The 144,179-nt window shown below is 43.7% G+C and overlaps 3 protein-coding genes across 3 annotated transcripts; 2 read left to right on the top strand and 1 right to left on the bottom strand.

Moving 5' to 3' along the window:
• Positions 1-2,134: 2,134 nt before the first annotated feature.
• Positions 2,135-52,034, top strand: LOC108939410 (E3 ubiquitin-protein ligase PDZRN3-B-like). Its single transcript, XM_029249699.1, has 10 exons — positions 2,135-3,007; positions 7,338-7,424; positions 7,961-8,068; positions 44,705-44,964; positions 46,249-46,336; positions 47,199-47,297; positions 48,465-48,527; positions 48,611-48,712; positions 49,922-50,038; positions 50,326-52,034. Exons 1-10 carry the CDS (start codon positions 2,312-2,314, stop codon positions 51,721-51,723), a joined length of 3,018 nt encoding a protein of 1,005 aa, XP_029105532.1. The 5' UTR covers positions 2,135-2,311; the 3' UTR covers positions 51,724-52,034.
• Positions 52,035-58,158: 6,124 nt separating this feature from the next.
• On the bottom strand, positions 58,159-67,795 carry ppp4r2a (protein phosphatase 4, regulatory subunit 2a). Its single transcript, XM_018759547.2, has 9 exons — positions 67,682-67,795; positions 66,960-67,041; positions 61,925-62,095; positions 61,299-61,392; positions 61,055-61,092; positions 60,495-60,569; positions 60,232-60,369; positions 59,671-59,978; positions 58,159-59,535 (listed from the first exon to the last, which is right to left on the bottom strand). The coding sequence occupies exons 1-9, from the start codon at positions 67,713-67,715 to the stop codon at positions 59,180-59,182; spliced, it is 1,296 nt and encodes a 431-aa protein (XP_018615063.1). The 5' UTR covers positions 67,716-67,795; the 3' UTR covers positions 58,159-59,179.
• A 47,886-nt stretch (positions 67,796-115,681) lies between these two features.
• On the top strand, positions 115,682-130,865 carry LOC108939484 (RING1 and YY1-binding protein B-like). The gene is made up of 5 exons (XM_018760868.2): positions 115,682-115,813; positions 116,387-116,512; positions 129,404-129,730; positions 129,853-129,945; positions 130,243-130,865. Exons 1-5 carry the CDS (start codon positions 115,785-115,787, stop codon positions 130,469-130,471), a joined length of 804 nt encoding a protein of 267 aa, XP_018616384.1. The 5' UTR covers positions 115,682-115,784; the 3' UTR covers positions 130,472-130,865.
• Positions 130,866-144,179: the final 13,314 nt, after the last annotated feature.

Raw genomic sequence — 144,179 nt, forward strand, 5'->3', positions numbered from 1 at the left:
CAGATAAAGAAACTAAGAAGACAGTTGACTACTGACTACCATAATATAATCCTTTAATAGAGCTATAAGTATGCCTACTGGCCAAAGAGGAAAGGAACATAAATTCCTGAGAAAAAACCTCTGGGGGTCCAAGGGCCAGTGGTTGCCCACCCTTCCTGAGCATTCTAGATTAAGTAACAATTCTAAGCCAGTTTACAAGTAATAATGATATTGTTGCTATATGGTAGCTTGAATCCCCAGCTCAGCATGGTACGCCTCGTCTATCATGGCAGTTGGTTATCATCTTCAGTGAGCATAGGTTTCGTCTGTGAACACCGGCCGGCCTCCTCAAGTTTTATGCAGGGAGACAATGCTCAACAAGAAGAAATAGTAATCTGTAACTTAAACAAGCCAATTTAATATGTATTGGTAAAAAGGTGGTAAAAAAAACACAGGCAAGTGGAATTACATTTCAAGGTGGAATGCCTGAGTAAATATGTAAGTCTCTAGAAGACAGAGATAGATGGGGCATTTCTGACATTAACTGGTAGACTATTCCATAGTTTAGGTGCTCTATAACTAAAGGTGAGACCTCTTACTGAGGTCTTACTGATCACAGGTACTTTAAGGTAACCTGCATCCAATGAACGAAGATATTGTCCAGGGATATAAAAATCAATAATCTCACAAAGGTATGGTGGAGCAATGCCATGTACTGCCTTAGAGGTCAAAAGCAGGATTTTATAATCAACTCTAAATGTGACCGGAAGCCAATGTAATGATTTAAGTACCGGTGTTATATTGTCATACTTCCTAGCTCTAGTGACAATTCTTGCAGCAGCATTTTGTACCAGCTGTAGCCTGAATACAGTCTGGTATGGACAACCCGATAATAAAGCATTACAATAGTCCAGCCTGCTTGAAACAAACACGTTAACCAATTTCTCAGCATCCTGTCTCCATAGGAATCGCTGTAATTTAGCTATATTTCTTAACTGAAGGAAGCACGACTTAGTCAAAGCATTTACTTGAGATACAAATCATAACTATATCATTATATATAATAACTAAATAGATAAATAATCACATACAGTACATTATGCTGCTAAAACACTGCCTACACATAATTATCCTCACTGAAAAGATTTAACAGTGGAAAAATCATGGATGAAAGCCAACCAGAAACTTTTGCATAGATACTGAATAATTGTAGTTTACCAGCGGTCCAGTTTCTACACTCATTCAGAACTAAATTTAAATACTATTACTGAGGAAGATGTGCATTTCCTCTTGCCTGCTCTTTCAGAATAGGCTCTGGACTACCACTGTCCTGCATTAGAACAAGCAGTTGTTGGGAATGAATGGATGAGTTCATGAATGGATGAACAAATAATGTCGGGGTTGTATAATGAATAACGGTAGAAGTAAAAGTAAAACTGATCTTAATGTCAGCAATGTTCAAAATTCTCTATTGGAAACTTAGAAGTATAAGACTGGTTGTGCATGAGAGCAGATGCTTTTGTACTTTCCATTGGGGCTTTAACTCTGCTGGGGGTCTCACTGCTGGCATCAGGCAAGGTGGTTGAACCCCCTGCTTGGGATCCATTGTACAAAAAGACAGACTGAGGAGGGAAGGTGGTGGGTTTGCAGAAAACACTCCATAGGGTTTGGTGTAACACTTTGGTCTAACCAAAATTTATTTTGTTTTAACAAACTCCGATATAAACTGTCATTGTTAACTTACTCAGCATGTTTCCTTAACTTTTTCTCCTTCTGCTGTGGAACACATGAAGCTCTGCTATAACTTTGCACCATACATGGGTAGATTTAAAAAGGTTTTGTGATAGCAATATGTTGCCCTTTAATTTCTGTCCGGGTGAAATGGTATTTTGTAAATCCATTAGAGTACATGAAGGTAACACATGTTGACTTCTTAAGGTAAGCGATTCACTGGTATGCCACATTTCCCAGTATATACGTTCCCCATCCCCTTTCTCAGTCTCTATGATGATTTTCAGCATTAAAGAGAAACTACAAAGAAGTGGAAGTAAGGTGTTCTACGTGTAAAATTAACTTTTATCTGCGGCATAAGCTGCAGAGGACAGATGTCATCCGTTGCTTGACAGATATGCTGCGATACTGAGTGAAACTAGTCATCCTAGTGGTGTGCGTCATGCTCTGCTTTTACCGTTATTACGGTAAGGGCTTAAACTCCAGCTGTTGCTGGAGGTCTCGCACCCGTCATGTAGTGTGAGAGGAGCGTGTAGACGACTAGTTCCAATGGTGACGGGAGGTGCGTGGTCCAGCTGACCGGAGGGACCCCCTAACAGAGATGGGTTTCGAGCTGGACCGCTTCAACGGGCACGTGGACCCGGACTTTAAATGCAACTTGTGCAACAAAGTTTTGGAGGAGCCGCTGACTACCCCTTGCGGGCACGTCTTCTGCTCGCGCTGCGTGCTGCCCTGGGTGGTGCAGCGGAGCGCGTGCCCCGTCCGGTGCCGGAGGATGTCTGCCAAGGAGCTGAACCACGTCCTCCCGCTGAAGAACCTCATCCTCAAGCTGGACATAAAGTGCGACAATCACGCCAGGGGCTGCGGGAAAGTCGTGCAGCTGCAGCATCTGGCGGAGCACGCGGGAGTGTGCGAGTACGCGCCGGCCAGGTGTGCGAACGAGGGCTGCGGAGAGGTGGTAAATCTGAAGGACGTGGACGCTCACATGCGCGAAACATGCGATTACAGACCGGTCGGAGTCTGTGAGGAGGGATGCGGGCTCGCGCTGGCGCACCGGGAGCGCGCGCTGAACAGCCACAGCTGTGTGGAGGCTCTGAAGGCGCGCAACGGCGCGCTGCGCGCCACCGTCGTCCGCTTGGAGAGGGAGCTGAAGAGACGCTCCGCCACATGGGGCCGCAGAGAGAAGTCGCTGGTCGCGCGTCTCTGCGCGGCGCACGACGAGCTGCGCGTGGCAGCGCTGAGTTACCAGGCGCGGGACGGCGAGCGCGGCGCGAGGAGCCGCGCGCCACAGTGTCAGGTACCTCAGAGCCGCCGCCTCAGGAGAAGTTGTACCTGTTTTCAGTCCGAGCAGAGAGTCTCTCCACGAGCTGTGTTTAAACTCTCTCCGCTTTTTTTTTAGTGTTTCCTACTCCTTCTTTTTTTTTTTTTTTTTTTTTTTTTCCCTTTTCGGTTACTTTTCTCGGGGGGGAAACCTTCCTGCAGGACAGCTACAAGAATTGCTGAGCTGGAGAAGCAAGACAAACTACTTCTGTGTTAGTGTAAACAAACAATAAAGTGTTATCTTATCTTACAAAAAAAAAAAAATCCTAGTTATTTATTACCACTTTTGTTTTGAGCGCCCGTCTCAGTTCAGCGAGACTTGAAATGTCAGATAATCAACTTCTTGTCAGTTATTTGCACATAAAGCCTGGCAATTTTTACAGGAGCAATAAGGGTAAGTACCTGGAATCAAGGGTATTACAGTATGTCACTATGTGGGATTCAGTCCTGACTCCCTTAGAGTACAGGGCTACAGGCCTAACAGTAACACATCTGTCCACAAAATGGACAAGGCCTGATTTTCTGCAGTCACCACTGACCTCTCCAAGAAAACTGGGGGCATTCACGTTTTTACTTATTTAATTAACATGCAAGTTTTCACGACTAATTTCTAAAATTCTAGAATCATATCATCTGCTGTTTAAGTTGGGATTGGGTTTGAGATTTAAACATTGTTCTGATCGGTTAAGGGGATAATGTGAGGAGGATGAATGATAAGGGGTCTTTTTCTTTTGAGAATCTTCCTAGAGGTGTGTGTGTGTGTGTGTGTACTGGTTTTCCTTAATGAACCTGTTTTAAAATATTAAATATTATATTATTCTCTGTCCAGTTGCAGCATTATAATAAACAAACCTTTACCCTGTCAAATCCCTGCTTTTACACTTGTTTTGAAAAGGGTCCAACGGACAGTCTTGTCATGTGAGTGTTTCACAGCTGTAGAACTCACTGTCAGAGCCTGGGCACTTTTTTTCTTGAGTTTCGTGTTTCACCTGAACAATCACAGGCAAACGTTTTTAAAATCTCTGTTGTCTACTGTGTATATAGTGTGTGTGTGCGCACAAATGCATATGAGCTTTTAAGATTGAATACTGAAGTCACTGTACCCAAAGCTCTTAAACTGTGTGTGTTTGATCAGTGATTTTCTATGCTGTATACATTTTGCTCTGGTCCCAAGTTCTAAATCACACTAGTTGTGTGTTTTGGCTTAGCATTTCTCCTTCCATGGCTGTGCTTTTACAGGGTTTAACTCTCTCTGTTGGTCTTAAAGGCAGTCAACTCAGCCTGCCTCGCGGGTTGGCTTGTTACACAGGCCAGACATGTACAGTGCTGTGTATAAATGCACCTCGACCGCAGTGGTCATGCTGCTTGGAAGAGGAACTGGAGGATTCTTGTTTGATGATGTACCTCCTGCCTGGATTTAACCCCTCATAATTACTCCTTTAAAGTATTTCTTCTGGCTGAGATCGAACTGTGTAGATGACAAAACTTCTTTGCTTTGGATTTTTTTTTTTTTTCTTTTGGATGCAGCAATCCCCTCTTTTAGGAAATTAGACACAGTGTGAGGAATGCTCTATGGATTCTGGCAGTGTTTATGTATCCTTTTTGTGCCACCTGAAAGATAAAGGTTTTAGGTGGGCTTTTTGGAGGGCAGAGACTCAACAAAAGAATTGACTTGAGGGTATATTACACCTGGCCAAAAAGGACACTGTTTACATGGACAGCTAAAAGAGTTATTGCCCAAAATCTGAAAATCCCCCTACTTCTTTCTATCTTTATCAGAAAAATATGGCAATTGTAAAACCTACTGTATGGCTGCACAGTGCTGGTACCTCACAACAAATAAGCTGGGTTCATCTCAGTTTCCTCAAAAGAAGTGTGTTTTTCATATGAATTGGCGACTCTGGATTGGCTTGTGTGTGTCAGTGAATGTGTATGTGTATGTGGGTGTCCCTGCAATGGACTGATGTATGTGCATCAAACACTATGATTCTGGGGTAGGCTTCTGACAGCTATGACCATGCCCTGTAAAAGCAGTTGATCACAATGGAAAATAAGGGAATATTCTCAAGCCGCCATCTTACAACAAGTGACCTAAAACTAACTGTAGTCTGTGAGTTAACAAGTGTGTTTGATTGCCCTGCAAAGGACTGATGTTCCATCCACTGTGTATTTCCATGATATGCAACCCTGCATTGGACAAGTTGTGAATATTGATGGAAGAAGCCAATAAATAAGTAAACAATATCACTGTTTTGAAAACGGTATCAGTTCCTCCTCTGTCGTGTTCTGATGTTGTGAGCAGTATTTTGGCAAAGAAGAAAAAAACCTATAGACTGTGCTTGCCACAGGAGCTGTTAAGACAACAATTTAACTTACCCAGGTACGTGTGGCATTGCTTGTGGGAGGTTTTCAGCGACGTCAGGTCATGTTTTTTGGCTGGATTTACACAGTTTTGTTTTCAAGTTCTTCTCCCAAAATATGCAGAGAAGAAAAACATAGTTTTAACTTATATTTTCTTTGTATTTCTGCCAAACAGCACAGGTTTAAGTTTCTAAGACGATGCTCTTTTATAAAACTGTAATATTCTGCACTACTTCAAATGTCTATTTAGTGCAGGAAGGGTATAGTAGTTCTTTAGAGAAATTTTTTCAAAATATTTTTCTATCCATCAGGAGAGCTTATGAAAAGGGATAAAAAGTTTTGCAGAATATACAGTCATTTTCAAGGAGATTTCACTTTATGTTCAGCCAACCAGTAATAATTGGGTTAGTAAGTAAATATGAAGCAGAAACAGACCTCAAACTGCAAGTGGACCAAACTCTATTTGACTGTGTGTGTGGGCTATCAAGTCTCTGCTGGCCGGTCGTGCTCGCGCTTGCATTTTCTGAGTCACACGTGCACACTACTGCAGCTTGTAAAAATTATCCAGGGCTGCATGACAACTGCCTTTGTCTTGTCTTCATTAAGATGGATCTTATTGCAGTTCCTTAACAATGGATGAATCCTCTTCATTGACACAGTGCCTGCAGCATGAGCGATAATGCCACTTAGTCCTTTCTGACCCAGTACCAAGGTTCATGATATTCACAGAATCTTACCCCATCTGTGTATTTGGAATATGTCACCAGTAGGTTACTAACGCAACAATCATTGCAGGTCTTTGATTTTTTTTTTTTTTTTTTTTTTTTCCTCCCCTCCCCCTGCTCAGTGGTTATTGATGTAAAAAATGCCCTTACGTTGCATGGGTGAGTTTCTTAATGTGGTAATCTTGTGTACTACTCAATAATTACTGTAGCTGCACATGTGAAGTGAGAGTGCCTTGTTAGGCATTCTCACATCTTCCTTATCAAAACTCCCAAATCTTTATGTATTTCTAAAGCGGAATTGTGTGACTGAATATAAATTTGACTGAATTTAAATCTGTCTTTAATTATGCACGTTTTTTAAGTAGTATTAGAGGAATGATCTGTCCATTGGCCTGAGTATTAGTAACACAATCAACAATGTCCAGCTCAAACACCAGACATGTTTTCAGCAGTCTGCGTGAAGAAAACAAATGAGTCTCTGTCCACACCCTATATGTATGTGCCTTTGAACTTCTGTTTTTCCACTGTTCAAAATAAATGAAGGGTTTGATTTATAAACCATCATAAATGTAGTATTTATTAGCATGAGTGTTCCTTGGTGTTCTGTAAGATACTTCTACTATAAGTTCAGGCAAACAAGTAAATGTTAATGTTTGATCCACTGAAAAGCAGGTATTCCTGAACTTGTGACATCTGTGTGCGAATTTGCTCATCAAACCATATGATATACAAATTTCAAATGTCATGAACTTTATATTTTGTTCTCTTCTGTCTTACTCTCCGACATGTTCACAGACAGACACATGTATCTAAAAATTATTCTTGTAAGGTTTGTGTCTGGGAAATATGTCTTGGACTCTCATAGTGGTAGTCACAGGAAAAAAAAGGTGCTCCTGCTACAGGAAGTTACACAGGGATCTGTCCAGTGAGGAAAGCCAGAGCTGTAGTCCAGTTGTTGTGGATGATTACCCATGGTTTCACAGTGTCCCTCAGGCTCCTTACACTGCAACGTAGATCATCAAGGGATAATGTTGATTTTAAAAAAAAAAAAAAAAAAAAACACAAAAAAACAAGAGCAGTGGCCTGACCTGGCTCATCTGTTGGGTTCAAAGTTTCCAGTTTTTGGTTTTCCATAGCTGAGCCATACTTCTGGTCCAGTAACAATGAAGGAAAACCTTTCATAATACTGAGGTTCTTGCCTTTGCTTTCTTCTCTCTGCAGGACGGCGAAACACAAACCTTCGAAGTTATTCTGTACCGGAAATCAGGGTCCCTGGGATTTAATATCATTGGTGGCAGGCCTTGCGAGGTAGGTTAATATATCCTCGGGTTTTCAACCCTGAAAAAACATAATAAATTCTAAAAACTTGTGTATATTTTAAAAGGTACTCCCATTTGACAGATTTTTTTTCATCATACAATACACAAAAAGCTACCTTATGCCAGAAACTGATTTAAGTTTGTCAGCTCTCCACAGGGATTTACATTCATTCAGTAATGTGTTATATTAATAATACGTTTTATATTGTCCAGGGATTTTGTACTCTAGCTTGTTTTTTGTTGATATCCCTTATTTTCTTTGAGCTCTAGAGTTTGTTTTTCATGGATTTCTTTCCGATTACCCATGATTCCACAGTATCCTTCAGATACCATAGGCAATGTTGTACAGCAGTTTAACAAGAGCAATAACACAGGCCACTACTTCAGACCTTCTCTAACGTAAACTGAACATGCATATATATTTGACTTTATGCATAAGTGATTTATCCTCAAAGTTTTTATTTGTGTTTGCAGTCTTGATTTATCTTGCTAATATACTGTTTTTATATTGCTTCTTTTTTCAAGAGCCATGGGGACGGATCTTCACATGAGGGGATTTTTGTATCCAAAGTAATGGAAAATGGACCTGCAGACAAGGAGGGAGGTCTACAGATTCATGATAAAATTCTGGAGGTATGCAACAGAAAGTGGGGCTGCTTGTCAACAACCTCTCCACAGTAACATGGCAAAATAATTAATGTAAGCAAAACAAAATTCTAAAAATAGTTTTTATTGTGATGCTGGTTTTGGAATTCTCAGTTTGAGCCTGTACCTTTCTGACTTACATTTTTTCATTTCGAGTCTCTGTGAGCCGTTTGTGATGCATAGGGCTCCTGAATAGTCATTTTTTGAGAGATGTAAATTTGCATTGCTGGAGTTCTTCCCCAGTCTGTCACTCTGCTCCTCAATGGACTGCACACACAGGACATTTCTCAAGGCTGCACCAGGGAACCTACATTTCTCTTGTTGTCTGATATGCCTGGGTGCTGTGGGATACTGGGAATGGTTCTTTTCAGCTCATGTGACCTGGGAGATGCTGATGAAATGTGTTGGAGATTACCCAAGCCACGTGGGCTTCACGGGGTTAAGAGTTTGGGGTGGGGAGATCACAGAGGGAGAGCATTCAAGGCACTAAGGACAATGGCCACCTTCGTAATTCGAGAAATATCGCTTATTCACGCTGTGCTGATTTGTACCCAGCAGCCATTATGTTATCGCTTTCAACTATGAAAGAACGTGATGTTGGCTGCACCTCATCACAGCTTTATTCTTCTACTAGGATAAATTACATCCTCAGAATAGATTAGAAAGGGAACAATGTATGTTGAAACATGAAGCTGAAGAGGGGGCCAGACATGGTTAACGAATGACTGGCTCTTAAGACGACAGCAAGAAACACAGCATCAAGTGAAGCGACAAGATGGAGGTCAATTGTCCTTGTGAGATGGAAGGTGATATGGGCTCTGTTTGTTACTGGGGTTTTCACATGGTTGGCTGTGAATGACTTGGGTTGTGTAGAATTCACCTCAAGAGAATGAAAGGTGCCACCTTTGATTTAGTACACACTGCCTTTTATTCCCCTGTGAAAGAGTAATTATCACTTTGCCCATGGCTGCTCACACCCAAAATAATTGTTTATTAAAGAAGGTATTGCTTGGATTGGATTCAGAACCTTTACACCTTGGGTGGCTCCATTATGGTTTCTTATTACCATGCTCATAGAATCACATTCATAAAACATGGACAAAATTCTTTAGTTGGAGATCATAGTGGGTCCTCAGGCCAGCTTTGTAGTACTATTGCTATGAACTTTGATCCCTCTGCATCCCAAAAACTTTTGGGACAATGTACTCCAGAAATATTATTCTTAATGGTTTTGCCATGTTGGTTTTTCAGACAGCAATGGCTAAATGAATCACAAGTAAAGTGTTGGGATCGGTGTGAATCTGTCTGCTCCAACGGTTACACTGTGCTTTTGCACCTCACGTTCTCAGAGGGATTCTCTTTGGAGATGCCAAACTAAAGAAGCTTTGATTTGAGGTGATGGCAGATGTCACCAGGTGTACCTGTCCATTTACATTTATTCATTTAGCAGACACTTTGCTCAAAAGTGACGGACATCTCATGTACCTGCAATTATTTGAAGTACATCTCATGTACCTTCACTTTATCACTATGTACCTTCATTTGCCTTCACCTGTGTAATGAACAGTTATTGTACTTGGTACAAGTTTGCTCAGAAACTACTTTATTTGACATGCAGTTTGTCATCGGTGTGCCTTGTGTCATTGTTCTGTGTAACCTCTGTTAATGACTATAACAACCTCCCCTGAGCATTACTATTTTGGGCAATAGTTTTTGTTTCCAGGTAAATTCCTGCAGCTGCAAACTTAGGTGGAAAAACTTCTCATGTATTCTTCAGAAAGTCATGTACCCTTGAGGCATAAAACTTTTGAGGAAGTATAAATTAAAAGCTCTATACACAGACTGATTTACCACAGACTTGATGCAAAATTTGGATTCTAATACTTGCCTCAGTGTTTTGTAGGCACTATTCATTGAGATGTTTACATGTCACATGCAGAGGTGCTTCCAAAAGTTTTGTAATTGTAGTTCTACATTTTTGTCTCTTAGCCATCTTAATCATATTTTCCTATTGGTATAGGCTCTCTTTGGAGAGAGTGACATTGCGATGTGTGAACATCTTTTCATTTCTCTGACCACCTCTATTAGCTGAAAAAGCTAACAGGCTAGGCAGTGTTCCACTGCAGATTCATTTGCATGGTGGTGAATTGGAATATCAAAATTACTGAGCGTGTTTCTTGTATTGAGTCGGGGGTGGGTGAAACTGTGTGACACTCACAAATCTACCTTAGTGGGCCGTGCCTCTATTAGAGAGAAGGAAGAAGATTGGTGGATTTAGAGGATTAGTTTGATTCTGAGGTGCATGTGGGGCTAAGCGTTCAGTTTGCAGACACTTCAGGATCAGTATAGAAACACATACGCTCACTGGCCACTTTATTAGGTACACCTTGCTAGTACCAGGTTGGACCCCCTTTTGCCTTCATAACTGCCTTAATTCTTCATAGCATAGATTTAACAAGGTGCTGGAAACATTCCTCAGAGATTTTGGTACATATTGACATGATAGCATCATGCAGTTGCTGCAGATTTGTCGGCTGCACATCCATGATGTGAATCTCCCGTTCCACCACATCCCAAAGGTACTCTATTGGATTGAGATGTGGTGACTGTGGAGGCCATTTGAGTATAGTGAACTCATTCTCATGTTCAAGAAACCAGTTTCAGATGATTTGAGCTTTGTGACATGGTGCGTTATCCTGCTTGAAGTAGTCATCAGAAGAAGGGTACACTGTGGTCATAAAGGGATGTACATAGTCAGCAACAATACTCGGGTAGGCTGTGGCGTTTAAACGATGCTCAGTTGGTACTAAGGGGCCCAAAGTGTGCCAACAAAATATCCCCCACAACATTACACCACCAGCCTGAACCGTTGATACAAGGCAGGATGGATCCATGCTTTCATGTTGTTTATGCCAAATTCTGACCCTGCCATCTGAATGTCGCAGCAGAAATCAAGACTCATCAGACCAGGCAACGTTTTTCTAATCTTCTGTTGTCCAATTTTGGTGAGCCCATGCGAATTGTAGCCTCAGTTTCCTTTTCTTAGCTGATAGGAGTGGCACCTGGTGTGGTCTTCTGCTGCTGTAGCCCATCTGATTCAAGGTTCGATGTGTTGTGCGTTCAGAGATGCTCTTCTGCATACCTCGGTTGTAACGAGTGGTTATTTGAGTTACTGTTGCCTTTCTATCAGCTTGAACCAGTCTGGCCATTCTCCTCTGACCTCTGGCATCAACAAGGCATTTTCGCCCACAGAACTGCCACTCACTGGATATTTTCTCTTTTTCTGACTATTCTCTGTAAACCCTAGAGATGGTTGTGCGTGAAAATCCCAATAGATCAGCAGTTTCTGAAATACTCAGACCAGCCCGTCTGGCACCAACAGCCATGCCACATTCAAAGCCACTTAAATCACCTTTCTTCCCCATTCTGATGCTCAGTTTGAACTTCAGCAGATCGTCTTGACCATGTCTGCATGGCTAAATGCATTGAGATGCTGCCATAGGATTGGCTGGTTAGATATTTGCTGTAACGTGCAGTTGAACAGGTGTACCTAATAAAGTGGCTGGTGAGTGTACACACATATACAGATATACTCACTCACACATTTTTGTTAACTTCTTGTCCTTGTCAGGATTGTGGCAGTCCGGAGCGTATCCCAGATGCACTTGGCACTAGGCCGGAAAGGATACACCTTGAATGGAAAAATCCATATTTCATATCCCATGTTCAGATTTAATCTGAAATCCAAAGTCATTGAGTTTTTGGAAGGAATAAGACTCTGAAAGCAGATGTACAGTAATTTACACTCAAAGCAAATGTTCTGTTTCTGAAGCACAAAGACACTTCTTTTAATGAAAACAGCAGGGTGATTTCCAGGTGTGCGGCGTGAGATGGGGCATCCCCAAAGGCCCCAGGCTTTACCAAGACCATGATCTTTCTCTTTTTCCACTGGTGGAAAAATATTTGCCTTGCCTTGTTTATCCATTAAATGTCAGCTTTCCTCTGCACAGAAGTTTGCTAAACCCACAGATTTTTTTTCTTTTTTTTTGCAACACTTTGAAGTTTCTGAAATGCTGTACAATAATTTTTGCTATAATGCAATAGATGAGTTCCTGTAAAACCAGTACAGAAAATCACAGAACAAAAACAACAGTTCTCATGAGAAAGATAGGGTTTGGGCAGACCACAAAACTGTAAACAAATTTGTAACTAAAGCATTACAAAGAACCCTAATAAAAATGTTAGTACAGTGTAAAACCAGGTTAAATTCATCATACATATAGAATTTCACCTTGAAAACTGCATATAGCTTATATATAATGCTGCCTTTTTTATGTCAGTTGCTCAAATTATATTGTATGTTCTTTCATTTAGTTAAGACACTTTATTACTTCAAGCTTTTTTCAGATGTTAAGGCTCTTCTTTTATGCTAACTGAGGATGATTTAACCGGTCAGTTGAGGCCGACTTTCGATGACTTTATGGATCATCATTCTCCATGCTTGACTGAAGACGTTTGGTTGTGATCCATAAAGTATTTTGGCAAAGATAATGGAGTAGTTTGCCGTTGCTTTCTCCACCCCTTCCCATTTATCTGGGCTTGGGACCAGCGTGTCGCTGTTGCCAACTACCCGGCTGGGTTATTATGCTAACTACCTTAAACTTTATCACCTGCACACTTAGGCACATTCTTGTCACCTTGCTTACTAGCTTTTTGCTCACTCACTTTGAGAACCTTGCATTACATTTATATTATAGTCAGCACTGTTGAAACAAAGCATGTAGGAGTTCAAGTTCAGGACTCTGGTTATAGCCTACAAGACCATCAACAGATCTGGCCCTCAATTTCTACAAGACCTGATTGCTCACTGCATTGCCACTGGACTGCTGTGCTCCTCTACCTCTGCCTGCTTGTTGGTCCCAAGCATGAGAGGTCCAAACGAAACATACAAAGGTTTTTTTTGGTTCTGGCTCCAGTGTGTTGGAATGATCTCCCTCTGTCACTCAGAACTGCCGAATTTCTCTCAAAATTCAAAAGGGGTATCATTTCAAAGGGTTAGCATTTTTCTTAGTCACTTCTCCGCTTATCTCCTATGTGCGCAATAGACTTATATGGAATAATGCACTTTTGTATTGTTCTCTAAGATTTGCATCACTTTGGGTAAAAGCATCTGCTGTATGAATAAATGTGAATGTCATATATATTCCTCAGCTGTGTTAGCCCACATTCAGCTGATTTATTCAGTGACACAAAATGTAAACACATTAGGGATGAAACTGAATTGTAATGTATTGTTATTGTAATGGGGGGACACGGTGGCGCAGTGGGGTTGGCCAGGTCCTGCTCTCTGGTGGGTCTGGGGTTCAAGTCCTACTTAGGGTGCCCTGTGATGGACTGGCATCCTCTCCTGTGTGTGTGTGTGTGTGTGTGTGTGTGTGTGTGTGTGTGTGTGTGTGTGTCGCCCCGTGATGCTGGGCTAGGCCCCGGCTTGCCGCAACCCCGCTCGGGACAAGTGGCTTCAGCCTGTGTGTGTGTGTGTGTGTGTGTGTGTGTGTGTGTGTGTGTGTGTGTGTGTGTTGTTGTAATTGTAAGCCAACGCAAGTTTTACGTTATACTGATATTGTTCCTGTGTTTACCAGTCGTCTGTGAGCTAATTTGTGTTATGAAAACTCGCATAGCAGCAGAAATTTACTTTGAAAATTTACTGACTGAGGATATGGCAGTGATCAATTCAATCAGTGTGTTAATATTACATGACATAAATTGCTTTAAGGCTAATTATATTGTAACTATTTCAAAAATCATAACGGTGAGATTTGTAAATTTATCCATAATTCTCTTTTGTCCTGTTTATTTATTAATTACAAGAAAATGTAGCTGACTTCATTTTATGAGTGACCCATTGTAAGTAGTGTATCTAGCAGTTCAAGTCACCTTGGTGAATAAGGTGTGTGGGCTAGTAACACTACATAGTATCCACCGTAAGTTGCTTTGGAGAAAAGTGCTAAGTGAATAAATGTAAATATAAATTTTTGACAATTGACTGCCTGGATTACAGGCAGACTTGTTTGAAAGGATTGAAAATCAACACCGGCAAACCCATCACAATGCAGTTGGGCAAAGTGGAGCTGATCAATGTTGAGTAACTTAATGTGTTTATCCCCCATGCCCTTCTCCTTTCCTGAGGAGATGTTTCAGAGCTTTCCTGGCCTCATTTGAACAATGAGTGTTTTTCTGAGGTATCATTAAGAAAAAGCAACCGGCAGGCTGCTGGGTTTAAGTCTCCCTACCCCGGGGGAAAGAGGCAGACCACTGCATCCCACAAAAGCCAGGTCCCGGCAGCACACAGCTGATGTGTGCTTCAGCTGTCAGTGTTCCCGCCTCAAACGGCTAAGGCTGGCAGGGCCCTCGGGTAACATTTGGATGAGAATTCAGTGAGACCGTGCTGCACGTGCTCAGAGTTTTCATGTGTAGCTTTTCAGTGTGCTCTCCACTCCTGTGGAATATCTTAATAAATCCATAGTTCCACACACTGTTGTACACACTATTGAAGTAAGTGTCTCTGTCTGTGCTTGATAGCTGTAGTAACTCATCAGTTAAGGATATCTGTGTGTGTTTAGATTAATTAGTTAATTGCAGGCAATCTTTTTTAAACAAGATAGTATCACAGACCTTGAAAACAACTTGCCAAATTTTCAATTTCTCCCAGCTGGATACTGACTGAAGAGCATCAGAGCAGGTTCAGTAATTTGTTCAAGGTTACAGTAGCAGGTCCTTTGCCAATATGACACCTGCTGCTCTTTTGTGAAAGTTATTTCAGTTTCATAGCTCCAGCAGAATGGCACAGCCATTCTAGAAGTCCAGGTTGCATCAAGTTGAATGTGTTTTGGATCAAGAATTCAGAGATGAAGTTTAACCATTAGCTCACTCCATACAGCTGATGGTTAAGACCCAACTGCTGGACTGGTTGCTTTGATGTTTGCTTTCAGCTGCATATGGCAGTTGCATTTGTGTTTGTAGTGGAGAGATACTGTGTTCTGGGAAAACACCACATTGTCAAGTGTGTGTGTGTGTGTGTGTGTGTGCATAACTTGACTGCCAGACTATGTGTGACTGTATATTCATTGTGTGCGTTTTGTTTTTTAGAAGCACCTACTTGATTAGTGGCCTCCTTGACTGTATATTCAACTCCAATTTCTCTTAGATATGCAGAAGCTTACAGCTCCTCATCATCTCTTTCCAAGTCAAATAAAATATAGCCTGAAACAAGTGCTTAACCTGGAAATGCATTAGCAGTGTGACACTGGAGTCTATTCCACCCACATCTCTCTGCTGTTGGCCCCCAAAGGAAGGTCTGTAGGAGGGTATCACTTTGATATTAGCTGATTATAAAGTCTTATTGTTGATTTAATTACCATAACTCAAGAGGCTTTTCGTTGAGTTATATTATTTAAAAAGTGACACTTCTCTGGTCCTGCGTAATCAGAAAATAGTTACTTCATAGAAGTGGGTGCCATTTAGTTTTCTCATCAGGTGACTGACTTTTGCTGTGCTTTTTTTTTTTTTTTTCCCCTCCCTTCTCACAATGGACAGCTTTGATCCATGTGATTCTGTTTGTTTGAAGCATTTAGCTTCTTCATTCTAAGCTTCTAATGCTGTTCTTCTTCTTCTCCATTTCTGCTTTCCCACCTGTGAATTTTTGTCCATTTTTTAGTTTCTTACCATTTATAACATAAAATAAACATTCACAGAGAACTCTGGATAAAAGAAGTGAAAAAGAACAACAGGAAAGGGCGAGGATTTCAGAAAGATTTGGTTTGAAAGGGAGGGATGCTGATAACTAAGTTCTCAGGGGTGAAGGAGGGCTTCAGTGGGGTCTGGGGAGGGGGTGGTCTTCATGGAGATGTGAGAGCTGCGTGTTTGGGTTAGGGCCTGTCCATCTGGATTCTTACTATTAACAGAAACACTGCACCCTGAGATGAAATGAGGCAGGTCAGTCCAACAACATGCGTTTCAGACAGATAACCCTGAGGAATTAAGCATAGTATACCTAGAATTTTACGTCACCTTCGACAAAGGTTTCACCTAAACACAAGTTAATAGTACTAATAATGTTAAATATACCTTGTGGGTGAAGGAAATTAGTGTTGAAGAGAGCAGGACTGGTTCAGAGAAATGAGAGATGAGCACTATAAGGAAAGGACTGAGACACCTAATATTGTTTTTCCAGCAGAACTCATTTCAGTGGGATGTGCATGTGAATCCACTTAGGGTGATGTAATCTCTTCATGGCCCAGTTACACTTAATCTAAACCAGGAGTTTTTCCCTGAGTTCAGGTTGAAAAGTGGTCTGAGTCAGGCATTTTCACGTGTTGCCTGTCATTTTGTGTCTCCCCTCGGGTAGGGTAGCAGCACGTCCTGATTGTGGTGCATGATAAGCAAAAACCCTAGTAGGAGTCCACCACACATTCAGGGCAATCGCCATGACCTTGGAGACCTATAAAGTCATTCAAAAGAGAGGAAAAACAGCCAGATGAAAAGGAACTTCAAACAGAACCATCAGAGAGACAGTGACTTTTTCTGAATGTTTATTCCCCTTTGTGCATTTATTACCAAGATGTGGGTAGAAGATGTAAGGGACGTATATAGAGCCTGCAAAATCCTCTCTCCCTCCTGTCATGTAGACCATTTCAAGCTCAGGAGAGCAATGTAACTGCTATGGACTCTGCAGCAAATCTGTGCCTCACTTCCACATGGACACAACCTTATAGTTGACCTTTTTTTTTTTTTTTTTTTTTTTTTTTTTTTAAACTATGTCTTCAGGCCTTTCTCACAACTGCTGGCATTTATTTTTTTAAATTTAATGAGAAAAACATTTTTTTGTGAACTGTAAGGGTTTATCTTGACAGTCTTAAAAAGCACAAGAACGAATACATTGTTTGGCAGCACCATCTGCTCAGGAAAATCTCAGTGTGATGTTAGATGGAATGGGGTCGATGAAAGTCTCAGGTCCCACCAATACAACAGGTTTTGGGGATTATGCTATTTGTATTTCAAATTATTTGACATTAAAGGCCAGGAAAAGAAAAAGTTAACTCCTCACCTCAAACCCTGTGCAGCTGGGTTTGGGAATCCAGATTTTTGGTTGCCTGTTCTTTTATCTTCTGCAGAAAGCCTCAGTGCTCTTTGCCTTTGGAATGTGTGGACATATTCCAGGGAGAACTGATACAGTGACTTGGACATTCAACATAAACTTGTAAGTTTGCCCACGCCTTTAACTCGCCTTATATTTTCAAAACACAACCACAACCACAGAAAAGAATCTCAGCCTTTGATTCTTCCTTTAGTCCAGTTCTAATGTTAGTCTTATCATTAATTTAAATCATCACTTTCAAGTGCACATCATTTGGGGGGGGGGAAAATGAAGGAGAAAATATTTCCTTCTGGTTATTTGTTTTTCTAGCATTTAAAACATTTTGTATCGGAAGCATCTGAGCTGTTCTGTTTTTCTTAATCTCCTCCTCCTTTTCCCCAGGCACTAACCAACAGATGTGCTCTTAGCAACAGCAAACCCCCCCACTCCTCCAAAACACACACACATGCACACACCTATTAATAATGCAAGAGCCACACTGATAACACTGTATTCATTTCTGTATGGAAAGTTTTTTTAACTTACTTCTCTAGGCTTTAAAACAAAGATGATATGATAACTTTTCAGTTAGATCACAATCCCAGTTCTGTTGTTCAGCCTTTCACCTGGTTGACTGGGTCATCTAATAACGGCATTAACTTTGCCTGTCTTAAGGAGTGTTTGAGTGCACAGGGCTCTGAAAGCTGCTCACTTGTAATGATTTTTAGTCTGTGCCACTTCAGGGGCTACGCCTGCTCTTGTGTTTGTTTACACAAAATGCTGTGCCAGTGGGATCTCCCTTTCGCTCTCAGACCAAATACAGTCACTTTTCCAGCCTTTGTTCTCACATATATACTATATTTGCCATTCTGGATTTTTGAATTCTGATTATTGAAGAGAGATTACAATGTAAGATATGTAAGATCAACTTTTCCTCTTTTATCATTGTTATCTTTTTGTTACTGTGCACTTTTCAAAGCCCTAGAACAAATATATTTAAATCTAAATATCCTCTGGAAACACTTTTTGCTGTGTTTTTCCTCCTTGAAACAAGGAGATAAAATACTGCTTTCATCAAATATGTCTTCCAGATGTAACCTCACTCTAAGCTTGCTTACTGGAAATCAGAAATGGAGAAATGTAGACTCTGGTTGAAAAGTATCCAATGTCCCCAAGAACACACCCTACACTTCTGTTTGTTTTGGTGTTTATAACATTTTTAACTGCAGGGTTCACAGTCTCCTACATAAGTGACCAGAGTGTCTAAAGAAGTGAGGATACTTTGATTTAGGTCTCTTTTTGCTCTCTGGAACACAGCCACAGTCAGTTTCACTCTGTTCCAAGATGCAGAAGGCATATTTCTATGTAAAAAGTAGCTAATCTGGAAGACAGAACTTTTCTTGAATAATTCCTCCTCTTCAGACATATACTGAGGAGGATTACTTCTAATTGTGTTATAAACCCCAGTCTTGAACAACAGACAGCTAAATTACTCCAGCAAAGCAAGTGGAGGAGTAGGCAAAGTCTTTAACCTTGTAGATTTCCTGCTGAGTGTGGAGAGGTACAAACATTGTGAGAAGTTTACCACTCCACCAGACTGGAGGCTTCAGGAGTTTTGGCATATGCTTACTCTGTCACCGCAAGGCTCTGAACATGTCATTGAGGTTGTCGTTGTTGCTGTCAAGACATAGAGTAGTTACCATCATGGCCTTTTCTGTGTAATAAATTAAGGTACATAAGAAATGTGTGTTCCACCATAGCTTTTAAATTGAATTTATTTTCAGATTTCTACTGAAGCAATTTTTTTAGTCTCCTGTCACAAACTTTACATCTTTTTTGAACACATGACTGGAAAACAAACAGGATGAATGAAACTGAAAACATGACCTGTTGCAGAAGCTTGACAGACAGGATCCTTCTTTTAATTCATCTTATGGTGAATTTATCAACTCAGACTTTTGTTTTTCATAGGAATCTGGGATTCGCTTCAAGTTATTTTAGATATAATGTAAATATTTGGCAATGACTTTTCAAGCAGTACCAAGAAAAGTCAGTGAAAGCGATCCAAGTTCATAAAAGCCACAGCACCATAACATTTTGTCATTTTATCTGGAGAAAGTGAAAAGTTTAGAAACTGATAGACTGCACAGTGAGGGGGAATTATGGTAGACTGAACAGGGCAAAAATACATTTTTGGTGTCTGAGAAGACAGGAATGAAAGTTTCTTTGAGCCACTGTTGAATCTGGCCAGGTTGAGGTCTCTGTGGAAAAGCACAGGGTTTCTGGCTCTTTTGAAGGATGCAGGTATGTTCATATTTACACCTATGTTTCTTTACATGCTTATGCTGAACATCTGAACAGAAAAAGTCAGCACCAGTGATTACAGTAGTTATCTGACTTGAATATGAGGAGCTCTTCATCAAAAAATACTTTTCCATTCTCTTTACTATATTATTTTTAAAGGATTCTATTCACTTTGCTTTCTCAGTCTGTTTCATGCTTTGTTCAGTCACTGATTAAAAGAACATTGTAGCTCATCTTGTGATGCTTACCTTTACACCATGTTTTCCTGTTTTGTTGACATGTTTGCATTGAGAATTATGTGATTAAAATTCAACTCTGAAACATGGAGTTGGACACTGTGAAGTTTCCTCTCAGCTGGCAGCTATTATAGATGATTTTGCTTTCTGTTTTAGGGACTGAAAGTTTGTCATCAGACAAAAATGTGGGTATGGTACTGCATCTGCAATATTTTTTTTTTTTTTTTTTTTTTTCTTTCCCCCCCTCTTAACCAGAGCAACCTCGTTATAAAATAAATCATAGAAACCCCAGTGATAAGTTCTGGCTGACTCTAGGGTAAAGCTAATTACAATATTTCAGTAATTTTTTAGAAAAGTATTAGAAAGTGTAATACTTAAAGTTGATGGAATTTAATGGAAAATGAACACAGAAACATACACTAGGTTTCTCATTTGTTGATCAGCCCTATCCACTCCACTCATTTCCTTACTAATTGTAGAATGACAACTTCGGTTTGCAGATTTTACAAGTCCTGGGGTTTATTTTTTTAAATGTGTTACTCTCTCCAAAGTCTCTTTCCACAATGAATAGGTCCTCAGCAATGTGGAGAAACAGCCTTAAGAGGTACATTCATAGCCCTCTCACTGCCTTCTCAACATCTCAACAATTCCTACAGTCCCATGTACACCTGGATCTCACAGACCATCGTCACAGAACAGACTGCTCTCATGACCTCTGTGTTCACACCTACCAGTCCATGACATGTGCTTTATGATCATCAATGGCATAATGGTAGCAAATGGTGGAAGGCTGGGAAGAAGGCGGTCATGCCTTTAACCCACAGCCCCTGCAGGACAGGAGACATTCATCTTTGTGGCAAGGTTCTGCTCTGTTCACTTTGCCTTATTGACCTGTTTAGTCAGTGCGTGTTTCTGACCAATTTTATGTGGTGTTTAGCCCAAGCATCCTGGGGGTGTTTGTGGGGGGTAGGGGAAGAAGGGGGGTGTTAATCTGGTTAGGCTGTGCGCACAACCCTTTAAATGTCTGCATTGAGGAGAGTGGTGGGGCAGAACTGTGGTCTCCTTAAGCTGTCTCCTTTCTTTCCTCATTCAGCTCACTACATGGAGCTGCAACAGAGGCTCCCTTGTGCTGCTGGAGTTTAACAGCATCAACTCCCCAGGGAGAAAAATGTGTGAAATGCCTTTGATGAGTCAGTCAGCACACTTCTCTTAGAGGACGCTGTTTAGAGAAGGCCCAGACTCCCCTCGTAAGAAATTCATCTGGAAGGAGTTTAACTGTCTCTTGATTTGGTGGGATAGACATGAGCTGTTTCTTAGTCAAATGCATTAATCTTTCATCTTCCTGGACCAGATCTTCTTTTTTGACCTTCAGCTGGAGTTTAAGCATTTTGTCTTCTGTAGTTTGGGGTGAGGATCTTCTTGTTGGGCTGAATGGTGATAATGGCTACACAGTACCATTGAATTGCAAGGCTTTTTTGATTGTTTAATGATTTTGCTCTTGTCTTCTGGTTGTCATATTAAGTGTGTCTGAAAATAGCTAGAATGTAGTGCACTGGTTCGGGGGTGTTTATAATCTTAAGATTTAAAACCTACTCCTGCAATAGTGCTTTTGACTGGTGTACTTACTCTGAACTGATCCAGTAAGAATACTCTGCTGTATAAATGGATAAGTCATTGCAATATGGCTGGTCTGTTAGTCACCTTAGGCATGTTAAACATGGTAGTTAAGTAAAGGTTAAAAAGTAATTCATGTCTTTTAGGTTGTGAATAAAGTGCTATTAGAGACACAACACTGTTAAAATTTAATTTGTAATTAAAATTAGGTTATAGCAGACACTGTAAGAGATTGTCATGAATTGATGGCAGTATTTCAACACAAGTGTGGTACACTCCATGCCCTCTCAGCTCTGTGTGCATGAGTATTGCCTCAGGGTTGACATACAGAACTGCACACTTTTTCAGTGCTCGTAGTACACTTTAAATCCATGTTTTCAAAGAGCTCCAGGGACCATGCTCTGAGTTGTCGTACTTATTTCAGATGGCTGGTATTGCAGAGCGTCAGGGTACATCTGACAGCAGTAGTGCTGGGTTAGGGAGCTAGCCTTTAATGGGCAAGAAAGATTGTTTGTCTGAGTGGTGCTGGCTCATTGCTTGGTCCGAGATATTATACAGTGCTCCCCAATGACCAGGACCTGCCAAGTAAAGTTTGCAGAACTGTAGTTGTGTGACTGTACTGCCCCCACCCCTCCCACCCTTTCTCAAAGCACACACGCTTCCCAGAGGGTTCACATTTCCTACCACACGTCCATGTCTAAGTCAGTCGCCAGTGTTGCTTTGGCCTTGTTGTTGTTGGCATGGGGCAGACAGAGCTCTGGCCAGGACATTCCTTACGGCCTGTCTGTTTTTCCATGCTTGCTTGTCATGCCACACAGGGTGCCTGTCTTGTCTTGCGCAGGTAGATCATGACGTTTGGAACAGCAGCATGCTCTACACCTGTCTCTAACAGGCACAGTGCAACTTATACACAATATAGGTACAGAGGTCTCTAAGTACGTTTTGTTGGTTTTAGAAAAGAGCTCGAAATAGAGTACTCCAGCTGTGTTCTGGAATCAGTTTCAAATGTGCTAGTTTATTCAGTATGTTAAGATATTTTGATCTTTATAAGATATTTTCAGAAAACATAGCTGATTTGAGGTTGTTTGTTCCATTCTTTTCATCCCCAGATGTGTTGATAAAGTGTTCAAGTTACAGCATGACTGTTAAACCAGTGTATAGGCTTACATTTGTTTGAAATGTTTTTTCATAAATCTAGTCAGTTCTTCATTTGGTCTCATTTGAGTTTTATATAAAATGTAGGGAACACTATATTTTATACTAATTTTTCCAATATACAGTAAGTAAACCTACCATGATTCCTCATTCTTTTGCCAGTGCACATCAAACCCTACGTGATCTTTGCTTTCTCTGTATTTACGGGTATTTCTGAAAAAGGGTGAGCTCATCTTGAGTTCAACATTATGACTTAAACATCATGTGTTAAGCAGTCCCACATTTCAGATAAAATGAACCAGTGTGCAGTTGCTCAGCATATTTTCCTTTTATGTTAGGATATTGATGTAATGGCACTTCAAAACCTGCACTTCCCCCTCAAAAGTAGAAAGGAACTAAGGGATCCAAGTAGTAATTTTCTGATTTGTTATCTGAAGGTTTGTGCTCTAAATTACTCCCCCTTCCCTCCTCTTACCTACAGCACTGCTCTAAAGAGACCCACATGATTACCAACTTTCAGCCTAAATAAATTGAAAAATGATTGTGCAGCCATGCAACATTTTCCACTGTTTTTAAGTCTGTGGTTTAGATCAGAACAGAAGGATTGTTAAGGTCCTGGAGAGGTCCGACCAACCTGTGGCTGAGTCATCCCTTATGAGTTGTGTTTATAAATAGACAGGCCCAGCAAAATCCACACCAGAACCAGGGGGCAGCAGTGTCCCTCAGACTATGACTATAACATGAACTCGCTGCCTGTAATTTTCATCTCAAAGTATTGGAGCAGCAGTCATGGAAACCTACTTTGTACTGACTGTTTAATCTTGGCAAAAAGAACCTTTCAGTATGTTTGTGCAATTACTGTAGGAGCACTATGGATGGAGGGGCATCCTTGTGGGAATTTCTAGTGTGCCTTGAGCTGAAGGCTTTGTGGGGAGCGCCATTCCTCAGGACACACCACTAGAATGAAGCAATAGATCAGGAAGCAGGTGTTTTGGGGTAGCGCAAACTGAAACCATTAACAGAAAAATGTTCACAGGGTTTGGCTATAAGGCTGAGTGCTCAACAAAGGTATATATTCCACCCAAAACCTACAAAAAAAAAAAAAAAAAAATCTGAAAATTTACAGTGATTATTGGATGCTAAATAAATGGAGACGAGATTGCGCTGTTTTTTTAAAAGTGGACTTCAGTAGCCATTGAGAGGCCATTGAGTCCCCAGCATTAGGCCGAAGGACTGGAACAGACTTTACTCCAAATAATTAGAATGATACTGCTAGAGACAGAGCATCTGTGCTTTCAAGAACCGTGCTTCATACAAGAAATCCCAAGTCTGGGAAAGTCAAAGTAGAATGTGTCATTTCTACTCTCTGCTTGAGGAGGATTTATGGTGTGATTCCAGATTTACTGCCTTTTGCATGGTTTCAGCGTGCAATCGCAGTTCCTACTAAAGGGCTGCACACACAAATGTGCTTATTTCATCACTAAATGCCTCACCCTATGTAGAAGCAGTACAGCAGAATTGGATATTTTACATTTATTCACTTAGCAGATGCTTTTGTCCATAGCGACTTAGAACAGATAACTATGTAGTGTTACTAGCACACACACCTTATTCACCAAGGCGACTACAGTGCTAGATTACCCTACTTACAAGGGGTTACTCATCCGTGCATCAGTGAAACACATTCACTCCGTGACACTCACACGCTATGGGGGAACCTGAACAGCATGTCTTTGGACTGTGGGAGGAAACCGGAGCACCTGGAGGAAACCCACGCAAACACGGGGAGAACATGCAAACTCCATACAGACTGAGTGGAGATCGAATCCACGTTCTCTCCTACTACCCAGGCGCTGTGAGAGAGCAGCGTTACTCGCTGTGCCACCGTGACTGTAAAAAAATTTATATTCAGAATGAAAATCCTAAAAAGATTAAATTAATGCATTTACAAGCTGGTAGTTGGTAGTAAATCACTGAACAGAAATGAGTTCATATCGTCCAGCTTGGAAAACACAATAAAAATCCTCCCACTTCCATTAAACATGTCTCTAATGAAGTAGTATGCTACATATGAATGATCTACTCTTCCACTCAATTTTATGTGTTCTAGAGACAAATACAACCACATACTGGCTTAGGCAGCAGACTGCTAGATTGGGTTAACCTACTGAGAAGTGTCCCACAAAAAGAACATGCACCAAATAGAGACACAACCTGCCATGTTGTATGGTATTAGTACCTTTTTTAAATATAAAACTGAAAAACAACACTAATTCACAGAGATGTGACATGAGTAACACCAGATACTGTACATCTTAACTCTACCACCAACTGTGAAAATAATTACTATCCTGTCGCAGAAGTGAGCCGAGTGGTACCTCCCTGGAGTGCCTTTAATGCCAGTAGATGTCTGTAAAATTAAGTCCAAGTCTGACTTGCCAACACTGGCAGGAATCCTATCTGGAATCTTTGAAGAGTACGTTACTGCAGCCGATGGAAACTACAGGAATCTTAGGTGCATCTGGAACGCTTGGAATGCACCAAAAACCTAAAAGAGTAACTTGAACAAGTTTAAGCCTTTGTTCCTTTTCAAGGAGACATGTGGCTGCAGGAAGTGGAGGATCTGTGGATTGCATGGGAAATACAGTAACAGCTCTAACAAATATAGCAGAAGACAACCTAAGGCAGTCAAACCAAGGATTCCTTGTGACTGAGTGTCACAAAGTGCAGCGTTTACTACAGCAACTTTTACTACCAACTACTACCAACAACAACAACTACTAACTTTTACTCCCAAAGCTTCTGGCCCAGACTGACTTCACCGTTTTTGGCTTGTTCTTCTTTGACAGATCTGCTCAGCACAACTTCATAAAGACCCTCACTCCACTTCAGGTTAAAAATGCATCTTTTGACCTTTGTTTCAAAGGCATTTTCACCATTTTATGCTGGTGAGCAGTGGGGTCATATGGTATGGGGACTGTGCGTCATGGGCTTCATATGGAAAGCGCTGGCAGTCAAGCCTCATATAGAGGTAGAGAGAAGAGGAGCTCTTTGTGATATTATTGCCTTGTGTTAAGTGAGAATTCCCTGCCCACCTACAGTATGTCCTGGACTTCATGAGGAGAGCATGTTGGTGTCCTTTTCCTGTCCACCTGGTACCAGGCCTGGGAGGAAGAGAAAGGAGGCCTCCAGCAGGAGCTGAACGAGGGCATCAGCTGGCTCACATGAGGCAGAATCTGTAGCTGTACCCATTTCTGTCATCACATTGTTGATATCTGTATTCAGATCACCTCTCATCCAACCGGATGAGAAGCGGCAGAGAAACTGTTTGCTCACTGAAGTTCAGTTTGGACATTATTATTAACTTCTAGTTGACACCTTTGTCCAATTATACTTACAGTGTTGGATAATCAGTTTTACAGTGATTTCTCCTATTTATACAGAAGGGTATTCTTGCTGTATGAATTGAGGGTAATTACCGTGAACAAGGAAACTTCAGCTGGCAAGGCAACGGCTCTGCTCACCATGGTATCCGCTGCTTTCTAAACATTAAGCTTAGAAAACCCTTTGTTACATGTAGGAAATTTTCACTGAAGGTGTTCATCATTGTAACTATTTTAATTTGATAAGAAAAACTGAAAGCTTCATTTAACCAGTGAAAAGAAAATTCTGAGTTTTTGGATCGTTTCCTGTAACACAGTGAGCCATGCAGATGAATTCTGACCTGATGCACCAGCAGATCTGCTGAAGGGTGGAAGGACTCATCAAGCTGTGGAATGCTTTTAAATAACCACCAGCGGTGCGACTCACATCCCTGCAGCCCGTAATAAGAACCTTCTCCATATAAGTTGTTTTGTCTAGGCCACATTCACTGTTCACATGCCTGCAGTTCTGAAGGAGTGCCTGGAGTGAGCAGGCCACAGCTGATGGCCCACTTTAACTTAACACCCACCCAACCCCCCCCCCCAAACCACACAAAACTGTCCCCATGAAAGTGGCCAGCCTCTGGCTGTCACATTTGTACTAAAATAACCCAATGCATATTTCACAGGTGGACAACTCTATGGTGAGAGAAAACACACAGGAAGAGAACACCCTGTATGGGAAACACAGCTGAGAATCATTTATTTATTGAACAGAGATAAAGTTGACAAAAGTCCATTTTTTACACGTTTTCTGAGCAGCAAGTGTGTAGCATAACATGAAAGAGGAATTCTTTGCGAATAAATGTTTTCCCAGCACCTCTTATAACCAGTTGTACATATTTAACACATGTAAGTATGGTGCCAGCTGAAAATCAGGCTTGCATTTTTCTTTTTTTTTTTCCACATGTTTAAATATGTTGGCTCTAAATGCAGTATTGACTACGTTTATTGACATGAACTGGCTTGTTAGCTGCATGTCTAACCAGATAGTGCTGAAAACATTATTGAATTGCAGTGTAGCTGCTGATATGTTTTTCTGAAATTCAGTTTGTGGGAAAAGAATGAAACAAGGATCAGGTTACCAGGCTGATACAGCATATCCTGTATTAAAAACCGCGTAGAAGGACACTTGAAAGGGCTGGATGCCGTAGTTGGGTTACTGTGTCCAGAGCATTTATGATATGTGACAAGGCCTGCTTGCCGACCGGGTCATGCAGGGGACAAACGCAGTGGACTTCAGAAGTGAAGGAATGTTGTGTGGTCTGATAAGTCTTTCACTGTTTTCTCCATACATGGGCATGTCCGTATATGAAGATGGATGAGAAGGCTCAGCAAAAATTTCCGATAAGTCCGTAATGCTATCAAGCACATTTTTGATAAGTCAGATCAATAACTTATATCAAAATGACAATACAGCATAATGTTACTTTCTAGATGAGTCAGTGCCTTGCAGTTGAATACCCACTTCTGCTGTGGTACCCTTGAGCAAAGTACTTACCTTAGAGTGATACAATAAAGTATTCTGCTGTATAAATAGGTAAATCAGTATTAATATCTCGCTGTACAAATCTCACAATGTAAGTTTCTTCAGAGAAAAGCTCCAACCGCACGAATACGTACAGAGCAGTGTTTTTCTTTGCCTTTTCCCTTTTTTTTTTTATTCCTCAACAATAAAATTGTAATCCGTCACATTTCAAAGTTGAACAATGACTCTGAGACTATTGCACGGGAAATTTTTACATGAAATAAGTGAATGAATGAAGAGTGTGGAAAATGCCCCAAGGCCAGAAGGCCAAGAAGAAGGTCTGGTTTTGTTCTTCACTCTTTCTCTGCAAAGATCCTGAGGCCAGGTGCTTCCTGTCTTTGGAACAACGAAGCCTTAGTCGACCTGCAAGCTGAGCTGAGAGACCAGGGCAAGCGGTGACCCCCTGAGAGGCAGCTGCTATGGGCACTCGGCATTTACTCACCTTCACCTTCTTGGCACCGGATTCTCAACTTGCTGCCGTGTTTTTCCAGGTGTTCTGCTTCTTCCCTCATTTCCAAAACATCCAACTCCCGCAGACAGGAGGTCTTCCCTTGCCCTTGTTAGCCTGTACGTTTTTGTGTTTTTCTGTGCATGTTTTTGCATGTACCCGGTATTGCGTGTGTATGTTAGTATGTGTATGTGTGTACCTTTATGCTGCAGTACTCGTGTGTGCGTTTGTATTTGCATATGTACATGACGGTGTAAGTCAAACGTGTCCTAGCTGTTCCTGCTGAATGCGGTCGGTGTTTCCTGATCTCGTCTCACCTCGTAGCTCTGCACAGGACTGTGTGATTCTGTAGAGATTACATATAAGGCGCAGTAGGTATAAAAACGCCAGTCAAAAGCGCAAGTCTTGAATATCTCTGCGTGCGTTCTTGGGGACAATAGTTGATTCAGCAGTTGTGTGGACCCCTGTGATTAATGCATCGCGCAGCATACGACCTGCCGTACTGGAACTCCTCTAATAAATAAACCTGTCAGAAGCGGTGGGGATTTCCCTTGTACAATAAGCCTTTATGTGTAACACATGCCTGAAAGAATAAAATGGACTGAGGTTCTATTAATGGTATTTCATTTCACACACAGCCCTTTCCTAGGTTCCTGGAGTCACACTAATGGGAAAGTGACATGCAATGTGCTATTTCACCTCACAAGCAACTGTGCTCTGAGCGATTGTCCCCCTAGCCTTAAATATGTCAGGAGCTAAGTACGGAAATACTTGTAAATAATATGGATTACACCCATGGGATGCACCTGGTCCCACGATCGTGTCCTATTTGCACTCGCTGCCTTTGTGTGTTGGAGTGTGTATGTGTACTGGTAGCCCTTGGAGAGACCCCTGATGTGCGAGGTAACAGAAGGTGCAGAGTGCCTCCTAGTGTCCATGCTTGTCCTACTTTTTTACTATGTGCCTGCAGTGGTTTCAGCATTATTATTATTATGATTATTCCTATTATTACTGCTGTTGTTGTTCTGGCTGTTGTTGTTTTTCTTGTTCTTCTTGTGTTTGTAAACTTATTTAATCCACAATACCTTTATATTTCTAACTAAAATGGATATGGATGATGTGGAGACTTTTGCACAGGATATGATAATACTTTTCGAAATGAAAAACACTTGCAGGACTTCCATTCTCTCTGTGAGCAAGAACATCATCAACTCCCTACCAAAACCTCTTGTAAGACAGAGCGAGAGTCTCCAAGTACTGAGTTACACAGAACACTGTTAGTAAGTCCTGTTGTCTCTGGTCAGGGCATCAGGTAAATAATATAATGACAATAAAAAGATGTGAGGATGAGGCTTTTTCCTGCTAATAAATGTGCGTGGTAGTTTTTGCATACAAATTGCTAAATGAGCAGCTGAGAACACATGGTCTGCGGAGGCTTAGAGGGTTGGCCACACTGCAGCAGGCCATCCCACAGAGATGCAATCTCCTTCCTGCACGTACACCACGTTCGACACCCCATCATGCTGGAAATGCGCTCAGTCCAGCCATGCTACATAAGTTAGAGATGCATAAATCCCAAAAGCTCCGCGGTCGTGCCGTCCGGCCTCGGAAAGTCCTTGCATGACCACCGCTCTTCAAAGTTGTCAAGTTCAAAACGTCGAGGAGTAAAGAGCCGTCCCCGCTCACAGTTGCGTTATTATAATTGTGGCATTGAGCAGGGGAATTGTTCAGGGATTTCTCTGTCCTCAGAGGCACCGACATGCTCTGAATGAGTCAGCTGGCTGGAGCCAGAGTCCTCGGTGCACCGTGCTCATCCAGCTGTTCTGTCCAGCTGAGCATGTAGAAAGAAGCAGTTACACTGAGATGAAGGCGAAGGGTAAGGTGAGGGTGACAGAGGGGTGGGGGATAAGAATGGAAAGCAAGCACTTCTAAACCACGTTTTGTTCCTAAGAGTTGTAATTACACATAAAATAGTGAGCAGCTTTCGAATGGATGCACACAAATAAGTGGTCTCAGAAATCACAAGTTTGACTTTTCCGTGTGTGTGCGCCTGTGTGTGTTTCTCTCTGTGTTTGTGTGTGGGTTAAGAGGAAATAAAAAAAAATGATGCATTAGCTATTACATGTTTCATAATGAAAGTAAAGAGTAGATTTGTTTACAAAGCTGACATTGTAAATCCACTAAATAATGGTTGAGTGACTAATCAATGTTGCAGGGGCAGCAGGTGGTGTAATGGTTATCTTCAACTGTGTAATCTGAAGAGCCAATTATTCTAATTGCCCTCCTGCTGTACTATCCACAAGCAAGGTATTTAGCCTTACCGGATATAGTGAAAAAAGAAAATGACAGTAAATACTGTAATTAATGCTAGAATCTTAGTTTTTAAACCTAGCACTGAAAGACAAAGTAGACAGAGGCATCAGCTAAATAAATAATGAGTATTTGTATGACGTAATGATCTTTATATTTTTCAGACTCCTATGTACAAGTTTTATGGTATTGATTGCCTGCAGTTCTGTAAACTTTTGCGTGCATATTTCATTTTCATAAAGTTTTTTGACATGCCGATGTCACCGAAGTACCCTCTGCTTAAATGATGAGATTCACCAGTAGGTGGAAGTAAACACCTTAAAATCTCCCTATTAATGCTGATAAGGACAGTTGGTGGATCCAGCTGCAGTTGTTTGTCATGATGAAGTAAGTGAAACATATATGGTGAACTTCCTAAGACTGTCAGCCAAACTTAAAGAGCAACATGGACAGTGCAAAGGACTTGAGTTATTTCACCAGGGCGCAAGTGCAGGACTCAGCAATGACTGGTCATGGGAGTTGTGCCTTTGTAACAGAGGCTGAGCGTGAATCCTGAAGAAGTGTGTCATTAGCATCCCCTGAGATTTGAGCCCCCCCCCCATAGGGGCAAGATGAAAGTGGCATCCTAGGACTGACATGGTCACACTTCATAGTCTGATCTCAGTTTCTGCTTTACACCGCACAGATTTCCTGTAAAGATCTATTTTTTTCAGATTAAAGATGTGCACAGTTTTATACGCTGTATTTTGCAAGCCCTGTTCACCGCAAGCAGCAAACCCAGCCGGAGGTGAGGTCACACAAGGGTCCTCTCCTGAGCGGGACGTGATCCCTCTGTCACTGAGCTACTCCAGTCCCTTTCTGCTGCTCTTAGTGTGCGTGTGTGTGTGTGTGTGTGTGTGTGTGTGCGTGTGCGTGATGGAATTACAGTGCCCTGGTCGATGGGTGAGCGGCCTCCTTTTTATCACTTATTGAACCTTCTCCAATCTGCAAGTAGACAGATGGAGGGGTGACCGCTGGCTCAAGAACGTTTGATATATTATCACAGAGCATAAAGTGGATTGTCTGCTTAGTAGTCATGACATGTGTCTCCCTGTGGAACAGATTAGAGCTGACAATTTTCTGGCACACCTGGTGGCATTTGGACTGGATGATTTTGAGGGACTGTGTGCGTATGTAACTCTGTGACAGCTTCTGGTAAGCTGTTGTGTCCGTCCTGTCCTAAATATACCACAGAGCCCTAAATTAAATAATTTTGAGTACTGTATTTAAGGTAACAGATGAACATAGGAATTTTCACATCATCCTAATATTTGATCTTTTTGTATGAAATTAAGTCTTAATTAATCGCTGTGTCAGTATGTGAACGCTTGGATGCGTTTTATTTGGGGACATATTTTGCACAAAACTAATCAGTGCACTGGTGTGTAATCATACAGAACTGACCACTGAAAAATGACCACAGGATTATTATCATAACACAATACAGTCTACTTTAACACTCTTAATACTGTAATCCCTAAATGTAATGAAATGGTCATTGATTTAATATCAGGCACATTATTTCTACATTCTGGGGTGCTTTTAATGAAAAAAATCAAATACATTACCATAAAACCAAACCTTAATCCTGACAGCATAATAACCCTTGCTTAAATCAGAGGAATAACCTCTGTCGTTTAGTTTAAGAAAATCCTGTCACTGACTGTTAACTGCATGTTGAAGTCATTTTGAACTCCAGAAATGTCAGGCAATTCACTGAACTAACAGTAATGTTTTTTTTCTTCAGCTAGATATGCATATTTTAAGAGTATTTGCATACGTGGCCCTTTTTCTGTTTTGCTGAATTACTGAAAAATACAGCATTGCCAGTTACAAAAAATCTGATCCCAGGACAAAGATCAAGATTAAACATTCATGGAGCATTGCTGAGTCTTCAAATGAGAGGATTCAGTGTAGGGTGCTGGATATGAAATATAAGCCCATCCATCCACCCATCTATCCATCCATCAATCCATCAGTCCTTTCATTGTCATTAAGTGCATGCCCAATGCAGGGTCACAGTGGTTTGGAGCCTATTCAAGATGCCCAGGGCATAAGAGAGAATCTGTCCTGGACATGACTCCATTCAATTATAAGGCTATATGCAAAACAGCTTTTTAAAAAATCTCCTTCCTTTCAATTAATGTACTGTTTTACTTCGTATCAATAGGGGGAGATGTGCTGTTAGCACGCTGTCTCTACCCCTCCCTCTTAATGTTAGACGCTACTATACAGTCCCGGTCAAAAATTTGAGTCTGCTTGCTGGAAAATGGTGCTTTTCAGAAGGTATTTGGTGAAAAAACTAAATGAGGAAGTGAGCTGCCATGTCTTCTGAGCTCTTCTACAGCAGTTCCCAGAGATGCGGAACCCTTGTAGGGTACTTTTACTTTGGTTTCACTCTTCTGTGCCGTTCAATTCATGCACATATTGCCCAGGTTGCCCAGATGTACTCACACTTTTCACTGGAACTGTAAGCTTTCGAATTTTTTTCCTTCTCACCTCAGTGCTGCATCTCCCAGTCTCCTGATTTTCAGGGAGACGTTGTGATTCATCTCCCCCCTCCCCCAAATTCAGAGGGATTGCACTTAATAATGGCTATATTCTTCCAGTGTAAATGGAGTTTGCATTGAAATAAGGCTTCGGGTCATAGTGTGTCTTTTTAAAGCAGACTTTCATGCCGTCTGTGAATCTGGAGAAATATAAAAAGACTGCTCAATTCACTGGGCTTATTATATTCAAATGAATTTGAGTTAGAAGTACTGGAAATAACACTCAAAGCATTACTCTTTGGCTAATAATAGACCAAACAGTGCTGCTTGCTTTTAGAAATGTTAATGAAATGCCTGCTTTATCTTCCCTTTAGTTAAACACTACCGTGTTTTTTTTTTTTTTTTTTTTTTTTTACATTGAAAACTACCTGTCTGTTTGTTGATGTACTCCGTTACACTTCAGTAGAAATTGATTGTGTTAACTGTAAGAAGGTCACATTGTTCTGAATAGCTTTAGAAACACTGAGTAAAGCCATCAGGAAAAATTTCCTTGACAAAAAAAATATAAATAAATGTGAAACGTGTTGCAAACACATGCAGTGAGAGAAGTGCAATGAGAGAAGGATAGTCAGTAGCCAGTGCAAAGTAAAGTATTTGATGTGCACAAGGTTATATCATTGCTTGGTTGTCCCACGCATGAAAGGTAAAGCGCGGAGGTTGTGGTGGAATGACTTCCCTCGCTCACTCAGAACTGCTGAAACTCTGTCTACATTCAAGAAGGGTCTGAAAATTTTACTTTTTCAGACTCACTTCACCCATGATCTCTGAAGCTCATGTATGGTGTAAATGTTCATCCACCATAACTTTATGATCATGGCCAGATAAGCCTTTACACAGTCGCTGCTCTTGTATTGTATGTAAATGTTTGTGTACCTTTTTAAAAAAAACTGTAGGAAGATGATCAGGATTCATCTTTCCTGAGTTTTATGCACCTACTCATGCGATGAACATTGGTGCATAAAGTGGAAAGAAGCAAACTAGGTTTCCTTAAGAATCATGTCTGCAACTATGTCTCCCTTTTTCCGAATGTAATGCACAAATTGTATTTTCTCTGAGATGTATGTCACTTTCGAGAAAAGTATCTGCTAAATGAATAAATGTAAATGTAAATCACTGGCTGATCACTGATATGACACACTGAACTATGTTCATGATCAGTGCTTCTTAGAAAGGTGGAGGTGGTTGGCTACAGCAACATGGCAAGTAATCATAAGTATTTGTTTCTCAGTTTACATTCTTCATTGTCACAGGTGATCTTCGAGAGAACACAGTTGCACTAGTGCCCTTTGAGTAGATACAGTCACCATCGGTATCCTGTAGCCAGCACGTTTTGTTGACAGGCACTTAAGATGAGGTTATAAAAATTAGCACTTAAACCCAGAAGGGTGTTGCTATGACTCGGGTGGTAGCAGTGCTGTCTTGTGTAATCAACTCCTATCAGAGTTCCCAATCACTGCAGAATTCAGTTACACTTGGTTAATTTTGTGAGACTGACTTGGAACGCTGTGTCATGTCTATGCAGGTATCTACAGGATCAATTTGGAGAGTGTACCATCCCCTGTCTGCCTGAATCCCACCTCCTGTTCAATAACACAAGACAGCATTATAGCCACAGGGGCTCAACAGGCAACCATCAGCATGACAGAGTTGGATGGGTACATGGCTTGTGTCAAAACCCCTTAAGTCCAACCAGTGAGACCCTCCAACCTACCAGCTGCCCAAAGGCAGTGCATTCTGTGTAACAGGGCAGGTGACATCAGCACCGTGCCTCTGCTTGCTTTGCTACAGGAGTGTAGTCACTACTAATTGATGGCTCCAGGTGCCTGATGGGGCTCTGTGTGCTATTTACATTTACGTTTATTCATTCAGCTGACACTTTTCTTCAAAGCGGCTTACAATGTTAAGGTTACAGTTATCACAAGCTTACAATTATTCACCCATTTATACAGCTGGGTAATTTAACTGGAGCAATTTAGGATAAGTACTTTGCTCAAGAGTAATACAGATGGAGGTGGGAATCAGACCTGCAACTTTTACATCCAAAGGCAGCAGCTCTAACCAGTACACTACCAGCTGTCCCCTTGAATGTGTATGTGGTATGTGTGTAACAGACAAAATGTAAACAAGCTTATCAATTATTGAGTGCATACTCACTAACCGTAAACTACTGCTAATGGTCCTGAACCAACAGCACTGCAGCGGTCATTTCTACACAGTTACAATTAATTTAGATGAGTGTCATATTTGTGTGCCAGATGTGTGTGTCCTGTTATTGTCCTCGTTGCTGTTTATGAAGAAAGAAGGATGGGTTTTCTTTACATCTCTTTCTGTTTTATGTTTTTTTTTTTTTTTTTTTTTTAATATCCCGTTATGTGTTTAACTACACTGCAGTTCTGCAGCCGGGTTGTCAGAAATGAGCAATAGCAGCGGATCCCGTGTGTTTGCGGATGAAGTCACCGAGATACGTGTGACTGAAGTTGGCTCTCCCTGATGCACTCGGGTCGTGTGACAGCTGGCCATTCAGCCATCCCAGCCTGATGTCACGTAGTGTGTTTTGTGAAAGAGAAGAAGTTAGTGTGAGTCCAAGCATCAAGCTTCAGTGGAATTGAATCAAAGGAAAATCCACTTACTAAAGAAACTGTGAAGTGTCTCCTTGATGAAAACTACAATTTTATAACGTGGCTTTTTTCATAATGATAATCACTTAATAAGGATTACAAGTTACTACTTGCTATGCGTGTGATATATGAATGTGCAATGAAATATATTACTTATTAATTATTTTTGCACAAATATGTATTTTCCAATCAGTTTTCTGAGAAAAGAGAGCACTGTCGGTTTCAAGCATTCGAGAGCACATTAATCTCATTTGTGATGAAAAAGATTTTTAAAATACAGCAAATTAAAACAGAAGATGCATGAGTGAGGAGCATTGCATTGGTATCAATAGTGTATAATGTTTGGCTCACATTCATTAAACTTGTGAGTGTGTGGCACTGTTTGCTAAAATGCTGCTCTTCTTTTTTATAGAGTATAATATAACCTCTAGCAACATTGGAAGTAGACTTTATGGTATATGTCATTGTATTTAGTGAAATAATTCTCTTTACAGTTGTGGGTTATATAAAATAAAAATGTCTGCAAGCGCTCTGGATGATAAATATGTTTTCACAGGTTGCTGCCAGGAATAGAGTAGAACTGAATTCTTGTTGTTTATTTTTTCTGTATATATTTTGCATGTCGCATACATGAAGGATGAAAGCAATGCTGCACTAAATTCATCAACCATACTGAGTGTCTTGCGCTCTATTTTTTTCCGCGCTTAACAAGCCTGTTCGTAAAAAGCTCTTATTTTGATTAAATGTGCTACGTTACGTGGAAATGGCCAAACAAAATGTTCAAAATGTGCCATTTAGCCATTTATTTTTAGATTTCAACTTTATTTACTTTGTAGTCGGGGGGGGGGGAATGTGGCTAATATATATTTCTCAGCAGAAATATATATATATTTCTCAGTCTTGCAAGTATAAAGTGTAGAAAATTTAAGTCGAAAATTTAAGTCTAAAAATATATATTTATAGACACAGTATGCTGCCCCAGAGAGAGCCTTTTTAATTCCTCCTCTCAGCAGTAGCCTCCAATTTCATCCCCCTTCCCCCCCGTTAGGGAGCCCTTCAGAAATATTCACTGGGATGGTGGCTAATGTGCATAAATAACTGTGCATAAATGTGTGTGTATGTAAGAGTCTGTGTGTGTCACTACTGAAGAGAATGGAACCAGTGAGAGAGGCAGAAGTAGTGCAAGCACGCACACACACACACACACACACACACACACACACACACACACACAGAAGCTCACTGAGCCAGTAGCTTGTGTGGGAATCGCTCAGATGAGCTCACCTCTGTACGCTGAGGGGGCTGCACGTGCTGTCGCCGTATTCATGTCCACCAGGTACCAGGTGGCACCGCTTCGCCATGGGATGTCGCCTCTGCATCGCGCAGAGCCAAGAGGAGGCGTGCCAGGTGCTGTACCAGGTCTGCCAGGTGAGATGATGTGCCCCGCCTCCCCCCCACTTCTCCATGGGGGTGCTCATCGGGGATATCTGCGTCTTTGGACAAGCTGTCGGGAGAGTTTGTATCAGTAGATGCTGCTGTCCGACAAGGGGATTTCTTCTGTCAACTTGTGGGACGCTGTCTCCGTTTCATGCTGTTCTGAGCGGGTAGCGCGTTGGTTTCAACCCACCGAGATGATGCCACACTGTGAAGCAAACGTTGACGAGGGTGAATCGCTCCAGGGGCTGAGTGCTTACTTTAGATTTTAACCGCAAGCCTGACTGCTTATTTTGAACTCATTTAACTGCTTAGCTGATTTTTATGAGCACAGTTGTAATGAATTAGAAGAGTTCCACCCATATTGCGCCCTCTATGTTGTTGAGCGGACCTTGAAGTTGCTGCCTGTTAAAGCAAGTGATGCTGCATTCATGTCGGAGAGACGAACTGGGTTACATGTGAGGCTATTTGTATAATGTTATCAAGTTTTACTAGAGACCCTAGGTCTCACCTGGCAAAAATGAATTTGGTCTAGAAGCAGTTCAAGACATGGCAGCGAATATTCAAGTCTTAAAAACAAAGTTTGCTGGAAGACGTGGGAAGAAGAGAAGGGTATGAACATAGCGTAACTTTGCTCTATTTTAGAAATGGCTCCTAGTACTCTTCAGTACTCACTGAACAGTACCAAGAGTACCAAAACAGAACTAGATGTTCCAACGATGACACCACGGGCCGTCATGTCGCGATGATTAATCCAGGCATGTTTTGCTGCTGCAGACTTCAGTGAACTTTTGAAAATTAAAGGTGACACCTCTGGAAGGTGTTTTTTTAAGGATCAGCTGTAATTTCCAGCGGAGCACAACAGTTTAATTCACATAAATCTTAAGATGTGCATCTAAGCTGGTAAGGCAGTATATGTTAGGGATGTAGTGGTTAGAGTTATTGCCTTGTGCTCTGAAACTTCCTGGTTGACGCCCCACTCCTGCTGTAGTGCCTGTGATCAAGATACCTATGTTACTTTGCTCCAGGAAATGTGCCTAGCTGTATGCATGGATAAATCATTGTAAGTTGCAGGGTATACAAATATAGAGCTGGTAGTGTAGTGTTTAGAGCTGCTGCCTTTGGCGCCAGAGGTCACAGGTTTGAACTTCTCCTCCATCTGTCGTACTCTTAAAGCAAGGTACTTACCCTAAATTGCTCCAGTAGGAATTCCTCAGCTTTATAAACAAGTAAATAATCGCAAGTAGCTTAACATTGTAAGTTGCTTTGGAGAAAAGTGTCAGCTAAATGAATAAATGCAAATATACCACTGTGAGTTGCACTGGAGGAAGGTGTAAGACGAGTACTGTACGTGGAACTTTACAAGTGAACAAATATCTCTGCAATTAGAGCATTAAATAGCATTAATGGCAGTGTAGCGTGTGCCATTGTTTTGGGAAGTGTGACTGCAACAGCGGTAGCTGCTTGGGTGAAGGTGCACCGGAGAGGGTGTGCGGTACGGCCGTGCACATATGGGCACTGCAGATCAGTGCGAGAAGACGAGCGGCTGACTCCAGTGGCAGTCCGAAGTCTGTCTGAAAGAGACGAGTCCTAGCGGCGCTCTGCTGCCGCAGCTCTGCCTCGTCTATTTCTAAATGCTACAGATGTATTTCCGTCAGACGTCTGGCGCAATGTGCGCTCACCGCCTCCTTCGGCGTCTTCCTCTCCGCCTCTTGCGCAGTTAGACATCTTTAATGGAGCAACAATAGGGGGCAGTCGGCTGAGCGCTTCCTTTTTTGTTCCGCTCCAGTCGCCGTTATCCTGCACTAATCCACTTTTTCCCGGCTGTGTGCTCTGGTGAAGTGTATTTCACATGCATACAGATGAGTCTCTTCTGCAAGGCAGATTTTGTTTTGTCACATTAAAATTCACCTATGCAGAGTTTTGTGGCACACGCTGCTTTAACAAGGAATATCGGCATATGGTTCTCCGTTTCCTCGCCTGGAAAATGAATCTTTTTCGACTTTTCTACGCGAACAGAAGCTGTTTTACGCTATAATCAAGATCTCCTATCTTGAGGTGGCAAGATGCTACAGAATGGGATCTGTGTGCTCCAACAGAAGCATTGAGGCCTCTTTGAAGTATTATTATCCTTATTATTTATCAGTTAAGCTGAAGCTGTCCTCCGGAGACACTTGCAATGTTGGGTTTGTACATTAAGCTACTTAAAACGATTTACCGTTTTATACAGCTGGGTCTTTTTTCCACTGAAGCAGTTCAAACTCAACTCTTGAGTAGAAGACAATCATTCTAACCATTGTGCCATCTGCTGGGCCTTAAGTATCAGTGCTCTTGATTGGAGGACTGCTGGCCTACATTACTGACATACCGCTGGTTTTGGATTCTCGCAGTAACCCCACTGACTGCCGTTCACTTGTTTTCCTTCATTGTTCTCCCGTGCCAAAGCAGTATTCCTGTTGCTCATTGTTACTGCATTTGCAGAAGCAACACCCAAAAAAAAAAACACCTGTGTGTAATTTTGTAAGTTTATAGCGATTACGTCATACTTTGCTTAAGCCTCATTTAGGGGTTTTATTAACCACACAATTCTGTGTCAAACAATAATTGGTGTCATTAAACAAGGCTCTGTGTTTTCCATAATCTCATTGTTGACGACTTGGCTTCGCCGGAATGTGAATTCATATCTGGAACCTGCGAATTCTTAAAGTTATTTCCCTTCTTCTCTGAAAATCAACCAAAAATTATACCAAAGCTAAGTCCGTGCCTATTGCAGCAACTCGGGTTTTCCAAGCGGAAAAGGGAATCCTGACATAAATGGATAGAAAAAGATGGAGAGGACATTGCTTCATGTGCTTTGGTCTCCACATTGAATTTCTAACATGATGACAGCCTGAACCCCTTACGAGTGACTAAAAGGATTAAATGTAGCCGAGGATGATGCACAGAGGAAAGGTACACGACTCCGAGAGACTGGTGTCAGTGTCAGACAGGACTGCTTTAACACTGCTGCGTCACAGTAAAGAACACATCACAAGAGCTCGCTCGAAGGATTTAATCAAAGGAAACGAAGCGGACGTAAAGAGCATGTCTTTCCGTCTCTCCTTTCCCCCAGACGTGGTAGTGAGGAGCATTAAAAGGTTCCTGAGAGATTTTAAGTTATTGTTAGTGGTCATCTTATCATCCTCCACAGACTCACCCCTCTGTCCAAAGCAGCTTACAGTGTTAAGTTAACCAAACTTACAGTGATTTACCCATTTATACGACACAGCGTTGTTAGCGTATCATTTCAAGGTAAGGACCTTTCTCGAGGGTACTGCAGGATGAGGTGAGATTAGAGCCAGAATCTTTGAGTCCAAGGCAACAAGCTGTACACCACCCACAGCCTGCTTTGAAACTGTCTGCCTTCATCTCATCTGAAGCAGTATATGCATTGAGAATAACACTCTCTGTATTCTTATTAACAAGCCAGTGCTTTAGTTAACTGTGGAAATGTTTGTAGGGTGCTGTTGGGCTACCGCAGGTAAAGTCTGCTGAGGTCAGCAAGTCTTTTTACTCCTAAGTTACCGAGGCTCGCTTGCCTTCGGCACAGCTGGAGTTGTTTATGCGTACATTACGTAAACGTGGAGAGACGCGGCCTAGGGACTTTCTCCTGCTCCTTTGCACTAATCCAATGTATAGTTAAAGCCACATTCTTTGGAGTGGGCGAAATAATAAAAAGCACATCCTTAATGAACACCTCAGGGATTTTTTTAAAATTAAACAGTAGAAAATAAACAAGGAACAAGGGGTTGGAGGGAGTTTCATGTGTTCGGATTTGATTTTCTAAGGAAACTAAAAATGTACTTGGCTGAAACAGGATTAAGAGAGAGTAAACAACTTTTTTTGCAGCCTGCTCTGCTTGTTAACTGTTTTGAGGCTCGCGGTGTATGTCGAAGAGCAATTACTCTGACGGGAGCAACAAATGAACAAGAGCGCAGCTGGTCTGTCAAAACATCTACAGAAGGCATCAGAGAAGGAGCAGGTGAGGGTCCACAACGGGCAGGAGAATTTGCGGTGTCTGTGTGTACAACGGCCTTCCCATGATCCTAAAAACCGAAACTGTGAGGAGCTCGTCCGGCTGAGCCTGATAGCCGAGACTGGAGGAGAGAGTCCCGGTCAAGAAGGACTTTTGGAACATCCAGTGGATGTCCTTGCGCTCGCCGGCGCCCCCTTCAGAGCTGGTGTTTCACATTTCGCTGTCAATCAATATAAGTAAACACTTATCTTAGAACGGGGTCACAGTGATCTGGAGCCTATCCCGGAGGCCAAGTTGGGTATATGCTGGATGAGACACTACGCCATCGCAGGGCAAACATACTTTCACACAGTCATTCAGATCTTATGAGCAGTTTTGAGCCGTCAGTTACCCTAAAGCTCACGTGTTTGGACCAGGGAGAAAACTAACTCAAACATGCAAACTTGGCATAGACTGAGTGGGATCACACCTACACCCAATCGCACAGCCCCGGCACTATGAGGTACCTCTGCTTCCTGCTGCACCTATACAGTATATTAACTCCTTAATGACCTGCTTAAACCTAGGTGCATTTTTGTGAGTGCCTTACCTACCTGATTTGCTGGTGTCCCTAAGGAGCAGAAGGAATGGCATTACAGTCTGCTTTTTATCAAGCTCTTTCTTTGCTTTAGGGTATTGAGTCAGGTTCCGAAGCAGAGACACATACATTTTGAGAGAGTGCGGCTGTGCTCAACCACCCTTGCGTTATTCCTCTTCCTTTCCAGAGGAGAGCTGATCAAATGGGCCGGCAGCAGGCCAGATAAGTGCCACAGTGCTGTAGCTGTCCTTTCTGTCCGGGAGCTGCAGAAACACCGACACTTCCAACCCAACCAAGGAAACGGATGAACAATGGTAGAGAGCTATCAGCTGCTCCGGTTGGTCCCCAAGAATCCACAGAGACAAGGGGAGAAGTGAGTGACAGGGGGGAAGGATGTGGGTCACACCTCCTAATTGTAGAGCTTGAGCTCTGGGGTTCTCTGGGAGTTCTCGTGCCTTTTGCATATTATGCTGAGCTGCACACAGCTGCAAAACAATGAGCACGCCATGCTTTTTTTATGACGGTACATTTTTAATTAGGGAATAAATAATGCGCCTCGAGATGATGCCGTGCTCATGATTTCCCGATGAGAAAAATGAGAGGATATGTTATAGAACAGAGGATTTCTTTTTTCACCCAAACATTGATGTTTTAGGAAGTAACAGTTGAACCCATTTTAGATGATCCAATTAGCCCATGGGCCAGGATTAGCTTTAATCTCTTGTGGTTATTAGCAAACGCATAACCCCGCATTCCAAGTGCACAGTTTCTGTTTATCTGCATGGACCCACACTTCTGTTTACGTCGATATCAGCAGAGGATATAATTTCTGTGGTAAAAGAAACCCCTTGCATTTGCATTGTAATCGGCGGAGCTGTTTATATGTGTCTGAGCTTATGAATATAAATTACAGTAAACATCCGAAGTCCAGAGTTCTTCGGCGGTCTTGACGCTTGTAAACACGGACATGATTGACAGCACTGTAATTCCTGGTGGATAACCAAATACTGCATCTTCGATAAGCACGCTACAGACATTAGACTGAGGAAGTGGCAGCCAGGAGCAGTACTGTGGGAGCAGCGCCCTTGTGGGACTCCTTGAATGCAGCTCTTATGTACGCGAGCGGCGGCGTGTGTTTCTCCAAGTGGTCGGCCGTCCGCTGCTGTCCTTTCGGTTAGAGGCTTTGCGCAGCAAGCCTCTCACGCGGAACGAAAACGTCACGTTCCGCATCATCTTGGTTTCCTGTGAACGAAGACCTGCGGCTGAACCTTTGCTGACACAGGTAGCTAGTTGGGGCAGTTGGTAGCAGAGTGGTTAGAGCTGCTGCCTTTGTATCTAACAGTTGTAGGTTTAATCCCCACCTCTGGCTGTAGTACCCTTGAGCAAGGTACTTACCTTAACATTGCCCTAGTACAATTACCCAAATGGGTAAATAATTGTTACCTTGGCAATGTAAGTCACTTTGGAGAGAAGCATCCGCTAAATGAATAAATGCAATGTGTTTGGTCATATGACAGGAGAACACATTTACATTTATTCATTTAGCAGACGCTTTTGTCCAAAGTGGCATACTACTCAGTAAAAGTACAACTTATGCATTACATTAAGAGAAAGAGACATAGCTGCAGACATTAAAGTCTCAAGTAAACCTAGTTTGTTGCCTACCGCTTGCTGCACCGAGGTTCATCGTTCAAGTAGGTGCATAAAATACAGGATAGACAAATCCTGATACCTTCCTACCAATTTTTTTTTTTAACATAAGATACACAAACAAGCAAATACAATGCCAGAGTAGTGGCTGAATAGAGGCTATATCTGGGGATGCTCATGAAGTTACGGTGCATGAACATTTACACCGTACATGAGCTGGAGAGATCTCGGGCGAAATGGATCCGGAAAAGGTGAGTTTTCAGACCCTTCTTGAATGTAGACAGAGTTTCCGCAGTTCTGAGTGAGAGGGGAAGGTCGTTCCATCACAACGGATCCAGAACCGAGAACCTCCGTGCTTTACCTTTCAAACACATTTTGGTTCTTGAGAAAAGATTGCAGTGGGCTTCTTCCATCTCGATATGTTCTTTGACAAGCCACAGATGCAGACCTTAACTGTTTTCGCTGATAAATGCTACATGTTTGTTGCAGTCATGGAAGAGTTGAGAAGATGAAAAAGCATATTGCCATCATTAACCAGCACTCAGCACAAGCATGAAACGGACGAGGTATCATATGACCAGTTCACACGCTGATTCCGAACACGGGGTTACGACAGCCATTTGAAGCATCGCGCTTGTTGTTTATTTAGCTCACATCTGTATCCTGTGCAGCTTAAGTAGGTAGCAATAACAGGGGCATATTATTCTTAGCTCATTTAGCTGGGGCTTTTCTCCAACCAACTTAGAATGTCTGTACACTAAGCAACTTACAATTTTTACCTATTTAGAAGCTTTTTTTGGAGCAATTCAGGGCGAGTACCTTCCTAAAGGGTACTACAGTGGGAGCAGGGTTTCAGCCTCTAATGACTACACCACCTAGTCCCCAAGTTAATTACAAAAACTGAATATTTTCAAGGGGATGAAAATATCTACTCAGTAACTGAAAGCCCCATGTAGCACTTGTGGCTGGTGGGCAAAAGAAAAGGAACAAGGGAGCAGCTGTAAGGAATTACAAAAAAAAAAAAAAAATGCTGGCAAGAAAGTCAAAGACGAAAAATGTGGGTCAGAGAAGTGATTATACATAAGGGATTGTTTTGAATTCATGGCCACAGGGTATTAAGCAGTGTAATCTGTAGTGTCGGCAGACCCAACCAGGCAGAAAGCCGATCGGTATTTACCTGGTGCTGCGCTCAGCGCAGCCCTGCTAGTGTTGCCAGCCACAGCGGGGATTTGTTGGCGCCTGTCTACTGACATATTATTGCTGTGTTCTGTAGCACATGCTGTAAATCTAAAGCAGCTTACAATTTCACGGTTATTTATTGAGCTCGATGTTTTTTGGTTTTACGGATGTTGCGGCAGCGCACCTTTGAGAATTGAACCGTTAACCTTCACTTTTAAAGTTCTCGAGCTTTTTGCTACCGTTCTGCGTGTACGTGCGTCCGGTGAGCTTCCGGTGTTAATGTGGGGCAGGAGGGGTGGCACAGCAGGGGTTGGGGGGGGCCTCTCTGGGCAGCTGGGGCAGTTTTGCCAGCCTGCTTCAGTGGATAACAGGAGGCGCTAAGGGACTTGCAACTGTGCTCACTGTCTGCGCAGGTCAATGGGAGGGACATCTCCAAGACCAGCCACGAGCAGGCTGTGGAGGCCTTCCGGACAGCCAAGGAGCCAATAGTGGTGCAGGTGCTGCGACGAGCCCCCCACCCCAAAGCACCCGAAGGCCCCTCGCCCGAGACCCAGGGGGTGGATGCCAGCACGCAGACTGACATGACATCAGAGCACTTTGCAGCCCTCTCCAAGCTGTCAGGTCCTGCCAACACTATGACAGTAAAGGCTTTGGACCTTCTTCTTTCTGAGGAGTGAGTGTCATTTGAGCTCGGCTCAGTTCACCCACGCTGATGGAGGTGCGTGATCTGCACCTTAGCCTCCCTGTCTTTTTTCCACAGCAAGTACTCGTCATTTTCTAGACTTTGGGTTCAGATGTGGGTTTGAATCTGGCTCTGTCTGTATGCGGTGTGCATACTGCACCAGGGGTCCCCTGGGTGCTCTGCTTTCCTCCCACAGTCCAGAGACACGTGTTTCAGGTGAATTCATGACTCTGAAATGCCCTTAGTGTGTATATGCGTGAGTGAATCTGTGTGTGTGGGGTAGCCTTGTGATGGACTAGCATCCAATCCAAGATGCACCCTTGATCACAGTCTGTGCTTCCAGAATAGAGTCCTAACCATTGTGACCCCGCATTGGCGAAGCAGTTGAAAATGGAAGAGGAGGTGGTGTTCTTGAGGACGGACACACACACACACACACACACACACACACACACACACACACACATTGTCTGAACCGCTTGTCTCATACGGGGTCACAGGGAGCCGGAGCCCAACCCGGCAACGCAGGGCGTAAGGCTGGAGGGGGAGAGGACACACGCAGGACTCAAACCCCAGACCCACCGGAGAGCAGGACCCAGTCCAACCCACCGCACCACCGCGCTCCCCTCTTCTTGAGGAGTCAGAGAATAATTTTCAGCTTTCATGACACTAGCAAGGCTGGATTTATTGTTTTTCTTGTTTTTTTCCTTTTTAATCTTCCTATACTGCCTTTCGTGACAACTTGTTTGTAAACATGCAGCATAATAAATAGACCCTGGCAGATGTGTCCTTCAGACAGGTGGCAGGACCTGAGGCGGGAGGCACACTGAGGTTACCGCTCACGCGGTTTTCCTCATGCCTGAGCGCCGCTCGCCGCAGTTGGCAGAAGGCTGTGTGCTGCAGGCCAGAGACAAACGGCTGATCAAGTTTCCTTCTGACAGCCGAGAGCTGTAATTATCCCCATTACTGGACTCACATAATTGGAATGAGATAGATAATAGAGAAACAATGAGCAAAGAACACAAATTAATGCAACCATCCATTTTCTCCTCCACTTACACAGTCGATGGCCTGTCATAAATACAAATGAAAGTCTCCCTTAATTTAATTACAGAGCGAGGGAGGGAATTTTCCGCATGATTTAGCATGCGTATGACTGGACGGAGAACATGTCAAAGAACACGCCAATGAGTCTTACGTTTTTACCGTCACCGAGCAAGGCTTTTCATCATGCGGTTTCCTGGATGTCCTTTGTAACGTTGTCTTCCCCCACAGACAATCACCTGCTCATCCATATTTTGACCCCGGTGATTTCCTGGGGGGCATGCAGCCAGACCTTGAGCGGGAGGAGCTGGAGTATGAGGTACAAGAGAGCCGTTGCCTTGGACGGGAGTTCACCGAACCGTCCCACCGCTACATCAGCCCGCTGCCTCTGTGACGGAATCGGTTTGTCGGTCGCCGCGCCGTGGATCGCGGCACATCTCTGGGCTTGTCTCTCTTAGTCAGGATGGACCGAGATCTTTGTGGAAGTCAGATAAGGACCTTGCCGCAGATGATGAATACGATGCCTCTCATTATATGAGGCTCCCTGCGGGGGCTTGTCAAGCAGGTCACCGGATGAACAGATACGTGGGAGAGTAATGGGTGTGTAATGCACTTTGATAAAACAGCTGGTTGCTTAATGAATATAAATCTGCAGAAGAGTCACGAGGAGTCGGAGGACGCTGAGACAAAGAGCAGGACGCCCCCTGTCGAGGAGCGCAGCCTTGTTATTTGTGATTTTACTCGGCTGTTTTTGGTAACCCAATCTGTTCTGCGGCAGATTTCCTTCACTAATTTAATCCTTGCGATTCTCTAATTCAGCTTTATATCAGATTATTCTTTTATACCTAATAAGAGGAGCTGCTGGAGTCCTTTTAAGGCCGGGATTTGAACTGATTATGTTAATAATGTTACGCTCCCCGCTGAGGTCGAGTTCTTCGCTACTACGCTTAATCATTCGGTTCACTCTGATCCAAAGGGGCTGAAAGTAAAAACTGATAGAATAGATGCAAATGCAACAGTAAAGCAAATAACAAAGGAAGAGGAGAGTATCACAGCATTATGCACTTGTCTGTCAGTAGAAAGGGCAAATCCAGTAAAGTGAATTACTATCGAATACAAAGTCTGTCTGAATTTACATTCATTGTTCAGGTTTCCGCTATGTCACCTTTTTCCTCTTTCAGGAGGTGGATCTCTACAAATTAAGTAGCCAGGACAAGTTGGGTCTGACCTTGTGTTACAGGACCGATGATGAAGATGAGACTGGAATCTATGTTAGCGAGGTGAGTTACTGGGAGACCGTTACAGGTATTTTAAATAAAAAAATAAAAAAAAAAAAAAAAAAAAACCAAAGTGCTTCAAAGAAGCTGAACTTCACAGAACCTGTCCATTTAAAGGAGTTTGTAAAATGATGGAAATTCTGTGCAGCAATTCTAGCTGAACATTGCCACCTACAAAATAGGCGAGCTTGTTTAAACCGACAAATCATTCATTCTATATAAATGTTATTACAATGGCAGTAGATGTGAATAGTCTCTGTTGAGGCAATGTAATAAATTAATGTTGTTTTTGTAGTGCCTTTGAAAGCACTTTATTTGGTGGGATTAGGCAACTTTGCCAGGACCTACGGGCCTTGGTTAACCATCTTCAGCCATCACAGGCTCTGGAGTAAAAAACCTCACACATCTGGCTTAGAGGGCTGCCAACACCAGTGGTAAATTACATGCTAAAAATTAGCTGAACCATAACACCTTTGGTTTGCTTTAGGACCGAGACTGAGAACTGGAAAAGTGAGAAATATGTGTGTTTTTGCCCACAGTGGTCTGTGGACGAGACGTACACTTAAAATTTTTTATTTATTTTTTTTGCATATTCTTGTTTTCTCTTTGATGTGCAAATTTTTCTGTGGCTGTCAGCATGTGTAATGTACTGTGACGTTTGGAGTTAAGAAACATGATTGGAATTTTATAGCTGGCGAAGTGTACTGTTAGTGCATGTTAACTATAGACAGGTTTGAAAGAGAGGAGCCAAAAATCTCCATCACCGGTGCCAGTGGTCTGATGTGTTGCTCCTGGAGGAAGAAAACAAAAGAAATATACAACAAACAGCACAAGACCCAGCAGAACAGAATTAAATAAAAACAACCTAATTTGCTGTCCAAAAAAAAGAGTTTTTAGTCTTTAAAAGTACTTGCTAATAATCATAGCAGCGGTAGTAGAATTAGTAACTGTAGTACTAGTGATGCCATTAATGATAGATGTAATAATACAATTGATAGAAAAGATTAACAAAATATAAATTGCTGAGACTCATCGGTCAGTGAATCCAAATGCAAACATGATCACACCATTAATCACACACATCATCTGTTTTTATGCTTAAGAATTACAGAGCTCAAAGGAGCCCAAAGTTGTAGAAGTATTATGTGATAACTGCTCGTGTTTATTCAGGTTGATCCGAACAGCATTGCTGCCAAAGATGGTCGAATCCAAGAGGGGGACAGAATCCTACAGGTACGTAACAGTCCTCAAATTCTACCGTAGTGCTCCTGTTTCCGTTCTCTGGGGTTGATCCTTGTCTCATTTCCAAATGACAGATCAACGGCATTGAAATTCAAAACCACAGTGAGGCTGTGGATCTGCTAACCAGCAAGGAGAACACGAACGTGTGCCTGCTCGTGGCTCGACCCGAGATCCCCGTAAGCCAGCCTTGCCCAGTAGAGCGGCGCATTCACACGCAACTGTGGCCGGAAGGATGGCGGCTCCGGAGCTTCTCGGCCCCCGTAGCAAGTAGTAAGGCGTCAGCTGACGGTCACTGACTTCGGAAGTAGTTCGCACAGGAATATTGTAAGTGCGCTAAAGTGGGCTGATTAATGATTCATCGTATCCTGCGTATGTCACATCAGTCACAGGAGGGTTCATAAGGAAGGGGTGGTGGCACTTTTCCCCCGCAATGGCCGAGCCCACTTTGTCTCCCCCGGTGTTTGTGTGTCAGTGGCGAAAGAAATACCGGTTACATGGGAGTAAGTGAAAAGGAATCCGCAATATTAAAAGTAAGTCTTGTTTGCAAGCGGTAACCCATGTATCTTTCATCTTTGCAAACCCCTTCAGAAACTGCTTCTCAAGGCACTAAATAAAATGATTACTACCCCACCTCACAAAAACCGTTTTTCTAATGTAATTACCGTAATCCCTCATAACGTTCATAACCCCTTTGCTCAGCTATTTGTTAATTATCATTTTCATTAAATCAGTCGTAAATTAAATCGCACATATATCACACGTACGAAATCTTTTGTAACGATCCTGACTTTTATTAGATATCTGTGCGTTTTGTTACTTTCAGTTTTCAAAGACAAGGCTTTCCTTCGCTGTTTTGCCTCTTTGACTTCTTTGAGCGCTTTCTGTAAAACTTTCTTTCGCTTTAGGCCTCATTATTATGATAGATGATGGTTTTACACGATGATAAGGTAGTCAGATGACGCGTGAGAGATACATGCAAACAGGCAGACGGCTATAAGACAAGTGAAATGTGTGGGAGGAGCCGCCACGCATGGGGGGGTGGCGCTCGCATTGATCTTGTTTGGAGCTTGAATTTGGATATTTCTGCTCTGTTTCTTGTAAGTGTGAACTCACAGCTCCTTATGCAAATATTAGGGTACAAATTACATGTTGTTGTAAATGAGAGTAACGTGAGCGTTCGCTGTGTAGACAAAGGTGTGCGTACCGCAATGGACATGTACGCGTATCTTAGGTATCTCGACATGGACCGGCGAACCTCCTATCGCTGCTTTCTAACAAAGGATGATGCGAGTCCGCCTATGACCGACCGGGGGACGCCGCTGACCTCGAAACACAGCCGAAAGGCAGCGGCGCTAACCGACTTCTTGCCTGTCGTTGTCCTCCAGCTGGATGCCGCGTGGATGGAGAGTGACAGGAACGATTTCTTGGACGACCTGCACATGGACATGCTGGAGCAGCAGCATCACCAGGCCGTGCAGTTTACCGCCACCACGCTTCAGCAGGTGGGCTAATCCATAGGTGCGAAACAGTTGTGATGCATGGCAGGTTCGCGGGCCTTTATCACATCATACTCACGGTACCCTAGAGATGACTTAGCATCGGACTGATCTGTCAGAGAGGAAGGCAGGGACTTGTTTGTGCCCGGCTGAAAATGTAATATAAAGACGCAGACCAGCATGGCTAAGTACAGAAGAAGACATAATGATAACTGTAGATTAAATTACGATGAATGGGCGGTTACTAGTTAGTAACCGGCTAATCTTTTGGTCATCCGTCGCTTTTATTTCAGAGGAAGCATGAAGAAGATGGTGGGACCACTGATACGGCGACCATCTTGTCCATGCAGCACGAGAAGGACAGCGGAGTGGGACGCACGGACGAGAGCACGCGCAACGACGAGAGCTCGGAGCAGGAGAACGTCGGGGAAGACCAAGTCACGCCATCCAACACGCTGGGAAGCAGCAAGAAGCTGGACTACAGCCGTGACACTTTGGGTAGCGCCGATACACCGTTCAGCGGGGAATCGTTCGCCTCGGCCGACTGCGCCGACGGAGATTTCCTGGGTATTCCCGCAGATGAGTGCGAACGCTTCCGGGAGCTGCTCGAGCTCAAGTGCGGTATGAGGAGCCCTGCTGCAGGGCAGGCAGCCCGTGAGCTGGAGCTGCTTAGCAGGAAGCTGGGTTGTTTGGGCGTGGAGGAGGCTCCGCAGCCACGACCGCTCCTCGGACCCTGGGACCCACTCGCCGCGAACTTCCGTGCTTCCGGCAACGGCCCCCAGCTCCCTGACATCACGGAGCTCCCCGAGAGGCTGGACAAGGACAGCTCTAGTGCCTACAACACAGGAGAAAGCTGCCACAGCGCTGCGTTTACGCCGGAGCTCAGCCCCGACCGCTCTGCGAGTCAGGAGGCTGGAGCTCAGGGCCCGGCGGTGTCCAGAAGCCACGTGGTCTCTAAACAAGCGCTGTCGCCTTTCCACAAGCCCACTTCCGCTCAGAGCACTGTGGTCTCCAAGGAGACGAGCGCTTCCCTTAATCCGGGGGAGAAGGAGTCGGGTTCTCCGGCCGCCCAGCGACGCTCCCTGTACAAACACGCCCACATCCCGAACCATGCGGCGCACTACCAGAGCTACATGCAGCTCATCCAGCAGAAGTCAGCTGTGGAGTTCGGGCAGAGCCAGGCAAGCCTCCTGAGCGCGTGTCACCAGCCGCCGGGGGCCCGGGGCCAGCCCGAGCCAAGGAGCGAGTGGAAGGTGAAGGTGCGCAGCGACGGTACGCGCTACGTGACCCGCCGGCCCATCCGAGACCGACTGCTGAGGGAGCGGGCGCTGCGGATCAGCGAGGAGCGCACCGGCGTCACCACGGACGACGACGCCGCCAGCGAGCTCAAGATGGGCCGCTACTGGAGCAAGGAAGAGCGCCGGCAGCAGGCGGCCCGTGCCAGGGAGCAGAAACAGCGGCGGGAGATCATGAGGCAGAGCCGCCGGGAGTGCCTGGAGGAGCAGGGTGCAGGCAATGAGGACCAGGGGGAGCTCAGCATCATCCAGCTCGGTCACAAAAAGATGATGAAAAAGAGGAACAAGAGGATCCTCGATAACTGGATGACCATCCAGGAGCTGCTGACGCACGGCACGAAGCTGCCGGATGGAACACGAGTGTACAATTCCCTCCTGTCGGTGACAACGGTGTAGGGGCTCCGCTTGACCGTGCGTTTTTAATGAGACACCTTCGCCGATGTAGGAGCTCCTGCCATGTCCGCTGCAGAGGACGTCAAAACATTGTCAAGTTTTATAGTGTTATAATGACTTTTACTGCTTTTACTTAAAGCATGTGTTCAAAAATCCCCAAATTCTGAATGTCCAAGCATAACCTGTACATTTATGCTGAAAGTTAACCCTGAAGAAGGGTACAGTTGACACATTTCTGAGTCTGGCTTTTTTTCCCTGAACATTATTACAATCACGTATGTATGTATGTTTGGAATTTATGCCAGTTTTCTTTTCCGCTGTTCTATTTCTGCTTACATTTTGAATATTAAAACTATGTGAATAAATAAAAATTTGCAAATATTCAGTAACACTTTAAAGCACTTTCTTCTGTACTGTGCTGACATTTGTACTGAATTGCATTATTTTACATGGACCTTCTTCAGCTTTTACGCTTTAATAAAATAATACCAAGTTACAGTTTAAAGTAACGTGGAGCGGCACAGTGGCGCGGCAAATAGCGCTGCTGTCTCACAGCCCCCGAGTGGTGCGATCTGGCAGTTGTACCAGGATCCCCTCTTACTCTGTGTAGAGTTTGCACGTTATCCTGTGTCCGTGTGGGTTTCCTCTCGCCGTCCAAAGATATGATGTTCCGGTAGACTGGTAACTCCGTCACCCATAGTGTGTGAGTGACAGAGAGAGTGTGTGTGTGTGTTCTACTGATGTATGGATGAGTGACCCAGTGTAAGCAGTGTATCTAGCAGTGTAAGTCACCTTAGTGAATAAGGTGTGCAGGCCCATAACTCTACATAGAGTTCATTGGAAGTTGCTTTGGAGAAAAGCGTCTGCTAAGTGAAGTAACGTAAGATACAGCGGCTGTCCAAAGTTCGGAGACACAGAAATCTAAAATGAGATTGTCAGTCCACAAGCTAAACGTTTTTCAACAAAACCCATAGTGCGACCCGCTATTCCGTTTCCAGTCTCCTATGTAGCCTCTTGGTGACTACATGAATCCTCTTGTTTTGACCAATAAGAACTTGCAAAAGCGGCTCATCTCCTGCTCTTCGGCTCTTTGCCGCTGAGCATCCGGGCAGGAGCGGAAGAGAGCAGAAGTCCACCAGCTCGGCTTGCAGCAGCCGTCTTGAGAGAAAGCAGAGCAATAAAAGCACGAATTCTGAAGCTTCTGGTCCAAGTAACTTCAGCAAAAAGCAGGATTTGACATGAGCGGAGCCTGCCGATCACGCAGCACCGGGTTCGCGCTCCGCTTTGCAGGAGACGGAGGCGGCAAAGCTACAAACGTGCGCGTTTGCCTGCGTTTGCACATCCGGCCAAACGACTCTTACTCTGACACGAGTGGGTTCGCGCTGCTTCCGAACGGAAAGGATATTTCGTCCAGCGGTCAGGTTACACTTGAGCACAAGCTTCCTACACGTGTGTACGCCGTCTTTACTGTCAACTGCCGTTCCTGCACTTTTGGAGACTATCTGTACTGCAGGCCATCATCAGCAATCTGTCTTCCCCAAGTTCAGCAATTTTGCGCGAAACGAAAATTGTCAGGATCGAAACTTCAGGATTATCAGCGTTAAAAAAAAACCGAAGTGACAAGCAAACACGCATTTCGAAAAATCATCTCGCAGTGCAGACCCTGAAGTCTTACAGTGGGTAAGATAAATAATTCATTGTTTCATAGAAGTAAGCAATTTATTCATTAACTTTGTGGTTTGATTCTTATATAAAATTCATGGTCATACTGCAAGGAGACATAATTCAAAGGAGAATGGTTGAAATGAGCCAGTAGAGCTCTTGCAAAAAAAAGTACTGCAACGCGTTTTAATATGTTCTGTATGTAATAGAGTTTTTTTGTAAAGATGTGTAGCTTTCATGTGCCGTAAAGGAAGGGATGAATATTCAGATGCAGGAGACTGTATCGGTGCGTTCTGCGTTCTCATCGTGAGCCAAACACGTATCCCCAGGTATCAGCGAGTCTCCTTCGGCACATCCACTCTGTACAGCCATATACTGGAGTGGCAGCACATCTGGCACTTTGACACGTCCACCCGAAGGAGTGTCCGCGTGGCTCCGTCATTCCCTCCCAAGGGACTGCTGAGAAGAGCCGCCGCGCTATAGTTTCCAAGGACACCGAAAGTTCAAGTGCGTTTCACGTGAAGCCACATCAACACTGAAAGGAGCGCCAGCTGTCCAGCAGATCAGTCACATTAATGTCTTTTAAAAAAAAATCACAGCAGTTCCACAGCAGCCAACACCAAAGTGGAGTCTGATCAGGCTGCACGCACAAGTTGTAACCCGTGAAGAGATGGAACTGCAGCAAGAACTTTGCAGGAAGAAACGGTCGGGGCAACAGGTAGCAAAGCAGATATTCGCCCGTTTAAACCGTGCGGTCACAGTGAGCGTGGCCTCACTGACCAAGAGAGAGAACAATCAGAGTCTCTCCTTCTTGTTTGTTAATGTTTTCCGCCGTTTTCCCGGACCACCCTGCGCTCTCACAAATAAACTCCGCACTTGGGTACGAGTCCAACGATGGTCCCGGAAGAGGAACTCTCACAGATGCTCTGCATGAAGGTCAACTAAACAAAACATCTATAAAACTTTGTTCAATTTACATTCCTTGATATAACACTTCTTATGAAGGATTTAGCATGAAACAAAGCACTTTCTGGTGTGTTGCGCTGACAGTTGTACTGAACTCCCATTATTTCTACAGTTCTTTAATAAAACAGTACCAGGTTATAGCTGGACGGTGTCACCGTTCTTGGAGCCAGAGCTTCCACAAGTCTTTGCTGGCACCACCTTGTCCCTCTTGTCCCTATTCCCTCAAGGTGCTCTGTTGTTTTATGACTTTATGAAGGTCGACCGATGGGCTTGCCTTGCGTTTTCCTTCGCACCATGTCAAAAGGCACTGTTGAGGGAGCCACGGTTGGGCGGGGGAAGAGGAGTCAACGGCTTCCCAGGGTTCCCCTCCCCCACGGGCCGATGGGGCACACACTGTGATTTTGCGTGCAAAGATGACGAGGTCTGCGCTCACTAAGCGGATACCCCAATGAGGCCAGGACAGCGACGAAGCCTGCAGTCCACTGCGGAGACGTTTCTTTCCCAAGTCAAGCGAGGGACTTGATCACTCATTCATCATCCTAGCCTTTTTTCAGTTCCACTTAATGAAACTCAACCTACACCAGACTCCTGTTGATTTAACTGTTATCAGGGACAGCTGGTAGTCTAGTGGTTACAGCTGCTCAACGCTGCAGGTTCGAATTCCACTTCCTGCTGTAGTAGCCTTGGTCGAGGTACTTACCCAGAACTTCTCCAGCAGAATTAAAAGGAGTAAATTACTGTAGTAGCTTTGGAGAATAGTTTCAGCTAAACAAACATGGTCCTCAATGTTGTGGGATTTCTGTAGGTTACTGAACTGTTACATCTCACTGGTGATCTCATGTTCTCTCCATGTTCCTCTGTAAATACTCTCCCAAAAATATTATAGTGCAACAGCCAGAACAACAAAAAAAAAGCCTTTTTTTGAGAAATGGACAAAATTTTAGTGTTACTGGTGCTGTCAGTGCAGCCTGTGATGTAACAGAAATAGAAGACAGCAGGTGGCACAGTGGTTAGAGCTGTTGAGTTACAATCACTGGACTTGGGTTCAAACTTACCCTGAGCTGAGCCATTCTAAATTACCCAGCTTTATCAATGGGTAAATCATTGGAAGTACTGCAGTACACAACCCCAACATTCCAAGCTGCTTTTGGAGAAATGTGTCAGCTCAGTAAGTACAGTAATGCGGACCTAAATGTTGTGAGTTTGGTTGCATGGGGGGTTTCTCTATGCTAATTGAGCTGATCAAATCACGTCTCACTGCTGAGCTCTTGCATTTTCAGCAGTTTCCTTGTGGCCTCAAAACATAATTTCATGTGTGAAGAATATGATCTAGAATATAGGTTGCATATTTTAAGATGTGTCAGAAATGAGGACCCTTATATTTAGGACTGAGTTTGAAGAAGTGTGAAATATTCGCAAGTCTCATGATGCAGATTTAAATTCACACATCGGTGTTTTGGTTTGATACCCACAAGGTGAGAGAAACGAGTTTATTCACCAAATAAAGCACCGAATTAGTGAAGTAGCCTATGAAACCCAATTAGCTGGGTCTGTTGAGTATCAAACCTTTCAAGTCTCCTGACACTGTGCACCAGCTAATACACAAGGTCATGCTAAACACTTGTCTTGGCTTTTCTACAGTTAACTTGCCTAAATCCTAAAAAATAACAGCCTCAGAAGGAAGGAATGAGATTAGAATAGGACGGAATTTCCATTATAGGAACATATGAATTTTAAGAAGTGGGATCTGAACCCGCAACCTTCGGATCCCACACTGGCAGCTCTAACCACCACGTTAGCGACTACGCTAGGAACAAATACAGAGAGTTTAAAAGTCAGTGTGTGAACACAACATGGAACAGAGACAATGAGGGACAAGGATTGTTCTTGACAGCCAAGGTGTTTTGACACCATCAGACCAAGAACTGGGTCATGGTTGCGACACCCACACTCGCTACATCTCTCGCGGGATAACTCCATCCTCCGAGATGGAAATCCGGCTCACAGAGCTTCTCAAACCACAAAGTAAAGAGGCTGCTGCGTTTCAGAAGAGGTGTGCCAGCTGTCTGATTTACACTGGACACACACACACACACACACACACACACGCACGCACTTTGGTCCACATTACAGCAGAGAAAGAGCAGCTTGCAGCACTACATTTTCCTTGTATGGTTACATTCACATTAGTTTCTTTTAGCTCATACTTCCCCCTAAAGTGACTTACAATTATTTACCCATTTATACAGCTGAGTCATTTTATAGGCACAATTTAAGGTAAGTATCTTTCTCAAGGGTACTATAGCTGGAGGTAGGGTTTGAACCCGCAACCTTAGAATCCAAAGGCAGCAGCTCTAACCACTGCTAACCAGCTCGGGAAAAGGGTTTATGAGACATCACTGTATCCAGTCAGAACTGGACAAACAAACTGTTACTAGAAAATGCAGGGGGGGGGGGGGTGCAATGTTTCCTGATGCGAGACGACTTTCAGCTCTCGGAAATAAAGTGGATGTGAACTATTTGTGTGCCCGTACGGTATGTAATAGCACCCTCAACTGGATGTCAGATACAGCAGTGCTACAAGGAGCCTTTGCTTAGCAGCAGGAAGCCCAGTAGCTCCATGAAGGATCTGCTGTGCAAAGTTGAAGGCTGAAAATTGAGCAAAGGCTTTGGCTCCACATTTAAATATTTTTAGAGGTTTTTTCTTTGGCCTGGACTGTATAGCACCCAAAATGAGCAGTATTCATCATATTTAACACTGTGTAAACAATGTGATTTACAACCATCACTTGCAGTGTGAAAAAAAATTCTAAGTATCTGTTCTATGGTTATCAGTCTAGAAAGAAGATCAATACTGTTAAATTGAAGAGCTCTGCAATGGCAAAGAAAGCAATTGTTTTACAGCTGCTTTGGTTGTTTTTTATTACCCAGAAAAACGGACTGTTCTTGGCAAAACAGAAATAATACGCAAAGTACAGTCATTCAGCACACATCAATGATGATTCATATCCAAGTGTCGCTGGAGGTACAGAACACCCCCAGATGCTCTTCAAGGTAGTACACAAAGATGAATGTACAGTGATTCAGCTCAAAGCGGGGGTTGAGTCTGACACAGAAACACCCCTTTCCCGATCCTGCCCCCATTTTCCAGTGTAGCAAGGAGGCAGCAAGGTAACCAGACCAAATTCAGTGTTTCACCACAATTGCAATACCCGCACTGGAGTAAAGTGTTGCAATTTACCTGTTACACACCTACACTAACAGCATGCAAACAGCTGATGTAGGCTGCAATTAAAAATAAAAAAGAAAAAAAGAAAAATAGGAACAACCGAGCAGACAAATGACAATGTGTGGACCTACTATAAAAGACTCTTGAGATGTATGAACAGAAAGTGTCCTCTAACAAACAATATTTAGCACTTCTGCAGACAAAACTGTGGCCCTATTAAAAAGCATTTTATCGCTGCCAAAACATTCAAGCGACAGCTCTGCTATGAACAAATAAACTCACACTTAAAACATGAACATTTATTGCTTTCTATGAATACCGTATTGAAAGCCCAAGCATTCAGTTTACAGAGAAATTATATACTGTTTCACAAAGGCAGTGAGCACTTATTACAATCTACAAAATCTACTTTACAGAAATTCAAAAATTCTAAATATCAAAAGTACAGTTGCAGAAAGGGGTCGGTTTGGCAGCCAGTAATTGTTCTAGGTGTTTATGAGAAACTGAGGAAATTATTTGAACTGTCTTTAAAGGAAAAAACCCTAACCCTAAAGGCAGAGGAGGGGGAATTTAAAAAAATAAAAAAAATAAAAAAAAAAAACAAACAAGGTTGCCAGCTGGTTTCAGACACTTATACTGGCTGCCAAAGTAAGTTTAAAAAAAATAGGTTATTCAGTTCAAAAGTTTTATATAAATTACTGTGGTTTAATGAGTTCTGAAATTAAAGACTGCGCATGTGACTTTACGAGCTAACGGTACTACACCAAGTTCAATGCAGTCGACCGCATACGTGAGCAGTATGACTGGAAAGGAGGAGGGGTTAGGACAACGCAAGACAACATGAAGAGAAGCTCTCACACACCCGTCCAGCTGGGGAACAACGATCCTCTGAGCACCAGGGGCATCTGCTACACAGCGCGCCCAACGCACAGCTCAGCCGGCCATCGGGCTTCAAACGCTTCAGGCTGCACGTGCATCCGGAGTCTGGGAGAGCGCGGGTCCCGGGCCGCAGGTCTGTCTGCTGTCCTGGAATGTGTGCGAGTGCTGGGCCGTAGGCGGTGGGGAAGGGCCCGGGGGGCTCCACGCTCCGCTGGGACCGATCGGGAACCCACAGGTCTGGGGGTTCTGCGCTACAGTGGCACCATCTTGCTAAACTGAGATAAAAATAACAGGGCAACTTGATGGGAACAGAGAAGCTCTGCAGGATTTACAAGTGGACACGAGCCAAATCGATCCCTTGGTAAAGGACGCAAGATGGGACGTTCTGAAGTACTGGCCCTTAAAAAGGCCTGAACAGGGGAGGGGGAATAGCTTTGAGTAAAGAAACGTCGACAGCTTCCAAAAAAGCCAAAATGGTAACCTTCCAGTTTAAAAACTTTTAATTCCAAATAAAAACCTGTACACAAAGTGATGCGTGGCTGTGGGGAGGCGGATCATACAAGGCGGAAGGGGCCCCGAGGATCTCTCTTCGGGGGCCCCGATATAGGGCCGTCCTCTCCAGGGAAACGAAAGGTCTACTGACTACCAGATCTTATTGTTGTTGTATGATACAGTGTAAAAATCAGAAGCGCGTAGCTCTCAGGAGAGAGACGCCGGTGTGGGCTAGTCCTGCTCCATGGGTTCATCAACAGTTTCTGAGGTCTTTGGTCGCCAAGGCTCACTCGTCTCCACAGTGCCCTCTGCTGTGCTGCTGGGAGAGGCGGAAAGGGACTCCTCACTGGCCTCTCCTTCCTCACTGCTGCTGCTGCTGCTACTGCTGCTGCTGCTGCTGACCAGGTCACTGTTCTGTCCATCGTCCCGGACATCTGCTTCCGTAACATCTGTGGGTCGACTGGGCTGTTCTGATTGGTCCATTTCGCTTCCATCCTCAGAGGTGGGAGTGGAGCCTGGCAACGCCTCCCTGTCAGCCTTCTCCATGCTCTCATCTGAAAGGGGCTCCGACTGTGTGCTGGATGGCTCTGTAAAGACACAAGGCACAACCTGAATAAAAATCCTCTGAAGCACAACAAAGCCTTCACACAATTTTGTCTCAGCTTCACCTTATAGACGTGACAAGTTCCTCCCCTAAAAATCCTCACACTGAGGAATCTTACCCTGATCCTCAGACACCAGGATGTCTGCAGCTTTGCTGTTCGCTTCCTCAGTAAGGAGGTCGGAAGATGATTCCGGTCGGTCACAAGAGCTCTCTGCTGGCACAGGGCTTCGAGACCCTTTGGCCGCTGCCTCCTCGTTCTCCTCGCCTTCATTCTCCTCCTCCTCCTCCTCTTCCTCGTCTTCATCTTTATCAAACTTCAGCCTCTTTGCCTCGTGCTGTTCGGCCTCCATAGCATCTTCACCCTCTGGGTGCTTGTTCTTCACAGTACTTCCCAGAGCACCATCTGCTTCTGATATCGAGGAATCACTGCAAAACACAGAAATTATCCATTTCATTCATTATCTTCCCAGCTCAAGAAAAAAGTAGGAACACACTCATCCAGTGAGAACCAGCAGGAAGTCAAGAGTGTTCATCTGTCTGGTTCTCACTTCCACTAATAATTACAGGAGTAAATGTATACAGCAACAAGCTTTTGTACAAATGTATACAGCAACAGCATCTTCCCTTTGGTAATGGGGACTGATTAAGGGTACTGACTTCACAGCCTGAGCCTCTGTACCTCATGGGCTTCTCCCCCTGCTCCGTGGGCATCTCCTTGTTCTCTGTGCTGTCAGGAAGGCCATTGGTGGCCAGGGAACTGGCGAGCGACAGCTTGGGCCGAGTCAACGGCCGGGGTGTGCCGGGCCCATTCACATTTCTTTCAGAAATGAGGACAGAAGGGGAGATTTCTCAGTGCGCTGGAAGCGCCACAGCTGTCAGGAGAAGCCTTAGTGTCGGCTCTGTGCTGAACGAGTAACAGAGAGGACAGTACTTGCCCCTCACCTGTCTGTGTACGTGGACGAATTCCCAGGAAACATGACCCCATTCATTCTGCTCACATTACTGGACCCATTTTTTCTTTTAAAAAAAATAAATAAATAAAAAAAAAACACAAAAGAAAGAAAAAAAAAATTATTGCTGCATGGCTGTTCATTCTGGTTAAACCATTATAAAGCAATTGTACTGGTTGAAATAGCCGGTCTCTTTGCTCGAAAAATCAATTCAGGTGCCACATGCAAAGATAATGCAGAATTCTAACTATTTCCTTAACTAAAATGTTTAAAAAAAAAAAAAAGAGCACATGTTCTCATTTAATATAATGAATTAAATAAGCCTTTCAGGTTTAAAAAATAATAAAAAAAAATTTACAATAAATTGCTATGAAATTAGCCAAACATCGTGTCAGCTGAGACTAATTTTTAATAAATTTAGTTTTAAGTCATACTGTCACCATCAATAGCTTTCTTGGAAAAACTGTGCATTATTTTAAACATGACATACAGAACAGAAGTGGCCCGCTATACTGACTTTGTATAGAAAACACACATTAGGGTTGCACTTACTCAGAAGAAGGGTAGACACAGCTGACCACCATTACATTCTGCAAAATCAAATAGTTATATTATCACAAACACATGGAAATGCTCATGATTTGCTGAAATTACAGAAGAGGCTACAGTTCTGCAAAGCAATTTACAATTCTCCTGTATTCATAAACAATCTGCCAAGAAGCTGTTCTTGTTTGAAAAGCACACAGTATTTACACTGTCACAAGTATACCGCTAAGAGACCAGTGCGAACGCTGACCTTCTCAACCCCTCGGAGGAATTTGTCTGTTCCTGTGTAGTTCCGCTTGGGCTCAGTGAGAAGTTCACACAAACGCTGGATAGTGAAGGGGATTCTGGAACAAACAAGACATAACCAATATATCCCCTTGTTTGACAGCACTCAATCTAATATGTTTACAGTTAATGTACAAAATGTTGAAATATTACTTAAATCTCTTTTGCCATTAAGCTTCTGTGGTTTTGTATTTCTACTCCTAATAAGCACCTTACTTAGCGTAACTGCATCCGTTAACATATTTCTGGCAATAAAGTGTGTGGGGGGTGGGGGAATGTAGAAACACTAAACTTTTTTTTTTTTTTTTTAAATAGAAAAGCTAAATCTTGTTCCAACAGATGGCACTGCTGTACCAGGCAACAAATACGAGCACTGAAGAGCCTTAGTCAGCAATCAAGGTGTCACACCAAGTGTTGTTTTGACTCAGGTCTTCCTCTTATGCTTTTGTCTTCAAATAACACATTGCTTATGATGTAAATGTTGAAGAAGTCCAACCACCTCAGCTTTTCCATTTACATAGAAAAGGAAAACTGCACAGCTTCATTCCACAGTGGAACCCTGGAAAACACACAATATAGTGCGTCACTCACCCATTGTAACCATCTACAATCTTAAGTATCCTCTCCTTCATCTCTTCGAAGGGAATGTACTCCACATTCGGATTCGCTGGCCCACGCTGTTCTGGGGTGGATGCTCGGAAGTCATCCATAACCTTCTCCAGTTTAAAGAGGAAGTAGCTTTTAAACTGTGACCACTGAATCCTGGTGGAGGAAGAGGAAGTAATTTTAAACTGTCAATGTTGAATTCTGATGGAGGAAGTAGCACAATTCAGAAACTGGGACTGTTATACAAACCACAACTCCCACTGAACTCAAAACATTAGGAAAATTTACGTGATCATAGATAATGCATAGAAAACATATGCATAAACACTGCATAGAAAAAGCTGTGCATTACAAAGGTGAAGATAACTTTGAATTTATTATGCCGGTGCTCTTTCCAATAGTATCTTGCTCTCTATCATTAATTCTTACTGGCACTGCAGATGAGGAAAAAGTCATTCTTGGTTTTACACTGCTTAAGTTTGTGTGTGTGTGTGCTGCAGGTGGCTACAATTCAAAACTCAAATTACCAAGTTCTGAGAGCTGGCCACTTTTTCCAAATGAGACATGAATACCTCAACTATATTTAAGTGTACCTGAATTATTAATACAACTTAATTTAAAGGAAACTATAGTACATAAACAGTCCCCAAGTCACAATGGTCAACTTACAATTTTTCCACTTTGTGAGGGTGTGATAGTGATATGCATTCAGTAGAAACCATACATCCACTTTTAAATTTTTTTCCCGGGCAAGCGATATGCGGTACGATACTCTCTCGTGATGAAGGGCAGCTCTCACAGCAAACAGAGGATGCGGGGGAGGCTGGACCCAAGTGCAGGATCATTTATTTAAAACCAAGGGATCAGACGAGCCCTCCTTGTCGGGGACTGGCAAAGAGTCGGTTGATCGGCGGTGAGGGTGAGAGCAAAGATCCACAGTCGAAGTCAGGAGGCGAGGCGAATGGTCAGGAGCGAGGGAACGAAGGACAGGATACGAGCACGAAGGGGAACAGGACATGGAATGAAGCGAGTATCGGTGCACAGGGGACAGTTGTCTCAATGAGACTCCACAACTGAGAAGAGGCTGAGGCATTTTTGTAGCAGAGTGTTCTGATTAATGGCAGACGCATAATCGGAGCCAGGTGCTGCTTGTTGGGGTGTGGACGTGACCACAGAGGCAGCGATCCGCATCTCCCAACGTGCCAAGCGGTCGCTAGTGTATACAACCGATACTCTACAGTTTGTGTTGCCAGCGTTTTTTTTTTTTTGGATACCCCCACCGTATCTACGTTGTGTTTTGTGCATCCATCATGTCTACGAAACGTCCATCTGTGTCTCCTGCTACTGGTGAGAAGAGGAAGAAAGCAATTACTCTTGAGGAGAAAGTCAAGAGAATTGCCCAGCAGGAAGGCATCAAGCCCGTAATTACCATCGTACATAAACTTTGACTTTTGCAATCGACGATCTCAACCATCTTAAAGGATAAGAAGCGATGAGATTCGGTAGGTCAGGTGTATTGAATGCATTTTCGACTTACGATATTTGACCTACGAGGGGTTTAATCAGAATGTAACCCCATCGTAAGTCAGGGACAATACTGCAACAATAACACACGAACCCTTGCCCTGAATGACAAAGAATTTTCTTTTATAAATGAACTGTAACACTGGTTTACTGTATACCCACAAGAAACACTACACCATTTCATAACAAGAACAAATACACAAAGAGTGCAAACAATATTTGAGCCACTACACGTGCTTGTTTCTTGTTATCGCAGGTAAAGCAGGAGAGAAATCTTGTATTCATTGAATTTTTAATCTAATACTAAACAGGATCCGATATGTATGGTTTTCATTACTTGTCATAGATTTTGCCTTCCCACAAATCATCTGTAGCACATCTGAGCATCAACAAGGGGGACAGACACACAACACCGACAAGACATAATGAGTAGCTATTAGAAAATCAATTTGATTAAAATCAATAAAACTACCTATCAGTGACGACAGCAAAGGGACCAGGCAAATCTCAGAACAAGCCAGGACAGCTGATAAGCTTACCCAAAAATGATCATGTATTTTCAATTTTTCCCCCTTTATTATATTCAGGACTAAACGTTTCATGTTTCTTTTCATTTTGAACGTTATTTTTGTGTGTTACAAATCTTCCTCAGGGATTTCCTGTCTCTAAGATAATAAAAGCACTGTTTCCATGTAACCATGAAAGCTATGTCCAGTATCCCTCCGCACACCCCACAATCACTCAGGCTGATACACCACACTAAGGGGAAAATACTAAACAGAGGGAGGACATAAGACTGACTGGTAACTTTTTCGAGATCGAGTCACATTAGCATAAAAATATGGAAAAGTTCAGAAAATTGCACAGAATTACTAGTCTCAGGACAAGTTTACAATACTTCCACACAGAGAAAGACATAATAAAATTAGACAGAATATTTGAACACCTTTAAAACAAGAAAGGTTTTCCTTAAAGTCATGTTTACCATAATTGCATGAAAACATAATCAAACTTGATGCTGAAATCAAGTTTACCTACCAGAAAAATAAAACACACATTTCTTAGCTTTGTTGCCACAGTAAACTGACATTACAGTCTCATCACTTGAAAAACTCAATTTTCAATAAAAATTACAAAATTTTTATTAAAATTTGCTTCCTTTTGACTTCAAGAACATTTTTAATCCAGCATATTTGTTGCTCACACTTCTGGTTTCAGTACTGCCAAAAAGGAACATTCTTTCCAAGAAAATAAAGTGCTCAAAAAAAAAAAAAAAAAAGTGTTACCCCTCAGTGAAGAAATGCCCATTTAATCACGAGCAATCACTCTAAAACATCTGCAATACACCATTTACATAATTCAGTTTGTTAAAGATGCCAAAAAAAAGTAATTTGTGCAAGGTATTACAATTGTGACAAATTATTTTTACCCCCATAAAACCATTCCGAACTTTAAAAATTGCTTCATTTCCAAGGACAACATTCTGGAAAAGGAAAAAAATTTTTTTCAAACTCAACTACACTTTTGATAAAAGCAAGAAGAGAGAGACTCCATATTCTCATATGGAAGTCCCTGACAGCAAATACTACAGCTAATTTACATACAGAGTCAACTTTAGTTACGTTCACAGAGGGAAAATGTGTCTTTAGACAATGTCTCAAATAGTAATAAGCACATTCTACAGCCAAGGGACTCTTTACACTGTTGAATGAAACATACACATATTGACAACTACAAGCTCAAAGCGAACGTACACAACACATGGAGCACATATTAGAATGCAACAAAATGACACAAGGTACAAAAGCAACAAACAACCCGGTAAAAAATTTCTTCGTGCACTTGAACTCATGACCCCCCGACTCAATGACTGTTCACCGGATACAAAAGATACACTGACTAAAATCACACAATTTGCAGAGTATATCATGTTATCACATACTCATGTATTTTTTTTTTCTATACACAACAGCATTAAAATGAAACATACTAAAATTAAGGATCAATTTTTTTAGCTACAGAAAAAAAACATTACCTTTACTGATTTAGCTTGACACCTAACACCAGGGGCATTCATTCTTTAGGGACAATTTCATAAAATTAATGTTCTTTCCCATCTCAGCTCCTCCAGGCAAATGCCTCAAACTGTCTCTAACATTCACTTGCCACAGTAAAGGAATCTAATTACCACAGATGAGATTCCAAAACTTGTTGAGGATGACTTGGATGTAAAATGACACATCCATGTCTCTGCTACATACATTTATTCATTTAGCTGACACTTTTCTGAAAAGCACCTTACAATGCTAAACTATTTACAATTTAATCTACCCATTAATACAGCTGGCCATTTTATTGGAGCAATTTCAGGTAAGTACCTTTCTCAAGGGTACAACAGCCAGAAGTGGGATTTGAACCTACAACCTTTGAGTCTGAAGGCAGCAGCTCAAACCACTATGCTACCAGCTACCAACAAGCCTTCTTTAATCACCTTTTATGCATCACAGACTCATGGCAAAAGTACAGATCCTCCTGTACCCCTTTCCAGGAATCATCTGATCACTACGCATTGAAAGTGGACAGGAATTTACATATAAAGATTAAACAAAGAAAAACTGTGGAGAAACTCCTGCTATTCAAGCCTCCATAATTCATCTTTATCTGACACCTTCGTCCAAGGCATATTAAAGTGTTAAATGAAAAACTTTACAATGATTTACTCTTTTACACAGCAGTGTATTCTTACTGTACCAATTCAGGGTAACTATGTTAATCATAGATACTACAGCAAGAGTGGCATTCAAATGCGAGAAACCCGGTTTACAATGAGATCTCCCTAACCAAGGCACTGCTGTTCCAAGTGATCCTTCTGAAATATAGTTATCGCAAACTGAAACTTCTCATGCCATTAGATACTAGCCACAGGTGTTCTTTTCTGCAATGTGGAGATTCTTGGTGAAGTGTGCAAAACTGCATGCTTCATCATGTACTCTTCCTGTGAAATAAGGTTATGTAGCCAATAATTAGTACTGTTTCAAAGTATGCGAACCCTATAGGGACGGTCACTCCTCTATAAAATAAACGTAGAAAATGAATAACTGATGATTTACACAGCTGATTCTACTTACCTACTTGCTTTAATCTAATGCAACTTGTGGTTTGCATATCTTTGCATCTGCACACTTTCTGTTTTAGACTTCTTCTTTATGCAACATGTGGAACTGGTCATTACACACCTATTATGTCACATGAGAAAGGTTGATTCTCATTAAATACAAATTTCGTAGAAAAAGATTAACAAACACAAGGGTTTCCTTCTTCCTTTCCAGCAGCCCTGTATAACGCAAGGACAGAAAGTAGCTGCAGTTCCCCGCTGCGCCGCTAGGGGGACAGACCGGCGCTCTCAGGCTGTGGCTATAGCCATGTAGCTAGCAATGAGGCTAACAGTGTAGCCAACAGGCCTAGGCGGCACTCTTCGCAAATACTGTGTACTTACACTGTCTCTCCGGTCTTGGCGACATGACACAGAAACTGGTCCAGCACGGGACACACATCCTTCTTCCCTTTCTTCTCAAAATCTGAGGCAAGAAATTAGCATGAGTGAAAACAAACGAAGAGACGCTGTAGTTTCTCACGCTGGCTGGACGCCTGCCTGGATATGGGCTACAACAAAAGTTCTCTACACATAACACCCACAAGACGACGCAGACTACTACTCGTCAAGGCCGCATCTATATTTAACTACTACGGCAGCCATATAATAAAGTTCCGTCACCAGAAGCAGGCAAACGAAAAGCGCCGCGGTCTGAGGTGCGAGCGAGCGCGCTGTAGCTGCGCAGCTAGTACTGGAGCGCAGTGCTAGCAGCGCGGTGCTACGCTGTGCTGCCGCGGATCCAGGCAGCAGGCAAGGCGTACGGTACCGGCTTCGGCACAAACTACACACTGTCATACACCTGCACTGCCGAGGAACCCAGGAGACGACACCTTGCCGCTTTACGCATGACGTTTCAAAACTTTTAACATTATAAAGAATGTTGTCTCTTTTAAATCAATGTATCCGACAAAAAACAGTAACAGTTAACATTAGCTTGGCTCGCTTCCTAGCTAGCTGCTAGCTAGCAAGCAAGCTAGCCTGCTTAGTGTTAAATTGAGGCATTCTCTAAACTCTAACTTTCACTGTCCTTCACACTTAACAGGTAATTGAGTAATTCAAACAACCTTTGAAAGCTTCCAGAAGTGTGTCGATTTCCATAATTGCTGAATCTTCTGTCACCTCCTGAATCCAACAGGAAACGGAAAGCTGGCGCCGCGAGCGAAACAAAAAATCAGCAGCCGCACTTCAATATGGCGTCGGTGACGCGCGGACAGATTGCACATGCGTGGTAGACGGCATATCGGCGAAAGGGGAACGGCGCAGCGACAGAAGGAGCCGGTTGAGCGGGTCGTCAGCGTATGTGATGATTGCTGGTGTTTTGCTTTGTTTCCGAAAAGGCTCGTATCGTCGTTTAATATATTGTACAAATATTGTAACGACCCGCGTTACTGTGAGTTTGGGCGGGAAAACGTGTCTCTTGTATAGTTGAATTATGGGAAAAATCTAAGTGTACAACCATTGGGACTTACGGGGAAATGGGGTGACTTTGCAGAAACTAAGCATCGGGGTTGCAGAACAGGCTGGCTTGAGGTGTAGGTTACTGAGGAAAAAGAGGTCGTCAGACCACGAATATTACTTCCTATCTGCTGCTGTTCCGAAACGTTTGTCATGAACTTTCCCTGTGCTTGATCCCCGAGTGTAGCACAGCACAAAATATTTTGTCTTACCCTAAATACTCTATGAAAGGAATCTTTATGACTTCTAGTAAGTATTAATTTTTGTAAAATAAAATACAGTAACGACCTGCATTACCTTGAGTCTGAGTGGGGAAAATATAAATTTGTCTTCAGCTAATGGGGGGACATTGTCTGGCAGTGAGAAGGGACAGAAAAGCTGGGTAGGGGGGTGCTAAGCAGGCTTGAGGAGCAGGTCCTTGAGGAAAAGGGGTCTTCAGACGGAGAGCATTATTTCTCTGTGTGTTGGTGTTCCAATAAATGTTCGTTATAGATGCTGCCTGTGCGTCCTTCTTCGCCCAATCCGAACCCAGATCGCTGCATGCCACATTGGTGGTAGAGTGGGATGGGGCTGGATGATGAGAAGCTGCATTTAGGAGCTGTAGAACACTGAAGATGAAGAAAGGGAAATCGACCCGAAGAAAGAAGCCGGTGGGATGAAGAGATGGCGACCAGCAAAAGAAGAGCCTCTGACGGCAGTGGTCAAGGTGGAACAGTTGTTGGAGAGCATGGGTGTCCAGGGGGACCCAGGGAAGCGCACGCTGGTGAAGATGACGGAGAAGAGCCGCAAGGTACTGCTGAAGAGGGGTGAGCAGGTCAAGTGGGGTCTACCTGCGCCAAGGGTAAAAGCGGCACAGAACAGCGCATCCCGACGATGGGCAGGCAGGGCTTCGTAACAGAGGTGAGCGAACCCTCAAATGCAAATTCGCTCACGTTTGAAGCTATCGCCCCTTCCGTGAAGAAATAATGGAGTGACTGTGTTTGGCGGTCTAAGAGAGAATGCCTGGGGGGTGCTAAGCAGGCTGGGAAGGTAGGCTTGAGGCGCAGCTCTTTGAGAGAAAGGGATCCTCGGACTGAGAGCATTATTTTCCTGTCTGCCGGTGTTCCATTTAACATTTGTCACAAATACTCTTTGTGCTTTCTTCTTCAGCCCATTGAAACCCAAAATGCAGTGTGCCTTAATACATATTAGGCCTATAGCCCAAAATGTAAATAGAATCAGGAGTACATTGCATTTGTAATAGTTTGCAAAGTGTGATGAACGACACCTCTGTATAAAATATAATGTGGCATTGACAGCAATGTTCTTCAGATGTCTCAGAAACACTTAATGCTTATGACATTATTTGTATTTTCTGTAATCTCACAAGGCCATCACCTGTAAAGTCAGTCCCATTCATTTTATCTGCATTATGAACCCTACAGATCAGCTGTTAAGGGTTTACAATGATTTCCACTATGGAGCCAGCTCATGTAATCTTAATCCTGCTTGTGGTCACAGCTGCTTCCAGGGCAATCTTCATAGACAAAGAACTTTGTAAAAAAAAAAAAAAAAAAAAAAAAATATATATATATATATATATATATATATAAGGTGGGAAATGTAGTCTTTGCTGTTTCTTGTAAGTTTGTCTTAATTCATAAGGCTCATGAGGGACTTCCAGTGTCTGGAGCATTGGGTGGTCATTATGCTGATTGCTGCAAATCAGCAACCTAATGTGATTTATTTCAGCCTGCAGCAGCTCTCTTGTGCATTTTTAATTCTAGAAGCTTATTTAATTTTTACTTTTTTTTTAAATTGTTTAATAGTATTCAGAATTAACAAGCTGCCTCAACTTGACATGAGAATGAATAGCAAGTAACATCTGTCAAAACGAAACCACTTATACAGGTGGGAGTTGGGAGGGCAGCATAGGAAAAATATGTGGTTAAACCTTCCCAAGGAAGTTTTATGCCTAGGTTGTGGTGGATGTTGAAAATGTTCTAAACTCCCCAGGGATGTGTGTGTTTCATATTTCTGACAGAATTGGGGGGCGGAGGGAGACATCCTTTCAGATTAGACCGCAATACCACCTTAGAACACCCCTGACAACTTCATATTGCTTAGAATACATGCCACAACCGACAGTCCTTACTGGGAAAACCATCTTTACAATCCCCAAATACAGTAACTGCCTTTCCATAGATTTACTATAGAATCTGGTGCTAATGACAGGCCATTCAAAGCATCTCAACTATTTCCACTTTGTTTTGGGTAGGTAATTGTAATATTTTTTAAATGTAAGAATTTAGTGAGATTTTGTTTCTATTCCTCGTGAATAAAAGCTGCTTTTCAGTGCCCACATCTGTTCATCTATGAGAATTGCCTTACTGCTTATATCCTGAGAAACAATCCTGTCAAGTGCCTCAGGTGTCCGTCAGGAATGGTGATCACAAGACGCATGGCTCATTGCACTGTTGCCAACAAGATGGGATCAAAGCTGCGTGACCTTTTGGCTGTGAGAGGCAGCCCTGCTCACGTGTTTCACCCAGGTGACCGAGCACATTCACTCGTCTGTCGGCTGAGCTACCCCATTTAACATGGCGCCACGGCCAATTAACTGGCATGTGCTTCTTATTAGCAAGCCTGACCATCATCTTGCTGGGGTTACCAGGAGGTTTGTAGTAAAAAAAAAAAAAAAAGAAAAAAAAGACTATTTTGTTCATAGGTTCTCAGACACATGCATAGATAAATTAGCTACTGACATATTCTCAGGGAAACTGCATTACGGTAGATCATAGTGTCAGGACAGGTAGCAATAAGGATATACATAAATGATGTAACCTTATACTATACTTCAGTTATAGCATCTTAACAGCACAGTGTCTAGATCTTGGCTTTAGTGTTTTAAAAAACAATTTAAGTTTTTATACAGCAATCAGAACTGTTCCATTGTTTAGGTTAGGGTCTCTGGAAGGAGGAACAGGTAAAATATTTAAATACACAAATCATTCACACATTGAGTAATTATCCATAACCACTTTGTCCAGTACTGGGTCATGGGTGCCTAGAACCTGTCCCCGAAGCATACGTTGCCAGGCAAGGTAGGGTACGTCCAGGATAGGATGCCAGTGTGGCAGTGCCACAGGAGCTACTGCTGCAATTCTACTCTGCAGTCATTGAGTCCGTCCTCTGCACCTCTATAACTGTCTGGTTCGGCTCAGCTACGAAGTCAGACATCAGAAGACTGCAGCGGATAGTTCGGACTGCTGGAAGAATCATCGGCACATCCCCCCCAGCTCTCCAAGAACTGCACTCGTCCAGAGTCAGTAAAAGGGCGAGCAAAATCATTCTAGACCCCTCACATCCAGGCCACTTCCTCTTCGAACCCTTGCCATCTGCCCGGCGCTACAGAGCACTGTGCACCAGGACAGCCAGGCATAAGAAAAGTTTCTTTCCTCAGGCCATCTACCTCATGAACACCTAAATCTCTCCCCTAGAGAGTAAACCGTGCAATACATAATGCTATTTATATTTATAACTATTTATCACATTTCTCTTACTCACACTCCCTTGCATTTGTATCTAGTGACTATTTTTTGTATATTCGGTACTTTATATTTTTAAATATTTTTTATCCCTTGCTCACATACTCTGTCTTTTCACCTGTCTTGTCACTGTCATTCTGTCTGTGCTGTGGTAGTTCCTGTCACCAAGACAAATTCCTTGTATGTGCGAACATACTTGGCAATAAAGCTCGTTCTGATTCTGATTCTGATTCAGTGTATCAGATATGAAATAATTAAAACAGAAAATTGAGATGAAACAATTGAAGGTGTCATTTAAGAACAATTCTGCCAGTCCTGTAAGCAAAATATTACTTTTGATCTTAATCTTACTGTGAACACTGAAGAGCATCTTAAAGAAGCCCTTAAATATTGATGTTTTCCTACTGCAGGCTCTTTAATCAGTGGATTGTTTAAGGGGTTCTAGTTTTCCCTGGGGGGCACAGTGGTGCAGCGGGTTTGGCCAGGTCCTGCTCTCTGGTGGATCTGGGCTTTGAGTCCCACTTGAGGTCCCTTGCAATGGAGTGGCATCCCGTCCTGGGTGTGCCCCCTCCACCTTGTGTTGCCAGGTTAGGCTCCAGCTCGCTGCGACCCAACTTGGGAGAAGCAGTTTCAGTCAATGTGTGTGTGTGTGCACCCTTCTCTGCCAGAAGCATACCATTGGCTAACTCATTGTAAATGTTCATTAAGGCAAGAAGAGGTAAATAACAAGTATAGATCATGGAGATATCAGAGGGCAGAGATACATTTCAATAGAGCTTTTGAAATTTAGATGACAAACTTCAGAAAACATATCAATTTACTCTTTTTCATTCCTACTTGAAAAAGCACTTACACTACATGCTGCAAAACCACTCCCTGTGCTCATTATCCAAAACTCTTTATGCTAGGTCAAGGTTATCGAGGTCTAGAGCTTACCCCAGAAGCATAGGTCATTAAGATAATAATTGTACATCCTGGACAAAGATGTAACACACATCTTTGAACTGTGGGAAGAAACTAGGGCACCTAGAGGAGACACACAAGTACATAGGGAGAAGATCCAAACTCCACACAGACTGAGCTGGGACCAATCCTACGTCTAATTGGACAGTCCAGGTGCTGCCAGGCACCCAAAGAACTCATGGTGCTGTCATGGTCCCCCTGCAAAGCCTCCTAACATTTTTAATATATTTTTACTTAACAAGCACCATTGTCCATTGCTTACTTTGAAATCCTTTTGTACAAGTTGACACTCTATTTTTCAAACCTTTGTAGTCTCAAGGTGCTTCGCTCAGCAGCTGCTGACCCCTATGGGACTGAAGCCAGCAAGCTTTTCATTAAAAGTTAACAACGCTGAACTATAACTCACTGACCTTTTTAGATTTATTTAATGTTAGAATGTTCACTTACAGTGTCCAGGGTCTTTAGTATAGTTAAAGCTATGAGACCACATTCCTATCTTACCTATGTTTTGTTTTGTCTTATATCCTTTTTAACCTAATTTTCACTTTAGAATTTTTGTAAATAATTGCATTTTTTTAAATTTTGTTAATCAACCTCTAAATGTACCCGATTGGACTGATAATTATATAAAACGAGTCCATCGCAAGGCACCCTAAGCAGGACTCAAACCCCAGACCCACCAGAGAGCAGGATCAGGCCAAGCCCACTGCACCACCGTGCCTCCCTGTATAATTTATTTTAGTTTCATTATAACCAATATCATAAATATTTGAGCAATTGCACATGTAATTAGAAGTCGCTTAACCATTCCCGATGGCCTCGGCAAGCCTTATTAGAATAGCATAACTCAGGCAGTCAATAGCTAATACGGTTTTTAAACCAAGTGCTTTGGAGACCAGTAAGCATTTTACACAAGGATTGGGGAGAATTTTCTCATTGACTTGTACTGTGATGAGCAGCTGACAGAACCCTGAAAAGCCTTGATTTGGTAAACTTCCACCAAAGAAATGTGAAGTACTCAGGACTGCTAACTGATATGGTGCAAATTCAAACTATATGCAGTGATCTTCGTTGTGCAAGTGTATCCAAACTCTCAGAACTTGGACGAGCGGCCCAGACGGTTCAGTAAAGTCAGCGGCGGGCTGTTTCGGAGGGAGTTTTCATGTTTTGAAAAACAGCGTGGCAAGTGTACATCCTCCCTTTCCAGGACTGAGGGAACCCGGACATTAGCTGTTTGACCTTCTTTGCATGTGTTTACTTTTCTTTAACTGTGTTGTGGCTGTTCTGCCTTCCTGCCATTCTGCTCACTGCAGCTACCTGCTGGAATCTGCGTTGTTCTAATTCCACAAGTTTACCACACGTGGAGCGCTTCCAGCATTGTGCTGCTGAAGGTCTTTCTGTTGATGTCTTTGGAAAGCCAGTAGTCACAGAGTTCACTCTCACCATTCTATATCGAAAGGCAAACACACGGTCTCGGAGAGGATCTTATTCGGGCATGAACATTGTCCGTAAGGGAAAAAAAGCTTTCAAAATCTGTTTCTAGCTGCCATCAATACAAATATTGAGCTTTAGATAATTCTCCTATAGTTTTTTTTTCTATTTCTTGCATCACTTTGACCAGATAACATTTTATACATATGCAAACTGTACTTGTGCGGCTGAACTGTGTAAAATGAAGAGGATTAATATTGTAGCGTCCCCCCATGAGCTACTAGAAACCGGCTCAGGAGTCAAGGTAAAAGGAGTGTGCTCTTTATTGAACACGTACATGTCGTTTGGCTGCAGTCTTAACGAAGACACCTCAGACAGTACAAATGGCTGTTATAACTCCCCTTAGCGCAATTACATTGTCCCCCCCCCCCTTTCAGCAGTCGTCCATCTCGGCGACTGTCGACCCCAACAACACAAAGTCCCTGAAAGCGTGGAGGCAACCTGCTGGGTCTGTGCAGAGGCAGTGAGCCCACTGAACCTGGCGGACTCGCATCTGGGGGTCCTGGTGCAGGTTCCTTGGGATGGTAAAGGGCGAGTCTGTCACAATGTAGAACCAATCCGCACCCTGTAAACGACGTCTGACAGCCGGTCCAGGATGACGCAGCTGTCTGCGAGCTTCGGGCAGAGCCCGCGTTTCCTCCAGGGGTTGTAGACCCACACTCGATCCCCTGGGGCCAGGGGGCACCCGTGACACTACGTGTCATATGCCCGCTTCTGCCGCCCCCCAGCCTCCATCAGATGGTGCCTGGCAAAAGCGTGTGCGGACTCCGAAGATACTCCAGGCCTGGTTCACCCCTCACCTCAGGCTCCGGCGGGCTGCCTAAATCCAAGTCCACCGGAGTTCTCAGCTCACGTCCGAACATGAGCAGGGTGGGGGTGCAGCCGGTGGACTACTGGACAGCAGAGCGGCACGCCCACAGGACCAGGGGCAGGTGTCTGTCCCAGTCGCGCTGATGTCGGGAGGTGAGCACACAGAGCTGCGTAGTGAGCATCCAGTTGAAACGCTCCACTAGACCGTCGCTCTGCGGGTGAAGGGGTGTGGTGCATGTTTTCCGCACCCCCAGCCAGTCACACACCTCTTTCATAACCTGTGACTCAAAGTTACTGCCCTGGTCACTGTGCAGCTCCTCCCGTGCCCTGAAACGGCGGAACATCTCCTCCACCAACCGCTCTGCCGTAGTCGCGGCACTCTGGTCCAGTACCGTGTGCGTCTCGAGCCACTTGGTAAAGTAGTCCATGGCCCCGAGTACATAGTGGCTCCCCCGATCAGTGCGGGGAAAGGGTCCTGGCACGTCCCTTCCCACACACTGCATCTGGGCACCTGACTGAAGCCGTTGTAGGGGAGCGTGCAACCAGTCGCTGGGGCCCTTATGCGCCGTGCAGATGTCGCAGCAGAGCACGAACAGTTTCACATTTTGGCAGCACCCCGCCAGTGAAACCGCTGGCAGGGCCAGTGCACCATCGTTGCAACACATCTTCCCTGAGGTTACTGGGGACGAGGAGCTGCCACAGTTGGCTGCACACCGGCCCCTCCTAACACTGATACAACAACCCCCCTCTCAAAATGAGGCCGTTCCACTGTGAGCAGTACGACTTGATGGTGGATCCGTGCGGTGTCACAGCAGTCCAGGGCGGGCATTGCCCCGACTGTAGGAAGCCCCTCACCACCGCCAGCTCTGGATCGGCTTCTTGGGCCTGGCACAACAGCTCTGTGTCATCAGCAGACCCCCCCTCACTTACCATGTCTGCCGCCAGCGCAGTGCAGGTCTTGTCTGCGGTCCCCCGCTGCTCCTCCAGCTGATTGCAGTGTTTGCACAAGTCTGCGCTGCGAAGTCATACCCCTGCAGCAGTTCCAGCCACCGTGCTATCTGCTCCTCCGGCTCCTTGAAATTTAGGAGCCACGTGAGTGAGGAGCGGTCGGTCCGCAGCAGAAACCTGGTCCCGTAGAGGTAGGGACGGAAATGTTTAATCCCTGCCACTACGGCCAGGAGCTCTTGCTGTGTGACGCAGTGGTTCTTCTCCGGGCGACTCAGCTAGCAGCTGTAGAATGCAACCACTCTTTCACTCCCATCTCCTGCCTGCGACAACATGGCTCCAATGCCCTGATCACTGGTGTCTGTGTCCATGATGAAAGCCTTCCCCGGGATCGGGAGAGCCAGGACGGGGGTAGACACCAGAGCCTCCCTCAGGCGATGAAAAGCAGCTGCAAACTCTGAGGTCCACTCGAACGGGGTGCCCTCAGCGGTGAGGTGGGGCAGTGAACCTGCAATGTTGGCGAAGCCGCGTACAAAGCAGCGATAGTACAACGCCAGCCCCAGGAAGCTTTGCAATTCTGACACGTCCTCTGGGGTGGGCCAGTCTTGCACCTGCCGCACCTTGTCGGGATCCGTGGACACTCCGTCCGCGTCCACAACGTGGCCCAGGAATTTCACCTGCCTCTGGAGGAGTTTACACTTCGTGGGGTGCAGCTTCAGCCTAGCTGCGCGGACGGCAGTGAACACCTCCTTTAAATTCACCAACGCGGACTCAAAGGAGGAGGCGTGCAGCAGCAGGTCGCCAAGGTAGACGATGCACTGGCTCCTGGCCACATCCGACAGGACCCACTCCATCAGCTGCTTGAAGGTGGTGGCCGCGTTACAGAGGCCAAAAGGCATGCATGTGAAGTGCCAGAGGCCCCACCCCAGGGTGAACACCATCTTCTCGTGGGACTCTGGCGCCAAAGCGACCTGCCAGTAGCCACTTCGCAGGTCCAGAGAGCTGAACCACTGTGACCCCGCGATGCAGTCCAACGCATCGTCAATGCGTGGCAGGGGGTAGGAGTCCTGCTTGGTCATCGCATTTAAGCAACAATAATCAATTCAGAACCGCCAGCTGCCATCGTTCTACTGCACCAGGACCGCCGGTGCTGACCAGGGGCTACTGGAGGGCTCGATGATGCCCGCTTCTGCCATCTCCCTCACCTTTTCCTCCACAATCTGCCTCTTCACCAGCGCCAGGTGATGTGGCAACCTGCAGATGGGGGCCACGCCACCTGTCTCGATGCAGTGCTGCACTAGGTCCGTCCTGGTGCAGTCTTCATCCCTGGCTGTGAAGATGTCCACAAAAGCGTGCAGGAGCTCCCTGAACTGCTCTCGCTGATCCTCTCCTAACTTCGCCCCGCTGCGCTGCCACAGCGCCCACACTGCTTCGTGAGTTGCTGCTGAGGGCCATGGGATATGCCCCGCACCGGCGGCGCCCCCTCTGTGTGCCTGGGGCTCTCCCTCCACCACCGTTTCGTGCACAGTCCTGGTCTCCTCCACTTGCGAACCAGGGAAGAGGGCCCGTGCCTTGTGGATCTTCCACTGCCGCCAGGTGTGAGTGAGGGCGATGGTCTCATCTGCAAGCTAGAGCAACTGTCTGCCCAGGTCCAGAACCACCCCCGACTTGGCTAAGAGGTCCATTCCTACAATGCACGGATCGTGGATCTCTGCGAGCCACAACTCGTGCTCTATTAGCTGGCTGCCTACAGCCACACGCAAACGTCTTCTCCCCCACATCACCATGGTCTCTCCTGTGACCATGCACTGACTCGCTGGCACCTTGGTCCATCCCTTGGGGGGACGGTGTGCCGTTCCAGGCAGCAACCCCAGTGCGGATGATCGAGATCGTAGACCCGGTGTCCAGGAGGGCTTCGCAGGGCACGCCCTCTATTAGGCAGGGCAGCCGGTGGCAGAAGAGTTTCCCTAGACGTCCCACTGGGAAGGAGGGTATGCCCCGAGAGGGGGCGGAGTCACAGGGCAAAACTCCCCTCATGGCGTCACTCCTCTGCCATTTCCCTGAGACAAGGCGGAGGCGGGCTCCCTGCAGTGACGCACCTGGTGACCTCACTTCCGACAATGTCAGCAGGCAGCCATTGGTGTGGAGGCGGTGCCTTGACTTGGCACACAACTTCTCCCTCAGTCTCGTCATCAGTGATGTCCTCCCTCGGTGGCTTCCGCACATTCTGCCACGCGCTGCGCCGCGTCCAGGTTAGCTGGGGCGGCAAGCCTGACGTGTTCCTGCAGGCATTCCGGGGCAAGCGCCAGGAGGAATGCCTGTAGCGCCAAGTCTTCTTGGATGGCTGTGGGGTATTGCGGGTATGCCCACTACGCCAGGAGCTGGATATCTGCAGCCAACGCTCCAAGGGCTTCCCCTTTGCTGCATTGCCTGACTGTGGGCTGCCTGCGGTAACAGTCCGCTGTTTCTTGTTGGCCGAAACAGCGTCTCGGGGCAGCCGTGAGCGCAGGAAGCTCATGATGTTGGTCCACTCTCACATCCAGCAGGATGGTCAGAGCTTTCCTCTCCAAGGCTAGCCCCAGTTGTGCTGCTGCCGCATCCCAACCGTTATGCCACGCTGCTACGCGGAGCTGTGCCTCAAAAGTTTCCCACGGCTCCGCTCCCAAATGCCGCGGCAGGCAGAGCACCGTTCGCTGCGGTGCTCCCCCCGAGGCTGGCATCCTAGGCGGTGGTTGGGGAATACTTCTTTCTTCACACGCCGTCGTGAGGAAAGCCTCTTGCTGGCACAATGGCCGTGGTCCCTACAGCTGCTTCAGGGCGGTCAGCAGTTCTGTGGTCCTCCGGTGAATGTCGTCCAACTCTAGAGAACATTCTCTTCTGCAGTGTGTTCTCTGTGTTTGTTCGCTCAAACTCTGCTCCATCCCCCCATGGAGCTACTAGAAACCGGCTCAGGAGTCAGGGTAAAAGGAACATGTTCTTTATTGACCACATACATGTTGTTTGGCAGCAGTCTTAACAAAGATGCCTCAGACAGTACAAATAGTACGGAACAATGGAGAATCCCCCTGGTTCACTCCCAGCCCCTCGACTGCGCCCCATGGTTAAGGGGCTTCCCCCCTGGAACTCCCCCAGAATTCCCTTCTTAAACACTGAGCATAAATGGAACAATAACCAGTCAGAACAACACACACACACAGCAATGTACATAGATGGACACTAATATCAACTATTTACACGACACTATTATAACTCCCTTCAGCACCATTCCAGTACCATATACACACACACACTTTCTGAACCGCTTGTCCCATACAGGGGTCGCGGGGAACCAGAGCCTAACCCGGCAACTCAGGGCATAAGGCTGGAGGGGGAGAGGACACACCCAGGACGGGACGCCAGTCTGTCGCAAGGCACCCCAAGCGGGACTCGAACCCCAGACCCACTGGAGAGCAGGAGCTGGTCTGCGCCACTGCACCGCTGCACCCCCCCTCTTACAGTCTGATATAAATATGCTAAATATGTAAGCTGATGTTTGTGACAAGGGTAAATTAATGGCAGCGGTATTCTGTATTTCTCTGCTGATACAAATGGTAACTAATACACTGATGTCTCCAGCTGTAGTACCCTTGAGCAAGGTACTTACTCCAAATTACTCCAGTAAAAAAAAAATACCCAGCTGTATAAATGGGTAAAAAAATTGTAAGTACCTTAAAGTTGTGAGTCGTTTTGGAGAAAAGCATCAGCTAAATGACTAAATGTAAACGTAAATGATAGGGAATTCTACAGCAAGACAAACTCAAGACTGGTTGCAGGTACAGCATGTTAACAAGAATCCATTTTCACCTCAGCAAATTCTGTACCAACAAGTTTCCACCAGCAGGTGGTATAATGTTGATAAAAATAAGAATGGCTTCCAGCACTTTTTTTTTTAAACCCAAAAATTTCCCACAATCCTAAGTCTTTCTTAATTCGTTATATTTGCAAGCTTTGGAATTTATTTTTTTACTCAGTGTTTTCCAGGAAATATCAGAGGACTCGCCGGTTTTTATGAACGACAAATGGCCAAAATGTCTGTGCAGAAAGCTGCAGCGTAAATTGGATGTATGTGAACAGGGAGCAGGCTAACGTCACTTTCTTTGCAGCATGATGTGAATGGCAATGAAAAAAAAAGGAAACTGAAACACACAACAGAAACATTTTGGTTAAACAGTGTTTGCCCCCAAGGAGCTTTAATTCTGCCAAGAGATTTTGTCTTTAGCTTAGCCTTAGCTTAGCTTTAGCTTCTCATTCTGAAGCTGCTCACCATTTTCTGTTCATTACCCACAAGCAGCTTGTGCCAGGAGTGCTTATAGGTTATATTCCTAGAGATAACTCCATTTTTACTGTTGTATTCCAGGAAAATCTCAGCACATGGTCCACATTGTCTCAGGTAAAAAAATGACAGAATGATTCAAGGCGATGTGTTTTTTTTCCTGAAATGTCAATTTTTGGAGGCTCCAAGCTCTGGAGTTTGCTCCTGCACTTTGCAGTCGATAATGGAGATCATCAGCCCTGCGCAGACTGGATTAAATATTTTTTGGTTAAATGGTCTTGAAGGGCAGGGCTTTTAGGGCCATGCAACCTTTTTCTACCATTGTATCAGGATGGCAACGCTTCACTGCCTAAAGGGCAACCATCTTTGGTAGAAAAATTGAAGTTTGGTCAAAGTGCCCAAAACAGAAGTTTTAATCTGTAGCCATTACAGTTTTTCTGCAAAAATTACCATTTTTCAATGAAAACATTTGCTTAAATTCCCACCTCACTGAATACAAAAGCATTGAAAAGCTGATTTATGACATCCTAAAAATTGCTCCTAATCAACACTTACTAGCATTGGAATATTTCTAAGGGAAAGTGTGCAGTTCACTTGTAAATTCAAAGTTAATTATAAATCTCTGGGAAAACCAATTGCCAGCAAGGAGGAATTGCACTTTGTGTTCCACGGTGAAGGAGGGGTTACATTTACATTAATTTATTCAGCTGATGCTTTTCTCTAACATCACTTACACTTATTTACCTCTTTGTACAGCTAGGTAATGTTCCCCAATGAGCTTAGAATAAGTACTTTGCTCAAGGGTACTACAGCTAGCAATGGGGATCAAACCTGCAACCTTTGGCACTAAAGGCAGTAGCACTAACCACTACACTACAGATTTAACACAGCCAGGTTTTAGAGAAGCCTAGTTTCCACAGCTGGCAAGGGGCCCAGGTACTCCCCAGGGTATTCCGCGCTGTTAGGTCGCTCTCAGCTGGAGCTGCCGTAGCTAAACTGCACCCCACAGCTCCTCCCACACAATGTCAGGAGCTTCTCTGGGGAATATGGGCAATGCTGCTCACACACACTCCCACACAGGAGCTGCATTCACATGCCCCAAGTGAGGTCTTCTGCACTGGTTGGGTTGGTGACCGGTGCCATTAATTTTGTACCGCTGCAGATTTCCCAGGTTGGCATCCACAGCAGTCTCCACACCAGTCTGTCACACTGCTGGAATATGTCCCACAGAGGTGCCAAGGCTTCTGTAGCATCCAAGAAGAAAGAGCAGTTTGAGTTTTAACTGCCATTGCACCTCCCCACATCGCAGACCTAAACCCTGTAGGGGGTGGGGTAAGGCATGTCTGCTCCGCTCTCACCCGTCAGCCGCCAGATCACTTTCAGCTCCTCTATAAGCACCAGGAGTTTCGCTGAGTCGACTGTTTGTGTCACACCCTAACACAAGTGTAACTGCAGAGTGGTAGATTTCAGGGAGCGTTTGGTCAGATATGCAACAAATTGAAATATTCGGGGGTCATGGCTGGGGGAGGCTGCTGCAAAGAGAAGGATGCTGATTCTGTTTGCAACACTACAGATGGACAATATGGATCACAAAAGAACCAAGGCAGTTTTGTACCTACTGGGGCAGCATATATCATAGCAGCTAAGGAGATATTCAGGATAAAGTTGTTCATTCATAGCAGGGTGCTTCTGTTGAATTTTGCTCTCAAAAGAAAAATCCCCAATTACATAAACATGTAAGATACTTTGAACATCAATAATAATTAATTCAGAAATTTATAAACAATAGAAAATAAATTAAATGACTCAGCCAGTGTAACACCAGGCCTCACTTTTGGCCATAACAAATTCTAGTGGTGAGTACTCACTGAGCACTGTCTCCCACACCCACGATTTGTGTAGAGCCACTGCTGTGTCCACTTGTGTCATTTCCAGTATGAGTACGAGCACATAGACAGCGGACAGGTTTTTCAATCATGTCTGGTTTCGCGCCTACAAGGCACATGGTGATCTGAGGGGTTTGCAGCTCAGCTGACAGCCCGGAAAGGCACTCCATCTTGTTCAAAACCTGTTCACGCTCAAGGTGTGAAATTGCAAAGGGTATCGTGAGCGTCCTCGGCAGCTTTTATATTTCATTGGAAAGAGCTGTGAAAGGGAGACTGACTGGGAAATTGGAAATTTGAAGAGACTGAGTGGGAAATTGGAGAGGAAGCAGACTTTCTTACCTTGTACGAGTCTGTCTCCAAGTTTTCCCGAGTTTGACTGATACTGTACCATGTGTCATAGCAGCTCTACGTTGAGTCATCATTCATCGGATAACCAGATGCTCTCCTCCTTTCCATTTCTTCATTCACCATCTTTCATTTGACGTATTTACTATACGTCAGTGTTATTTTTTAAGGATACAAACCAAACGTATATAACGCCCTGACAGCTGCCCAGTCAACTGCCCCTTGCTAGATTACAGTACTACACATTACTCACACATCCGCATTTTAACAGCACTGTCCGAATACTTTCTTCCCAGACTGTTGCTCCACAAAGCGTTTTGCTGAATGTTTGTCCACTGATCCAGTCTACTGGCCCAACTACTGGCACACACCTATCGCTGCCACCTTAACCACTGAGTTTCTTGGCTTGGAAATATTTCCAGGTACAGTGTGTTTTATTCTGTACCATTTCATACTTAGCTTTAAGTTCACAGTTTACCGTTCAGTGAAACATAACAAATGAACTCAAGTTTCACACCGTTGCCACTTTCAGAATTAGTTGGAGGACATCCGGTGATGGGTTGTGCTCTTTCCAAAAGTCAGATGTTAAAACCTGAGTAAAGCTTAAGAGAGTTTAACAGCTTTGTGGCAGTGAAATAACAACTTGTCAGGTATTTGGGGGAAACACTATCCGTAGTACTAAATGAAGTCATATAAACCTCATTGATATTAAGGGGACTTATTATGCTTGCTTGCCCCCCATCCTCCTAGAAATTCCTAGATACATTCTGTTGTAGAAAGCATTTGTACTCTCTGTATAAAGAAGAAATGATTAATTTACACAGGATGAGGTTTTTGATGACAAGGATAACTTGTTTGCAAAAGAATACATTCAAAGCTAAATTATTCACATTAGCTAAATATGAATTTTGCTACTTTTTTCTATGAGGACCAGACCTTGTATTAATTCATATTCGACATATGTTCAGTCTCAAGTAATCTTTTTTTCTCATTGCAACTCTGAGATTCTGCAGCTGCATGCAGCTCTGCCAGTGAATGCAGTTATTCGTAATCCGCATGGCCATAGTATCTGCGAGCATAATCTTTTAACCTAATTGTTTCATATGTTATTGGTGTAGGGGGCCTGGTGGTGCAGTCGGTTGAACTGGATCCTACTCCCCGGTGGGTCTGGGTTCGAGCCCCGCTTGGGATGCCTTGTGGTGGACTGGTGTCCCATCCTGGGTGTGTCCCCTCCCCCTCCAGCCTTATGCCCTGTATTGCCAGGTTAGGCTCCGGCTCCCCATGACCCTGTATGGGATAAGCGGTTCAGACAGTGTGTGTTACTGGTGTCAGTGTGGCCAGTTATGGCAGATGTCCATTCCAGTCTACAGAGAACAAACATGATCTGTTTCATCAGCAACCTATGCTTAAAGAGTGCACAGAAGCTTTTCCAGCACATATATGATTTGGACACCTAACTAACAAATGTAAACGCTGTTGTAATTACTTACTCAGGGAGCTTTTCCATCATCCCAAACTCCTTAGAGGAACCTGCGCGTATCTAGAATGGAAAACATGCATTTGTGAATGAGTAGGTCATTTCAGTGTCTTTATTTACTCAAGTTTTATATTGCATGATAACGTAGGTGTTACTTGGCACTTGCAACTGAAATAAAAGGATTTAATCAACATTGTTTGACAGGGTGTGGTGGTGCAGTTAGCTGACCTCTGGGGCTGCTTCCAGTTACATCCCTGAGCTGTGACCTGGAAGAGGTATCAGGACCTTGATGGAAGGAGTGATGAAAGCATGTTCCCTCATCCAGCAGTTACCATGTCAGCCATGAAGTGTGAAAGATTGGTTAAGGGACTGTGGAGAGGTGCTTCTCTTCTTGCATCCTGGAGCTTCCACACCCCTCTTGCTGCACATGAAGGCACAAATAACCACCAAAGCCCCAGTGTTTGCCTGTATTTGTGTCTGTGTAGTCGTAGTAGGAGGGGGTCAGGCAGATGGTGGGAAAATTCCCCCATGGACAGCAGAGTGCTTTCCCCCCACCCCACCCTCATTTTACCACTTACACAAAGACTCTTTGAACTGGGCCCAAAAATAAACACAGAAAATCATGACTGAATTGGGGAGGCAGAGAAGGCAACGTACAGCAGGGGTGCCTGGACTCCTCCAATATTTTCCCTCTATAAAAGGAAGTTGTTAGAAGCAATTAGTCTGTAAATTACTGCAATTAGGCGCAGCGGATTGTGTGCTGCTGGGAAGGCGATAAGTGCCTGTCAGGATATGTGACTATTAGCTGCATTTCTGACACATTGTGTCCTCAATGCTGAGGCTGCCTGGTTCATGAGAAATCTATGCGGGCAGGGTTCTTTGAGCCAAGGGCAGTGAGAGTTACCTCTGTGCCCTGGCTACGTTTCAGACTTCTCACAATTGCCCTGGCTTCCCAGTTCATCCTTATAAGCTGCCTAGTATAAGTGGAACCAACAGGCCTTTTCCTTGATGAACTGCGTGTGACGTGAGTCGTCTGACTTGTGTTCCTCAACACTATGTGTCAGTCATATTGTACAGTGCTGCTTGAAGGTATGTGCACCCCTAGTGATGAGAATCAGCCTATCTCATCTGACAGAATAGGTGCGTAATGACCAATTTCATATGTTGCCTTAGTGGAAATCATGTGTGTAGTAGAAACACTGAAAAAATGCAGGTGCAAAAATGAGCAAACCCCAAGTTGCACTGGTTAAACCAAGTAGGACGGTAGAATCAGGTATGTAAATCGTGATCATTTATTCATTAGATAAGTTCATTTTAAGATTTTATACAGGAACATAAGCTATTCCTATGTGGTTCACATACTTTCCATACTTTCAGACAGCACTCTATCTGACATGAGAATTCATTCTCCTTCTCTAAGGTTCTTAAACTTATGCCCAAGTTTAATTTTCATTGAAAGCTGTCATTGCCATCATTGATGATAACAATGATGACGACTATCATCATCACGAGAGGTGAAAAGTTAAAAATACTGAAAAACCTGTTTTTCTCACTTAAAATTTATATTTGTCTCTTCCTATCACATAATTGTTCAAGTTATGGGATACCTTGTTAAACAGAAAATCCTCCCAGGAGATCCTTTCATGCTGGAAGCTGTGATCTAAAGCTAGAAGACTGGCAGCACTGGCTTTGATAGAGGTAGATGGACTATAATCATGAAATCAAAGCTATGCAGTGAGGTGGATGTGCGGCAATATCACACTTTCTGTTGCTTGGGAACGTAAAATCGTGTCTTGTGTAAGTGCCAATGTGAATGATGGGCATTTAAAGCGTAGCAACAGCTTCATGGTTTCTGGGTAAATGTCTCAGAGGGTTACTGAAGGGGAATATGGGGTCTACCCCGAACTGATGTCTGACCCTCAGAACTTCAATTCAGAGTATAACAGTTTTTAAGTTACTAGACTCTTAGGTTCATTGCTTTACACACATCAATTCTTACTATAATTCAGTGATTAAATTAATTTATGTCAGTAATTATTTGGGTGATAGAGGTTAATTGGTAATTAATTGGAAGACATAGTGTAAGTAGCTGGAAAGCGAAGCATTAAGGTAATGATTTCAACTGGGAATGTTGGCAATTACTTAAGATTTTTTTCAGTTAGCTAATAAATTTAATTAGTTTTAATATGACCCAGATGGAGGTAAAAGTTAGTAAGTAATGTTAACTGACACTGTCTACTTAATTATGCACAGATTGTGTGCAGGAAGGTGTCTCTGCTGTGCGGGGCACTGGGACTTCTCCAGAATGAAGCGAAGAATCTACAGGGTTTCAGTTCTACTCAAATAGCTGCGCAAACAAACATTCCCAGACACGCCATGGGCACGATTCCTCTACGCTTAGGCAGGGTCAGAGCTTTCAAAGAAATTATAGCGAGCAATAAACATTTAAAAAATATTGCACTGGCCCTGTGCCACGTATAACTCCCGGCACTCTGGCAAGCCAACCTTCTGTGGCCCACTATCAGTGAGATGTGAGATATGGTGGCCCCTGGCCAAGAAGGACCAGCACCTGGCAGTTTAGCTCAAGGAGGTCTGTGATCCCCTAGATATTACAGTTCCTGAAGAGCTATAAGCTCAGACAATGGAACCATCAAGGAAGAGATGGGTTCAGTTTTCAAAACTAACAGATATGGTGGGCATTTTGAGAATAGATTGTATGACAACACAATGGAATCAACACAGAGAGCCCCTGCAATCCAGTTTGGTATCATGGGCAAAGGTCCTGAATCTCTGGTGTTAGCTACTTGTTTAGCAGATCTATATTTACATTTTTAAACACTTAGTTGATGTTTTTGTCCCAAGTGACATGCACTGTTAAGCTACATACAATTTACTATATACCAAGTTGCACAGTTGAGTAACCCCTTTCTACTGGACCAATAGGGTGGGTGCCTTGGTCAAGGGTACTACACCAACAAGGGGGATTTGAACCTGTAATTTTCAAAGCCAAAGGCAGCAGCTCAATCCATTATACTATCAGGTGCCCCTATAAAAACATGCAAAGGATTTACTCACAAAGTTTGATCATCCCTGTTATTTATTTTTAGACTGTAGACATTTTACATTATACACTTACCTGGTACGCTTACTGGGAATAATAATTATAATACTAGCAATAATAATAACTTATATCCCTTCTGGGATTTAGCTCCAATACAAATACTCCCACGCACTGCACCCTGGTATCACTCACTGCACTTGCTCATGTTCAGCTATGATTCACCCTGGAAAGTGAAGTCTTGTAAATTATCAAGTGAGTCACATGGGCTGACATCTGGCCCTGTTCGACCGGACACCTGGAATCAGCTCTCTACTCTGTCTGTGTCCTTGCCTCTCCAGGGTGTTCTACCCGGAACATGATAAAGCCCAACTTGTCACCAAGGCAAAACAGCTCAATGAAGACAGAAGACTGTGGGAATCATAGAACTGTTGAGTCTCAGTGCTCTAGGCTGCTGATGAAACAGAACAAGCCTTTTACTTTTATCTGTCTTCCAGAAAGAAGAAGTCGGGAAAAGAAAAACCACTTGGGAGTAGAACGAGGAGTTTGGATTTCTCTTCTCTTTGTGAATTGTCCCTCAGCTGGGAGCAGGAAAGGTAAAAGAACAATTACCTTTAAACTCTCTGAAAGTCTTTGTCTCAGATTTAGAGGAAGGCAAGGGAAACGATTTCTTTCCAGAAACGGTGGAAGTCATTGAGTGAATAGTATGTATGATAGCTCTTGGTAACATGCTACTTGACGACAGCTCACTGTATATCTTCTGCAGAATGGAATTCTTTGCCTAGACAGATCTTTTCTTAGAGTTGGAGAAAAGCAGGGAACCACAGACAGATTTCACGTTGCATTTAATCATTCAGTCATTTGGCGCCTATTCCTGTTTTTCCCTTCGACCAGGTTAGAGGCATTTCCCAGGAAACATTTATTTATTTATTTTAACAGGCTCATATTTGTTGTGGAGATTCTGTATTACTCATAACCAATGTTCTTATCATGTAATCCTTTCATAGCATTCAAAAAATGTGTTTACGTGTATAGAATTATGTAGACTAGATGAATGTACTCTATCTTATAAGCAAGTTATGTGGAAAATTTTTTGAGAACTAGTTTTGAATGGATATTGAAACTCAGCAATTTAACCCATTTATTATTATATTTAATTTAGCAGATGCTTTTCTCCAAAGTGACTTCCAATGAACTCTATGTAGTGTTATCAACCCACACCTGAACAGCATGTGTTTGGACTGTGGGAGAGAACTGGAGCACCGGGACGAAACCCACGCAGGCTGAGTGGGGATCGAACCTGCATCATCTCAGCTGAGACAGCAGCGCTACTTGCTGTGCTTCTGTGCCACTGTCTTATTATAGATAAACTGTCAGGTTCCCCAGTATTGAATGAAGGCGCTCTCTTATTTGCGAAGGTTTAATATTTCCTGGAGCAAAAAAAAAATGTTCTTTGACAGCCGTGACACATGAATTTACATGAATGGAAGTGATAGGTGTGTGAGTTTGAGTGTATCGATGTGTGTGAAGAGCACAGAGAGGTCTACTGTCCTTCCCTCTCCGGTCATGGCACAGTAACACTGGGTCATGCTTTGAGTCGCCTGAGGTGATGCGTACAATAAACACTGGAAACCGAAATGAATATTGGCTTGACCTGACATAAACACTCCCACTGTAATCTGTGAACCATGAATGGATCAACACACACACACAGACATGCACACACACACACCCGGCCTCCTACGCATCAGAACAGCAGTGCTCTGCTGGTGGATTGAACAGACATGGAAATATATCCGTCTGATTTTGGCTTACACGCCATCAACTGTTTTGTCTGAGATTTCGTAACCTAACCTTGCACAAGAGGTCTATTATTCTTCTTCTGCATTTTTAAATGAATGTGCTCTTGAAGAAAACTCGAGTTGGCAGTCCTCTCTCCACCAGAACGTGTTCGAACCGTATTGTAATGATGCCTCTCCGTGTCTCAGATTGCAGAGGATCCAACTGCACCAGCCGTGCTCTTTCGTCTTTTTCATCCCAATATAAAAGGATGTGGGATTTTTCTTTATTGTTTCACTGACCACTGATTTATGCCTTTCAACTGTTCCTTGGGCATTTACACCGTCTTTTTTATCTGCGAAGATGTCAGATCGTAGATTTAGAGCAAAGGCCCGAACGTGATTTAAGCGGCACTCCTGTTTGGAGGTGAATTTAAGGGACATTTCCCTTTAATGTGAGAGGAAAATTAAGACTGTGCATTCGGAAAATGACAGGATATTCCACTATTCGTGTCCTACATGCCAGGAGTGTGAACACGGGGATTACTCTCGGTCTTGTGACTGTCAGTCATTTTGACACCTTGAAGCTTGTGATGGAATACACACTTTTCTGCATCCCCTGGGAGAGAAGAAGTGCACTGGACAGAACTGAGTACCTGTACGCACTTCAACATGTCTGTCACTGAAGTTCATTTATGAACCAGTAGCAGTGTCATAAGGGAGCTGAGGACCACTTAGTTAAAGTTAATTAGGTGTTTACAGGTTACTATTGATGGGTGATAGATCTGCTGACAAAAGGATGACTCGAGAGGTCAACTGACGATAACGGTCTTCCCACAAACTCTATATACGAAAAGCAATAAACCAATCTATGTACAGTTTACAAAAAATAAAAACATACTGTAGATTCCACCCACGGAACTACTAGAAACTGGTTCGGAAGTCAAGGTAAACGGAACATGCTCTTTTTAGGCACGCACATGTCTTTTGCTAGCGGTCTTAACAAAGACGCTTCAGACAGTGCAAGTGGTACAAAACACTGGAGAATCCCCCTGGGTCACCCCCAGCCCTCCTGCTGCGCCCCGTGGTTAAGGGGTTACGTCCAGCACTCCCGAGAATTCCACTCTCGAACACTAAACAGAAATAAAACGACAACCAATCAATACAAGACACACACAACTATGTACACACGAGCACTAATATCAACTATTTACACGACGCTGGTACAACTCCCCTCAGTGCCGTTACAATACTTCATATGGAAAATGAGTAGAGGAAGTTCTTTTCGGTGACTGCAATATTGGAGTAAAAAATCCCCCTTATTACTGCACCAGTAAATTGTTTATGCACAAATTAAAATGCAGGTACTTAGTACCTAAAATCTTTTTTTATTTCTGGCTGTTGAACCAGCCAACTCAGGGTGTGGAATTCCTTTGATCCGAGACATACCCATCCATTCATCGATCCATCCATAGTCAACCACTTGTCCTGGTCAGGGTCACGCTGGTCTGGAGCCAATCCCAGAATTACTGGTACAAATCTGTTTGGGGTGTGTGCTGGATGGGATGCAGATACTCACTCATCCATTCCGGCTACAAGAAATTTAGTGTCATCAATTCATCTGAACAGCATGTCTTTGGACTTTGGGAAGAAACAAGAAGACCTACAGGTAATGAGACATATTTGTCATTAGACTATGTTCAACGCTTATGTTATAGTTCCCTACTTTTGGACACATCCTTTCACAGTGAACGTGTTCTATACGCATTAAATAACCACGGTGCACATATATACTGGCATTACAGATGCCACTTCCTTATGCTACATCTGTTTCCAGCATCCTTTCAATAGACACCCATTTCCTTTTCTATATCCTGTTGTTAATGCAGGCATTGTACTGTACAAGGAGATAATAAGGGGTTTCCTCTTGAAATGTCATTGTTCAGTCACAACTGGGGAAGGTTCCTGCAAAAAGAGTAATTCACATGTGCAGCACACCCCTACAACAACCTTGTTTTTACAACATTTTATTAAAAATTCAAAAGGTGTGTTTAAACAAAACAACTACACTGCTATTATCGTTTCAGTTTTAGTGTGTTACTTTCAACTTATGCTTACTTCTAAGAATTCAGTCCTGTGTGGAATTCTGAAGAAACTCCGTGAATTTGAGCGCCCTGATTTAATGTTAAGTGGGTGGGAAAAGGGACTATGTTTGCACCAGCAAACGATTCTTCTTTATGCGTTTTAAAAAGACCAGTTAATACATCCATGAAGCCATTCAGATGTCTGGAACTCAAGACGCAACCTAAGGCTGTGGAAAACAAGCAATTTTTCTCTCCATGTGGTAAATCCAGTTTGGATGCTTGTTCAAAGATCAAAGGAATAAGTAGTTAAGCTGGGATTTACTAAACAACGTTAACCCCCAGTGCAGTTTTGAATTAATTCATGTCAGCTCTGGCACATTTTGGTGTCTCTGCGGTGATAAAATGAACCAATTCTTCATCCGCCTTTGTTACCATTTGAGTACTCCTTCACCTTAGTCAACAGGGTCACGGTGCACTGGTTAGAGGATAATGACTATGTCACAATATCACCATCACTCTGAAATGTCTGTCTTTATTACTCATTCTCTTACAGTGGAGACATAAGGGAAAGAAAAATTGGAGCATGGCATTACGTAGTGAAATAAGCACAGCACACACTCCTTAACTTAACCGCCACAGAGCTCGATCAGCACAACAAGCACCCTGTCACAGCGCTAGCTCTGTAGCGAAGCAAGTGCTCCAACTAGCGAACTGATGCAGCGCTAAGTCAATGGGGAAGTAATCATTCTGGCACAACTGTAACTCAACTCCCATGGGGGGAAGAAATGCTCGGAGAAAGCACGGAGAAGGTGAGACTGCAGGAAGCCCTTCCTTGGGCCGGTCCCAGAGGTGTGCTGTGGTGCTCAAGGTTGTTTCAGGTTCCCATTGCGGAAGGTTGACCATCGATTTCTCTGCAGATAAGTGCAGGTTCACAGAATCAGGTGGTGTGAAAATGATGTGGAGGGCTTTATGGAGTCGATTTATTGCTCTGTTTGAATTGCTTGTAAACAGTTGTGGGGTTATGGAGAGGTGGGCTGGAGGAAGGTTGAGTTGCCCTCTTCCTAAAGGGATCCCAGCGTGCGGTGGTGCTGAAATGAAGATGGATTGGCAAGCATCAACTCACTGTAGTAAACAGGATATTCAGCAGCTCTTGCTGTGTTGACTTCTCCCCCTCAATGTCCTGTTGGGAAATGATTGCAGATTTCCTGTGCATATTGTATGGCATGACCGCAGCTCTCCTATTTGACCCCAGCAAAGCACTTTTACTGCTCAGCATTGTTAAAGGCTCTCCACCTGGCCCGTGCTCAGCACGTTCAACCAAATAGCTGTTGACAGCTTGAACAAAGCACCGATTTGAGGAAACTAACTTCTTAGCCAAGAGCATGTAAGCTTCAATCCCATGAGGACACTGCTGTCAGCCAGATAGTTACTTTCATTTTATGGCCACATGATAGGACAATACATGAGTCAAGGAGTCAGTCTCAGTCTTCAGAGGGCAATTGTGTATGTTGGGTTTTTCACACACACACACACACACACACATTATATGAAGCCACTTGTCCCAAGCAGGGTCGCGGTGAGCCGGAGCCTAACCCGGCAACACAGGGCATAAGGCCGGAGTGGGAGAGGACACACTCAGGACGGGATGCCAGTCGGTCGCAAGGCATCCCAAGTGGAACTTGAACCCCAGACCCACCAGAGAGCAGGCACAGACCAAACCCGCTGCACCACCGCACCCCCTGCTGTTGGGTTTTTCTCTACACAAATTGTATTATTGTATTGTATCATATCTATGCACTTTCAGCCACATTGGTACATGTGAATTGGTACATTCAAAAGTATTCCAAAGCACACACACACACACGCACACACACACATTTTCAGAACCGCTTGTCCCATACGGGGTCACGGGGAACCGGAGCCTACCCGGTAACAGAGGGCGGAAGGCCGGAGGGGGAGGGGACACACCCAGGACGGGACGCCAGTCCGTCGCAAGGCACCCCAAGCGGGACTCGAACCGCAGACCCACTGAAGAGCAGGACCCGGTCCAACCCACTGCGCCACCGCGCCCCAAACCCATCTATTCCAAAGCAATGGAAGAAAAATCTAATCATGCAGAAATTTTAAAGAAGGCCTTGCACTAACACCCTAGCAAAAAGAGGCATAAAGACCTGTCTTCTTTCTTGGACTCTGTTTCACACTCCCAGATTATCCTGTGCATTTTTGTCACGTGTGTTTGGAGTTTGTGTTAACTGAAAAGGCTGTCACACCAGCTTTTGTTGTACTGAAGGCCTGGCAAGAGCACAAAGGAGTCCCGTCCCCTTCATGTACCTCCAAGCATTTGATACAGCTTATGGCCGTGATTGATTTCGGGCCTTCACCAACCTATCGCTCCACTGACCGGATGGAGTCATTCCCAAATCTGCTGCCTTAATGGGTCAACAAATCTCCTAAATCGCTGACAGCAGTTGGGCGTGATTGATAAAATGCAGCATGGTCTCATTTAAAACATCGTAGGACTGTTATTCTGCCTACATTTACAAGCTTTTGTGTTGCATTTTAAAGTAGGTTCAGGCTTGAGCTTTTGTGTGTTAATTTTCCTATTCTATGGTGTACCTCTGTGATGACCGTGTAAAGTCTCACACGTGCCCATGATCCACTGAAATGACACCTACAGGAAAATAGGTCAATTAGTTACATCTCCAGGACAAACGGATGCCCAGAAGAGTTGAAAATTGGACTGTTGTCACTACTGCACAAATATCCCACCAAATGACATTAAAGGATTTAAAAGGTCAGCCAGTGTCCTGGATTGAACACTAATACTCCTCCATGGACTGCCCATGTAGAGGAGGTACAGTCCACATCCAGATCGGCTCCTGTTATCCTCCAGCAGAACCATCTCAAGTTTGCATCCCCACAGAGTTTCAGCAAGTGTTAGCAATCGGAGGTGGGCTGCTGTCTCTCAGCTCTGTGTACGTGATGCGATTTTTAAGTTTGAGCTCTGATACTCGCTAGGAAATATGATCACCCGGGCTCAGTGTGTGCAAGATTCTGGGTACCTCCCTCCCTAACCTTCCCTCCGTTGCTTTCATGGCAAGATCCCACCTCCTAGCTCCAGAATTTCACCCTTCGTGACCCTGCTGACTGCAAAGGTGGGGTGCTCTGTGTGTCTGTGCGTGTACGAGTCTGGAGGTCGGTCGTGTCTGTGTGGGGGGGTGGGAGTGGGGGCGCAGGGTCATGGCTCATTAATCAGACGAAGTGGCTCTCAATCCACCCACTGACTGCTGAATGCCGAAAGTCGGAATTAAATGTTCCTTTTGGTTATTCCTGTCAGCCCCAGCTCAACAGAGGATGTATTGTGCAGAATGTATGGTTTGTTCCTTTCTCACAAAGTTTTCCTGCGGATAACTTCCCATCTCCATATTTTAAACCCCTCATGCTGTACATCATTTATTACCTCATCCCAGCTCTTTGATACAGCCATTAGTGAACAGTGGGTCACCGGCTGCAGGAGTTTGTGTCTCTTGCATTTCCTTCCCAAATGATGGTCCGGCTGCAACCGAGAGACGTTCCCATTCATCCCCGCCACAGACTGAAGAAAAGTTGCGTCGAGGGGTTGTATCTTATCTCGGTCTTTTCTCAGCTTCCACGGGATGCAGCATGAGCCACTGACAATAAATGCAGAGCTCTTCTCCTTTCCCATCTTGTTCACATTATTCTGACAAAGCCTGCAGTTCAAAGTCCTCCGCTTCCATATCTGCGTTTTCCCTGGTGCATGCAAAACTGTAACTGCACTCAGTTCCGCAATGAAATCTGACACCGGCTCAGTAGTCGGGCTGCTCTCACTACGGTTGCCGCTGCAACAGCACTTGCATCTTGCATGACACTTGAGAAAGGTGACACAAGCGAAGGAAATGCACCATGTGTCGTTATTTGCTATCTCGGTTTCACTTACCGCGACGACACTAAGATGCGTTTGCATTTTTCATTGAGGACCATCTTAAAGATTCCCTGGTCATTCTTCAGTGCTGTGCTGTGCTCTGCTGAAGGATGCTGCTCTCCATAAGGTACTTGTTTTGCAGCAGTCATCTGAAGTTCTGGCAGGTCACGAAAACAGGGTGCTCCTGCACAGCACAGAGAGTATCCCTCTGGAAGACACACCTCACCCACTCCTGGGGGAGATGGAGCAGGCGGAGGAGGTAGCAGTGCTGAGTCGCAGACCTTTACAAATACGGTAACATTGTGATAATTCTTATACTGTTTGCTGGACACACCCCCTTGGGGCAAGCCCCTCCCACAAGCCATCAGCCAGGCCACTCCCACGCAGCTCTGTTAGCTTCTGCACAGAAATAGCATCGAGCACAAGTTGGACCATCAGCCTGATATGGAATGCTTTCCCCTGCAGGCTTCCCACAGAAAAACCTGGAATGGTTAAGTGCCTCATCCTCTTGGAGGAGGAATTTAAAGATGACAGAGTCATCTAACGGGGGTGGGGAGGGGGATGTCTCCAACTCCCCAGGCACACATCCATTTTGGATACTCCCAGCTGCAGTCCTAGGGGAAACGTGGTGCTGATCACAGCGCTGCTAGGAATACAGGAGACTAACTGAGACAGGAGCAGGAGAGAAAAGGTGTAAAGAGAATGCGAAAGCCAAGGGGAAACCGGGCGAAGATCCACAGCTGGTGCATGTAAACCAGGGGAAGCTGGTGTCAGGTATCATGTAAATGAATGCAAATCAGTGACCCGAGTCATGGGAGAGGGCTTACTTTCATCAAAGAGTTTGCCTTTTTCCAGAGGTTAGCAAAAGAGAAGTTCCAAGTTAGACTCAGGAAGCTTGAATCAGAGGAAAGCTCTGCCGATTCAAACTTCGAATATATAAAAGTTCACGTACATGCACGCATGCATAATTATTTTAATGATGTAACCGTTATTTAGTCTAATACAGTTCCGGTTCAGCTAGTGGTGGCTGAGCAGTTACTTCACAGAGGGAGACAGGGAAAAGCCACAAGGATAAGAATGTGGAGGAGGAGGATTAGGAGGGAGATACGAGGGGGAGGCAAAGAGATTGTTAAATATAATTGGTAGAAAATAGCTAGGCGTATGCATTCACTGGCCCCGCTGAAATAAGGATCAGCACGAAAAAAGAAGGATACCAGCGGTGAAACTAAAGCCCTCAGGCACCTATAAACAGTGACTGCACCTTTTATGTTCAGTGTACCAGTGTGGCTTTTATTCTTCAAATGGGTCATCAAGAACACTTTCCAGTAAAGGCCGATTTTGTAGGTCTGTCAAAACACCAGCAGGTCAGTGACGTTTTCAGCGAATTGGGCTGCAGCCTGTAGTTTGGCGTATAAGTTTTGTCATGACACCCTTTCGAAGGGGTCCAGAACTTAACTTTTTTGCGGACTCTGCAGTGAATGAAGCATGTTAGACTCCTATGGAAAAAGTCATACACTGCGAAGGAAGTTATTCACGGTGAAAAAAAACGTGTTCACCCTGTAACCCCAGGAGTCGCAAGGTCGCTTGACACGGCAACCTCGCGGTTGCTGTCGCTCGGCACCGAAGGAATACTCTGCGCTGTCATCGCGGGGCTCGAGAAAACAAATACAGGAAGCAGACATCAGGCAGATAAATGATGCCGTTCCACGGAGACTGTGCATTTGTCTCTGAGATAAGAACGTGCTCTGGGCTCACAGTGGGACAGGGATCTAGAAAGGACTGCTGTGGCCATATAACTCTTCTTGGCTTGCGGCAAATGAAATTATACTACATCCCTCATTCCCCTGGTAGATTCCTCTGCCAAGAGATATGTATGGGTTTAAATGTAACTTTTTCAAAGGGCTTCGAGTGATTGAGGTTAAATGCTTGGGCCGAGATCCGACTGTGGTGGTCTACCAGGGATTATTCAATCCAATACGGTTTGGTTCATCTTCATACGCTGCCCTTCCCTACCCGGTTGCCTCAAAACGCTTAATACATGATTCGTTACGATTGTGCAATTGTTCAAGAAAAAAGTGGAACAACATAACAAAGGCCGCATCAGTATTTAGTACCTGTACTCACATTAATGGCACAGGGCCCTTAAGACCATTGCCAGGTGCCTATGCACATTATGCACTCAAAGCACAGACTCACGCAAGTATGTGATCTATTGAATTTTCTTAGTCCTACGATACCAAGCAGCCGGCTACTAATGGTGGCACAGTATCGTCACCCATCAATCAATCCACCAATCAATTTTCATTTCATATAGTGCATATTTAGAAGCAAGTTGTCACTAAGTGCCAGTACAATACATTTGCCGGAGGGAATTAAAAAATTCAAACACTCACATTGTTCATCTACGCAAGAATTTTGCTTTCAGGAATTCCAGGAAGATAAAATCAAAAGCTTACTTGTTTGTGTTTGAAAGGAGCAAGAGCAGAATTTTTTGAAAAAGTTAGAAATCCCACACATCAGGAGACTGATTTTAATTCAGCCTGTCTAAAGTCCCTTTGGACCTTGGCAAGCGCACTCTGCAGTCCAAACATGCACAAAGCTAAACTCAGTATAATTCTGTAAGTAAACAGAAATGTCAATGCAATACTATGTACAGAAGATAAATACATTTTGATATATTACAAATAAACTTAATAACCAAGAGGAGATGAAAGGAAAACAAAAAGGAAACAAAGAGGGATCACAAATGCCTTAATCTAGACTGAATTTAATTCTCACAAAGCTTTCTCATATGTACAGCAGGACACTTAATAAAACATGTCAAGTTACTGTTATAGTTAAATCAACTATATTATTGTGCAATTAAAGCAACAGTCAATATCTGTGACATTGTTAGCTAGTATGATTGCTTTTACCTAGGGCACTCAATGGCATTCAAGCTTTGATTTGCTCTGCAACCTACAGGTCACCAGTCTGCTTCCTTGCCCCCTTACACCTTTATATGTTCTTAACACAGAGCAGGAAAGTTGCGATATGTTCTGATCATGGACGTTGTTGATTGTGTGGAAACCAGAGCAGGAGGATGTCTGGGAACAAACAATGATGATTTGAAACAGTGTTGGTTTTGTTTTATGTCCTGCGAAGGAAGCAGAACCCAACCCTCAGAGGAACAGCCGTGGTGTTCCCGCTCCCGGGGAAGGTATGATACAAGATTCATACCAGTTGAAAGCTTTTTCTGAACAGTGGGAGCAGTTGTCTGTGGGGCTTAGCAACCGCCAGAAAGCTTGGTGTTGATCAATAGCCTAAAATGTTTCCAGTCTGTTCTCCATCCTTAAACAGCCTCCGTATTTTTCCATTAACAAACTGCTTTGGCATCACTGGGTAAGAGCAACAGCAGAAAATCATCATTGCCACTGTCTGCCATCTCCAGAACTGAGTGCTTTGCAAAAAAACTGAGGAATTTTTAGTGGCACTGCTATATCAAAACAGAATTTACCTTTCAGGGGATAATGTGCTCCTGGAATCTGATTTCTAGACTGGAAAGTATTACATTGTCTTCTGATTTGCTGTTGTTTCTTTTGATTTACACTGGCTTTTACACTATTTTGCGTTACAAAGTAATTGCTCCTAGCTTACAGTTTATTATATCCATCGTTTCGGTCTGACAACCAAACCAAACTTGTGCCTCGTTCTTTTTCGTGTATACAGTCCATTCGGGTTAAAACAGTTTGAACAGCAGATTTTGGGAAAGCGCGACAGCGGTCGTGTGTTCTATAGTGTATATGGAACAGATCGGATCCTTGACACCCAGATCCTGGAATGGACTCACCCGAACAGCCTCTTTGCAATGCTTAAGCAGATTCAGCTTTGTTAGAGTGGCTACATTGTGAGGATGTCACACCCAGCACCTCCCAAAGTGCCTGTTCTGTGATGACTTTGCTACAAGAATTCATAGCCAAGGAGGTCAAAAACTTTGCAATATGGACACAATGAAGACTTTGCTTAAATGCTTCTGAATTCACTAAGGATGCTGGGAAACAGTGGGGAGGACTGACAGTCTGCTGTTTCAGCATAAGCAGCAACCTTTGAAGCCAGCAGGATACAAGATACCAAAGCAAAACGACAAAGAATGCAAGACCGTGACTCAGAGTAATCATGATACCACCGACCAATGTCTTCCCACATGTCCCCATTTGCAACACACATTTAAGGCTCAGACTGTTCTAGGTGAAGACCTTCCCATTTTTCACGGCACCACATCCCACAAATCGCCCAAAATCCAGCAAAAGATTGGTGAAGATGGTCATCAACAATCTCAACAGGCAAACTAACAAAAAACACCGGATATAAATTACGTTCATCCATGTTATTAGAAAGAGCTGCATGATCATAACTGTGATACATAGTAACCTTTTGACCTTGAGCCCTTACTCTGTGTACATGGGAATATTTGCTTTTTCTCTGTATACTGTGTATCTGTATGCTCTTGTGAGCCTGTGCTGTTTATAAAACCAATTTTAAAGAAAAAAATAAATAAATATATGTTTTAAAAAATAAATAAATGGCATTCTTAATTTTTCCATTTCTATTTTGAAGTGTTCTTCAGATGGTTCTGGTTACTCACTAAGCATTTAAAATTAGGGCCTCCTACAGGCAGACTCTGGTGACCCTTATCATGCCAGTTGCCATGGTTATGACACCTTCTGTAAGGGGCCACAGAGCACTTTTGAAAATAACTTTCAGAAACCCTGAAAGGCAGCAGTATGATCTTGTTTTTTGTAGTTACCATGTGAAACCTTCTAAAATACCAGACAAAACCGTATATAAACCCCTGGGGACCATAAAAATCTTGGTGTCTGTAGCGCAGCTGAATGCCCTGGGATACAAACATAAGTACGGCATATATACAGGCACCATATATACGTGAGGTTGTGTGTGTAATTGACTCATTTGGGTTTCCTGTCTTTTCTCATAACAGGATACATTCCAACCCAAAACATACCTTAAAAGTTTTGATGCCATCATGTCTGATTTCCATAATTTACTATAAGAACATTACAACATTGTTGAAACGATAGAATCTTTCACTGACGGTTACCTGCTTCACTCGACACACTTAAAAAAATAAATTTAAATTTGCACTTGTACAACTGAGGGATAACAATTAATAAATCTGAAAACTTTTATCTCATTTATCTCTCAGACCAAAGATTCATTTAGATTATCAGGCATGGAGCTACAGTAATACAAATAACATCAAATGTGTCAAGGCGGTCAGTTGTCCACAGTAATAAAGTATGTACACACACACACACACATTTTCGGAACCGCTTGTCCCATACAGGGTCACAGGGAACCGGAGCCTACCCGGTAACACAGGGGATAAGGCCGGAGAGAGAGGGGAGACACCCAGGATGGGACGCCAGTCCGCCACAAGGCACCCCAAGCGGGATTCGAACCCCAGACCCACTGGAAAACAGGACCTGGTCCAACCCACTGCGCCACTGCACCCCCGGTAATAAAGTATTATAAAGTAAAACTAAACAGACTTGTGATCAGTAAGGGTATTTTTAAATCAGAAATGTTCACGAGAAAAAGATGCCCCATGAACCTGTCCCTCATTGCTCTCAGGGTCAGCACATTTTAAAAACATCCCATCCGCGGCACATTTACAGGAACCTCATCTGATGCCCGTAGTCCGAGCTTGTGCCAAATACTTAGAGAGATATCTGTTTTTGTAGTTTATTTTTTTTTTCCTGCTCGAAATTAATTATTTTGCACCTTTATCGTACAAACATGTTCGAGTGATTACCCTGTGCTTGTAACTTATCTCGCCTGCTCAGCCACACCACATAGCTGTTAGTCAGTGAGTCCCCACATTGTCATTCCGGACCACATTGCCAGACTGCAACTGCTTTCTTCAGTCGCTCGAGCGGTTAAACAGTGGATCGAGAGCATGCGTTATCTGAACTAGCCAGCTAATACCACCTGGTCCTTTTAATTCAGCTTCCCGCTGGATGTCGGAGTCATTATGATTACCAGTGAGCGGTCTAATCAGTTGGCCCTGCGGTTAATAAGCTAGATTTACCGATGTGGACTGCCTGCTTTTGACCCCTGCCTCCACTGATGTTGTGTGGATTTATTTTAATTGGTGTTAATAGTGTTAGCACTCAATCACCTTCCAGTCCTTATTCGTCACTTCTCATAATTAGGGCTCTTTGGGATATGTGCGCGTGCCTGTGCTTGTGTGACTTTTCTGCACGGTTGCTTGAATGAGTTGTCATCATGTAAAATGACATGTTGCCATGGACGAGGGCGGGAGACCGAGGAGTTGGCGTGGACCCAATTGCGGGTTCGTTTATTGCGGGAACAAAACAAGGAGTAAGCAGGGATCGTACTCGGGGACGGGCGTGGGTCGTTCGAGGCGCGGACGTTGTTCTTGGGATGAGGCAAGAATCTAAGTCGATCGGGCGATGCAGGAGATCTGGAACCGGGAAGGCAGCAAACGGAATAAAGGTCAAAGGACGAAGAGGGACTGGAAGGACGAGGAGGTAAGCGAGGAGAAGCAGGTTTACTCAACGAGTTTCCGCAACCAGGTGAGCCGGCATGGCTTCTTTTATACCCTGCTGCTCTAATTCGAGGTAGGTGTGGTCGCAAGGGCGTGGGCATGACACGATTTACTAGACAGAGAGAAACTGGCTCTTACTATCTCCATAACCATATTTCTTTAGGAATTCTTCTGCAAAAACCTTCCATTACACATTCTGACCTTAGCAGATATAAGGATAAGGAAATATTTTAATGATATCAGTATTCAAAACTGTACTTGGAAGGGGCCTAATAAAAGAAATCATTAGATCTATGGAAAAAGTATTTTTATCACCGAAAGTTTTCATGAAAGGTGCAGCCGTTAGAACTTCCTTCAGTATGCTGCATAGTATTGCGGCAGTTCATCAGTACCACTATGAACACGGCTGGCCCATTTACCCACCTGACTGTGTGCCAAACATGCTGTACGCCCACAGGACTGGAGCCAAGCTCATGGCACAGCTCAAAAGACATCCAGAATGGTCCTGTATGCGTTAAAAAGGTAGAGCCATTAGCGATCATTTATTTGCCTAGCAGTTTTGCTGGACGAGATATAAAGGGGCGAAGCATGACAGACACTGACTGGAAGAGTATATGTGAGAAGCAACAGACAGGATAATGAAGATCAGTTCTCCTTTCTTTCTTTCTTTCTTTCTTTCTTTCTTTCTTTCTTTCTACTTTGCTCATGAATTTTCACATGATTCAATGATAAAAACGAACAAAACAAACTACACACTATAAGAGCCATGTAAATAATTCCCTCTTCAATAATAACATGTATTGAGTTGGACACTGAGAAAACGTTGCTGGAATTCAAATAGATAAATTGATAATTGTATTTTCATGACAGACTAATGAAAAACAAAACTATACAGTGTGTAAGACATAAAAAAAAAAATAATAATTGAGTTATGGGAAACGATAAAACTAAAACACATGGGAAGACGAAATAATGAAATAGTCATGCCACAACAGTGACAAAACAAAAGCAGAGCCTGATGTGGTGGCACGGTGGCACAGCGAATAGTGCTGCTGTCTCACAACGCCTGGGCGGTGTGAGAAGATGTTGGTTTGACACCTGCTCAGTCTGTGTGGAGTTTGCACGTTCACCCTGTATCTGTGTGGGTTTCCTCTGAGTGCTCTGGTTTCCTCCCACACTCCAAACACATGCTGTTCAGGTTCCCCATAGTGTGTGAGTGACAGAGAAAGTGTGTTCCACTGATGTATGGATGAGCGACCCAGTGTAAGTAGTGTATCTAGCAGTGTAAGTCACCTTGGTGAATAAGGTGTGTGGGCTAGTAACACTACATAGAGTTCATTGGAAGTCGCTTTGGAGAAAAGGGTCTGCTAAATAAATAAGTGTAAATGATATTCACTCGCTTTAAGTCGAACAGCCAGTCATATGCGCTTGTTTGTTATTGGTATAACAGCAAGGCTTCAGACTGGTGGCGTATCCTGCAAAAGAATTGTGTGTGGGTTTGTGTGTCTCGTACAGGACTGGGGGGGGTTCAACCCCACAGGGGGTTGAACAGTGCAGCTATTCATCTGAGAGCTTAATGTGGCTGCAGGCTGTATGCCCACTTCTTCAACCCAGTGCTACACTCCAAAAAATGGCAGGTGTCTCTACAGAATGAGTTATAGCCCTGGCTGAGCCTCAAAGTCTTTTGCGTAAACATTCGCAAGACATGCTTTAATCATCTAAGCACATCAACCCTGCAGCAAAGTTAGTTTTTGCAACATGTAAATGAAATGTATTCATAAGTTTAACCTGCTATAAGAAAAAAATACAATTCTAAAGGATAGGCTCGAATTCGCCAGCCACTTAGAAAATTCCTGCTAAGATTAATATAAAAGCTGAGATGAATGAAAGATAATAAATGCAATATCCGAATCCAAAAGCTGCATGTTGTCTTTTCTTCCTGCTATCATGCTCCTGTAGTTCTTGAAGTCTCCCCCCCCCCCCCATCCCCATGCTGTTCTTCTTCCAAAAATTCTGACACTCATTGCTTTTTTCAGGCCCTTCCATCAAGCTGAATGGTGCAGGGTTCGCCAAGCCAATCCAGACCCGGCCTGTCTGGTGAGATCCAGATGGTCCACAGGTGGACTGTGTGAATGAGCAAAGGGGATGGCATATGCTCTGCACAAAACCTTAAGCTGGAAAGCAATGCACAAATTTCCAGCTCAGACTGCTGGATTTTCATGAAGTAGATCAGGTCACGCTCGTTCCGCGATGAGCGACATCTGTCCGAGAAATATTTTAATTCCACGGTCGGTTATGATTTTTTGCGAATTTCACGCTGGCCCAGCTTTGGTTGTACGTGCTTGCCGAGGTTCTCTGTAGTTTTACTGTTTGGGTTTCCCGCAGACTGTTTGGCCAGTGTTGTTCATCCACAGGCATGCGGTGCATGTTGCTTCCCTTGCCAGAAAACCACAACAGCACATTGTTCCTGTCGCGCTGGAAGGAGTCTTGCTTTTCTTTGGTAGGCGCACACTTCCCGCTCCAACACGGCATCTGTGGTGATCCTGCTGCAAACTCACACGATGGAGCACCTGTAGCTCATGTTCATGTTGCATTCTGCATGCCCCTGGACCTTCTGGGCAAAGCGTCCCCCCCCCGCCAATTCCTCCAGGGCGACGCACCCCCTCGCCCCCTGGCTCTCTGTATTCTACCAAAGCTGTGTGCCTGAGGCGTGGGCCAGGCAGCCCGCTGTGACACCCCACCCACTGCAGTGCTTTAATTATAGATGGGTCTTGTTAGGCCGGCTTCCGCGTGCTCTGCTCCCCACGGACGTCATTAAAAGAGGCACTTCAGTGAGCAGGGGCAGCGCTGACATACATCTTCAGTATGAGCCCCTGGAAAGACCTTGGTAAGTTAGAATTATTAACACGGTGACACTTGCACAGCTTGTGCCAGACGGACAGGCGGCGATGCAGCAAGCCGGTCCACTCTTGTGGAAAATAGTACTGTAATGCACTGGAGAGGTGTGCCTCGATATCGTGTAATGTGGTGGCGTGAAGTAGTCTTTTTGTGCAAACTCAGATGTACGTCTGCACGGACATGTAAAAATACATCAGGCATGACGTACTAATTTATCCCATTAATTACAGAATGGGCAGAGCAGTGCAGCTTTCAGAAGGGAAATGCAAGCAGGCTGAGGCTGACAATGTTATTTCTGAATATACAGTTGAAAGGCACTAGGAGGCATTTTTGACTTTTTGGCTTTAACGTTATACTTCCTTCTCACTTAATATCCATAACTGGTTCCTTCAGCTAAGTCAGTCTGTGTATCAGTCTTTCACATAACTTCCCTATCCAGTACAGCATATAATCACTGATCATTCTGTTAATTCAATTATAACTTACGATACAGAGAGAAGAAATACAGTGGGAACCTGAGCCTCCCTGCAGAGAACTTTCCAAGAAGAAGGGACACAGTGGTCCCAGAGGACAGAAAGGATAAATATTAGGTATTGGTTCAGCTTAAGGAGGGGTGTACTGTCTTTTGCGAACAAGTCAAGGACAGCTGGTAGCATCGTGGTTAGAGGTGTTGCCACCCAAAGGGTACAGGTTCAAGTCTCACCTCTAGATGTTGACTGTTGAGCAACGTACTTACCCTAAATTGCTCCAGTAAAATTACCCAGCTATATAAATGGGTAGATAACGCTGACTTGAAACACTTGGCCAACTGATTAAAAAAAAATCCAGATTCCCTTCATTGCTCTTAGCCTAATGAACATTACAGCACATGCTGTGGAAATCGTAGGTTTGGAGTGGCTGCACGGATCGATGCAAAGAGGTATTGCAGCGGAGACTGTGAAAAATGAGCCCAAAAGTCTTGAACAAATGAGAGTGGATGTGGCAGCGTCAAGAGCAAGGTTAACGTCAAAATTAAATTACTATTTGGGTGATGGTGTAGGTAAAGGTGGCCTAAAGTATGATACATTCCACTAATGCAGCTATTCCCTCTGCAGCACAGCAGAACCTGGGCAGCACACAAGACGTGAAGATTCTGCAAGGTCAATTGCTTTTCCATTGCTCTGTACCTACTGGGAGAAATATAAACATTCAATCCAAGCTTGTACCGCTACAGACCCATACAACATTTCACATTAAAATTTCAGTCATCCTTGGACATGCCTGGATCCTCTTGAGCAGAATCACCATCGCTTTGTCAGGTGCTTTGTTTCATGTCTTCATGAACAACCCGCGTATGAAGATAGTCCTCAGCGCAGCCCAGTGCGTCCCATGTGCGAGCAGCTCTCTTCCCCAACACGTCTGACGGAGACGTCGGCCTCCGGACCGGCTTGCCAGTGTGCTGTCGGGAGCCGTGGGGACAGCGCTCGCGGCGCCCGCTCAGACGCCATTAACAGTGTTTCCTGCCTCTCAACACAGGCGTGCAGATCGAGCTGTGATCACATGCCAGAAACTTCAGAGGGCCAGACGCCAGCTCAGACTCAGGCTGTCGGAGAGAACCAAGCTCGCGTGCCAGTTTGAAGCTCCACAAAAAAGCCATCATGAAAGGTTCCCCCTCCGCCCGCCTTTCCCCTCACACCGCCTCACTAGAATGTCTTAATGCTGCCGTTTTCAGAAAACAAAAGCTAAAATATTACGATCTGTATTAAATGACATCAATAAATCGTCATTCCTGCTTGGAGCGTGCGTTCTTTTTTTTTTCCCGCAAGTGTGCGCATGCTTCCGGAGTATTCATTACAGAATTACATTATCGCATTAGTTACCCACTAAAATTATTGGCCAAAAATACTTTCAGAGCAAAGTAATGATTTATGTTCTCAGCTCCATGTGGGAATGAAATCAACTATAATTTGTGTCCCTATGACTTCATGATAGTGGCTACGCTCCCCATATCCTATACTGTATGGCTGCTCTGTTTTTTTTTTTTTTAGTTTGAAGCATTGGGTTACAGTGGAGCTTTTGTTTTAAAAATTCAATACTTTTACAGGGTGCAGACATTACCCAGTTTTATGGCTAGTTGGTCATATATTGAATGTTGGGGAGATTAAAATAATATTGTTGGGAAACCTGAACTTCAGAGACTTTCTCTACCCCTTGGAAAATTTTTTCCAACAGAGATACTGAGAAGGTAAAAATTGCAGCCTGTTGTCTTGTGACCAGAAAACTCAAGTCTGTTTAGGCTTTGAATTCTGTTGACTGTAAATGCTATCCCAACAAAAGACTGAGCTTTTTATGTTGTTTACGGTTAAAAAAGCTCAGAAGGTGGATTCTCATGGGAAGGTCTGGTATTTTACAGGAGCATTTATGTTAATGAATATGATCAAGAGCACTTTAGCTGTTCTGGATGTAAGATTCGAACTTGACAAAACTGAATATCTTCATTTTCCGAGTTTGATGTTTTTAATGATCAGGCTATAAGATTTACTTTCAAATTTAAAGGAAAAAAAAACTAATTTCAAAGCATCACAAAACATCAATTAAAAAATATGTTGCGTATTTAAGAGGGTGGCAAGGACAAGTATGGAAAAGCTCCACATTTTAACCATATGATAGCTTGCGAAAGTGAGTCACACAGATATGTGTACACACAAATGGATAGTGTAATACAGTCACAGTTACACTTTCTTAAGCTGTCAGGACTTGAGGTTTGAATTGCACAGGTTCTCCCGTTTTCAGAATATTTGCTCTGGTAAGGTTTGAACTTAATCTTCTGAAACAGCCTTGACAAGAGATGAGATTACTGTACAACAATACACAAAAACTTAAGCTGCTGCCAAGAGAGGGTTTCTGACATCTTGACTCCAGGGGTGAGGTTATCATTATCTGCTGCAGGTTCAGTCCATTATGAGCTTTGTTAAATCACACACCTTGTCTGAAACCACTTGTCCCATACAGGGGTCACAGGGAGCCAGAGCCTAACCCAGCAACACAGGGCACAAGGCTGGAGGGAAAGGGGACACATCCAGGATGGGGTGCCAGTTTGTCACAAGGCCCCCCAAGCAGGACTTGAACCCCAGACCCACCAGAGAGCAGGACCCAGTCCAACCCACTCCACCACTATGCTACCACACCCCCACCTTTGTTAAAGCAATGGCAATATTTCTGCTTCTTCTTTTCTTTTTATAAATATTTATTCCAGTGAATAGTGATTTATTCAGATTACCTCATAATACTTCCACAATCAGAACGAATGAATCTCCATTAATTCTTTTATCATAACCAAATGCAAATACAGTTACACATATTGGTGGCATGGTGGTGCAGCGGGTAGTGCTGCCGCCTCACAGCATCTAGTCTATTTGAGGGCAGGTTTGAACCCAGCTCAGTCTGTGTGAGGTTTGTGTGTTCTCCCAGGGTCTGCATGAGTTTCCTCCCACAGTTCAAAGATGTGTTTCAGCTGCATTGGTGAGGCTACACTATCCATAGTATATGAATGGGTGATGGAATGCTTTGTGGCTACCCTGTGATGCACATCCTATCCAATGTGTACAGCTCCAATGCTCGTGCCCAGTGATTCTGGGGTAGCTCCAGCACACTGCGATCTTGGCGAAGAGAAACGGTTAACAAAAGTGAGTTATACATTCTAACCTTTAGCCACATAACTCTAAAATCCCTATCTGGAAATTAATTAATAAATTGATTATATGGTCTGATTCTCAAAATGTTTTCTAGGCAGTGATTACACATAAAGGTACAATCAGTGATATTCCATGCTGTCCTGTTCTGGTTTGTCCAATATGCTTTTGGTTATCCTGGTCTGTCCTTGCCCCCCTCCTCCATGTTCTTACAAGAGGAATGGACGGAGCCCTTCCAGTTAGATGCCCAACTGAAACCACAGAATGCAAAGTTTGCTTGTTCTCTGTCAGGGTTCCTTTAGCCCAAGGGTGCCTGAGCTGGAGTTCAAAAGCCACTCAAAAGGAATTTTCTTTGCTCTGCACAGGAGGGATGCAGGGATGGATGGATGGATTCAACCAATTGTGAATCCATTATCCTGACTCAGTGGCAGCCAATTTATTTATTTTTTTTTTTACTGTGGAAGAGGTACATTTGTTACACCACTTGAAGGGAGTTACAGACAGAAACTTGGAATGGGATGCTTACATTGGAAAGCTTCCCTGGGAGGTGGGCAGACACTCTTGTGTATTGAGCTGTTGTATTTGAAAACTCAATCCTCCAAAAGTAGAATATGAGTCAAAGGAAGTATTGATTTGTGTAGCTGGTATCTTGGGTTCCTCTGTCAATGGACCAATCCACTGTATCGACCCACTAAAAAAGTGTGTTCTCTGCAACACCTTGTCTACTTGGAATATATAAAAGACAAGCCACCCTTCACCATGAAACCAAAATTAGCAATGCAGTGCATTATAAGAAAATAGCTCTGTAAGAATATAATCAAACACTAGTATATCAAGCACAGCTCAGATTGCTGATGCTGAATGCTGAGATACAGTTTCTACTTAATCTATAATTGCTATTCAGCCTTTATTATTGATGTATATTTTTTGTATGAAGGGGACACAGTGGCACAGCAGGGTAAGATGTTGCCTTACAGCTCCTGAGCTGCTTGGTGGTTGTGCACAGTTTGAGTATTTCTGCTTGTGTTTGCACTCCCAGATATGCCAAAAAGAAGACCTTGGCAAATCACTTAAATTTATTTATTTAGCTGATGCTTCTCCCCAAAGGAGCTTACAATGTTTCCTGCAATTATTTACCTAATTGGGTAACTTTCACATGGAGCAACTTAAAGTAGGTACCTTGCTTAAAGGGACTAGAGATGTGATTCAAACCACCAACCTTTGGGTCCAAAGGCAGCAGCTCTAATCTGTACGCTACCAGCTGCCCCGCTTTGGCTTCTCTTTGTCCCTTGCCTTGGAAACCAAGCAAGCAGTCACTATCAGTCAGAACTGATGACACTTCCACCCTTCCACATTCCTCTTGGAACACCTAGTATTGTAGTTATAGGTGCTGCTTTGCAATAAACAGACCCAGATTCAAACACGCTGTGTTAACCTTCCTCAAGGTGTTTACCCGAATGGCTCGTGACAAAACTCCTCTGTTCCGTAAGTGCAGAGCTAATTGTAAGATGATTAGTATCCGAACCTAAGATTCTAAGTTGCTTTGGAAAAAAGTGTCAGCTAAATGAAGAAATAATAAAAGCTTATGCTAAAAACTTGTTGTAGAAAACCTGTAGAACTTTCACTTGGTGGAAGAAGAAAGAAAAAGGTTTATGGCAGGCAAAACAGTGCAAGCATGAACATGGAGTACTGGTGCCATCAGAGGCTTGTATCATTATCTTTTTTCCAGCATATCAGCCATTCTCTGTGTTCCTACAGTCATATTACAATGTGCTACACCTCATTGGGCTCTGCTCTGCAGCCTCACTAGCCAATTTGAGGTGTTTTTTTTTTTTTTTTCTGTTGCCCATACAACCTGACACTGAATTAAAAAAAAAAAACAGTCCCATCAAAAATTGGTCAGTCCTATATTGATTTCAACAGTGCCGTTTAAATCTGGAAAGTGATTTACTGAAAAGGCACTTTGGGAATTTAGATCTAATGAGCTGACCGCTCTTTGGTTTCTGCAGTCAATGAAGTTGGGGTTAAAGAGAGGACTTCTCTCGCCTGAAAATCCTGTGGGAGTTCCACTTACAACAGAAGTGGTTATTCGCAAGAGCCACGGGCACTATGTTTTCTTATATCTGTGCCCGGCACTGCAGCATCTAGTAAACAAAGACGACAGCTAGCACTGCAGTGACTTAACTGGATGCCCAGGCTTTCTGTTGCTACTTGCTGGTGAAGCCACCTTCCATCCTGTTGTGTGTCAGACTGGGTCGTGTGTGTGAAGAGGTCGTGTTCAGAAAACCACACTGTTACATGAGACACACTCGTCCTCCCTCAGAAGATTCGAGCCCGTACAGGCTACCTGGGACAGACGCTGTACTTGACTGGGTAGCTGAGGCTGGTGAGAATCCCTTGAAATAGTCTTGGCATTTCTATTCTTTTTCACCTCCCCACAGAGCTGATTCTGCTCCAAGCATATGGGGTCCTGGCAGGGGCTTCCTCACCTGTCCCAAGCACAGCCAGGAACTGTCAGGTAGTGAGGCAATTCCATTAGCAATTAGCTCAAGGTTCATAAATTTGGCCCCATCTAACCCAACATGGCATTGATTGGTTCAAGTGTAAAGTGCCCGTATTCACCGTGGGAAGTAATGGAAAGGCAGAAACCCTGGATAGACTTGTGTGGGGTCATCATTTTTATATTCCATTTTATTGTGTAAAACACAGAGGGATTACAGCCGAAGCAGAAAATGCATGCACGTGTCTTTCAATGTTTTTTTCCTTTCAGAGGTTTATCATTACAGTTGATGTATCATTAGTCTTGTTGACCTTTATGCCAGACAGTTTCTGGAACAGCCCAGCAAATGTCACACCTGTAAGGAAAAGGAGTTTTTTTTTTTTTTTTTTTTTCCATTCACATGTCAAAATTTTAGGCTTTCCTCTGGGGAAATTAACATTGGAAAACAACAGGGGTCTCAGGAGGTCTGTAAGCAGCCTATGATGTTTGGAAAGCTCTAGAGGCAGCAGATACAGTGGTGAAAGTCATTATTCACTCATTAGCAGAGGGATACTTAATGTACCTTTTATTCAGTAATTAATTTTTATAACAAAGTGTGTGCTTTGTTTGCGCACTACTGCTGTGAAACTGAGTTTGGGTTGTGGATGTTTCTTCTGTCAATCATTTACTGATTAAGAAGTAAATGTAAACCTGCCTTTGAGGACTAGGATAGCCCTAGGATAGAGAGAAATGAGCTATACACAGTTGGATGCTGCAGTAATTTTTTAAAAAATAATATATTTTTTGATTTCCAAAGACATTATACCTCTGTAAAAAGTTTGGAAGTCTGAATTATTAAATGCACACATCAAAAATATATATGCATTTCAAATGCATACAAAGAACAAGAGTTTCATTTCAAAGTAAATCAAGAAGTTAACAGCAATTTCTGAATAACGGTTTTGCTGAAGGCATTACTTAATCAACAAAGGAGTGTGCAAAAAGAGCACTGAGACATATTCTTTTCAACACAATAAGTTACATCAACATGCCTACAGAGGTTTGCTTCACAACTTGTTCAGTCCAGATGCTGGATCCATTAAAAGTGTTATATAATGTTATCATCTTTCATCACTCTAAAGCAGGCAAAGACTTAAAATCTTAAAATCTGTTGCTTCATGAACTGCACCACAATCTAATATATGTGAGTGTGTATTTGTATATGTTCAAAAGGGCCAACAACACAGCTTGTACTATATTTGGACAAAAGAGAAATAAAACTGAATGCTGTATTTTCCAGACTGAAAGAAGATATACTTTCCATAAACAGGCATTGTGTCATTGTTCCCCATAGCATGAATACCTACCAATGTTCTCCATATTCACCATGAAAAAAGACAAACTTTCATTAAGGAGTGAAAATATAATTACATAATTAAAACATACAGTACAAAGAATTTTGACGCTGAAACTATATGTTGCATTATAATGTACCTTGATCCCTTTCCTTTAACAAATGAACATCAGCTGTTATATACTGTACCATTGTGCCCATTTCAGCTTCTTCAAAGTTATAAATCTGACTTTTCAACAATGCATTATCTATTTTGCATGTACTTTGTCAGCACACATACAAGCCTTTTCAACCAGCTGCAATTTCATTAATAAGTAACATTCATAGAAAACTGTCCAGTTCTCAGTCTGTACCCTGTCCTCAAGTCATTTAGTCAACTCACTGGTTGTTAAACCAGATGAGCTCAACCTTTGCCGAACCTCTTTAGTACTCAACTCAGACGCTGATACTTTAAGGTGTCTCTTAAAAATCCACTTAGGGAGATTTATTTCAGAGATCATCTTTGTCTTTATTTGTATGCTGTGAAGTTACATATGCTATATATCCTATAGATTTCCAGCAAGGTAGCCAAAGAGCTGTGTCTGCAATCAGAGCAAATAATTTTAAACTCCCATTGGAAACTACTGCATCAGTAGACGCTGGTCTACAGCTCCCATTCTTGGAGCATAAACCACTAAGCATGGAAAAACATATAAAATGCATTGTTTGTGAGCTATTACTGAGATTTCCAGTTGTTCAAGGAAATTCAGTTAAGACTAGTGAGAACTAAACTCCACCATTCACTTATGTGTTAAAACATGTAGTTCATACAATAGAGTTTGGATACTTGTGGGCTAAACAAGGTTAGAATTCGGTCATGCGGTGGAAGGACTGACCAGGCAGAGAACAAAGGAGGGTGGATTTGTGGGACATTTTATTTTTCCTTCATTTTCATGTAAACTAAACACACAATCGAAGTTCTCTAAACAAAAGTATACAAGGGAGAGAAATGGAAATAGCCACAACAACGCTATCAAGAAATTAACAGTACAATAGAACAGCCAACATAAACCTCAGTTTCAAAATTCTGTACACAAGTCAGAAATGTACTCATGCTCTCATACAACTTTTTGTTTCCAGATTTTTCGTGTCTTGTTTATATCCAGTTGGCTGCGCCTGTTGCTTGTTTTTTGATAAGCCCTAAAGACCTAGGTGTGGCCATATGCCTTACTTAATGTTGTGGTATTATATTGTCTTATGTTAAATTTGTTAAGAGTTTTCTTTTCTAATTCTGACACAACACTTGAAATAAAGCCTGAGTCCATTTGTCTGACATGACAAATTTTGCCCAAAATTTCTCCGCTGAGTAACAAGGACAACAGTTCTTGTCAATAGCTGAGCTATACTTTTTAACATGGGTGGAAAGAAGAGAATAAAAAGGTAACTAAAAATTGCTTCAACACATTTATTCTACACACAAGATACAGTAACATGTATTTTTATAATACTGATATGACAGTTCTTAGTAATAAGGCAGACACCATACAAATCATTGACCCCTAGTTTGTATTTCTGCGAGTCCATGTTTGGAGGTGGTGGGTGCAGCATCCAAATCACATCAACAAAATTTAAAATAATATCACTTAACCAGCAGATGCTTTATATCATAAAGCTATAGTGCTGTGATAATGATGAATTTTCACACTGTACATTATTCAGGCACTTTACATCTGGCAACTACTGAAAGATTTAAACAGACATTTTAAGCCTCTGAAGCTTTCAAAAAAACTGACAATACCTACCGGCAGGGATTCACACATACATCACCAATTTCTATAGTTATACAGATATTCCAACAATTCAGGACAAAGTGCTTGATACTGGTAACTGTCAGTGTGTTCCAAAATTTAAATATCTAAGTCTCCAATTGAAATATTCTCCCTAACTCCCATGTTTTAAGTACCTCTTTCAATATGACGCATGTCTGTCCAGCACCTCATGTCCAAACTGCCACCAAACACAAATGTTGTGGTTCACGGAGACTTCCAGAGACACCCAGGCTGTCTTACAGAATGACTTCAGTAATTCTGTCACAGTCTGAAAGCTCTTTGTGATTTCCATATGCAGTGTAAGTAGAGAAGCTAATGGGTGCGATCAGTAGATCTGAGAGCATGGTGTTCGCTTGACTGCACTCATGTCATGTGGACTTCTCTGTCGCACATCCATCTACAGTGAGAAGTTGCCATGTGGACTGGAGACAGCTGTGTGCTTAATTGAAATGCACAAGTGTCCCTTAGCTAATGACCCAGATTTAACACAGATAGATGAGAAGAAGGATATAACTTAACTGGAGTTGGAATAGAGGGGGGCCACAGGAGTTATGGACAGGTGCTTTGAGAAAGACGGAGAAATCAGGGCAGGTAACTGGGGAACCATAATGGGTGTTAATTTTATTATTTGTAGTTTTTTTCTTATTCCCTCATTGCTTCCCTACTGTAATGACACATGCCACTGCTAGACAGAGCAGCTGTTAGCATAGTGGTTAGAGCAGCTTCCTTGAGACCACAAGGGCACACATTTGACTCCTATCTCCTGTTGTAGTACCGTTGAGCAAGGTGGTTACCCTGAATCGCTCCGCAAAAATTACCCATCTGTATAAATGGGTGAATAATTGTAGGTAGCTTCATGCTAAGCTGCATTTCAGAGAAGTGTCAGCTAAAGAAGTAAATGCAGTCAGTCTGGAAGAGTAGCTGGTAGTGTAGTGGTTCAAGCTGCTGTGTTTAGACCCAAAGGTTGCAGGTTTGACTCCCACCGCTGGCTGTAGTAACCTTCAGCAAGGTACTTATCCTAAATTGCTCCTGTAAGACTTCCCTGCTGCATAATTGGGTAAATAATCATAAGCTGCTTTGGGGAGAAAAGAAGTGTCAGACAAATGCAAGTTGTAGAACTTCTGCGTGCCGGTTGCTGTTTCTCTAGTCGAGCGGAACTGTTGATGTCTTCAGCTCTGTTTCCAGGGAAAGGCCTCCGCAAGCAGCGAAAAAGATGCATGTGACTAATATTTATTAAGATTATACACCTGAGGATTCCATGGAGTACACTTACCACAGACGGATCCTCTGACAAGGGACAAAATAATCGGTCAGAAAATGTAAATTTAAATGGGTATTTAAATGTGTTCAGGCTATGGATAGACTGTGGCATGCACTGTACAGGGAGGGCCAAAGCATCACCATAATCAATGGATATGAACTGAATGTTTTTTGACAGGGGGCGCGGTGGCGCAGTGGGTTGGACCGGGTCCTGCTCTCCAGTGGGTCTGGGGTTCGAGTCCCGCTTGGGGTGCCTTGCGACGGACTGGCGTCCCGTCCAGGGTGTGTCCCCTCCCTCTCCGGCCTTACGCTCTGTGTTGCCGGGTAGGCTCCGGTTCCCCGTGACCCCGTATGGGACAAGCGGTTCTGAAAATGTGTGTGTGTGTGTGTGTGTGTGTGTGTGTGTGTGTGTGTGTGAATGTTTTTTGAAGGCAGAAGCTAATATAGTGCATTACTGCTACATAATACATAATACATAATACATAATCTTCTGGCGATTGCGCTCTACTATCTGCAAAACATGTCAGGTGCAAGAAATTTGTAAGTTTTGAGAAACATGATGTAAGATAATTCGAGTCCCATTAGTTTTATCTAAGTTTTGTATCACCTGAGTACTCCTTAATGAGTAAACAGTATGCATAAATAATTTTGACTATCTTCTGGAGTCTCAAAGTTAACCTCGTTACTTGCATGTCTATTTTTTTCTGTGGAGGAATCCAGCATTTTTACTATACTGAAGTGGTGTCATTATTGCCAAGACATCGTATGCATACTGTGTGTTTGAGAGAGAGAGAGAGAGAGAGAGAGAGGGAGAGAGAGGGAGAGAGAGAGAGGGAGCGTATTCGCGTCGAGCTCAACAGTGACTTTCGGCTCATTCGCGGAGTTTTGATCGAGGCGGACGCTGATTGGTCGCTCGGGAGTCACGTGGTACTGCAGTCGCCTTGCCCTGCTTCAGTCGGTCAGTCCGCTTACCTCAACAGCGGCTCCGTCTGGGCTCCATACTACACATTCGTACAGCCTGCATTCTTCCTCTGGAAGACAGTTTTTTTTCCACCATGGGCGACAAGAAAAGCCCAACAACAAGGTAGCGAAACCTTATAGATCACAACATCTTTTGAAAATGTAGTGGGGTCGGGGGAATTATATATGTCGTAAGGACTGATCCGAATGCTTTTCTCAAGGAGTTTCTCCCTCTTTTTGTGAGACACACGGCTAATCTCGAATAGTGCAGCTATGGCGGATTGTCTGTCTTTACTCTGGCAGGCGAATTACTGCCAGACAAAAGAGCTTGGGTGGCGGTACGCTGGCCGTTTCACGTCTGCACTTCGCTTCCAGAGTAAACTCGGACCGAATGCTGACATTTTCGAGACGCCCGTGGCGTGTTAGCCGTGCGGTTGGCGAGCCGGAGCGCTCGGCCGTTGACACGCTCCTTAGGGTAGCTGGTTAACGGACGAACGCGACAGGTCCGTTCGGTCAGTTCCCCCCCCCCTCACGTTTAGAGTTTTTTTTTTTTCTTTTTCTTTTTCTTGAGCGGCGCGAGTGCAACGGCTGGCTTCTCGACGCCGGTGCGACTGTGGGGGAAACGGCGTGCTTGGTGTTCATGTCTTTGTTTTTATTTTTTATTTTTTTTTTTTTTGTTGTCCAATTTCGTGTCAAGGCCGAAGAGACAAGCGAAGCCCTCGGCGGACGACGGATACTGGGACTGCAGCGTGTGCACGTTCAGGAACGGCGCCGAGGCGTTCAAGTGCAGCATCTGCGACGTGCGCAAAGGCACCTCCACCAGGTACCGCGCAACCACCGTCCGCACACGCAGACCATCGCTTGTCGTGCCTTGTGTGTCACTCACTGTCGTGCTTCCCGGACGCCTTGGGCTCCCAGCCTGGTTTTTATGTGCGGACAACCACTGGTGACCTGTAATCAGTGTAATTCCAGCGCCTGACTTGTTGATTTACCACATTATTGTTATCTCTCCGCCTCCAGATAGCTTGCATAAATGCATGCCTGCCCTTCACCAGTGCATACATGGATTACATACAGCACATGTTGCATGAGAGCAAGACGTTAGCGTTGCATTCTTTGCCAGTGACCACCCAGCTCGATCATCTGGCCAACTTTTTGTGGTGGCCAAGAGCACTGTGTGTGTGCCTACTAGCTTTGTCCTTTGACAGGCTTATTTTAGTTAATTTAGCAAACGTTTGAAACGCATCTGAACCTACACTGTAGGCTACAGGCAGCGAGTGACAGTAGTGGGTGATGCAGCCTTTCAGACTTAGATTGGTTGTTTTGCCGGACAGATGGCTGGGCAGCATCCTTCCAGAGCATCATTCTCCAGCATCCATCCTTAAGTGCCCCCCATGACAGCAGCGTGTTTAAGCATCGAATGAACCGTGTCAGCTAACCCATCATTAATGCGGATGTCTTAGAAATGTTACTTCACAAACCAAAGAAGGGACAAAGGGCTGTAAAAGAAGCCCTTTTTATGGCTGGTTCTTCCGTTGTTTGTATCCCGGCCCATGTCAATTGAATGGCAAGGTGCCGATGATGCCGATGCCTTTAGAATAGGCAATAAGTTCATCTGTAGTCTTTAGCAAAACCATTTACCTCAGTTAACTCTTAAATCGCTATTCCTTCAAAATGTTAAATCAAAGTGGCTGCTTTATGGTAATGTTGCCACACATCATCAAGAGCCTTATTTTATCGCCTAAAATAAAGGCGTAGTAAACGCATGGCATATGTACAATGCATGTTCATGTTTAAAGATAATTTCAGCAGGGTTGGTTAAAACCTCTTATTTTGTTCAAAATGTATTTCTCAATACTCCAGGCACACTTCAGTACAGCACATGAACATGTGTTACAGAGTGGAAGTTGAAGGGCTGAAGTAGAGCAAGGTCTTATATGCAATGTAAAGTCTGGGTAAGGTATAAATCTCTTTAAAGACAAATAAAATTGAATGTGATGTTTAACTGTGCGTTATATAGTTAATTTCTTTACAGGTTCAGCATTTAGTTAAGGTATTTAACCTGAACCAGTGATCAAACAAATCAATCTTTCCCTGGAATTTTTCAGAATTTGTCAAAAAATATCAATATTAATATGCAATTGCTCCAAGTTTATGAATAAAGTACTCAGCTGTGAAATTGTCTTTGGATTGTTTTCAGCAAGACACTTGTTGAATGTAGCCATGTTGCTGAAAAATGCTGTTTTCATCAGTTTATTGGTGTTCTCCGCATACATCATTTGAAATGCCGCAATGTTATATCTTTTGTGAGCAGTTGTTGCGCTTGTATGCTGAAATGGAGCCCCAGACTGTCATTATCTCTCACAACCGACTGACTTCAACTGCAGTTGCAACATTTTCTTTTTTTAACCTGTTTCAGCATATCCATAAACCTCTTCAATAATATACCAGCGTGAATTGGCTGAGTCCATGTGCTGGCTTTAAGGAATTCTGTAATATGTCAGATGACATACCCTTAACTCTTTCACTCATGTCTGATTTCTGTTGGTGGCATGGTTTTGGCACTAATGGCAATGAAACGGAGTGTTGTGTCAGACCAGGTGTGTGAAGTAGTGGTCACGTTGGACTCTTGATCTGTGGGTTTGCAGCACAAACCTAATAAATGTAGTTCTTAACATTAATGGTATCACTGTAGACTATGGTGAAGAGTTGAGTCAAAGTTGTCAAAACTGATGATGTGAAAAAAGTGATTAAAAATATAAATATTTTTCTCCTGTATCATCAGTGATACTGTCTTCCTGAATAAAGCTGTTTTAGTCATAGATTGCTGATTGTGTCCCTTGTTTATTTCTCGTCCACCAAACTTCTAAGATAAAACAATATCCAGAAACTCAGGCTGGAGTAAACTGCATTCTCATCCTAGCAAAATTTACTTGTTGGGCACAAGGGAAATCTTTCTTGTGGCTCTGTTTTGCTTTCAGGTACATGGTATGGAGGCAATAAGGGCAAAGCAAAAGTATCACTGGAGAGGATGTGTGTGTGCACATTTCAGTATGCAGAATTCTTGACATGCTCCAGTGCAGTGCTATATGTTGTGGGGTGGCCACCTATCTGGGCTGTAAACAGCAGCAAACTCTGGTTAACCAGTTTCCCAGATGTTAGTCGTGATTGGGAAACATATGTATTTAAAGCTTGTCATTTGTTGTGAAATGCCCTTTTGCTTAAGTGGAGTTGTGCATCTCTTTGGAGAAAAGCATCTGCTAAATAAAATTTAGTCTGTGTGTATTTAAACCAGCAACTCTCCACACAAGCTTTATATAAAACTTTCATAGTTGTAAGCAAATTTACTGTTTGATTACAAGCTTCTAAAGTCTCACCTCATTTTGGAGTTATGATAATAGTGTGATCAATGAGGGATGTAATGGGAATGTTTTACTTGTGCCCTGTTATAACCTGTGGTTGCAGATGTTGACAGCTTTAATTGAAATGCAGATAAGCCGACATAACATGTTCCTTGAGCACAACAGATAAAATGTTGTTTACTCTTCACGGTATGTGAGCATCACTGTTCCGCTGTTATTGATCAGTTTATAATACTATATCACAATTTACTACTTTATGCACACAATTGATGCTAAGATTACTCTACAGAATAAATATTTTACTAGAGAATTTGTAAATGCATTCTGATATTTTGTTTTGGTCTCTTCACCTTATGGTTGTTCAGGTTTTAAATGAAAACGTTAGTGGGTTAGGGGCGCTTCTTCTTTGTCACTCAGAAATCTAGTGTGTATTGGGCCATGTTTAAGGAGGGTTAGTGTCATTTCAGGTTATTGGTAGTGCTCAAATAGTAGCTGTCTATGTTGAGATGATCTTCGCCAGCATACAACAGTGTGAGTTTGTCTTTTGAGGTTTGGTTTGAGTCGTTGAACACGTCCATGATTTCTGCAGGGTCTCCACGGAAACAAAGGCCTTTTAAATGCCTAAGACCTGTGTAAAATGTAAGCTATTTAACAAAGGGTCACTTGCTGTGAGATTAGCACACCTGTTGATGCAATCACTTCTGGATTTCCGAATGTCATGGTTTCACCAAGCTGCTCAGGTTCAGTTTAAACACCGTTTTAAACGGTGGAATATCTGAACACGTGATTTAAAATGCTGTAACCCGTAGAGAGACTTCACAACCATGAAAAATTCACTTGGTTCCTTTTGGTTTAAGACAGGCAATTTTCACAGTGCAGGAGCACCTAGTCATGCACAGGTGACTAGATTTTTCCTCTAACTTATCACTTGAGAGATATGTTCTGCACAGAGCAGCTGATTGTATACCCCAGAGCAAGGGTGAGCGTGTGGGTTAATGGCACAATTTTAAAATGTGAAGCTCTAGACCTGTAATTAGGTAAGAACTTTGATCCTGAAGGAAATATAAGGCTACAACAGCACACATTTAATGTGGTGACAGTATAATTATTTACATTGTACGAAAGCATCTGCCGCCCAAGTAAAAGGAATATTTGTGTTTTTTGTCTTACACTGTCACAGTCTTTTGGCAAGTCTTCGCAAGTGCACGTATTAAATTGGCCTTTTTTTGAGATACATTTGGTGTTGAGTGTTTTGAACTAGCTATTCTGTTTAAATAGTGTCAATATTGACAAACTTAATGTTAACCACACCATATAACAGGTAAATAAAACTCGCTGGAAAAACGGCAATAAAAAGCTGTAGGAAGGAGGGTAGGAATTGATCTTTCTGTGTAAAAAGTGAAAGGAACTTTTACATTTAACAAGTGTGTGGCACAGAAAGTTGTTCTCCAAAATAGCACGTGTTAAATATTGTATAACTAATGTTAAGGAGGTTTCATATAAATTATTCCATCAAATCTGCCCTTGTTGTGCAATGATTTAAGATGAATATAGATGATAAATGTGCTTTTTGTGAGAGTAGTCCTGAAATCATTCAACGTTTATTTTGGATACGTCCCCTGATAAAAACTGTGAACTGCGATCTTGTATTAAAGAGGCAGACATTGATATTTGATTTAGGAAAAAAAGAATGTGATAAACTTTGTCATTTTCAATAGGATTAATCTTTTGTAATCATATTGGCTTGTTACTGCATATACAAAGTAAAATGGTCAAGGAAGAGTTCTACCTTTGAGCACTTCACATTAGATCTAAATGCCCATTTCCAAGTAATTTCAAACTGTTAAATATGAAAGTGATGCACACCTTGTCCTTGTTCACGCTTAATATTTTTTCATAATTAGTGTTTCTGTTGTAATATGCGCCCCGATTTTGTGTTTTGACTTTTGATATGGTTGTGGAATGCTATGTGTATTCGTTTGTATCGTTTCCTATGGTTTTTTGTTGTTGTTTAAACAAAAAATATCCACAAGTACGAAGACTGTGATTCTGCCCCTACACACAGCTGCATATTTTCAATAGATATTTGAAATTTAAAACTATTTGACAATTGTTTCCACGGCCCCTTTGAAGGTTTGGTACATTAATTTCTAACTTTTTCCCCCTTTTTTCAAATTTCTCATGCAAATTAAAAATGCAGTAACAGTTGCATATAGACTATACATTTCTGTTAACTAACTCAGGCTATTGTTGAGGATGTGACTTCAGACAGAGTTAGCTGTTTGTCAGTATCTCAAAACTATGGGGCAACAGGAGGTTTAAAGATCTGTCCCTTGTATTCTCAAGTTTCCTGGTTTGAATCCCCTCTCCCATTGCATTGCCCTTCATCAGTGTGTGTACGCTGTATTCATACAGTAAAAATGCTCTACTGTTTAAATTTTTAATTCGTTGTACTTTGCAAAGTATGCTACCCTAAAATTGTACCTTGCCCTGGATTCCACTGAAATGTTTTACGGCCTCTCGAACATAAAAGCACAAATACACTTTCGTATTTGGAGTAAATAGTTAATTCTCTACTGCTGTACTGTAGAAGATTGATCAAGTATATATAGCTGGTTCCTGACGTACAACTTTAACTGATAGTGAGAGCTGGTTCAGTTTCTCAAAGTTCCTAAGTCAAATGTGACATGGAGTGGGTGAAGGACTTGTGATCAGTTCTGCAGGCAGCGACTTTAATGCGTGCCAGCAAAAACAGAGATATTGGACTAAGTGATTGTACTTTTGAGTTGTTTCTGCATTTATAACTCATCTGGTGGTAAAATGTACTTTTTTTTTTTTTTTTTTTGCTTAGTTGTCTGTCACTTTGGAGAAGAGCATTTGCTGAATGAATAAATGTAAATGTCATCTGCCCAGACAGCTCTGCAAGGTAGGAGGCAATATCAGGGTTTTTCAGATGGGAAGAGTACAGCTCTTTTTCTCTTCTGTTTGGTGAGGGGACAGACAGTCCCTCCCTCTGGAGAGCCAGGACAGTTCATGCACTCCCAATGGGAGTATTTAATAGTGTAAATAAGAAAGCCCTATAAAGAACTAGATTAGTGTGCTGATTGTTCCGCTGCGGCTCCTCCGTCACTTTGTACTCCACCGCACACCAAACTTGTTAATGCCTGACCTAGTATAACAAAAGTATAATCAAAAGAAATTTAAAAAAAACAGTGTATGTTGTATATTATTTACCTTAAAGTGCACACTACAAATGTAACAAATTGTTACTTCAAGGTGGAGGATGAGTGAGAAGCAGCATGTCATGGACTGCTTAAAACTGGTAGCTGTAGAAGGCATACAGTATCTACAGCTTGTTTGCCTTCTGTTTATTTCTCTTCCACTTTCTCCACTCTTTTGCAAAACTGAAGACAGCATACATCGCTATCTGTTGGTGCATTGAGTGAAGCATTGGCATGCGATTTGAATTGGTATAGTAGCTCTCGTTTTATGGGTGGGAAAAAAGTACTTCTTGAAGTTCCTATCAGTGCAAAGTTTACCTGAAAGCAACCTTAAAGTCAGAGACCCAACTGTATTTAGTGATTCTCCGAAGCTTATTGACACTAGAAGGCACCTCTTTGCCGCCTGCATAGTTTGTGTTGCTTGTTATTTCAGCAGCTACTGTTTGCGGAGAACAGAACACACTTAAGGAACTCTTAAGTTAATTGGGGTCTCAGAGGTCATTTCCTGCTTTGGTTTCCCATTATTGATTCATGGAAACACAAAGGACCAGTGACTCTTTGCCATTTCTCCGCCAGGAACCAAACTCTGATTGAGGGCAGTGTCTTTTTCAGTGATGCCACAGTATGACCATGCTGAGACACTTTGACAAGTTTACAGTCAACTGTAGTGCTGTGGTGTAATTGAAGTACGAATTGCCCATTGTCTTTTTAATGTAATACTTTGATACATTAAGAAGTAGGTGGCTCTGGATTTTCATTGAGGTGATGGTCACTTAAACTTGGCAGAAGTGCAGCAAATTTCCTGTTCATAAGTCAGGAAGAATGCTGTAATGCCATGAACACTATGCCACTTAAATCATTGTCCATCGAGAGCTCGTGATGCTGGTTGATAGCTATCCTCCAGTCAGGTTGGGGAACTGCCCTGGCCACTAAGTGTGTCCTGGTAACCTGCACTAAGCCATAAGTGCTAAATTCAGATAGTGTTTTAACTGAAGTGTTGTAGCCTTTCTCTGTAGTGTGGAGGCCTTTCATCTGTTAGGTGCACCATAGACGTGGCTTTTGTTGAAGGACACAGATGCTCTCATGTCTTATTTTTTCCTCTCGATTTCTATTCTACATTTACATTTATTTTAACAAATGCTTTTGTCCAAAGTAACGTCCAATGAGCTGTATGTAGTGTTATCAGCCCACACATCTTATTCACCAAGGTGACTTGCACTTAATTCTTACTTTGTTCAAATATAATGTCAATTAATAGAATTATGCTGGTGTAGTGGTTATAATAATAGCCCTGGTCTTGCAGTTGACCAACCCAGATTCAAGTCACTACTCTGGAGGTAATACTCTTTACCACGGTATTTACCATAAATTAATAAGGTTAAAATTACCCTGTTGTATAAATAACTGTATGGAGCTTACCTTTACATTTATTAATTTAGCAGACTATTCTTGATCATCTCAGAGAATAATACTACCCTACATTGGAAGTTGCTTTGAATAAAGCTGTCAACTAAGTAATTGCCAATAAGAGTACGGATTTAGTAAAATGGTGCTAAGGCAATGTTGCTCAAGCTTTTGCTGCATTGCAACAATATCAAATTAATCAATGTCCTCTTAACTGGTCAGAATGGTGAATTAGTCTGCACCATGGTATTACTGTGAAACAGTTCCAGTACCCATGTGCCAAGAGCCAGTTTCTGTCACAAGGGGCTGCAAAGCCACGCGCCACCTTGCCCTCTCCTGCCACCTGGTATACATCGCACCCAACCTCCATGTTGGGCCCACATGGCTCCCCCCACGTCGCCTTTTCGGGTTGAGCCTGGCCGGATTACGTGGGCTGCCCGGCCCACCGGGCGCTCGCCTAGGAACACTACCCCCAGGCCTGGCTCCAGGGGTAGGTCCCGGTGACCCTGTTCCGGGCAGGGTAACCGTTCTCCCGTTTACTTTTAAGGTACTTTGGAGGTATACCAGGCACGGCCAACTGGGACGAGGCCCCAAAGTCGACCCAGGACCCGCTGGAGGGATTATATCTCACAGTTGGCCTGGGAACGGCTGGGGATCCCCCAGGCTGAGCTGGAGGAAGTTGCGGGGGGGACAGGAGCGGCTGGGCCTCTGTGCTCTCCCTGTTGCCACCGCAACCCTACTAGGACAAGCAGGAAAGAAAATTAATGAATGGATGGATGGACAATTCCAGTACAACCTGTTAACTGGATTAACCTGCATTTGGACATTGTTCTATTAGTATCAGTATAGTGTGGCAACATGTTTACCGATAATATCGGTGTACTCAAAATCTGAAGTTTTGTAGTGCTGACATTTTAGCACTACAAAACATTTTGTAGCGCTGACATTTATGTTTAGTACATGGGGAATGTAAATGCACTAAGAATTAAAGATGTGACTTGCCTTTCTGAATAAAATGTCAGCTCAACCTAATAATTCATCTTAATCAAAAGGTGTTCAAATCAGTCTTGCCTTGTACAGATGTTTTACAGATGCAAATTTTCGGTGTTGATTTAGTTTTGCTTTACTTAGTTGTCCTCAAATTGTTAATAATGCAAACTGCTTCAGTATGTTTATGTATTGTTAAGCTATTTAGCTTGCTGTAATTCTCTTTTTATTGACGGTCTCTGTTTTTTGGTTTATGAGTACTGGGTAGTAACTATGCATGGAAAAAGTATAGCAATGTGTGGGAAAAGTATGTTTTTCTTTTAAAAAAGAAAAAAAAAATGCATTGAAAGTGGCAGATATGAACCTTTTCGCTTCAGCCTTCACAAGCAGTCAGTAACCTATTTGATAATTAGGCTATGTTTGTCCCTTCAGATAGAAAATTAAATAATTGTTTCATAACAGTAAAACTCTTAAGTCCAGTCAATACTGAGAATGCAATGAAGCAAAAGTGCATCTTTGGTCTGCTTCTTGTGCCTAACAGTGTTTAAAATGCATTGGCAGTGTTTTTTTTTTTTTTTTACATGTTCACTTATTATTTATTTTGTTATGGATACAGTCATATCCAGAGTTGATTGAGCAGCTGAGTTTTCTCCCTGGTAACTTTGATTAAGTAGTATTTATTGACACTTCCATCTAAGGTGCTAGATAATGTTCTCAACTCCCTACAATCATTCAGCCATCTATATAGCGATGTACTGCATACATACACACTGCAGGACATTTAGTCACCAGTTTACCTAAAGCACTGGTCTTTGGACAGCTGGAGGACACCCATTTGGACATGGGGCGAATGTGTAAACTCCACATGGACTGAGCAGTGATCAAAGCCACGTTTTGTTACATAGACCAGGCACGTTGAGACATTGTGTCAACTTGTTTTTGTTGATGCTTTTCTTCTCCCTTCTTGGGGCAGCTGATAGCGCAGCGGTTAGAGCTGTGGTTTCTTTGGAGAAAAGTGTTATCTAAATAAATTCAAGGTAAAGTGTCCCCCCCTCCCTTTTTTTTTGCATTAAAGGTTGAATTAATAAAAATTAAAAGTCATGCGCGTGTGTCTTGTTTGGGAGTGTTTGTGTATGGTTGTTATTATAGCTAATGTTAATTGTTGGAGTAATTGTGTCCATTTACATAGGATTTGGTCTTTTAACAAAAATGAGTTTAAATTTTTGTACAAAAGACTGCATACAAAATTGTACCATTACAAGTAAAGATGTCTAAGCTGTTAGAATTCACTGTACAAAGGGTTTTTCAGGTCTGCCTTACCTTCACAAGGTTGATGAAGACTAAACTTGTGCGAAAGCTGTTGTAAACCCACAGATTTCTAACGAATTCTTGAATGACTGACCTTGAAAATGCACATTGGTTTTCAGCAGTCATATATAATGTGCTTTGGAAATGTGAAACAGGTGAGTTCATAATAATAATTAAACCTGTTTGATTAGATTAAGATGACACTAATGAAACCATTTTACTGACAAGCCCTTTTAATTTTTCTGAGCAGGATCTCATGACAGTGAATATGAACACCAAGAGAGTGCTGATTTCATTTAGCGAAGATGGAAGTGAGGTTGCCACAGTGCTGGCTTCTTAATTATGAAAGATAATGCACAGCAGAACATTGCTGTTTGTCATGTCCTAGATGCTCAGCTTGTAGCTAAGGTTTAACTTACCTTGGTGTTCTGCTTACTGTCACAGTAGTTAAAATTTCTTGCCTTTATGTCTGTCGTGGCCACACTTAAAGAGCCAATGCCACAGATTATGAAAGTGACACTTGCCCAACGGTCCTTTCAGCCATAACACCCCATCCTAACTTCACACATTACACAAGGATATAATAACGAGGCACTCCTTTCTCTCGTGTGCGACGGCAGTACGTTGCTGTTATTTATGTTACGCGGGAAGGTGGATCGCACCCAAAATCAATTCCAGTCGTTCGGGGTTTTTTGATCCTCTCTCTGGAGTCTTTTTCTTTTTCTGTAGGTTACGAAAAACGAAGCGATTTGTTTTGTTTGCACGCTGCCAGCGGTGTGGGGGAATTTCCATCTAGCGCAAGTTGCCTGCTTATGCAAAGCGCCTCACTGAGGAGTAGCCAGCTGATCTGCGACCCTACAATCTGACCTCGCTGACCTCTGGGACTTTACAGAGGGGTTGCGGCACAGATCTCCGTGCTGCTGGTGGAGGGCTCTGCCGACAGCGACGCGGTTGTCACCATCTGCCACACACGCAGTCCCATTATGCCACTATAATTATATAGGTTGCGCCATTTAAATAATATAATTGCATGCTGAAGCATGAAATAATTTGCTAGCTGCAGAAATCCCCTATCATCCATATGCAGTTTCGCTACTAGTATGTGCCTCAATATTGGTTTTGCTGGAAGATTAAACATGTAATGTTAACACATGTATGTGCCTGAGCAATTTCTTCTTTATCTCTGTTTAGCTCATTTAACACATGCTGAATGCGTTGCGTGTACCTTTTCATAGCGGCAGCAGACCTTTGATTCTTACCGGAACACTACTGTAAGCTTGCGCAGGCTTGACATTGATTTGCCATGCTCATTTTCACGCGTGTAGTAGTGGCACCATAAGTACCATATGAGTAAATCCAATGCCAAGTTGTAAGAGGCAAGGTCCTACCTGTTGTATATTCTATCTGTGGGCCAACAGGCGACTTAGCAGTTAGAGCTGTTTCCTGCCACTTTTAAGGACCCAGGTTCATACACCACATTTTGGTCGAGAACCTAGAATGAATTGTTGAAATAAAAGTTCCTCAGCTGTATGAGAGGGCTTCCCCCCCCCCCAAGTAGCTTAGTGTACAAACTTAATTTTGTAAGTTTCTTTGGCGAAAAGCACCAGCTTAATGAACCAGTTCAAGTGAATAGTTGCCTTGTGTCTGCTTACTGATCAAACTTTGAAACTTGCTGTATTGTCCCACCACGTTAATCTTTGGTATATTAGAATTGACAAATGCAAAAACGATAAAAGAAAACCTCGCTTTCAATAAGGTGAGCAGGTTGTTGTGAGTGGCATAGACTGGTTTCTTAACTCTCAAACTGGCAGCTGGGGAAAAAATGTTTTCTTGATAGCCCTGTGATAAGCGGGTCAAGTTTGTCACAAATAAGCAACAGGTATGGTAGAAGTTAAGGAATTGGACTTGAAACTCCCACTTCACAGTAGCTGTCGTACCCTCGTGCGCAGCACTTATCCTGATTTACTCCTAATACCCATGTGTGTGAATGACCCAAATACTCTGTTGCTTCACAATTACTTATAATGTATTGAGAGAACTTGGTATTCATTTCTCCCTTGTTCACCCTGGTGCTGTGAAACCCCTTCTCATTGGAATTCAGTGTCAGCTCTATTAATTGTCATGTTGAGCTCTTGTCAGTACATGGTTTCCTATTACAAGGTTATTGATTTTCCTCTCGATCGGGCTGTTTCTGCTCCCAGCCTTCCGCCAGCCCACCAAGCCTGTCTCTTGTGGAGGGCCTAGAACTCTGCAATCTAGTTGGAGAGCATACCGTGAAAGCCAGGCGGTCCCCTTCTCCTGCATGCTTCTCGGGGAGCCTTTGTTTGTTGAAAGTTGTGAAACATTCCCATCGGCTGCCTGGCACGGAGCAGAAATTAGCAGCCGGCGGAGCCCTGGCTGCCAGCATGTCTGTCGTAAATGTGTTCTCGGCAGCCTGCTACATCTCCTCCAGGCTCTTTTGCCAGCGATGGGTTAGATAGCCTGCTGTGATGCATGTGTGGACGTGAAGTTTTACGGAGAACACGGAAAAGTTAACTCTCGCCGTGTATGTCTGTGTCCAATTTTTTGTCGTCATAGTCAGCGTTTTCCAGATTTTTCCAGTTTTGTAAAGTTTTGGTAATAATTAGGGATTCACTGCTGGAAAATTGTTGTCTTATTAATGCTGAAGGAATTACTTGTTAAATGTCAACTGTAAATTAGATGCTGCCTCTGTTTTAGCAGCTTTTTCTGTTTTTGTGCTTGACAGTTTAAACACACTAAACTCTCAACCAAAAACATGCTTTTTATTTAGTATTGGTTCATTCCTTGCTCTAGAGGATTGGGGTGTGCGCGTGTATGTGTGTGCGTGTAAGGGTGAGTGTGCGCGTAACACAGATGAGTGGGGCGGCACTTCGTGTGGCGCTCTGCCTGTTCATTGACAAACAAGACCTGCTCAGTAATCAGATAAGCAGACGTCAATGACATGCCACTAATGTCCCACCCCGTGATCTCCCCCAAGTCAATTCACCGTAGAGTCAGTTAATGGGATTACAGCATGACAGGGCTGCCTGACAGTGCATCCAGCTAGAGTCTAGCCTCCTCGGCAGACCACAGCCGTCGCCCATGTGCTCCCAGCTGCCGCATCTGATGTGGCACGACCAGCTGTGGACAGTACGGGCTGAGAGCGAGTGCGCTGGGTCCAGCATTCTGCCTCTGTCTTTCAAAGAGAAACTGCCCAAACTGGTGTGCTGAGAAATGTGGAAATGCATAAATGAAAAACGTATCTCTGACAGATTACCCTGACCAAAGGTTCCCTGTCCAGTCAATAAATCCTAAAACTCTGGCCATTGCTCCACTTGCTGTAACTAAATTATACCTTGCTTTGCTCTGTTCAGCTGCGCATGGTCATGTTCTGCTACCATGTCCCTCACTGTCACCATCTGGGTCCCCCAGGAAACCCCGGATCAACTCCCAGCTAGTGGCTCAGCAGGTGGCCCAGCAGTATGCCACCCCACCTCCAGCCAAGAAAGAGAAGAAGGAGAGGCCTGAGAGAGACCGCCATGATCTAGACCGGCCTGACAGGGTCCTCCCGGATGAGGACGTGACTGACCAAGTCCGTTCAGATGCCGAACGTCCTGACGGAATCCGCTCGGATGCCGACCGCCAAGACAAGGAGCGGCCAGAGAAGGATAAGACAGAGGCAGAGCGGTTCGACAAGGAGAAACCGGACAGGGAAAAAGACATCACCCCCACCAAAAAAAACAGCAGCAAAAAGACAAAGTGAGTATTTGAGGCTTGTCATCACAGCAGTGTGTGTTTGTGCGTGCATATGCGTACAGATTTCTCAGTTTTCAGAGCTTCTATTAAATCTAAAGATGATTCCCCCGTTTTCCTGCTTATAGAGCCAAGTCAAGCATACATCAGAGTCCACCCAGTGAAAGACACAGCATCCGGTCAGGGAACTCCACAAAGAGCAGCAGCACTCGTATTTCAAGGTAGTCCGGCCTTTGAGTCAATCCGTAAACACTGTTCACCCTTGTTCCAAGGTTATGCTCATACTAGTGATTTATTGTGCCTGTCTGATTGCTCACATTTTCTACTGTGACATACAGAAAATTCTGTGTTAACTGAGTAATGAATGGACAGATATGGCACACAAACTAGAACTAAATTTTTTTGCTCTGATGTTTGTGGGAGACTTGAACTAGATTGTTGAATGATTACAACCTGCACCTTGACTCCTAAACATTAGTGTTGACGGGGTGCTGTGCATTTCTTGTGCTGCCCCTCAGGCCAAAGCTGAAAAATGTGGACCGGAGCACTGCCCAACAGCTGGCGGTTACCGTGGGGAATGTTACAGTCATCATCACAGACTTTAAGGAGAAGACACGTTCCTCGTCCACCTCCTCTTCCACAGCAACATCTGGCACAGGCTCTGAACAGCAGCACCAGAGCTCGGGCTCCTCCCGTGCCTCCACCCCCAAAGGACATCTCTCTGCGGGGCATGACGAGTCCTTTTGAACCCACCCCCCTCCCAAGAACCTTATCCCTGGCGGACACCTCCCTCTTCCCACAGCAAGGGCTAATGGGAAAGAAGGAGTTCAATGCACTCGGACCTGCGGGCTGATGGCAATGCCCCTCCCCCTCACCTTCATGGGGACACCAGGCACTAACCTGTTTCATAGTTTAACGTGCGTTTCCCAAGGATCATTTGTAAATGAATGTGTTGCTGAATCAACATTTCGTATAGAAGAAGTTTGCTCCGCTCTGCACAGTTTCATGTACATTTTAATCATTTTGATTGATTATTGTTCTTATTTATTACTAGTGGCAACTGTATACTTTTTAGAGGCTATTCTCATTTCGTCCAAGCATTTCCTCAGTAGCAGTTTAAAAAAAAAAAAAAAAAAAAAATGAATAGAAAGAAAATTCTTGAATCTGTTAGTGCAGCGTTTGTGCACCGCCTCAACGGGACCCACTGTGAACAATGGGACCACGCATCCGTCCTTCCTCTGAGACTGCCAGTAGCACCGTGGTGAGGCCCAGAAGCAAACGACTTCACATTTGCACTCGTTTTTCACTTGGCCTTTACCCGTGAAGAACACTGTTGCACCAGAGGGGCTTGGTGGGACAGTAAAGAGGTGATTCCAAATCATCTGCTTGCAGGGTTGTTTTTTTTTTCCCCATCCCCACCAAAACTGAGGGACTTGGAGACCCTGGCTGTGTTTTCTGCGGGCCAGACTTCACTTTGTTGTGGAACAGTGCTGTACAGTACAATGGTTTACAGTATATTGTTATTTGGCCCACCAACAGTAAAACTGTTGAATCGCCACAGTTGTTTGGACGTCACAGAGTCGCAAGAGGTTTAAGAACCTGTGGGTATGTATTTTTTTTGTTACGTACCCAATTTTCTTGCTTTCCAACCGTGACTTTTGGAATATTGTGTTGATATGGCATACTATTCTTTCATGACATTGCCGACTGATGTTCTCAGTCTCCTTTGAAGCCAATTCATTAGTTGTTTCCTTCCAAATGGTTTACAGGTGTGCACATTTAATTCTGTTTTGACTGTTGCTGATGGGGGGGGAAATATCTGGGCAGCCAAGGGGGATTTGTTTAATGTTGATTATTGTCATGGAGATGTATTTATTTCTTTTGAGACTCCAGTATCTGAGTGAAGGCGACTTAAATTGTATTTGAGAGAAATACACAATTTTATTCACAAACAAATACATGTTTCCTACTACTATTGTAAGAAATGTTCATATCAGCGGCCGAATAAGTAAGATCAACACATTACCTTCGGAATTGTATTATGCTTGTATGCATAATACAAGTATTGTAAATGATATCTTAATTTTATTTATTGAAGGACCAAAGGAATTTGATATGGTTAAACAGAGACAAAACATTCAATTGTGTGATATAAAATCAATTTTAAATAAAGAATATACATTTAAATGGTATAACTCTTGTCCGGTTATTTACATATTTATTTAAAAATTTTAATCTTACATTCCTTGCTACAGAATATGTGTACCAGTTTTGGATTTCGCTGTGGTTCATTTTTATATTTCTTTCATATGCATGTCGTGCTAATTGTGATGCTTTACCATCTACTGGTTTTGCACTTCATACTCTGTAAACTCACAAGATGAAGAGTCTGGAATCAACAGCCTCAGAAGTAATTTATCCCATTTGTCAAAATAATTTCTATCTACATTGCATTCATTATGCCTTGAGTTTGTATATGTAAATTAATGTACATGAAATTAAAAAAAAGAGTTGGAAAATAAGTGAGTAGCTTAGGTCATGACCGTGTAATAGTTGACTTGGAGTTCTATTACTTTCAGCAAAGCCTAATTTAGAAATCTCAAATTGCAAGTGTATAAACCACAATCATGTCTTCATGGTGTAAAAGCGTGAGATGTGTACATGTCTTAATAATCTAGGGGCTTGTGGGCAAAGTCTGGTAAGAATATGGTGAATGCTTCCATACTGTGAGTGCTGCAAATATGGCCCAGGGTGCCATAAATACACTGTGCAACCAGGGGCTGTTGAACGGGGTGGATAGACATGTGAATCTTGAATGGCTGTCTCTTCCCATTGCATCCCAAACTGGCCCATGGGCTCCAGAGAGAACTGCTTAACCAGATGTTCTTTTTTATTTTTTTTTCTGCTTGGTTCTTTCCCCTTAGCCCACATACTGAAGAAATCCTTGAGTCGAATGAGACAGGCAAAGTCACATCTGCAGATTGGAAATGTGCCTTTTTATCTGCGGAGGAAGTGTTCCAACTTCATGCTGAACAGAGTGAACGAGATCTCTTCTTCAATGTATTCATGTATTTAATGTGAACTAAAAACTTTGCTATATCAAGTCCTGTTTCTCTGTTATCTGACAAGTCCTCACCAAAAAAAAAAATCTCTTGGATTTTTACAGGGTGAAGTATTCCACTGCAGTTTAATGTCAAACTCATAATGTGACTCAAAGCCTTTTGCTTTATTCTAGCTGCATGGTAGTGAAGATGTAACAAAATTGAGCTGCAGGGTTCCTAATGTTGACTTACTGCATATCTGAATGACTGGTGCAAACACTTTGTGGTTTAGATACGTTGGAGGGCACACTGGATTTTTCATGACAATCATTATGGAGGGTTTGCTATTTTGGTCTTTGAAAAGTCATTATTTTTGCTGGAACTGTTATTTTTGAAGGTAGACTCTTTAGAACACTATGAACAGGTGTAATCTGTTCAAGTATTTTTGTGATGAGACCTTAGTGTTGCTTCATTTACATTTAACAGACGCTTTTCTCCAAAGTGGCTTACAGCACCAAGCTACTTTCACCTTTTTTTTACAACTGGGTTATTTGGCTGGATCAATTCAGAGTAAGTGCCTTTCTCTACAGTGCTACACTTAGATTCAAACCTGCAATCTTTGGGTCTAAAAGCAATAGCTCTAAACACTATGCTGCCAGCTGAATCCGAAGTGACTGTCCCGGTGTACGTCGATGCCTTCGAATGTTTGTTTCGTTAGCAGGACGCCACCACTCCATCTTTCTGTGGGGATAAGGGCTCCCAATAAAAGTCACACGATTAAGAATTTATGGACCAGCCGCTGAAGAGCTCATAAAGTGGAACTGTAAATCTTCGCTCGAGAGCCTTACCTCATTTTTCCGCCTTGTTGAATGGAATATTCTCTTTTACAACTGGTCCATATTTTTCCACCTCTGTCCCAACTGCTGGACACACTTGGCCTTCAGTGAATCCATACCAACCTGGAATGTTTTGGAGTACAGCATCTTTGTGAGACGAGTTCAGTACGGACCTCCTGTCTCACCCCGAGGTTGTGGATGAGCATCACTGAGCACGGAGGTGGCAGGTGAAGCGAACGATTTTTGTCAAGCGATCATGTATGCTGCTGGTGCCCAAATGTTCTCCTTTGCATTAAGGGGAAACTGTGCTGTCCCATCACACACTCCTCAGTTAGAGGTCCAGCGGTCCTACCTCGAGCAGTTGTGATCATCATTACGATGAGGTCATGCTGTACTCCTCTCCCCTCTCTCCACTTCTTTCTTATAGGTTAAAAACCACATTGAAATGTAGGTACAATTTAGTCCATAAATCAGGATCTATCAGTTTGGTTGTTTTGGGCACTTTGGCTGTTTTTAAATATGGTGGTCATGAATATTAAAGAAGAAAAAACAAAAAGGTGCACTCAACTTGTAGTAAAATAAGGAATGATGAGATTGAATGATAGAAACCTCCTGCTGCAGGTAGGATTTTGGAGCAATGATGGGAGAGCGCACTCCCAAGCTTATCGAAAGACGTTTTTATTTTTCCGGAGGGATGCATTTTGGCGGGAAAGTCTTCGTCAGCATTCAAAGCCTTTCCCGCCAAAACGCGTCCCTCCCGAAAAATAAACTCTCTCCATAAGTTTTGACTGTGTTCTCCCATCAGTGGTCACGAATATAAAGCCATTTTCACATTTGGTGTTTTGAACGGCTGACACGGTCTGACATGTTTCAGAAAAGAGTGACTAAATGAATGGTTGGCCAAAGATCTCCTGAGGCTCATATGAGGCGATTAACAGGCTAAACTTCTAATCCTCTTAGTTCGACAATAAGCGTCGTTTCAGAAATGTGCCGTTCTTTCACGAAGTGGGCGCAGTTACGCACGTTGTGTAATTCCGTGCGACCTGTTGAAAAACCTCCCCTCATTATGTATGCGAGACACGTGACTAAGAGCGCATCGTGCATCTCGCTGTGGTCCCTTTGCTCCAGCGCAGTCCCGCAGCTGTACCTCCTTCGCTATCAAACATCGAAAATGACAGATGACTCGTGCAACGCTGCTCTGCTCTAATTTAATCGGGGTTTTTTGATCTTGACAAACGTACAACGTAGGGCGAAGCTGGTAGCGCAGTCATTACAGCTGCTGCCTTTTCACCTAAAGGTGAATTGTGTATTAACACGTGCTGCTGGTAGTCTAGTGGTGACAGTCTCTGCCCCTTGCACCTTGGGGTTGTAAGTTTCAATCTGATCTCTAGTGCTGGTACCCTTGAGCAAGGTACTTGCCCTATGTTGCTCCAGTGAAATTACCAAGCTGTGTACTGACACATGCCAGTGGTAGGTGGCGAAACTGGTACTTGCAGTGGTTGAAACTGCTGCCTTTAGACCTAAAGTCCCAAGTTTGAATCCCAGCTGGAGTACCTTTGAGCAAGGTACTCACCCTAAGCCACAACCTGGTTCTGCCAATACGTCCTGCATAATATTCGTAGGATCTGTCCCTACCTCACAATTGACTCTGCCCAACTACTTGTCCAGGCCACGGTGACATCCCGTCTGCACTACTGCAACGCTCTCTTGTTTGGCCTTCCTGCTACTGCCATCAAACCTCTGCAGCTTCTACAAAACGCTGCTGTCCAAGTTGTGTTTGACTTGCCAGAGCGTTCCCACGTATCTCCTCTACTGGTTTCTCCACATTGACTTTCTATTGCTGCCCGGATCACATTTAAGACCCTGGTTATGGCCTACAAATGCATCAATAGAACTGCTCCCAGCTATTTACAAGACTTGATCAACCGCTACACCCCAACTATAGACCCCTTCGCTCGTCTACTTCTGCTCGCTTGGTGGTCCCACGGACAAAAGGTAAAGCACGGAGGTTCTCGGTTCTGGCTCCGTTGTGGTGGAATGACCTTCCCCTCTCACTCAGAACTGCGGAAACTCTGTCTTGATTCAAGAAGGGTCTGAAAACTCACCTTTTCCGGATCCATTTCGCCCGAGATCTCTCGAACTCATGTACGGTGTAAATGTTCATGCACCGTAACTTCATGATCTTCCCCAGGTAGGCCTTTACACAGCCCCTACTCCTGCATTGTATGTGATTGTTTGTGTACCTTATTCTTAAGAAATTTTAAGAAAATAAATAAATTTTTGGTAGGAGGTTATTAAGATTCATCTATCCTGCGTTTTATGCACCTACTGGAGCGACGATCATCGGTGCATCAAATGGAAAGTAACAAACTAGGTTTACTTAAGAACCACGCTTTCTCTTCTGCATTTTTGCTGAGATGTACATCGCTTTGGACAAAAGCGTCTGCTAAATGAATAAATGCAAATGTAAGTTGCTCCAGTAAACTTACCCAGCTGTTTAAATGGGTTAAAAAAAAAATTGCGAGTTCCTTTGGAGGAAAGTATCCAATAAATGTCGACGTGAGCAGTGTTTCCTGTGAATGTGACCTGGACTGTACTGGATGTTGCTCCTAAATGTGCACATTCTACGTGGGCCCTGTGGGCTGTTTTACATTCCCCTTACCGTCCTGCACAAACGCAGTGTTGGACAAACATCAGGCTGTCCGAATCACGCGGCACCGGCACGAATGAAGGCGTCTCGCAACCTCGCCTCAACTTTCCGAACCCTCGAGTGACTCCCGCCATTGTGGAACTGTCAGGCACAGACTGCTTTCAATTAGCGCCGCTGCAGTTTGACAATGAAAAAGCGCAGCTTTGTCACCGCGGTGCCTGCTGGGTTGATCGTTCTCATTCACTTATTGATGTGGCAGAATCCATCATCCAGGATGAATTATCAAACCAACACGTTCGCCTCTATTCATTTAACAGGAACTTTTCTCCGAAGCAACTGACAGTGCTGATCTACCTGCATTCATTTATCCATTTATACAGCTGGGTAATTTTATTGGAGCGATTCAGGGTAAGTTCCTTGCTCAAGGGCACTACAAGCTGTAGGTGGGGCTGACCCTTCAACCTTTGGGTCCAAAACCAGTTATCAAGGTCTTGGATGCTTCCAGAAACTTGGACTTGGCTTGAATGGTCGCTCGTAGCAAGCAGCCTCTGGCCTTCCGGTCCCCGCATCCCCATCATCCCATTTAGGACAGCGGCTTCGATCGGACACCCTCCTGGAAGCGCACTTGCGTCCTGGTGCCGTGGACCGCGCCCCAGTGTCGGGAGCAGGAAGAACGCCGGCACGCGGCAGCTCGTCACGCTCGAGGATGGAGAAGTGAGCCAGCCTGCTCTGATGATCGCACCGGATCCAGTGGGCCGTGCGGAACGAGCTCAGCCTGAATCACCCCTCATGGGCACCACGGCGGCAGCGAGACCCCCTCGGTTGTGAATGAGCTGTGACGCACCATGTGGAACGAGCTGCGTGCGACTCGCGCTTTTCACTCAGAATGTGTGAATGCTGCAGCGAGCATTACTCAGCAGTGAGCGTGTGTGTGTGTGTGTGTGTGTGTGTGTGTGTGTGTGTGTGTGTAAGGTGGGACGTTGCTGCCGGGGAACAGGCTGCCCTGAGCTCAGAAGTACTCTCACAGTGTGTCACTGATCTATTTCATATGAAAAGAGTTTAAATAGAAGCAGGAGAACACAAAGTTCCTCAAAAATAACATTTTATTCCATGGATTTAAAAATGAAAGTCAGTGCAACATTGGCATGACTTAACTATGTTAAAGGTATCAAAACACATGCCAATTTGGGCAAATCATACTTCTCTGTAATAATAAGAATTGTAATAATTGTAATGATCGCAATAAAAGTAAACAAATTATACACAGGGAGAGGGGGGCATGCTGGCGTAGCGGGCTTGGCCAGGTCTTGCTCTCCAGCGGGTCTGGGGTTTGAGTCCCGCTTGGGGTGCCTTGTGACGGACTGGCGTCCCATCCTGGGTGTGTCCCCTCCCCCTCCGGCTTTGCACCCTGTGTTGCTGGGTTACGCTCTGGCTCGCCACGACCCTACTTGGGACAAGCGGCTTCAGACAGTGTGTGTGTGTGTGTGTGTGTGTGTGTGTGTGTGTGTGTGTGTGTGTGTGTGTGTGTGTGTGTGTACTGAGGGAGAACTTTTTTCTTTTTATTATCAGAAGTGAGTAGTACTGGTCCCCCCCGCCCCATCTCCTAGGCTGTGGCTGCAGACATGGGTTCAAATCCAGCTGAGGGTGTGGGGTTTGGATGTTCTCCCCATGTTTGCATGAGTTTTCTTGCACTGTCCAAAGATGTGTTTCAGGGAAACTGGTGACTTTAAGCTGCACTTTGCGTTTGTGCGCGTGTGTGTGTGTGTGTGTGTGTGTGTGTGTGTGTGTGTGTGAAGTCCTGTCCAGGGTATATCTTGGCTCACACCTTATGTTTCCAGGATACACTCCATACCACCAACTGTGACCTTCCACTGGACAACCAGATGGTGTGTCTGACTTCACATCAAAAAGAACAGGAGACCCATCCAATTTCAGTAACCCCTTGTCCTGAGCAGGATCGCGGTGAACCGGAGCCTATCCCGCAAGCATTGGGCACAAGACTGAGAGGGGTACGCCCTAGACAGGATGCCAGTCCATCTCAGGGTAGACACACACACACACACACACACACACCCATTTGTACACCACGGGCAATTTGGTGTCACCACTTCACCTGAACTGCATGTCTTTGGACTGTGGGAGGAAACGAGAGCACCCTGAGCAATAATAATACAATAAGCACACACAGACCAAGCACGGCTCAAACCCACATTCTCTCACACAATCCAGGCACTGTGAGGCAGCAGTGCTACTCATGGAATCAATACGCTGCCCAGCACAGGAAGTGTTATGTGTTAATCATACGTCATTAACAGCCTTATTCATTTGGGTAAAATTTTACACGCATGAGATGCTTTTGTTAGAAACGAACACGTAGCTGGGATTCTGGCTTCCCGGTACACGGACGCGCGGTTAGAGGGAGATGCCCCGGCTGTCTCTGCGCGCACTCGAACCGAGTGCCGTGCCAAATCTGGGTCTGTCTCCAGCAGCGCCAGCTGGCACTGTATGAACTGGGCATAATGAGTGTGCTGCCCAGCAGCTCCTCCTTTCTTCCATCACTGGACGCCATGAGCGCCAACGTGAGGAGCAGTGGGGACAGTAATGCGGCTAGCGAGGCTGCGGCGGGCATTGTCCCCCCCAAGGACTTCACTCTGTCCCACCCCAAATACAGTCTTTCCCAACCTGACTACCTAAAGGTATGCCCCCCCCATCACGTTTCACTGAACCTCGATCCAAGTAGTCTAGAACTCGAGCTGGTTCCAACATTTTTCCCCTAAAATCACAACCAACATACGAGGAGAACAGGATTGTGGTCAATAATTACTTAGTTGCTCAGCTTTGACAATTTTGACAGTTTTGTGCATCTATTCAAATGGCATCCCGCGCGTTGTTTGGAAGTAAGAAACCTCAGCGTTACTCGAAACCCTTGGACTTTCTGGCTTTCCAGGTGACCCTTCGACGCTCAGCCGCTGCTTCTCAGTCTTTGCCGCGGGAATCCCGCTCCCCCTTCTGCGCAGTTGAAGCACCTCGAACCCGACCCACAAGGAGGACTTCTGCCGCAGCCTGCCGCCCAGCCCGCATTTTGACAAAATCAACAGACGGCAGATGTTGCAGGGTGTGGAAAGACTGCCAACCTGTGCAAGAGTGATTATCTGAGCTGATGTCCTGGATGTGCTGTCCTACATCAGCAGTCCCACTTAAAAGTGTGAGTCAAAAGGTTGAAAATAGTGTGTTTTCATTCAACGGATAAACCAGATCAGGAAATGAACCGCCATGTCTTCCCATCTCGCACGTCTGCAGCAGCTCCCAGAGATGTAGAACCCTTGTGGGTCACTTTGCCTTCACTCCCCTGTCCATTTTGTCCCATATAGATCATGTCCAGGTGAGATCGTACTTTCGATGGGTGCTGTAACCTACTGAGTACAGAGTCACTGTGCTCTACCCTACAGAACAGACCTCTGGCCTGTCTTGAGCGCTTCCACAAGGAGCAAGAAGAAACCCTTCAGAAGGTCTTCATGCACCCAACATGAAAAGAAAAGAGATCAATTTTCCACTAACCCCAACTGTTCCCCACGTGGTAGTTTGGCGCAAATGGTTTAACACTTGATCTCGAAAGACACCGGTAATGAAAGGCAGATGTTGCGGTTCACTTTTATCTCCTCTTCCTGTACAATGTCAAGCATCCCAGTCTCTCTCTTTCTATAGGAGGACTTTTCATAGAGAGACAATTTCCAGAATGGATCAGGAACCCCGAGCCTAAAATGCAGCCTGAAGACTGTGTAAGCTGCGCTCGCTGTGTCGAGGCTTTCGGGAGGCTGCTATATTAAGCTATCTGTTGTTGCTCCCGTCTCTATCTCGAGTTTTCTTTGAGATAGGCGCCGCCTGTCCTATTGCAAAAGGCTTATCAGACAAGATGCTGATAATGGCTGAAGAGTCCTTGAATGGATGTTTGCTGACACGCGCTACATGCAGAAACACCAAGCTGAGATTTCGCCGTCTCCAAGGAGACCGGCAGAAAGAGCTGAGGACGCAGGAGCATGACCTTCTGTCGCGACTTGGAGTTTAGGTTGCGGCGTCATTTACATATATCCGAGCACAGAAAAATCCAAGAAGTTCAAGCTTCTCTTTGTTCCAAAGCCAGTCTGCAGAACTATTCAGACTGGGTCACATCCAGCAGTAGTTCTTGGAGACTGCAGCTTGAAAGATGACTATATTTCATGGAACATGTCAAGGTAGCAGTTACATTTAGCTGATGTTTTCCTCCAAAGTGACTCACAATGTTAAGGTACTTCACAATTATTTACCCATTTATACACCTGGGCAATTTAGGGCAAATACCTTGCTTAAGGGTACTATAGCTGGAGGTAGGAATTGAACCCATGACCTCTGGGCCCAAAAGCAGTACTTTTAACCATTGCATTACCAGCTGTCTCCTGTTATGATCGGTATGTTTTCATGCCAGTTTCCTAAAACGTCAGTCCCGTTCCTTTGAGTCTCTTGTCCTTTGAGTTGCATGATTTCTCCTCTTTAGTGTGAAAAACAAGGTTACATTATTAGATACTACTAATGGATCCATCTACCCATCAGTATAGCTGTTGTCAGTAGCTACTTGCACAGTGCAGGGTCATGGTGGTCCAGAGCCTATCCCAAAGACATAGGGTGCAAAGCAGGGCACACTGTGGACTGGTTAATAGTCCATTGAATGGCAGCTACACACGTACACACATACGCATGCATTCCAGTTTAGTGTCGACAACTGCCCTGAAATGTGTTTGCACTGTGGGAAGGAACCCATGTACACACAGGGCGAGCATGCAAACCACGCTCAGATTGCGCTGGATTTGAATCTGTGTCCAAACGGAAATCCACAGTCCAGAAGATGTGAGGCACCAGTGCTAATAATAAAGGCAATACACACTGTCCAAAACCACTTTTCCGAAGCAGGAGCCTAACCCAGCAATACAGGGTGCAAGGCTGGAGGGGAGGGGACACACCCAGGATGGGACACCAGTCCATCACAAGGCACCCCAAGCAGGACTCGAACCCCAGCCCACCAGAGAGCAGGATCCAGCCAAACCTGCTGCTCTACCGCACCCCCCGGGAAGGCAACACAAAGGCTGCTAATTGCAGGGTTCTTAAGTGTGAGGTTTGTGATCTTCACCTGCCACCTTGTGGCCACAGTTTGCTTTTCTCTCGGCCTGACAGATTTTTTTCTCTTCTGTTCAAGACATTTCCCGCTTTAGGCAAGGAAGGGCGCAATCTCACTTGGACGTGTATTCTACAGACGGACGTTTCGCTGAAGCTCGAGTGTGGTGATCACATGGGAGAGCTCTCATCCACGGAAGTGTTCAAGAGAAGATCTTCTTATGTAGCCCACCTCACTTAGCCCCTGCCCCCCTCCGCTCGCCTCTCTTCCCACCCAGCAGGGCGGCGAAGCAGTAATGAGATTAAGTGGAGCCCTTCTGGTACAGAAGGAAAGGGCGCAGAGTGGGGAATGAGTTCTTTCGAGGGTGCGAGAGCCGAAGCTTGGGAGAGACGTAATGCACGTTGTGTGTGTTGGCTGTGGTCGTCATGGTGAAGCTGTCAGCAGTATATGAACGGATGCCCCCAAACTCTCTCGAAATGCTCCTGATTCTGCAGCTCCTTGTGTCTTGAAATCCAGGGGCTGAGAAGAGCACACCCTACTCGGACTGGTGCGGGGAACAGGGGAATAGGTAGCGAGGGACAGTTAACTGGTTTAAGAACACTCTCGGGGGCTTTGCCACTTGAAGCTTCTCTCTCTCAGCACGTAACGGGGCCCCCTGACCCCCACCCCCCAGTGACCAGCCCACCCTGCATGAGCCGTGATATGCCAAGCCTGCGATGGGCAGTCCCCACGTGTTTAGCAGACCCCCTTTGGACTCACCTGTTCAGTGGTCAAGGTAGATATGGACATTATGACCCATCTAACTCAAGAGAAAATTTACATTAAAATGTAAATTAAACTAACTTCAGATAAATTGAATGATGATGCTTAAAATGCACCAAGTTAGACTAGTTATAGTCTTTGGAGTAGAAAAATCTTGCTAGAAGTTCCTCTACCAAATGTATAACTATAGTGTTTATAACGATTCCCACCGTGGGACTTGGATATTGTCGTGTGATACAGTGTTGCTTGAAAGTGTGTGAACCCTGTAGCGATGGTCATTATTCTTGTATGAAAGATTAAAAAACACACATCTGAACCACTTGTCCCACACGGGGTCGCGGGGAGCCAGAGCCTAACCCGGCAGCACAGGGTGTATGGCTGGAGGGGGAGGAGACACACCCAGGATGGGATGCCAGTCCGTCGCAAGGCACCCCAAGCAGGACTCGAACCCCAGACCCACCGGAGAGCAGGACCCAGTCCGTGCCACCGCCCCCCCGCCAAGATTAAAATAAACTCTAAAATTAATAAATGACTGTGATTTACACACCTGATTTTCTACTTAGCTACCTGGTGTAACCAATGCAACTTGGGGTTCACTTATTTTTGCACCTGCGCTACTTCTGTGTTTCTACTACACATGATTTCCTCTAAGGCAACATATGGAATTGCTCATCACACACCTGTTATGCCACATAAGAAAGATTGATTCTAATTAAATAACTATTTGTGGTAAAATTAAGGCATACAAGCGGTTCACATACTTTCGAGCGGCACTGTATATACGGTATGTGTTGAGCTTGGCAAAAATGGCCCTTTACCTATGATCCTGCAATAATGTGACAAAATTGGCTCAGCTTAATTAATAGTGAAAAAGGATCCTGTGCAGCTAATAACCTCTCATTGCTTTTTAACACAGCAGCGCTGGCTGCTCCAAAATGTCAATAAATAATCACCACGACATGCATAATTTCTTCTGAACATTTATTGGACATGCTCAGAACTGTGTAGTACTCATCTGCAGGGGCATGCAGTGAGATTTCCACATTCAGATTACAGATAAATTAATTCTCTCATCTAATAATGATAAATTAATTACGAAGAATGGGGTCCATACCCCCCGCCGCCACTCTTTCTGTACATTTGCCTTCATAAATGGTTCATCTTACATGGTCTCTCTCTCTCTAGTTGTCAGGATCAGTGATCAACAGTGATTTAGACCAAAGATTGCATTTAAATTGTGTGTGTGGAAGTGTTTGAGTGTCCTGCACTCGCTATATTTACATTTATTTATTTAGCAGATGCTTTTTTCCAAAGTGATTTCTAATGAACTCTACATAGTGTTATCAGCCCACACACCTTATTCACCACGGTGACTTACACTGCTAGATACATTACTTACACTGGGTCACTCATCCATACATCAGTGGAACACACTCTCTCTGTGTCACACACACTATGGGCAAACATGAAGAGCATGACTTTGGACTGTGGGAGGAAACCAGAGCACCTGGAGGAAACCCCTGCAGACATGGGGAGAACATGCAAATTCCACACAGACTGAGCTGGGATCAAACCCCTGTCCTCTCGCACCACCCAGGCCCTACTCGCTGTGCCACCGTGTCACTAATGAGGAGTGTAGCCTAACAAGCATGCAGTGGGGGGGCGTTATTAGTGATGCAGAAAGACGCCGTGAATAGCAGAGCGCTACAGCACGGACTCTCAGTTATGAACGGCTGACCTGCATCGCTGGTTTCCGAATGGCAAAACAACAAGCGGTATGAACCCCACCGAAGATCTTTGTGTGTACACTACACTATTTCCCGATTTTTACACGCCTTTCTCACAAACATGTGAGCCAAAGGCTTCCTCTCCTGCTCCATCGATGAGCTGCATGTGTGATGCCAGATAACTGTCAGCTGCACCCGCTCGCTGTTTACGGGCTGGGGAGGAAACACACGGGGACTTTGCAGTGGTGCTGCATTCAAAGGAGGACCGCAGATCACACAGATGACTGACAGGT

Source organism: Scleropages formosus, chromosome 2 (genome assembly GCF_900964775.1).
Source record: "Scleropages formosus chromosome 2, fSclFor1.1, whole genome shotgun sequence".
NCBI classification, from domain to species: Eukaryota; Metazoa; Chordata; class Actinopteri; order Osteoglossiformes; family Osteoglossidae; genus Scleropages; species Scleropages formosus.

What these genes read in the sequence shown, in the direction of transcription:
- LOC108939410 (XM_029249699.1), top strand. Translation starts at nt 2,312, where the DNA reads ATGGGTTTCGAGCTGGACCGCTTCAACGGGCACGTGGACCCGGACTTT. An exon ending in GGGAGGAGCTGGAGTATGAG is followed by an intron (nt 46,337 to 47,198) that starts GTACAAGAGAGC and finishes TTCCTCTTTCAG; the next exon opens with GAGGTGGATCTCTACAAATT. An exon ending in AGGGGGACAGAATCCTACAG is followed by an intron (nt 48,528 to 48,610) that starts GTACGTAACAGT and finishes TCCAAATGACAG; the next exon opens with ATCAACGGCATTGAAATTCA.
- LOC108939484 (XM_018760868.2), top strand. Translation starts at nt 115,785, where the DNA reads ATGGGCGACAAGAAAAGCCCAACAACAAG. An exon ending in CGCAAAGGCACCTCCACCAG is followed by an intron (nt 116,513 to 129,403) that starts GTACCGCGCAAC and finishes TGGGTCCCCCAG; the next exon opens with GAAACCCCGGATCAACTCCC. An exon ending in AGCAGCACTCGTATTTCAAG is followed by an intron (nt 129,946 to 130,242) that starts GTAGTCCGGCCT and finishes GCTGCCCCTCAG; the next exon opens with GCCAAAGCTGAAAAATGTGG.
- ppp4r2a (XM_018759547.2), bottom strand. Translation starts at nt 67,715, where the DNA reads ATGGAAATCGACACACTTCTGGAAGCTTTCAAAG. An exon ending in TCCTCCGAGGGGTTGAGAAG is followed by an intron (nt 61,093 to 61,298) that starts GTCAGCGTTCGC and finishes TTGATTTTGCAG; the next exon opens with AATGTAATGGTGGTCAGCTG. An exon ending in TCGTCCACGTACACAGACAG is followed by an intron (nt 60,370 to 60,494) that starts GTGAGGGGCAAG and finishes CATTTCTGAAAG; the next exon opens with AAATGTGAATGGGCCCGGCA.